We start from the raw sequence: 135,706 nt of genomic DNA, 5'->3' as shown, positions 1-135,706 counted from the left end.
ATACAAGACTTTGGCAAGCCAGCGAAAGGGTAATCATGGCTAAATGGGGTGCCTAGCAACAGTACAAATTTAGCTCTTCTATCTACAAAAGGAGATCACCAGTCCACCTTTTCCTTTCTTCTATTATCCCTTCCCACTCAGCTCCTTTTCTTCAGCCTTGCCTGGCTTCTCCAGCCTCTTCAATCTCCCCTTCCCCTCCACTGCCCTGTAATGCTGGGATCTCTTTCGTATATTGGAGATTTTTAAACCTGTGGCCCCTTCACAAACTTGTTTACTGCACAAATGCTCCTTTCCTCAAAGGAATGATAAATATGTGGTGTGGCGGTTTTTAAATCTCTGGGGCCAAGAGACTACACTAGCCAATGTTACTGCAGAAGAATTTTAATTCTCTTCTTGCTCCTACACTTCTCTTCTAGATGTTATGCCTCTTCCTCGCTACCCTTCACCCACCCTCTCTGCTTTCATCTCCATCCTCCTTTTCTCCTATGCCCTCCGCATCATCTCACCTCTCCCTTATACTCCACCCTCCCTTCTCACACACACACCCCTTTCAAACAGTGATGTATCTATAGCCACCAGAACCAAGAAATGAATGTAACTAACCAAAACCATCACATAATCTTATTGATGTAATACTTGTCTTCCCATTCCCCTACACGCTGTCTTCACCTTGTTTGCTTGGCAACCACAATCCTGCAGACAGAACCAATGGGTTGGACCCATAGCTTGCACAGAGACCCTGCTAAAATCAACCCTTCCTGGTTGCCAGGATCTCTCCTTGTTATTTTGTTTGCAGACCTTATACTGTAAACTCTCCAGGACAGGAGCTGTGAGAGAAGGCATGGCCCCACTATGGGTTATGCAAAGCATGTGGTGGACACCATCAGTTACATATGGTAAATGGGAGCTTTGCCATTGCCTTCAATGGGGCCAGGATTTGTGAATTTTTTATGTTTTATACAATGCCTAGAATGCTGTAGCCCTGAACAACTGGCAGCAATCTGTGTGAGTTTTTGTCTCTGGTCCTTCATTTTATAAATGAAAAACTTCAATCAAAATTACTGAAAACAGGTTTTAAAAACTGGAACAATGGTAGATGTTGGCTAGTCACATACCTGGACCAATTCTGGCAATGGAGTTTTCCAAGCAGCCCACAACCACATTCAAGCATGGACTCACTGGTTTGTGAGACCAGAGTCTGGGCTAGCACATACAAAGTAAGAAACAGAAAACGAGTCAGAGCTATTAGTGACTGACAGAAGTTAGCGGCAGTGTAGACAGACCCTGAGAGGTGTGATTACCAGCATGGCCAGGCAGACTGGCACTGGCTTTGCTCCAGCGAATATGCTAAAATTAGCTGTGTGGACATTAAGGCACCAGTGGTGGCTCAGGCCCGCTACTCGGACCCAGTTGATTAGATGAGCTTGGACTTGGGTGGCTAGCCCGAGCCGCCTGCCATGCAGCAATGTTCACATTGCTATTTTAGTGCACGTCTAAATTGCCAGGAATCACACCCCCCAGCTGTGGTGTAGACATACCCTTACTTGCAGATGAGCAGCAATCTCCTTTCATAGCCAGTGTAACAGCAAAACTCCAGCCGTTGCCAGCTGCCAGTCGCTGCACTTACATTTTCAGCATAGTTTATGTAAAACTTAAACATCTGTTAGCAAGTGACTCTAATTTGCAGCGATTTTTCATTTGACATCATGGCAATGGAAAGCTAGTGAGCGGGAGGGAGGGATGCTTCACATAGGTGCATTAGTAGCCTGGCACAAGGGAGCACGTGAGATACTGGAAACCATTGTGCCTACACCAGACATTTATTTTTTTCAGTGTCTAACAGTGAATCATTGTTACTAAATTATTTATTATGTCTATAGCATCATCGCCTGGTAGGGTGTTTTACAGAGACACAAGAGGATAAGATCACTGTCCTGAACAATTTATAATCAAAGTCAACAGGACTGCAGGATAGAGTCATTAGTTAGACAGATAACATAATGAGAAATGACAGACCAGGAGATGAAGAGAAACCGAAGAGAAAGGAAACGAGAAACGGGATTTTGGGACAGCATTATTTCCAAATGGTGGAGAGGCTGTTGAATCTCAAAGTAGGCAGGCAAAACTGATACCTAAAGGTGAACTCAGAGCCAATTTACAGCAGCAGCAGGTAAAGATCATAACAATCTGTGATTCCAACCAGGATACGCTATGTCTACCTTGTCTGCCCAAAGGAACCAATTACAGAGAATTCAGTTAATGTATTTTGTTTCAGTGTCATGTTTTCTTTCACTTTTTTTTAATAATAGGCCTGGGAAGGCAAGAAATGGGCATTTAAGATTAGCAGAGGCAAGTGATCTAATGGGAGGGAGCTTTGAGGAGTGATTGGGAGGAAAAGATGGATGATGCACTTAGACAATTATTACTGACTCATTAGTTTAATGCCTGTATCTTATCTACCCCCTTTATTTTCTATCTCCTTCCTAACTAATTCATGTATTTCAGACAAGGGACAATTATATAAATAGCATACCTGGGAAAGTAGGATTAGAAACCTGATCCTTCAGAAATGGAAGATACAGGCTGAATATCCAGTCAACAAGAGCTCCTTTACTGGGAAATAATCTCACGATGGCTGTGGTGGATATTTAAAATGACACTGGCCAACCTATTAGGAAAGGGGCAGCCATATACTGGTGGGGGCTGAATCAGAAGCTAGAAGCTGAAAAGTCAAAGCTTTGCAAGGGAGTTTCATAATCTAAAAATTTCTTCTATTACAGAATGGACCAAAATAAAAAAAAATTAAATTTCCCACAAACTACACTTCTAAAAATAAATGTCAACATCCAAAAATTTTCTTCCAATTTTGACTATTTTTTTATATTTTATAAAATTAAAAAATTTGAAATAAGCAATTTTGAAACAGAATATTGAAATGTTACATTCCTACAATTCAGACACTTTTTTTTTTGCAATATTTATTTTGTAATGAATTTTCACCAAAGGCAGCGTATTTTCACAAACATTTCACTTTCAACAAATTTGCATTTTCTGACCAAAAAATGTTCTGTTAAAAAATTTCTGACCAACTCTACTAATTGGTCTTTTCCCATCTGTAATATCTAATATTTTGATTACTGTATTGCATAACAGTATGTTTGAATATATTTTAAGCAAACGTAAGAGAGATTGCAGGACCCTGAGAATTTGGCAGTTATCTCTGTTGGTTTCATTCTGTTCAAAATCAGACTTTCAGCCTGTGAAGCTTTGGTTTCAGATAAATGGTTCTTTATGCTGCATTTGTTTGGAGCAACACTGACATTCAGTGGCCAGTTAAGGTTGGCAAGAAGTGCTAATTCTCTATGCTTTTCTGTGTATTATAGTATACGCATCCCAAGCTTACTTCCCATGAAAGGCCAGAATCTATGAGGTGCTGAGCACACCCAGAACGGAGATAAAGGTGCTCAGACCCTTGCAGGATCCAGCCTTGACAATGGTTGTCCCAACTGTGCATGAATTGTGCTGCAAATCCAGTGAGTGAAGCATAGCCCTGTTCGAAAGGCTATTCCCAAAGGTATGTGGAACTTGTGTTACTCCAGGTCATGCCGCACAATCCAAAGCTTTAGAGCGAACAAATGTTTTTCGTGGTTGTACAAGTTTATCCAAATTCATTTTCATTTATGCTCTGGCTTTAAAGCAAACCCAGCCCAAAGCTGATATTTTCTAGGAAGGAGAAGTGCTTGCTGTAGCTTCTGTGAGACTATGCCAAGCATATTTAAATATGATTTGAAGCTGTTCTACAAATATTGGCTATGAATTCCAAATATGGGCTGTGCAGGCTAATTAGCAAGAACCAATCAAATTAATGAAAAGGTCACATTTTGATCTGAGGCAAATAAATAAATAGTATTTATTCAAGATTCCCCTGTACTTTAAACAGACTGAAATTTGCCATTTCAGCAAAATAGCCAATAATGCAACACAGCCAGTTATGACAGAGACTCATCACAAATGCTATAGATTACATGTATTGATTAGTTTATCTAATCAGACACGACATATCAGGAATAGGGCTGCATCCATTCAGTGAATGACAGATCTTGATTTTTTGTATTTATCTATCTATAGGCTTTTCTACAGCCTCCATCATTGGTAATATCTGAGCGCCTCACATGCATGCACTCATTCCTAGAGCATCACAACATCCCTGTAAGGGAGTATTATCCCCACATTACAGGTGGGAAAACTGAGGTACAAAGAATTTACAGGATTTAACCTTGGCAAGGCCAAGACCAGAATGCAAATCCCCTCACTCCTATTGCACTGCTTTCACCTTTCCTCTTTCTTCTCTCCCTGTCGAATCAGAGAAATATAGGGCCTGAAGGAATCTCAAGAGGTAGTTTCATCCATTCCCTTGCACTGAAGCAGGATTAAGTACCATCCGTCAACACTTAGTCAACTGTTTAGCCTTGGTAAAGTGGGGCATCAGAAACAGAGAGGTGAAAAACTCAAGTGGACAGTGCTCCACAACTGTCTTCATCGAGCCATGTCTGCAGTATCGTCCTTCTCCCCACTTGAGCTGCCCCTTGCCATTCATCTCATCTCAGGGCATCCTTGTCTGCATGGCTCAGCCCCACACTGCTGTGCTCTGATGGGCCTTCCCTTCTCTGTCTTGCTGCACATAACTCATTATCCCCCCCACCCTCACAACCACCCACCCACACACTCTTCAAGGCCAGCTCTCCCAAAACTACAACTATGTGATTCTCCCCTTCCAGCAGCTCACAGCATTCAGTGATGCTTACACATACACACGCGCACACACATGTATCTGAATTAAAGCATTCCGGAGTGAAAGGGTTAACATTCCTTTCCTGTTTTTTCACACATACACCCCTGAATTAAAGCATTCAGGAGTGAAAGAGTTAACATTCCTTTACTGTTTTTTTTTCTAGAAAAATCTCACTCCCAAAGTCATGCCCCTGTAGGTCTGGTGATGCTATTGGTTAATATGGCCATTGTCTGGAATTCAGGTGTTTCTAGAAAACATTTTATTCCTTTCCAATACATTATCTACTTTCACACTGTCAGCTACGTCTCTTCTGTTTTGACTGCTCCCGTGTGAAGCTGTTCTGTTTTTATTATTGACACTGCACTTAGCACACAAGGCACAGATTGAGAAATAAGATTTCCACTTCAGTTTCTTCTGCCCTGACCACTTCAGATGCCATTATAATAGAGACCGCACTGATTTTACCACAGAACCATAGAAATCACAGATGAAAGCTGCATCATCTCACCCATTATCCTACCAATACAAGTACATTCCTTGCAGTATATTCTTAAGTGGTTTGTCCAGTTCACTTGTAAATGGCTGAAGTGAAGGGGCATATACCACTTCCCTTGGGAGACTGTTCTATAGTCAGCGACCCCGGTGTTATTGCTCCTTTCCTCAGCTTAATCCCACTACCCGGAGTAACAGCCCTAAACAATTCCTCTCCCTTACCAAGGAGTTACCCTTTAAATACACATTGTTATATCCCTCTCTGTAATTGTCATTGAGGCTGTGTTACACGACATAATTTACAGCAGCCCAGCTGCACCGCTAGAGTGCTTCTGGTGAAGATGCTCTAAGCCAGGGATCAGCAACCTGCAGCACGCGAGATGACTTTGAATGGCACTCTCACTGCCCAGGTCCTGGCCACCGGTCCAGGGGGCTCTGCTGCCATCCTGGGTTCCCGGACACCAGCCCCCTGCCACCTGGGGTCTGTCTGCCAGCCCTGCTCAGCCCGCTGCCAGCCCCAGGTCCCGGCCACTGGTCGGGAGGGCTCTGCTACTAGGCTGGGGTCCTGGCTGCTGGCCCGGGGCTCTGCAGCCGCCCCCAGCTGTGGCCCACTGGCCCCAGCCTGGGACACTGAGCGGTGCAGACAGGGGCAAGAGGGGGTGAAGCTCAGCACCCCCACCTTAAAAATTGTTCCAGCATCACTGTACTGGGATATTTTTAAGTCCTGATTTGCTGCTTACATCACTATCACATCACGTGGAACAGCACATTGCATTTGACATTGTGCATGCCATCTGTCGCAATTTTTTCCCCCACTGTAAGTTGAGGGGTACATTTGATAAAATGTCAGCTCCTAAGAAAGCGAAGTTAGATGTCTATTCATTTCAGCCTTCTTGGACAGACACATCTGGATTTATTCAAAGAAGGATCATGCTGTTTGTGCTTTCTGTTGTGAAAGTGTTGTTTGTCTTATATCAAGTGTTCGACATTTTCAAACGAAGCACAAGAAAACTTTTCTTGATGAAGCAGACAAGACTGAATCAATCAAAAAGGCAGTAGCAGGATATGAGAAGCAAAGCAATGTTTTTAAATGCTTAAGTGTAAGTAAAAAGCAACCTACAGAAGGAAGTTACAAGATTGCACAATGCATTGCAAAAAACGGAAAGCTGTTTACAGGTGGGGAATATGTAAAAGAAGTTTTTCTCAGCAGTTCGGAGGTTTTGTTCAATGATTTGCCAAATAAAGATGCATATCTAGAATAAAACAACTGCCTGTCTCTGCCAGAACAGTTGAGAGATGCATAAGCAAAATGGCAGAAAACATTAATGAAAAGCAGACGACTGCATTAAAAGACACAGCAGTGTTTAGTGTTGCAGTTGATGAGAGTGTGGATATAAGTGATGTTCCATGTTTGGCAGTTGTTGCAAGATATTGTGCTTCTGATGAAATCCAAGAGGAGCTTTGTTGCCTAAAACGTTGAACAACAAAGGGGGGAGATATAGTGGAAACTTTTGTAAACCATTTTGAAGAACGAGGAGTTGACATCAGAAAAATATTTTGTGACAACAGATGGTGCTCCTGCTATAGTCGGAAAACAGAAGGGATTTGTAAAGTTACTTGAAGATCAAATAGGCCCCCCCGACAGTCAAATTTCAATGTATCATCCATCAAGAAAAACTGTGTGTTAAAATTTCTAAATCAGAGTTTAATAATATGATGAATACAGTGGTGCAAATTGTGAATGTCTTTGTTGCTTGATCTGCTTTGACTCACAGACAGTTTCAAGCACTGCTGGAAGAGATGGACAGTGCTTATAATGACATTCCACTTCACAGCAACATTTGGTGGCTAAGTCATGGCAAGGTTTTGGTATACTTTGTAAATGGTTTTGATGCAATCATGGCCTTTTTGTCGGAAAAAGGACAAAACTACCCTGAACTGGATGATGACAAATGGCTGTGTAAGCTTACATTTCTAACTGACATCACCACTCATCTAAACAAACTCAACCTCCATCTCCAGGGTGCAGGGCAAACGGTTCTGGATCTTTATGAAACCTGGAAGGCATTTGTTATTAAACTAGCAGTTTTTTCTTGGGATAGTCGAACTTTGACTTTCCACTACTTCCAACACATAAAAGAGCTATCAACACGTTGCAATGTCAGTGTCAATGAGATTGGACTGTACATGCAAGATCTGGAATCAAAATTTTCTGACAGATTTCAAGATTTCCAGCGATTTGGCCCAATGCTTTCTTTTCTAATTAAACCTGAAAAGTTCAACAAAAGTGACTTAGTCTGTATTTCAGTGGATGGGTGTTGAAGATTTCGAAATGAAGCTCATTCAGTTAAAAAGCTCAGAATTGTGGGCATCAAAGTTTGGAGATCTGCAGCGTGCACTTAAAGCTACCGAGAGAGATCATGGGGCCTCTATTCTGACCTGATGGACATCCCTGCCAGTGAAATTTAACTGTTTGAAGAAAATTGCGTTTGCAATGCTTTCAGCATTTGGATCCACATACCTGTGTGAACAGGTATTTTCGCACATGAAATCTCTCCTCTGTCCCTCTTGGAGCCGGTTAACAACTGATCACTCAGAAGCCTGTGTGCAGCTTAAAGTATCCAAATATGTGCCAGACATTGGAAGACTCAGAAGGAAAAGCAAGGGCAATGATCACACTAAATTAATAAGATCTGCATTTTAATTTAATTTTAAATGAAGCTTCTTAAACATTTTAAAAACCTTGCTTACTTTACATATAACAATAGTTTATTTGTATAATATATAGAGAGACCTTCTAAAAACATTAAAATGTATTACTGGCACACAAAACCTTAAATTAGAGTGAATAAATGAAGACTTGGCACACCACTTCTGTAAGGTTGCCGACCAGTGCTTTAAGCCGACGGGAGAGAGTTCTCCGGTTGTCTTAATAACTCTGGCCTCTGTGAGAGGTGGTAGCTATGTCGGTCGGGGAGCTTCTCCCGCCAACATAGTGCTGTCTACACAGGTGCTTAGGCCGGTATAATTTACATTGTGTAGGGGTCTGAAGTATGCTGAAGTAATTTGTAGTATTAGAGACATAGCCTTAGAGAAGCTACACATACAGAACCAAATTGTGCTCTCATTTGCACTGGTGTAAATCTGGGATAACTTGAACTGGGTGGGTTGAATTACTGCAGATTTATACTGCCTTTGTGTTTAGTTTGGTTAACAATTCTTCCTCTGCTCAAACACCCTAGTAACTCTTCTATGAATCCAGCTCCAATTTGTCAGTGTCTTGCCTGCATTGGGGCATCCAGATCTAACTTAATTCCTTCATCTATTATCTCTGGTTACTCAGGACAAATCTAAGCAGGGGATTTTTGCAGCTCAGCCTATGAGCTGCTATGCCTTACGATCCAATACTTTCATCATTGACACAGAGTCTCTGTCCCAGTCTCACATTCCTTGAGCCCTGAAGCTGACCCCAGTGGAAGCTCTGAGTGCATAAGGACCACCAGGTTGCACCAACTATGATTTGATCTCCATCTCTTTAAACTAAAATGTGTATAATTCATCACTCCCCTTTTAGCAATGCTTAAAATATCAATATAAGCATCTTTCTTTAATCACAGGGAATATTTGGTAACAAAATACTAGGTTTTTGTAATTATAGTTTGTGAATAATCATTATAGTTTATTGCTCCAAAATCATAACCAAGTCCTGGAGCTGTCACTTTTCTCTGGAATAGTTCCTCTGGAATACAGGATGTTGACAAGGGGTACTGCATTCAGCCGCGTTCAAGTGCTTTCCTTGGCTCTCCATAAACACGTGTGCGGTCATTCCCCACTCAGTCATATTGTTACCAGTCATTGCCACCTCAGCTCTCGCTTGATTTAAAGCAGGGGTGCCCAACATATAGCCCACCACAGCGTTTCATAAGGCCTGCAGCCTACTTAAACATAATATACTAATGGCCAATTCATTCGCATTTGAATGTTTACATCATTTTAGTTTACATAATTCTGTAAATAGACAAAACTGGACATAGAGACAGCCTATCTAAATACATACGAAACAAGCTGAACTTAAAATATAAGTGAGGTTAAATCAGTACAAGTGAGGTTAAATCTTATTAAAATATGTAGAATTGTTGACCCACACGAGGTTGTGCTTTGGTTTATGTGGCCCTCCTGTGTAATAAGAGTTGGGCACCACTCATTTAGAGTACACCAATGTTTTCATTCCAGGTCCATGCCTGGAGGGAGTTGTTCTGAAGGAACCAGGTTCTCCAAGGTCATTGACATTTCCTGCCATTTTCTCACTCTGTAACTTTTCCCAGAGGTATTTTAGGATAAGGTATTTTCAGAGGCAAAGCTCTTTCTGGACTTCAACCTCTTAGGTGGTAGAACACGTCCATGCAGGGGATGTCCTGGACCATGCACCTGTTTCTTCTTTTTGCTAAAGGCATCCCTCCTCATAGATGGAGGTGCAATCCTTACGAGACAGTAGAAGCAGTGTATGAGTCCGTTTTAAAGTCCCTGGGGTGATTCTACAGGATTGTTTGAGTTCAGTATCAATTTTGTGTGCATGGTTTGAGGGTGATCTTATTGTGGTACAGTATTCTGGAGATGAGTGACACAAGGCAGGACTGGTTGCTTGGAGTGTTATGATGTCAGCCAGCCCCCTATTTTGTCTTAGCCATATTCTGGAGTACACAATTTCTGAAGTTCACTTTCCTTTTCAGTTTCTTGATGCTTTGAATGTCAGCAGTCAGGCTAATATGACCTTTAGGTACAATGGATGTTCACAATGCTGATTGTACCATCCCATAATATCTAGAGTTTGTGCTTGGCCCGATGGTGTTTCAGGTAGAAAGCGCACACTTTTGCCTTGCTAGGATTGGCATTCAGGAAACATGTGTGATAATATTTTCCAAAAAGAAAAGGAGTACTTGTGGCACCTTAGAGACTAACAAATTTATTTGAGCATAAGCTTTCGTGAGCTACAGCTCACTTCATCGGATGGCATCCGATGAAGTGAGCTGTAGCTCACGAAAGCTTATGCTCTAATAAATTTGTTAGTCTCTAAGGTGCCACAAGTACTCCTTTTCTTTTTGCAAATACAGACTAACACGGCTGCTACTCTGAAATCTGTCAGTATTTTCCAAGTATGATTTGTGAACCAGCTACAATGCACTCAATGTCCTCAAATCTTTCTGACTAAATAGCAAAGAAAAGATCATCTGTATAAATGAATTTTCTCATATCGGGGAATTCTAGTTGGTAATAAAGTGTAAATATCAAACAGCATTTGTGTAAATATTAAACAGCAAGGGATACAGCACGGAACCTTGGGATAGTACATTCTATTGTGTATGGCATCAACTTTTCTGATGATCCATCTTGAAAAAGAAACATTGATTGTTGAGCAGGAAGGAGATGATCTGGACTATCTTGCTATTTCTCAAAATTCTTGCTAATATCAATAGACGTGCACAACGGTTCAGTGTCGTAAGCAACCAACAGATCAAACAACACAGCCCCTGTAATTTTACGTTTCAAAGCCATGTTGAATGTATTTAGTTAGGTTTACAACCTGGCCATAGCTTGAACATTCTGGGTAGAAACTAGCTTGGTCATCAATCAGCTGCCCTTCCACTGCTGAAGCTAGTCTACCCATTATCATGAAGCTAATCAGAAAGCTTGTAGATTGAGGTGCGTTAGGATACTGGGTGAAAACTTTGCAGAGTTAGGGTCTTTATGTGGTTGGTGTAGTGAAATCGCTTTGGCCTGTCTCCACAATCTGCATTGTCTCCATGCAGGAATTAAAGAAGTCAAGCAGCCACTTCTGTGCTCTCATCCCCAAGTGTAGTAACTGTTTGCTAGATATACCATCAAGAACAGCTCCCTTCCCATATGTCAGGTTTTCATGACTATTGTCAGCTCCTTATTGTTGAGTTGCTCATTGTGTACTTCACTGCCTCTGTGGAGAGAGCAAAGTTCCTGCTTGACTTGGTTCGTTCTGCACTTTTGGGGCTCGTTTACCATTCAGGATGAGTTGGTGCTTGACTTGGTTGGGAGAGACTGTGGTGATGTGCTTTGGTTATTGTCCATCATGGTTCAGCTTGAAAATAGTGGCTCATCTTTCTTGCTATTATGGCTATTATGTTTCAATCAGCTCCCTCCAGTGATTGTGCACCTCCTTTGTAATCTCTGTCATAAACACAGAACAGATCCAGGTCAAACAACTTGGAATATCTCATACATTGTTGGCTTGTCTGTTCTGAAAACTCAGGTACATATAGTATCCAGCATCCTCTAAGGATTTATTTTTGGGCAGTCTTCCACACCAGTGAGACAAATTCTCCATAGTGCCCATGTGTTGGAGTAATACGACAGCTGGATTCATCTAATTCAAAGTTTGTGAATAATCTGTTGGGCTTGTTTTCAATAGAGATGGGTGAGCGCAGCAATAAAGTATTGATGAATAAAACCCATCTGTTTGTTTCACAAATGTTTGCAGACTCTTTGGACAAGATTTTCAAAGTGACTAGTGATTTTGAGTTCCCAGCCTGCGATCCCTTAAAGGGGACTAATTTGCATAGGATGGGTGTTCAGCATTTTCTCAAAATCAGTCCTCTTTAATGCATGTCAAGGTGGGCACCCATAAGCAGCACCCAAAATCATTAGTGACTTTTGAGAGTCTTGGCCTTACTTCACTGATTCATGAGCAGACAAATGAGTTTTCAGTTGTAAAAATGTTTCCAGAAAGAAACAGCATTGTGAATGTTGAGCGACTGAATAGTTATTACAGCATTTGAACCCATTTTGCAGCCATCTGTGAAAAGATCTTTACATTGTCTGCACAATAGATACAAATTACAAATGTTTATGGATAATTTGGAAACAGAAAAAGGATCATTCCTCCTAATTGTAAAGTTTAGGTCATCCAATCAAGGGAAAGATGCTATCATGTGATCAATCAAATAGAAAATCCCCATGGTGACCAATTCGCAAACAAACCATAGACTAACATCTTGCAAATTAGGCAAACTATTGCGTCCAGCAAATTAATTAATGAAAATCACAACCTGGTCAAAGACACAGTGACTGCACTTTAAAAGTTTCTTCCACTCTGAAAGACATTATTTCAAAGATATTCCCAAGACATAAAATTCTGCATACATGGAGAAGTCTCACAACCCACAGAAACATCTTAAATGTCTCCACTGTAAATCATGAACAGAAATATGAGCTAAATTAATTTGATAAATTGTTTGTAGCAAATAATTCAGATAGCTGTAGTTTATCCAGACAGCTTATGTAAAGTGAAATGTCATCAGAAAAGAAGTCTTCATTCTGTGAATCTAATTGACCAAGTTCTTGTCTGATGAAACTCCATCAGTTTCAGTAGTGTTAAAACACAGAGGGATTTTGCCTTTTCCTTTCAATGAAATATACATTTTTAAATTGCAGATTTTTATGCTAGTCAGTATGTACAAATACTAAACAAACGTCAATGTAGCTTCATAGAAGCACCTTATGCTCCACACCTTTACTTCAATCCATAATTTATCTTCTACTTCAGCTCCATCCCTTAATGAAATTATACTCATATAATTTAGGCCCTACTTCATTCGCAATATTGTGGAAATTGTGGATCCCACAATATTAGGCTTCCACCACAATTTTGATTTTAATTAATATCTCAATATGGACAAGTCTCCACAAAGCAAAGACAGGGCATGAAGCAGATCACTGTAGTGAGGTGTACTGCATCATCATTCAATGTCTGCAAAATGTAAAAAGCCAAATTAACTGGACTCGATTTCTACAGCAGTTGTGTTAAGACTTTTAGTCTTTTGAATTTATATTGTACTGGTCACTTTTTTTTTTAAATGAATATAACAGAGTTGCAGCAAAATGTCTGGTTAGCAAAAAAATTAGCAGGCATAACATAATACTTGAGAGTTTTTATTGTTCCGGTAATTTTTTCTTAAATAAATAGGTCTACTCTGGCTTTTCCAAATTGCTGCTATTAATAAAGGCCCATTATTACTTTTCCGTGATTTTCCATGTCTTGTCCACACTCAGCCACAATTATTTGAAGATCATCCCACGATTCAAGTAGGGCCTAACATATCATCCTATTTGTAGCAAATACAGTTCAGTATGTTTCCATGGGGGGAAAAAGCTAATATCCTCAGAAGCACGAATTCCTTATATTCACTCGTCTAGCTGTGTGCAGGATCATTCATGAGGGGATTATGGGAGCAAAACAGAAATTTGTCTTACACTTTTTTTTAAAGGAATTGGCAACAATATTGATAAATGTGTGAAATGCATGAAGGGCAAGTAACTTTTTGCTTCGACGTGATTCACGGTGATCTCAGTGGCTAAGTTCCCCTTTCATTCAAAACATGATTTATTTAAAAGCTTTTAATTTGGCATCTTCATTCCCTGGTTAACTGACTTTTTGTTAAAACCTCTACATAACAGAATATTGAGCATTTTAATCTAAGTATCTCTTTCTGGTAGAACAATCATTAGAAATCAGTTTGCTCTGATACAGCTGAATTTTATACACACGGCTTTATGAGCATTCCACAACCCTATTTTCCAAACCAGTTCAATAAAGACTGATTTCCCTGTGCAGATCTGAATTGATTTGAATTGATTTAACTAATAGTCTTCAATTACTCCCTTTATCAGAGCACATCACCAGAAAACAGGAAAGCCTGCTGATGCTTTTTCAAGTATGAATGAGAGTTATGAACTGTTTTAACTCAGGTAAGCACAATTAAGCCAGCAAAAATTCAATAGCAATTTAATTTCCCTGTTGTACATCTAAGGCAACCATACAAAAAAGGATATGGAATAAACAGTTTGCAGGCTTGATTATTAAAGCAAGAAATTGAATCTTGGCTGGTAGTTATCCCTTACAGTAAAATATTGAGACGAGAATATTTATAAAGTCCATATAGGCATAGCCTACATGTAAAGGAGAGTACTACAGTCCTATAGATAATTATATAGATAGATAATTCCGCTGAGGATGATGACATGCTATCAGAACTTTTTTGTTTATTTAAAATAATCTATAGCACCCACCTCCACGTTTATGGTTCATATCTTACAAGTTGCCGAGTCCCTCAGTTCCACTGCAGGGCTTCATAGGATCCTTCCTAGCGTAGCTGTATCTGTTAAATAAATTATTCCGGTTGAGGGATTGTGACTCTCTACTATTAGACCTGGTGTAGTCTTTTAAAAATAGGGGAAATTCCACCAGCACTCCAGCAGCAACAATTGTAGTTTCCACTATTTTTAAAAGGTCATGATATTTCTGAAGTGACATGAGGGAAAATGGACTGTCGACTTTTCCTATTTTGATTTAGAAAAAGTACATATTTCAGTGACATGAGGATTGTGGGAAACCATAGCTGACAATTTTAGCTGGGCTCTGACTTCACAGATGCAACAAGTCCCTTTTCTTTACTTTCATTGCATTTTTAATAACCTGTCACTAACAGTGGGGCTGACACCAGAAGTTCTGAGGAAAGTGCCTGAAACCTGATAGTAGGGAGATTATGTGGGAAAGTTTCCTTCAGTGAAAGGATCTTAAACTGTCCTGATCCCTAATAGTTAGATGGGCTTGAACTCTGGAGTCTGAGGTTATATACCCCTTCCAAACTTTGTTAGCATGAACTCTTAACAATGCTGGATATTCTTGCTGTCCATAAATATGTACAATCCCTCAGACTCTTGCTAAACTCTTGGTGTTACCTGCATCCTGTGGCAATGAGTTACACAGATTACTTATGCATGTGTGAAAAAGTATTTTCTTTTCTCAGGTTTCAGTTTGTCACTGTTCAATATCAGGCAGATAAGGAAGGCAGGGAAAAGGACACAGCATACAAGCAGAATGGTCAGGTGAATGAATGAAACATACCATATTAGTTGCTCTATATTTGTCCTTTCTCCACTCAGTATAAACTATACCCAGATGCCCCTCTGTCCAGTCATTCTTAGTTCCCTTTTAATTGTAAAACATACAAAAACCCCTTCATTAAAAAGCTACGGTTGTAAAGTCAACTCCTTGAGTACTATTTGTCCTGCGCACTGAAAGAGGCAGGGGTCCAGTGGGAAAAATAGGATGTCATCATGTAATTATGAGACTTTCATAATGCACACCCAAAAGGGGGACAAATTAAGGTTCCATAAACAGCCTTCCATCTGGCATCTCCTAATTTTGAATGCTTGGCTTTGCAATTTAATGTACTTTTTTTTGGGGGGGGGAGGTTAAGTGCAATTTCTCAAGTTTTAAAAAGACAAATTCCATCATGTGGAACTATATTGACCCCCACACACATTGTCAAGACTGGAATCTTTAGATCAACAATACAAACCTCTACCCCACATGAGCTAAAGGAGTTAATGGTTGCCGTAGTAGGGTATTCTACTAGGAGGTATGGGAGTTATTCCCCTGCTCCTCTGAACATACTTGTACTAGCTCTCATTGAGCTAGTATGAGCATTTAAAAAATGGCAGTATAGTCACAGTAGCACAGGTAGTGGCAGCATAGCTGAGCTAGGCCAAGTATATACCCACTAGTTTCAGCCGGGTGTGTACTTAGCCAGGCCTCCACTGCTACTACCAGTGGTATTGCTATTTATAGTCGTGCTAGCTTGATGACAGCTAGTGCAAGTATGTATATCTCACATGTATCTCCCAATGTAGACATAGGCTGAGAGGATCAGCCACTAGAAGAAGATAAGGTACATTGCAAGTTGGTTTCACAGCTATGTGCTAGACAATGGAGGAACAATGGGACTGATAAATCCCGAGTTCTATCCCAGTTTCTGGAGAAGAGTTAATTCTAATCATTATAGGCTCTTCTTTTCAATCCTAGCAATGCCCCCTCCCCAGCCTGCCCCCTTTTGTCATCTCTTCCCCTTTCCCACTCAGCTTGTCCTTCTCTCATCTCCTATTCTCCCCCCCCCCCCCCAGTTACTCCTCTCTGCAGTCAGATAAGGCTGCTTCCACCTCCTTCATAATGCTGGGGCACCAGCAGGACAGGGCATTAAAAGCACAGACAAGACACTTTCTGCTGTCAGTTATGGTGTCCAGCAATGGAGGGGCCCCCAGCAGCCAGAAGGAGGAAGTGCTGCTCTCAGTGGAAGCCTAGAACGTTCAGAGAAACCCTGGCGAGCATGTACAAAGATTGTCAAAGGGCCACCTGTATCTTCCCCTTTGGAGCTGGTCTATCTTACTTCTTGGCTTCTTTGAAGGGTCTCCTTGATTGAAGAAGCAGAACGTGTCAGTATCTTCAAGATGCAGATGTGTTTCAAGAACCTGGCAGAAGTGGCACTTCAATGGGAAGTGCATGTTCAATGGTTAACGGGGCTTAAATACACCTTGCAATCCTCTCTGCTAGTGTGTTTCAAAGGAACTGTGTCTGGCATATACAAGCTCCCTTAGCACCAGTGACTGTGGCAGCTGAACTAACAACGGTAAGTCTATACTACACTTTGAACTGGAGGTGTAATTCCCTGCGTGAGGAGACATACTCCTGCTACCTCTGATTGAGCTGGTGCACTACAAAAAGAAGTGTAGCTGCAGCAGTGCAAATAGCATGCGGGGCTAGCACCCTGAGTATGTACTTAGTTCTCTGATGGGACTGGACTCTGAGCAATTAGCTCCTCCCACCGCTCAGGGCACTGCGGTTACACTATTTTTAGCAACTAGCTTGATCAGAGCTAATGCAGGTATGTCTCCTCGAGATGGAAATTACACCTCCAGCTTTAAAAGTAGACCTACTTCATGGGTAGTCACTGTACAGTATCCTGCACAATATTGAAGGGAGTATTTATGCAGTGGCTAGGCATAGCTCTGTAGAAGTCACCTAGAAGAGTAATGGGAGTTCAGCAGCAGCAGCAACTTGAGAGATGTGGGACAGTTTAAGGGCACGAAACACCTTCAAAACAAACAAGAGAAAGAGACGGGGGGGGGCAGGGTCAGGGGGGAAGGGACTCAAATGACAGATGGGTAGGAGAGAGATTGCTTTTTTCTGCCTTTCAGTAAATGTGAATTTACTACGCCTATTTAAAACTGAATTTTTCACTTTATAAAGAAAACAATTGTGCCTTGAAAAAGTGACCTCCAAGGTTCTACCTCTCCACATTGCAACGAACGATGTGGGACAGAATGTGCACCACCACTTTTCTGATTCTTGTAAATGGGCATTTCTTTCACAATCCATATTTTCCACATTAATTTAAAAACTGGTCTTCATTTTGATCAGTTTATAGGAGCCACTTGGAGAGAAAATTTTAGGGGGAAATGACACTTGCATGGAGGGAGGGGGTGAACTGGAGTGTCCCAAATTGGAACTTTTTATCTCTGGGGAGGGAGTGGGGGGAAGAGAGAGCGTGTGCGCGCGCACGCGCGTGTGTGTGTATGTGCATGTGAGAGAAACAACTGCCAGTACCTACACATACTGCAAAAATGAAGGGGGCCTTACTAAACGAACAGTCCGGTACAGTACCACCTGTCTGGTATTAAGGGCCAGATCATAATCCCATTAAAGTCAACAGCAATGCTCCTATTGACTTCAGTAAAATTAGGATCAAGTCATAAAGAAAGGAAATACCGCTTCAAAAGTGCATATTCAGCACAATCTCAATCAAGCAATAAGGTTTCAGACAGACTTTTCCTCCCTCCCACGGACAACATAAAGGCTCCCCTTAAACCTCTCAAATTAAGAATATTAAACAAAATTTAAGGGGCAGCAAATTGGAACCTTAATTTCACTAGACTAGGAAATTGGAAAAAATTGCCATTGATTTTAATGGGCTTTTGATAAGGCCCTAACTGACTTAGAAAAAGATGTAAATTCAACAGTGATTAAATTTGCAGAAAACAAAACGTAAGGCAGTAATACACAAAGAGGAAACAAGCTAACTGGGACGTAATCTGGAGAGGTTGTAACGATGTGCAGCATGAAGGAAGATTCAGTAAAATGTAAAAAGACATCTAGGGAAAGATTAGTACTTCTCAACTTATTGAATTCCATATTTGGGACGAACATTGGGTAGTGTATAGTAAGGGGCTGGTTCAAAACCCACTGTAATTAAATGGAAGTGTTTATACTGATTTTGCCGAGCTTTTGACCAGTCTAAATAAAGATGAGGGGCACACACTGAACAAGGAGAATAAAAACAGCTGTCTTATTCACTCAGCATCTTCCATCCTGGGCTCTGATTCAGTCTCATTGACTGTGAAGGAAAGTGGGTGATAATGTAATGAGACACTATTGTAATGTGCACTAGGGGGCAGGAGTTAAGGTTGTGACAGCAAATTTGTCATTGTCTGATTTGAGTGCCTCACTTCTGCAACCTTACTGTTCTTTCAGTGCAGCTTTTTTTTTAAAATGGAGTTTTATATACATAGCCTTCCCATCCTGGTGCTTCTGACTAATAAAACATGTAAACTTTTGTCTTAGATTTGGAATCTGAACACTGAAGTACATGTACAAACATTTTTATGGTAAGAATTTAAGACTCTTAATCCATAATTATACAATTTAAAAACTGTATCATCAGAGATACAAAAGGTTATCCTTATATCAATTACACTGTTCTCCGTTCTCTCCTCTCACATCAATAGTTATTTTCATTCAGCCATTTTGATATTTCTAAATATCAGTATCGGTATATTTCTGTAAATATTTACAATATTTTGTTACGTTAGCATTAATTATATTTTAAAGTAGTTTAAAAAAAAACCCAATAAAGCAACTGAAACTATCTGTATTCTTGAGTTGAAGTGTCTCACCGGAAATGTCACTTAAATTTTAAAAAAAACAACATTGCTAAAGAGTATTAAACAGAATATGTCTCGAAGACCTCTAACACCAGGTTTTTAAAAAAATGTGGTAGCAGAGGAAGGTCACTAGATTACTGCTATTTCTAACAAGATCCTGTTCTTATTACTTTATTAGGATAATGAACTAGTTGTTGTACTTATTCATTTTCTGATTTTACAAATTTAAGGGCTGATCCTGCAAATTCTTACTTGTGGGAAAGTGAGGACTACTCTGTTAGGTAATAGTTACCAGGCTGAAAAATAAGGGATCAGACTTACAAAGCGTAAAATATTTCTTTAATATATTCTGCTGAAGTAAGAACCCATTTAGATCCTCACATCTAGGGGCTGGAAAAATATTTAAGATGGACAAAAAAAGAGGAAATTTAGGTTAGGGTGTTTTTCCTAATTCACTGTAAAATTAATTAGTGGACTTCCTTGATAAATGATGTTAAATAGAATCATTAAATGCATTCAAAAGCATAATGCAGATTTGTGATTTCTGTGCCTGATCCACAATGGACAGACAGGATCAAGCGCTAGCGGGACACATTAAATGACCCACGTCTTTTCCAGATGTGTGTATGATATGATTTGTAAGGCAGACCAACTGAAAGAGGATTTAGTCATAGAGGAAGAGGTTTAAGGAAAGTAAGCTAGCTCACACTGACTAAAATTGAATTTTGTAGCACTACCTTTGTTAATAAAGCGACAACACAGACACAATGATTTACGACCCATTGAGAAAACTATTGTTTATTTAGAAAAAAGGTTACACTGGTAGAATTCAGCAGATAAAAAAAATTATCTTTTTTAAAAATGTCATTGTGAAACTTTTCAGGCTAAAGTTCAGCGATACAAAGCTCCTGTAGCTGTAGAATTGAAACCTAATTTATTTCATTTTTGAAGAGAGTATTTTCCAATTTATCTAAAAACATCACGACAAACATAGGTGTGGCAAGGGACAATTGAGTGCAGGTTTGGGGTTTGTTTTGTTTTGTTTTGTTTTTTTTTTAAACAGCTCAATGTTGTACACATAATATACAAATAATTCCTAAGCATTGCATGAAAACAGTGCTCCCACTTGGTTTTTAGTGACTGATATTAAAAACAGGCTAAGTAATAAATAAAAACTGAGTTTAAATGAGGTAAATTCAAAAATGGTTCAATAACTGTTTATTTATGGTTTTCAGACACCTAAAAGAATGCAGTTCAGATTGAAAGAATCATTAAACTCAGGCAGTATTTAGACAACCTAAAGAGGAACTCTGTACACATGAAACCTTATTTGCACTATGGCAACTGTTTGCAGCACATTGTGCTAAAATATGGAATAAGTAACACTTTCAGCCAGGTACTGAAAATAAATGTGAGAAACTAAGCAACAAGTTAAAATACAGTAATGTACAACTCAACAATTAAATGTTCAGCATGGGGGAAATAAAGCAGAGAACTGAATAATTTAAGGAGATGCAGATGGGTCCTCTTCATTCACAAATTTCTGTGCAATCTATACTCTTGAAAATACATTTCTGGTCACAGCTGGATATCTTCCACTTTCAGCCTCACCTACAACAAATACAAACACCAATGCAATTAGATGTCATTTCTAAAGAATCAGAAGATTCAGAACTTGTTAGAATTTATTTTCATTCACAGTCCAAACAATGAGGGTGGAAAATTATTATTTTAATTGGCCACTTTGATTATCTTTAGATTTTACAGATAATTACTTCAATTTCCTACTTTGTAATGAGAACTACACTAACACACACAATCAGGCACTGGGGTTATAAATAAAAATAATGGAAAACTCTGCTTAATAGATAAAAATTCAACAAAAACAAGTATTGGAAAAAGTGAAATTCAACAAGCTGTTGTACACTATCCCAAGAAGATTAATATGTCGAAATGAGAAATAAAAGCAATGAATATAAAGCAATACACACATTATGGAGAATGTAATAGAGGAGGCTGTGCAAGCAGCAGGAATGGAATTAGCTGCCACAATTCTGTGTTGCTCTAAAAGCACTTCTGCACACTTATCCCGCAAATAAAGGAGAGTAAAGTGAATGTTATACCAGATGCCCCTTCATTTACTGCAAGAAATAACTGGATGTGTATTACCTAAATTTGTAAAAGAAGATTTCTCATCCTGTTCTTTGAGATTATGTCCCTGTGGGTGCCTTTGATCAGAGAATTTCAGCAGCAGTTCTTGTCTGGTCATGCATGCGTTTTCCCTGTCTCATGCTGTTGTCAGCACCTATCTAGTGCAGCACGACCAGATCCCCCACTCAGTTCCTTCCCCACCCGAGTCCACAGACTGAACTCCAAAGTAAAGGGGAGGAGGGTGGATAGTGGAGCACCCACAGGGACACCATCTCAAAGAACCTCAGTTACTGCACAGGGTAGGTAACCTTCTCTTCTTCAAGGAGTGTACCTGTGGGTGCTCCACTTCAGTTGACTGCTAAGCAGTGGCCCTTGATGGACAGAAGGAGCTTCAGAGTTGTGCAGGTAATTGATATTACTGTAAGTCCTACCAATGTACCTGATCTTGAGCTCTGATCTATTGCACAGTGTTTTGTAAACGTGTGCGTGGACGCCCAGATGGCCACTTTACATATGTCCATGATCAGCATGTTGTTGATAATGACCTGGTAGATAGAGTTCGGATACCAGGTGGGGGTTGTATGTCATGTTGATAGGATAGATGAATGCACCCAGAAATCCATTTGGACAGCCTCTGCTTGGAAATGGCAGAACCTTTAGATTGTACCAAAGTTGAAGTAAGTCTTGATGACTTTCTTGGTTCTTGGTTCTCTCAAGGTAGAACGTTAATACGTATCTGATATCCAGGGTGTGTAATATGGAGTCCCATTTGCTCCCATGGGGTTCGGGGAAGAACGAGGGAAGATGGATTGGTTGGCTCAGGTGGAAAGAGAAGAGTACGTTGGGTAAAAATTTAGGGTGAGGTCTTAGGGTGACCTTATCTTTGAAGAAGATGGTATAAGGTGGGTGTGCCATGAGGGCTCCTAACTCTCCCTCTTGTTGAGTGGACACGATAGCGAATCAGAATGCAACCTTCATTGACAGATGTGTTAGAGGGCATGTTGCTAATGGTTTGAATGTGGTCCAGTAAGGCAGCATAATACCAAGTTCAAGCCCCAAAGTGGGGTAGGCACTCATATTTCAGGGTAAACATTTCTAATGTCCAATAGAAATCATTTAGTGGTAGGATGGGCAAATATAGACATTAGGGATGTAAAATATTAAACGGTTATCCATTAAGTACTAGTCTTACCGTTAATATATTGCAGTTAACATTTAAAACACACTGGTAAATAAATAAAATAATTGTGACATTGTAATACCTAATGTGCACATTAAAAATGCCACAGCAATACCAGCAAATATGTAGCAATTGGGTTGTGTAACCTCGTGACTAGAGCTTTGATCCACAGTTCTCCAAACTAAAAGTATGACAGAACAACATGGAGGAATATATCAGTATTTTCAACTTAATGAAGTACAGGTCATTGAAAAAGTGGGTTTACACATAAGTCTATTTTTGTTGTTAGTAAACACACTTGACAACGATAATATATACGTGGGGTTAATTGTGAACTTGTTAATGATTAAATGGTTAACAGGTATAATTTTAATAGTTTAAACAGCTACTTTTTAAAACTATATTTACATCCCTAATCAATATCCTGTCTATCCTGGGTTGAAAAGCAATAATAGCGACGAGGTGTACTCTAAGCAAACTAAGAGATAGACTGGAATTTTTTAGTTCCAGTCTGTATTCTAAAATAATTGGTAAGGGAGCGGTAACAGGTTGGACTTGTTTGTTTTGGCACCAGATAGCAAATCTCTTCCATTTATGCTGGAAAGTATTCCATGTGGTTGTCCTCTTCCTGTTTACCAATATGTCTTTCACCAGTTCCGAGCAGGTTAGTTCATTGTACTGGAGCCATGTAGGAGCCATGCTCTCAGGTGAAGGCTCTCCAGATTTGGGTGGCAGACCTGTCCTGCATCCTACAAGAGAAGATTTGGAAGAGTTCACGGTGCAAGTCTCAAGTTTGTCTGGGCCATGTGGGGCCTATCAAGAGGACTTTGGCCTTTTCAGCTCTTATTTTGTGTATTACCCTCGATAGCAAGGGAGAACTTGAAACGTGTATAGGATATGCATGTCCCATTGAGGAGAAAGGCATCGCCCAAGGAACGGGGGCCCAAACCTGCTCTCGAGCAGAACTGTGGGCATTTGTGATTCTGGGAGGTCACAAAAAGGTCTATGAATGGATGACTCCAGTGTTCAAATATGCTCTGTAGGACCATGTTTAGTTCCCATTCATGGTCCTGGGAGAATTCCCTGCTTGATGTATCTGCTGTGGCATTTTGATGTGCTGGGAGGTACAAGGCTGAGATGCTGACATTGTGCTGGATACACAAAATCCATAGTTTAATGACTTTGGTGCATAGGCAGTGCCTATGCCCCTCCCTGCTGGTTTGTATAAACAGGCAGGCAATATTGTCAGTCATTACCTGTATAGTCTTGTTCCTGATCAATGGCAGAAAGCGTAAGCACACGTTGCGAACTGCTCAGAGTTCCAGGAGAATTATGTGTAACAGAGTCTCAATGGGAGACAACCTACCCTGAATTGTGTGATGACGTAGATGGGCCAAAATCTATCAAGGAGGCGTCAGCTGTGAGAATCATTGACGGTGGAGTCTGTGAGAAAGGGACTCCCATGCACACATTGTTGGGTTGCGTCCACCAGCATAGCGAGTCTTTGACTTTGAACAGCATTACAAACAGTGTCTGCATTTCTGTGATACATGGTTCTTAGCCAGCCCTGAAGGCAGCACACGTGAAGACGCATGTGTCGTACCACAAATGTGGTTGCTGCCATATGGCCTAGTAGTTGGAGGTAAGTCCATGCCAATATCTGTAGGCTATTCAATATGGTGGAGATCAGATTGGCTACAGTGAGAAATCTGGTCGGTGGTAGTGACACTTTGGCCTCTAGAGCACCAAGATGTGCCCCGATGAAGTCCAGTTTCTGCACAGGTGTTAGTGTTGATTTTTGTGTGTTGATTTGTAGTCCCAGCCGCAAGAAGAGAGTATTGTCATCTGCATAGTGCCTATGGCATCTGCCGAGGTGGGTGCCTTTAACAGGCAATCATCCAGATAGAGAAAAATTGTCACTCCCTGTTTATGGAGGTGTGCTACCACAAACGGGAACACTTTGGAAAACACCCAAGGTGCTGTTGTCAGGCCAAATAGCAGAACTTTGTATTGATAATGTTCTGTCCCCAGAGTAAACCTGAGGAACCTCCTGTGCATGGGATGTACGGTTACGTGAAAATAGGCATCTTGAATTGAGGGTCAAAAGCCTGTTTACCCACACTGGAACAGGGGTTCTTGTTGCTAATGTGACCATCCTGAACCGTTGGATCCTTATGAATTTGTTTCTGAGGTCTAAGATAGGCCTCCATCCTTTTTCTGAGTTAAGAAGTAGTGGGAGTAAAAACCCTTCCCTTTGTGTTGTGATGGTACATGTTCCATGGCACCCAGTTGTAGTAAGTGGTTTACTTCTTGCTGTAGAAGGTGTTCGTGAGAGGGGTCCTGAAGAGGGGAAAGGGAGGGAAGGAGGGATGGAGATGAATGGTATTGTATAGCCTGAATGGATTAACTCCAGAACCCATTTATCCATGGCGATGGATTACCATGCTAGGTAGAAAGGAGTCAACCCATCTCCAAAACAGTGGACGGTTAGTGATGGTGTCAGTGCTGACGAATGGGGAAGGTCTTTTGGGTCCTCAACCAAACCCACAAAATTGTTGTTTTGCAGAGGGCTGGTGGGATGTTGATGATTGAGCTGGAAGTTGGCGATGCATTGGAGGCCTCTGTCTTTCGGTGTCATAGTGCCTCTGTTGTGAGGTTTACAGGACAGATCTTGTGTGCTGAGTGGGGTAATATTTACCCTGTTTTCTTTTTGATGCAGATGTGTATATAAGGGCAGCAGAGCGTCACCCTTGAGTCTTACAGGGTGTGAAGTGACTCATCGGTTTTTGCTGCGAACAGTTTCTGGCCATTGAATGGGAGGTCCTCGACAGTGGATTATACCTTCCTTGGGAAGTCAGACAGGTGAAGCCACAAAGTCGGCGCATAGCTATGGCAGTGGCTGTGGAGCATGCTACTATATCGCCCACATCTAGAGGAGAGGTCTGTAAGGCGGTTCTGGATAGGAGTTGGCCCTCTGAAATTATGGACTTCAATTGGTCTCTTTTGTCCTCTGGTATGATGTCAATAAATTCAGTGAGTTTGGAGTAAATTGTGTAGTCGTATTTTGCCATGAGGGCAGCATAATTGGCAATCCAGAACTGAAGAGTGGCAGATGAATAGGCCTTTCCACTGTTTGTTGTATCAAGTGGATCTCAGTTGTTGTTTGCCTCATTGGTTGATAGTATCAACCACTAGTGAATTTGGTGCAGGGTGAGAAAATAAGAAGTCTAGTTCTTTAGAGGGAACATAATACTTCTTATCTGCTCTCTTGCAGGTGGGCAGTATTGTAGTTGGGGTCTGCCATGTTTTTGGCCAGTCATTTATGGGCAGCACAATTTTAAATTAGAAGGATGTACGGAGAATGTCCAGTAGTTTGTGCTGGGACTTTGGGAGCTCCTCTAGAGGAAACTCTATGGTATCAGTGATTCTTTAAAGAGTTTTTGAATGCATTTAAAATCATCCACCACTGGGGGTGACGCTGGCATTATGGCCTCGTCCAGGGATGAGAAAGAAATGTTGGATGTTGGTGATGTATCCTGTTCCTGGGTTTCCTCCTGTTCTTCAAATGCTCTCCTCAGGAGGCTCTGAAAGTGCAGCAACTGAAGGTGGTGAGGAAGCTCTAAGCCTCTTCTTGTATGGGCTTGGAGTCTAGGGTACTGTCTCCTGTATGTCCGCCAGTAGGGCCACTGAGTGGTGAATGGTGTCAGCCCTGTGACAGGTTTAGACTGTACAGGTGGACTCAGTGCTGCAGTAGATTGAACAGGAGAGGAGTGCTGAGATGAGAAGGCAACTTCCTTCTCAGTATCTTCTTCCTCACTAGAGGATGGAGGGGCCAGTGGTGAAGTGGGCTGACGTGGTGCTGTGCGTGCCAGAGAAACATCAGTGATGGAAAAAGGTGATTCAGGCATCGATGAGACATGAAGGTCTGTCTGATGTAGGAAGAGGTGCAGTGCCGATGGTTTCGGTACAGAGGTGGTCAGTGCCAACAGTGCTCTTGTAGTTGCAGTTGTCGGTGCTAGCCTTGGAGCGCTGTGAGTTGTTGGGACAGGAGATGGCACCATAACTTCCTTGTAGTGTATCAGTGCTGCATCTTGAGGCAGCTCTTGTCAGTGCTGTAGCGGAGGAGGTAGGTTTGTACATTTAGGGTCACTGGTTTTCACGGTACTCGTGGTACCAGACGATCCTGGTGCCTTGTAAGTACTCGGCCACAGTGTGGTTGGTACTAAGGATGAGGAGTGGGCCAGGGAGTGCTTCTTTTTCGGCAGCTCCTTGACAAAAGCTGAAGCTCTTTTCCTCATTGCCTTTTGGAAGGCTGAGCCTTCCACTGTGATATGGGTGAAGTTGCCAGGGAAAACTGTCCAGGGAAGGACTGCAGACCTGAATCAGATGCTGGGTGCAGAGACTTCTCCATTAACAGTAGTTTGAGGTTTAAGTTTCGGTCCTTTCTGGTGTAAGCTTCATGCATCCTAGGCACCGGACACACAGAGTGCCCATCCGAAATCGGGATCGCCTCTCAGCAGGAAAGGCAGTACTTGAAGACCAGTGAATTGGGCATGGCTCAAGTTATAGTGGTTCAACCCTAATGGTGAACTCTAACTAAGCTAAGGGGTATTCAAACCTGGAGTAAAGGGGGAAAGGAAAAAAAAAAATAAAGAAAATAAATGGGGAGAAAGGGATATGTAAACCTAAGTAGGGTACTAAAGACTACTCTAAACTCTAAGTTTAGCTATTAGTCTTAACATTGCTGGGAACTCCATGTCAGACCAAGGATGACTGAAAAGGAATTGGGGCGGCGGGAGAAGACGGTGTCTTCTCATGTAGTGCTAGGTGCAAGATGGGGAGCACGCACGAGTGGCCCAGACAAGCACTGCTCCTGAAATTCTCCAATCAAAGGCACAAGGACGCACCAACACCTGAAGCTGAGCACCCATAGGGACATTCCTTGAAGAACTGACATTTACTTAAGTGCTTGTTTCTTAAACTATGCTACATAACCTTTATTTTTATGAAAAAAGAAAAGGAGTACTTGTGGCAGCTTAGAGACTAAGAAATTTATTAGAGCATAAGCTTTCGTGAGCTACAGCTCACTTCATCGGATGCATTTGGTGGAAAATACAGAGGGGAGATTGATATACGCACACAGAGAACATGAAACAATGGGTTTATCATACACACTGTAAGGAGAGTGATCACTTAAGATAAGCCATCACCAGCAGCAGGGGGGGGGAAAGGAGGAAAACCTTTCATGGTGACAAGCAAGGTAGGCTATTTCCAGCAGTTAACAAGAATATCTGAGGAACGGTGGGGGGTGGGGTGGGGTGGGGTGGAGAAATAACATGGTGAAATAGTTTTACTTTGTGTAATGACTCATCCATTCCCAGTCTCTTTCAAGCCTAAGTTAATTGTATCCAGTTTGCAAATTAATTCCAATTCAGCAGTCTCTCGTTGGAGTCTGTTTTTGAAGCTTTTTTGTTGAAGGATAGCCACTCTCAGGTCTGTAATTGAGTGACCAGAGAGACTGAAGTGTTCTCCAACTGGTTTTTGAATGTTATAATTCTTGACGTCTGATTTGTGTCCATTCATTCTTTTACGTAGAGACTGTCCAGTTTGACCAATGTACATGGCAGAGGGGCATTGCTGGCACGTGATGGCATATATCACATTGGTAGATGCGCAGGTGAACGAGCCTCTGATAGTGTGTCTGATATGATTAGGCCCTATGATGGTGTCCCCTGAATAGATATGTGGACAGAGTTGGCAACGGGCTTTGTTGCAAGGATAGGTTCCTGGGTTAGTGGTTCTGTTGTGTGGTGTGTGGTTGCTGGTGAGTATTTGCTTCAGATTGGGGGGCTGTCTGTAAGCAAGGACTGGCCTGTCTCCCAAGATCTGTGAGAGTGATGGGTCGTCCTTCAGGATAGGTTGTAGGTCCTTGATGATGCGTTGGAGAAGTTTTAGTTGGGGGCTGAAGGTGATGGCTAGTGGAGTTCTGATATTTTCTTTGTTGGGCCTGTCCTGTAGTAGGTGACTTCTGGGTACTCTTCTGGCTCTGTCAATCTGTTCCTTCACTTCAGCAGGTGGGTATTGTAGTTGTAGGAATGCATGATAGAGACATTGTAGGTGTTTGTCTCTGTCTGAGGGGTTGGAGCAAATGCGGTTATATCGTAGAGCTTGGCTGTAGACAATGGATCGTGTGGTATGATCTGGATGAAAGCTAGAGGCAAGTAGGTAGGAATAGCGGTCAGTAGGTTTCCGATATAGGGTGGTGATCCATTGGTGATCTTTCTAAAAACACCATCTTAGCCACTATGGATGTAGAAGCCCTCTACACCAACATTCCACACAAAGATGGACTACAAGCTGTCAGGAACAGTATCCCCGATAATGTCACGGCTAACCTGGTGGGTGAACTTTGTGACTTTGTCCTCACCCATAACTATTTCACATTTGGGGACAATGTATACCTTCAAATCAGCGGCACTGTGATGGGTACCCGCATGGCCCCACAGTATGCCAACATTTTTATGGTTGACTTAGAACAACGCTTCCTCAGCTCTCGTCTCCTAATGCCCCTACTCTACTTGCGCTACATTGATGACATCTTCATCATCTGGACCCATGGAAAAGAAGCCCTTGAGGAATTCCACCATGATTTCAACAATTTCCATCCCACCATCAACCTCAGCCTGGACCAGTCCACACAAGAGATCCACTTCCTGGACACTACGGTGCTAATAAGCGACGGTCACATAAACACCACCCTATATCGGAAACCTACTGACCGCTATTCCTACCTACATGCCTCTAGCTTTCATTCAGATCATACCACACGATCCATTGTCTACAGCCAAGCTCTACGATATAACCGCATTTGCTCCAACCCCTCAGACAGAGACAAACACCTACAAGATCTCTATCATGCATTCCTACAACTACAATACCCACCTGCTGAAGTGAAGGAACAGACTGACAGAGCCAGAAGAATACCCAGAAGTCACCTACTACAGGACAGGCCCAACAAAATGCCACTGGCCATCACCTTCAGCCCCCAACTAAAACCTCTCCAACGCATCATCAAGGACCTACAACCTATCCTGAAGGACGACCCATCACTCTCACAGATCTTGGGAGACAGGCCAGTCCTTGCTTACAGACAGCCTCCCAATCTGAAGCAAATACTCACCAGCAACCACACACCACACAACAGAACCACTAACCCAGGAACCTATCCTTGCAACAAAGCCCGTTGCCAACGCTGTCCACATATCTATTCAGGGGACACCATCATAGGGCCTAATCACATCAGACACACTATCAGAGGCTCGTTCACCTGCGCATCTACCAATGTGATATATGCCATCATGTTCCAGCAATGCCCCTCTGCCATGTACATTGGTCAAACTGGACAGTCTCTACGTAAAAGAAAGAATGGACACAAATCAGACGTCAAGAATTATAACATTCAAAAACCAGTTGGAGAACACTTCAGTCTCTCTGGTCACTCGATTACAGACCTGAGAGTGGCTATCCTTCAACAAAAAAGCTTCAAAAACAGACTCCAACGAGAGACTGCTGAATTGGAATTAATTTGCAAACTGGATACAATTAACTTAGGCTTGAAAGAGACTGGGAATGGATGAGTCATTACACAATTTAAAACTATTTCCCCCATGTTATTTCTCCCCCCCACCCCACCCCCCATCGTTCCTCAGATATTCTTGTTAACTGCTGGAAATAGCCTACCTTGCTTGTCACCATGAAAGGTTTTCCTCCTTTCCCCCCCCTGCTGCTGGTGATGGCTTATCTTAAGTGATCACTCTCCTTACAGTGCGTATGATAAACCCATTGTTTCATGTTCTGTGTGTGTGTATATATCAATCTCCCCTCTGTATTTTCCACCAAATGCATCCGATGAAGTGAGCTGTAGCTCACAAAAGCTTATGCTCTAATAAATTTCTTAGTCTCTAAGCTGCCACAAGTACTCCTTTTCTTTTTGCGAATACAGACTAACACGGCTGCTACTCTGAAACCTGTCTTTATTTTTATGATTATACTTCATTTGAATATATTTCAATTCTCCATTTATGAAAGCACACATACGTGAACTTCTGGTCACATGTAGTTTGGTATTCTAATAGAAGATAAACTACACAAGGTTAGCCCCAAAAGAACTCTGTCCTCGGCTCAGAACTCAGCCTGCTCAAGCGCACTCCCTTACGAAAACATTTAAGCAAATCAATAAGCTTGAGACCATTTCCCAAAGGTCAGCAGACACTGGCTTTGTTGAATGAACAAGGGAAGTAAATTCCATAAATGAGGGCCCTTCAGAGATCACAGCTCCCAGCTGTTCAAATATAGCTTAGTGCCTTGGTTAAACTCAGAATGATATATAAGGAGAAAAAAGTGTCCCCAAAATAGCTAGGGCCCTGACTCCTAGCATCATCTCCTTCCCCCTAGACCCCACCAAAGGGCACAGGGCACCAGTGTGATTTTCATTATGCAGGAACTCCCTTCAGTTACCTGCTTTTGGCTTTAGTGGCTGGGCAAGCAATGTCACCAGGACAAATTGTCAAAACCCTTCCAATATCCGAGTCAACTTAACTTCCCTAATTGCTACAGCCCTGCAAATACATGGATATCTCCTTTACATTCGCAGACCATTTCTGCGGATCGGATGTGAATACAAATGTATCTGCGCAAGGCTGTACTAATTGCTTTTTGGAGTAATAGTCTCAGTGAAGAGGATGCCTTCTGGCATTTCTGGATGGTGAGGTGACTTCACAAAGTAAGTCCCCTTCCTCTGCCATATCTGTGGAGCAGAAAAAAGAAAGCAGCTCTCCTGCACCTCTTTATCTCTGAGTCCAGGGCAAAAGGTCTCTGCCACCCTCCCCCCAGCGGCAGTGTTATCTCCAGGTTACTCTGTCGGAGACACCACAGCAGAAATGCTGCTGTAATTTTGCTGTGGAGGACATTTAAAAATATCTTCTTAGCAAGGATCATGAGATAGTACAAACTACTTTGCTTGATCCTTAAGTTACTGATGCATATTCTGACCTTTATCTCCATCTTCGTTTGTCATATAGCATACTGAATGGTATTCCTGTTTTAAGTACTGCCACCCTTTTAATACACTGATTTTTTCCTCATGGTGAAAGCTTTCTACTATATTTTGATGGCATAAAGGGGAGGTAGAGAGGCTGAAGACCTCACCCAGATGGCAGTACATTTTATGATATTTCAGAACCATGCTCACTATAGTTGGGCAATTAACTCTAAAACTTCAACAAATATTTAATTGAATAAAAATTTGAGTTTGCTTCAGCTGCATTCTTCCTTATGTTTGCTTTCTGCAAATATGCAGAAAATCAGTCTACAGACCAATAATTTTCCACAGAAACAATTCATCAAGTAATTTTGAATGGAGAACAAATATAAGAAAATTATAAACTGCTCACAGGCAACTGGTAAACAGAGAGGCTACATTCTTTGAATAAATTATTTGCTATGGTTTAATCAGTCAGCTCTAATATTTACCAGCCATAATTACACATATTTTACAGAATGTAAAACTGTCCATTGACCTCTGGAGAGAGGTTGGCTGTGACACGTGGCTTCTGAGACTAGGTGGATAGGTGAATTATTTTGAAATCTAGAAGGACACTACTTCCCTGCTCTCCACAAAATGAACAGTGTTCTGAGACTCTTAAAATACCTGAACAAAGAACTGCTTGCTAAAGACTCATTTTTATCTTTCAAATCTGAATTTGTTAGCTTTTCTTGGTGTAAGTAAATTATTTACCAATATTTTAATGAATCTGTATATGTGACAATGTCTAAACAGCCCTGGAAGAAGATTTTAGAAAACTTGATTAAAATTTTTCAAATGTTTTTGGCACATCTCTCTTGATTCACACCCACATTCAAGTTGGAATTTAAACATGAATATGTTGAAGTTGATCTTGTTTAGACTTGTCTCTCAAGAACTATATGTAAAGCTTTCACTTATTGTCCAATCTTATTTGGAGAGGCCAAAGACTACACGGGCATAATAAACTATCTTAATATGAAAAAAAGCAGAGTATGAGATCACAGGCTTAGAGATAATTAAATGTATCCTATGTGCTGTTTTACATTTCAAAAATAACTTGGAGGCAAAAGATTATCAAGCAGAAAGTGGATTATCAAGGGCTGTCAACATTATAGCAGCCTTGTTCCCAGCTGCCCAGAATCTCCACATCATTATGTGTTGCAGTCCCCCTCCAACACCCCTCTCTTGCTCCCCAGCTCAGCCCTTATGTCAAGGCTTCTGAGGGAGTCCTCTTAGAGCAGCCTGAGGCTGTCTATCCCCTTCTATGCCACTCTGGCCCTTTAACCCACCTTAGAGGGGTCATGGCAGAGATGCGAATTTTACCCATACACTTTAACAGGTATCTTCAATATTTTGGTAAAGGGAAAACATGAAAATAATTCTTACCTTGATTGGAACAGTCTTCATTATCTGTGCTTGTCTGAAGATTTATGAGTAAATTAAGTATTAAAGAAAAATGCTTTTTAATTCCTTAAGAACTCTTAAGTAAGAGTTATCTTACTTCACTGTTTATGCTACTTAAAATTCCAGTGATCAAAAGTTAAAAGGATATTGTTTCTTTTCTTCCTTCCCTCCAGCACTGTCCCGTTTTTCCTTTTTTTCTGTTTTTTCTTTATCATGTCTAGACTCCTGTGCAAAGTTTGTATATGGAAAATAAAGTAAAATATGTTTGAGTGTACAAAGCATTTCATAATAAAGTGTGATAGCCCAAAATCATCAGAGCCAATTAAGGTTTCTATTTCTAAAAATGAGGATTTCACTGGGATGCTACTAAATATTGAAAGGCACTGTCATATACACACCATTCAAAAAAAACAACAACAACCCATAGGTCCTGGCCACTTTCATCCAGAATACTGTAATATTTGTGTACTTATAAATGCCTCTTCCAATTATCAATTTAACAATATATTGCATTACTGTAAACAATTTTTTCTCAAAAACTCCAGTAAACTCCATATGCATAGTTGAAGACGGATCAGCTGTAGTCACTACCATTTTAAAAATGTCTTCAAAAGAAGACTATACTAAATGGGTGCTCTGGTGTCTTCTTAGATATGGCTGCATTGAGACTTGCAGTTAAAAGCATAAGTAGAGTCAGTCTGGTTCACACTCTAATGACTGAATATAGTCTTCAAATTTAACACATTTCCTTTCCAAGGGCCAAATGAGTTTTCCCATGTAGATTTCTTGATCAAATATATGCTAACTGTGGCAAAATCAATATTTAAGTAAGGCCCCATTTCAGAATTTTTTTCTGAAAGTAATTTTTTTTTTGGACTGAAAAGGAAACTTAATTCCTAAAACCAAAGTATAGAAAACGTTGTTTTTAGATATTAGCCCCCCAATCTAGGCTATAAACTCACACCATAGCATTCAAAAATAAGTATTATCTGGCACAAAAGATTTCCTCCATCATTGCTGCTAACATGAAAGGTGTTCCCTCATGAGTTATCCAGTCAGAGTTGACTACTGAGTGTATTAAGTAAAGTTGCAGCTACCAGGCCAAAAATTCTAGATTTATTTTCCTCCACCATTTGCAATTTCTGTGTCTAATCTAGGCCATTACACAAGGGCATTCAAAAACTGAAAAATAACTCCAAAGCATTACCTGGAACAAAATGTTTCAATTAAAAGGTTTAGAGGTAATAGACAAATGAGAAAATTTATTCATTTTACCTTTTTGCTACCAGAGGAACTTTTCTCCATCTTTTCAGTTTTGATTGAATCACCTTTTTCTTTGCCTGAAGATTTTGATTTATTCTTCTCCTTTTCCTTCTCATTTGAATGAGGAGAATCAGATGGACTTTCACTTTTACTATGTTTTGAAGAACCAGCTGCAAAAAAACCCCGTAACACAATTCATAATAATGACTGGACACTTCAAGCACAGAAAAATGAAATAAAACACATACTTGTTCCATTTTCCTCTTTACGCCTTTTGGTTGAGTCCTGTGGCACCTCCCGGTCACTATTTGAATGATCCTAAAGCCAAATACAGTTATATAATGTTAGCAGATTAACAGATGCTGATTTCTAAAACAGCATCCTAGTTAGAATACTGTACAAATACCATATTTTTCAAGTGTTGAAAGGCAGTTGCATGATTAAAGCTTGTTTAAAGTTTCTGAACTTAACTCTCTTGACATGGAAGATTAAAATGCAGTTTAGACTCTATTAATGTCAAGTATTGACCTTTTAAGAATTAATAGGGCAAATGAAGAATAAACCCTGCAGCAGGTCACTTCTGTCTATAAAGGCTATCACACCAATTATAATTATTATGACTTAGAGTCAAAGAATGAGTCAAGCATGCACCAACTTTCTAAGCTATTTCATAAAAATGTCACAAACCCTTTTTCGCTCTTTCCTATCCTTTTCATCTTTCTTCTCTCTCTCTCTGGATCTTTCCCTGGACTTGTCCAAATCTTTCTTCTCCACTTCTCTCTCCTTACTCTTGGACAGTGCAGGAACAGTATGGTTAATGTAGTGCTGTTAAATTAAGGCAATATTACTGAGGATTAATAGGTCTTCCTAAATGTGGACATGAAAAAAAAAATCCTATTGTTTACTGCACCATATCTATCTCAAAGAACAAAAACTAAACATTATTACTTTCCAGCCAAGCAAAAGGTTAAAGGCACCTCTATTGTCCATCTGTGGAAAAAAATGTAGCATAATACTCAAAAACTCTTAAAAAAGTGTCTTATACAAAGCTGGAAATTCAAGATCCATTTGCATAAAGAATCAGCACTAGCTTGAACAGAAGATACACTTAAGGTAAATGTTGTATTAAATACACCTTAAGTTGTTTACCAGTAACGCTTAATATACCCAACGCAAACCAGGTAGCAATATTGTTGATTCTGCCAGTGAAAATGCTTGGACTTGCTTATAAATACTTACTATACTTATAAATAAGTATATTTATCATATGGAAATCCTGACTTTCAGTTCCACAGAGGTAATGCAGAACTAACTTCATTTACCCAATTATGGATCACTCTCAAAATTGGCTTAAATGATACATCTTTTTGATATTAGCATCCCAACACATTTCCAGCATATAGAAGAATAATTTACAAATGACACAGGGATGATTTAATGGGATCTGTTTTTTATACATTTTTGGAAGATACTCAGAACACTGAATGGGTTCTCCAACTACAATACTGTAAACAATCAAAGAAACGTGAGTATGGAGGCAACTCAACTAGGCCACAAATCAGCAAACTGCTGGCTACTGGAGAGAAGAATTCTTCATGTTTGTTTTGCAAATTTCCCAGCATATAATTACAGTAATTCTATTTTTAAGCAATTTCAATATTGAATTTGTTCAGAACATTAGCGACAAACATGATTGTTTGGAGAGGGACATGGGAAGAAAAAACAAGCATCATCATGGAATGAGTAAAAACCCCAACAAATTGAATTTATTTTCTTTGCTTTATTTCCAGATTTCAGCAAGTATAATTTTTAAACATACTTCACTCCCTGATTGTTGATATCCATGAAGTGCAGAATGTTCAGCTCCCTTCCCCCAGTGCACACTTCCTGCTCCAACAAGATGCCATAGCAGGCACTCTCCTCGGGATATCACAACTACCACAGATCAGCACTAGAGAACATCGAGTCTGCTCGATGATGGAAGTTGCAGATCTTCTATTCCGGACTCTTCCCACTTGCCCCATTCCCTCATATTTAGCTGTCAGTTAAGATCTTCTTATAATTAATCATTCTACTCAACAGTATATAAAAAAGAATACTGAAAGCCTTCGTCAATTGCTGGTCATTTAAGATGAGGTTTTCAAAAGCACCAAAAGGATTGAGGCACCCAATTCCCATTAACTTTCAATGACAGTTGAGTACTTCAGTCTTTGAAAGGTGCACCCTTTATTTTTAGGGACATGCATCAAGGAAAGAAGAGGGTTTGACTTCCTTACTCTGTAGACAGAGTCCATACTCCAGTGCTACTTTATGAGGGTTGTGATTTTACCGGCAGAACGCATGCTGGTTCATTCAGTCAGAGAAAGAAGGAGCAACTGGAAGTGAGAGTGACAGGTGGAAACTAGAGCTCAGAAGAAAAGCTCTTCATGAACAGTAATGCCAGGAAAAACTGTGTTATACAGTGCCTAGCTCAGCAGGGTCCTGGTTCATAACTGGGGCTCCTAAGTGCTACAATAATACAAATAAATAAATAAAATAAACAAACATACATATGTTATAGCCCAATACATAAGGACATTCAGCAGCCAACACTAAAACTGAGCTGTTTATTTTGAATTAAAACAATATAAGCAATTTGCAGATTATTTAATATACGTTTAATTCAGCTGTTTGTCTTAATCATATGCACCAAATGCATTGGCATATAAAAATTATTTAATTCTACTTCTGAAATTAGTTTAGGAAAAACTGTCTTAGTTAATACATTTTTTTCCAATATAACACCTCACCACCATCACACATCCCAGTTGTTAACAGATGTGAGTGGGAGATAAATGACTTGGATTTCTGAAATCAGAAAGGCAGTGCTTTCCAAAGAAGTTAACAACCCCAAATATTTAAAATGACATATGTTACACAGAAGTGACAACTGTGTAAACAGTAAAACTATGAGAATTTGGGGCATTAAGGAGTTGAGGCTCCTGCTCCTGCCTCCCTTTCTAAATGTTCCTATGTATGCTGTACAGTCAGCACTGGAATCACTTAGATAAACCCAGTAGATTAGCAACTAGCAGTTGCAGAATTACTGCTGCTGTTTGAAAATTATATAAAAAGAATTCTTGTAAAGACTTATTTAAGCAATCTGAGTTAAAAGGTACAATAATACCTGATGTACACTTTGCAGTAAGCAACAATTCTCTCATGCATTTTTAAACTTGTTTCTTTGTAAATGATAAAGCATAATGACAGACGAAAATCTATAAATTAATTGGGAAATGTTCACAGTTGCTTAATTTGATACAAATCAACATTTGTGCTAATAAATACCTCTGTTATGATTATTGGAAAGCATTTTATTTATTAACACAAGATCTCAATAGTCAATTTTAAACAGACATATCTACTCCCCCGCCCCACACACAGTAAAAGACCGTTACCTTTTCCGTAACTGGTGTTCTTTGAGATGTGTTGCTCATGTCTATTCCACAATAGGTGTGCGTGCTTGCCACGTGCACCAGGCCGGAAGCTTTTCCCCCTAGCAGTACCAGTAGGAGGGGAGCGCCCCCCGTGACCGCTGGAGTGGCGCTTGCCTGGAGCGGTATAAGGGGCGCTGCATTCCCCCCACCCTCAGTTCCTTCTTGCCAGACAACTCCGACAGAGAGGAAGGAGGGTGGGATGTGGAATAGACATGAGTAACACATCTTGAAAAACACCAGTTACGGAAAAGGTAACTGTCTTTTCTTCTTCAAGTGATTGCTCATGTGTATTCCACAATAGGCGATTCCAAGCTATATCTGTTGGAGGTGGGTAGGCGTTCACAAGTTCCCAGGATGGAGGACAGTCCAGCCGATCGCGGCGTCATCCCTGGTTTGGGAGACTATCGCATAGCGTGAGGTGAATGTGTGAACTGAAGACCACGTGGCAGCCCTACAAATGTCCTGGATGGGGACGTGGGCCACAAAGGCAGCCAACGAGGCCGCAGCCGACGAGGCATGCACCCGAGTCGAGTGTGCCCTCACAATGGGCGGCGGGGGGACACCCGCCAGCTCATAATAAATACGGATGCATGAAGTGATCCGCTGAGTGGAAATCAGCTGGCCCCTCGCATGCTCGGCCAAGGCAACAAACAGTTGCAAGGACTTTCTGAATGGCTTGGTCTGCTTGAGGTAGAAAGCCAGAACCCATCGCACATCGAGCATGTGGAGATGGTGCTCCTCACTTGACGCATAAGGCTTGGGGCAGAGGACCGGTAGAAATGTATCCTGACCCATGTGGTAGGCAGAAACCACCTTTGGGAGGAACGCGGGGTGTAGGCAGAGCTGGACCTTGTCCTTATGAAAGGCTGGAGTATGGCAGCTCGGAAGTCAGGGCCATGAGCTCCAAGACTCGCCTGGCAGACGTGACTGCAACCAGGAAGGCTACCTTCCACAAGAGGTGAGACGAGAAGCACGTGGCCAGTGGTTCAAACGGGGGTCCTGTGAGACGAGCCAACACCAGGTTTAGGTCACACTGTGGGACCGGGGGTCCAGAATACAGAAAAAGATGGTCCAAACCCTTAAGGAACCGGCCAGTCGTAGCATGGGAAAATGCCTTGTGCCCTTGCACCAGTGGATTGAAGGCCGATATGGCTAGCAGGTGCACCTTGACTGACAAGGGCGCCAGGCCCTGGGTCCTCAGGTGGAGGAGGTAATCAAGGATAAGCTGGATCGGGGCGGCCACCGGGGAGACACCCCAGTCCACCGCCCACCTAGAAAACCAGGACCATTTCGCCAAATAAGTGCGGTGAGTGGAGGGCCATCTACTTTCGAGGAGGACGCGCTGAACCTGTTCTGAGCACATCCTTTCCTCTCCGCCTAACCACTGAGTAGCCACGCCATGAGGTGAAGTGCCACTAGGCTGGGATGGAGGTGGCGGCCCTGGTCCTGAGAGAGGAGCTCCGGGCAGAGCAGCAATGGCCACAGCGAAGCTACTGCCAGGCAGTTGAGGGTCCCATACCAATATGGGCCTGGGCCACGCCGGGGCAATCAGGAGGACCCAGGTCTTGTCCATCTTTATCTTCTCCAGGACCCTGCTGAATAGAGGGAACGGGGGAAAGGCGTAGAGAAGCCAGCCTGACCAGGACAGGAGAAAGGCATCGGCGATAGCGCTCCTCCCCAGGCCCCCCCTGGAGCAGAAGCGGGGGCATTGCCAGTTGTGCCGAGTCATGAATAGGTGCACCTGGGGAGTTCCACACCTTCGGAAGAGCCGGTGGGCCACTTCCGGGTGGAGGGACCACTCCTGTTGCGAGGAAAAGTCCCTGTTCAAGCCCTCTCGTTCCAGGTGCCCAGTAGGTGAAAGGCCTTCAGGTGGATGTCATCGGCTATACAGAAGTCCCACAGCCTGAGGGCTTTGTGGCAGAGGATCGGGCCCCGCCTTGCCTGTAGATATAGATCATTGAGGCCGTGTTGTCCGTGAGGACCCTGACTACCCTGCCCTCCAGGTGCGAGCGGAAGGCCATACACACCAGCCGCACCGCCCTGCGTTCCTTGACATTTATATGTAGGGTCAGGTCTCGAGCTAACCACAGGCCTTGGGTCTGAAAGCTCCCCCCCGGGGCCCTCCAACCCAGGTCCGACGAGTCGGACACCAGCTCCAACGACAGGGCCCTGGCCCTGAACGGAACCCCTTGGAGCATGTTGTTTGGGGCAGACCACCACCGTAGGGAGGTGATCACAGAGTCCAGCACGGTGAGGAACTTGTCCATTCTGTCTGTGGCCTGGGAGAACTTCGAGGCCAACCAGAACTGGAGGGGCCTCATCCTGAGTCTGGCATAACGGACTACATACGTACATGCCGACATGTGACCTAAGAGCTGCAGGCAAACCCTGGCTGTTTCCACAGAGTGACTGAGTCGATGAGACCTTTTAGGGTCTCAAATCTGTCTGGCAGGAGAGAGGCCCTGGCCGACACTGCGTCCAGGAGCACCTCGATAAACTCTACATATTGAACTGGGACTAAAGTGGACTTGGTGTTGTTTACAGGCAGTGGTTGACTGACTCATCCAGCAGGGAGTTGGGCGCCGGGTCGGTATACAAGTACTCATGCCCTTTAGTGGGTACAAAGTACTTGCGTTCCGCCTTTTTAGAGATGTTTGCCACAGGGCATTTGAAATCTTAGCCACCCCTTCACGGAGAGGCAAGGCCACCCTACCCAGTGCTGATGGGGACAACACGTTAAACAGGGAGTCTGAGGGCTCCTCCATCTCCTCTGCTTGGAGGTGAAGGCTTGCTGCCACCCTCTTTAAGAGTTCTTGGTGGGCCCTGAAGTCCTCCTGCACGGCAGAGGGGGCGGGGCCGCAATCGCCTCCTCCGGGCGGGGCGAGGAGGCCGGTGCGGTGCTCCACCTGGTCGGACTCCGGGCACAGTGCCGAGGATATATGTCCCACTGACTCTTTTCTCGGGGGTCTGGAGAGGGAGGCCGATGGTGCTTCCAAAGCTCCAGCCACCGAGAGAGCTCCCTCCAGGGGCTGCGTCGGAGGCCACGTGCCCACTGGTACCATTGGGCCAGCCACGACGCTCAGTGCCACTTCATCTGCTGTGGCACCAGCGGGGTCGGCTGTTTGGGTTGGCTGGCCTGACCCATCAAAGGACGGCTACGAATGGACACTGGGCTGGCATAAGATCTGCTGCTGTCTCTGAACTGGGAGGAGCGGCGGTGCTGGGATCTACGATGGCCATGGGACCGCGATCTCAACGTGGAGGATTGGTAACACCTGCTCCACAACGGCCTCGACAGGCGAATCTGCAATGGTGAGACGCCGGCGATCGATGCCCGGGGCTGCAATGTCTTGGCAGAGACTTGGAGAGGGAATCCGAATGGGAACGGCGTCGACGACCGTGCCGTGACCAACTGCAGTACCCTCTTAGAGACGAGGACCGTTGGTGATGCCTGCCTCGGTCCTGTCGATATTCGCTCCTTGAGGATGAGTGGTGCCGAGAGTTCCTGCCGGATGGAGCCCAGACAGACAGCCTGGTCTGCGTCAAGAGCGATCAACATGGACTCTGCCCTAAGCGGTCGCTGGGCGGCGAATGGCGTTGGGAATGTTCCCTTGACCGAAACTGGTACTGGGCCGGAGGCGACTGCGGAGATCCCAGCGGCGGCTTGCCTCTGGAGTGCGGCGCCAACATCGGTGGCGCTCCGGGCACCGACATGGACATAACATCCTAGGCCGCCTGGAGGGTTTCAGGCGTGGATGACATCCGGAGAGGCCGAAAGGGCTGGTGGGGGATTAAGGACTACCTGACATGGGCCTAGCCTCTGTCCCAGACTTCCCTCGGTGCTGCTGCAAAGAGGGAGACTTCCTGGCCCTCTTGGCATGCCCCGTGGACACGCCACTGGTCGATGGCACTGGAGGGTTGCCGCATACTGATGCCATGGTGCCGGGTACCAGTTCGGAGTGGTGTGCTGGAGTCGGGGTCAGCGTTGACTCCATCAGGATGGCCCGGAGCCTAATGTCCCTTTCTCTTTTGGTCTGAGGCTTAAACGACTTGCAAATCTTGCACCTTGCACTGTTTGGGAGAAACCCATATCAGCGAAAACAGTCTGCGTGCAGGTTACTTCTTGGCATAGAACACCTACAAGAGCCGCACGGATCCCAGGGATCGGGGCATGCCCTAGTCCGTGCTCACTGACTAACTAAACAGCTAACTAACTACAGGTACTAACACTAAATGAACGAACAGTTCTGGGGACGAGCTACAACAAAGCTGGAGCAGAGCAGTTCCGAAGCATCTTCACTGGTGGCAAGAAGGTACTGGCACTGCTAGGAAAAAAACTTCTGGCACCGGTGCATGAGGCGAGCACGCACACTTGTTGTGGAATACACATGAGCAATCACTCGAAGAGGAACAGAGATCCACAAAAAAGAATAAGAAATTATGCTAGTACATTATCAAGTTCAAGTTTCTATGGTGCTCATTACTGTAATAGCTGAGTATTTTGGAAAATATGTTTAAAATCTACATTAATGCTTGTTTTATGGCCTTTTCCCAAAATATCAGAAAGTATTATGCTTCAAACATCTTTTTAATGTATTTATTTTAGGCACAATTCTACAATATTTTTAATTTGAATTACATTTATGAAAAAAAGCAAGCATACCAATAGGATAACTTAGTAGTTAGTTCTGGAATCACACTGATGGTGGTATTGATGGAGATTTACCAAGACACAAATGAGTGGGGGCTACTTTAGAAGCGTGAATACTGCCATAATATTGTTGTTTTCTCTATGCAAAGTAAAGTTGCAGTAATAGCTATGAAATATGAAAAAAACATGTCTGAGGAGGATCAAGGAAAATTAAGTGATCACTCTATAAGGTACTGCCAACATAACAGACCAATGTTTATTGCACACTCTGCCAACTGTAGATTATTCTATAGATCAAAATCTAAAGGCACATGTGTAAAGCACATTTATACAATGGTTGAAAAATCTGTTTTTATGCTAGCACATACAGTAATGCAGCCTTCAATTTCTCAGGTAATGTATAACATCCACACAAGATTAAAATTTCTCCACATAAAATACAAATGTAATCTTGGTGACAAATAAAAGATTCAAACCTTTGCTGAAGAGTCCTTGAGTTCGCTGAGGCTGTCCTGTAGAAAATGAATGGAGATGACACGTAAACTGGCATAATTTTCAGAAACCGAGGAACTTTGGGAAGCAGGCTGTACCTTGAAACAAAAAACAACTACTCCTTCCAGAATAAATCTGATGTTAATATTTTATATTGAACAAAGCTAAAGGTAGAAAACAAAATGTACATCTTTCTAAACTAAATTATATCAGCAATATGATTCTTTAACCTACAAAAGAAAATTTGTTCCTATTAAATTTGTCATAAAAATATTTAAAAACTTCCCCTCCACTCACAAAGATTTCTGCAATATTTAAAGAAATAATATTCTTTAAATGAGTGAGCCACAGATGAAGTAAGATTTTAAAAATATATTAAATGCATATATTCCATGAATAAAAATATATTAAATGCATCTTCTCCACTTACAGTTAAATGTGGTAGAAGTCCCCTAAAACAACTTTAGGTATCATTTTGCAAAAAACAGAGGAAAAAAAAATATTAAAAAATATACTTGATGTTACAATTAAGTCATTATCATTTCCTGGTTCCTCAAAATTGATTATATGCACTGTTTAGTCTTATTTCTGCAAAATTAATTATTATTCTTTAAGTAACTCTTATACAAAAAAAGATGTATTCTTTGAAAAAAGAAAACAAAACACTGGATTTTTAAGTTGGTAAGATGGTGAAGTTTTAAACACCCCACATAATCCATCACAGTGCTCTTGATGAAGTATTAGTAACTTACAGTTTTAAAGGTTCAACGTACTGCAAATTCAAAGATTCCATGAATTTAGATGGTTTAGAAATAAAATTAAATATGGAGCAAGGAAAGGCTACCCTGAGTCTTCAAGTAGGCTACACCCACGGTATTGTGCTGCGCTTGAATGCTTGGGGTTTCTCTTTGCTGGGTGGTAAGCTTGGTTGCCACATCTGGTTTTATCGTAACGCAGGGCTCAACATGGTGGGAACCCATTGGAATATAAACAAACCTCGAAGGGAAGGTGCAACAGAAGCTGCATGCTCACTGAATATACACAACTACAGGAGAACTGATCACCAAGGAGACTTTAAAATGGAACTCCTTTCAAGACTCCTCCTTGGAAGGCACACATCGGTATGATGCTCATCAAGAAGCCTGATGAATTCAGAGGTATCCGTATATCCCGTAACATCCAGAAAATCTTCAGTGCTATATATTCTTCAATATTAGTGCAGAAAAATATGCTCCATTCTGCTGCAAAGACTCATTTGCTTGTAGCTACCATTGCATTCCAAAAAAAAAACTGACTGCTTAAAACAATGAGGCACTTCTGTGTAAAAATTTTCTTGCATTTTTCAAACACTATTTACAAAATTTGTGCTAGGTCCTTGAAGCTTTATTTTTTCTAATTAAAAATATTTAATAGAAAAAAAGAGTCCACCAATAAAGAAAAGGAATGCATTTTCTAATGCAAGATAAAACCTCCAGTGGTTCCAGTATATACTTGGCACAAAACTTGAAGGAAGTCGGACACTGGCATTCCAAACTTGTGAGCCTAACATGGGCGCTGCCTTCCTCAGGCTATACTAACCTTTACTGTTGAGGAATGTGATGGAGAAGAATGGGTATCAACTTTGCGACGTTTTTGTTCTAAAAAAAAAAAGGAAGAAAGAAAGAAATAAGAAGCGGTAAGTATTAAAACCCTAGCAAGAGGGGATAAAATCTGATTCTATTACTTTGCAAAATACCAAAGGAGTTTAAAGTTAGAATTCAGAGTAGCAGCCGTGTTAGTCTGTATTCGCAAAAAGAAAAGGAGTACAAGTGGCACCTTAGAGACTAACAAATTTAACTGAGCATAAGCTTTCGTGAGCTATAGCTCACTAAAATTTTACTGTTGGAGGATTAAAAGTATTGATTATCATCAGGAGAGAGTAACAGGCCTGATCCCATGGATTCCATAATTTCTCATCTGCAGAATCCCCAGCTGCAAAATTCTGCTTTAGTGTTTAAACTTTCATTTAAAATTATCTGTGTTTAGCGCTGAAGGTTATGATGAAAACCTTGAAAATGTGGAACAAGTGGAAACTGAGGCAGACCCATTTTTCTGGGTTTGCAAATAGCCTAAAAACAATTGTTCTGAGATGTGAAGTACCTCTTTCATCTAAACAGGCTGCTAACACCAAAACCCTAAGATGGTAACTTAAAAGTCCACATTGTTAACTATTTCACTGAAGACAATTTTAGTAGAAACTATTCCAAACAGCTTTCCACACCTTCTGCAGGTGCTAAAAGCCCCAGCTGCTCCCTACCCAGATGCCAAAAACTCCAGCTTTCCTCCAAAAACTTCCATATGCTATTTGCAATACATTCTCAGTACAGGTTTCAGAGTAGCAGCGTGTTAGTTTGTATCCGCAAAAAGAAAAGGAGTACTTGTGGCACCTTAGAGACTAATAAATTTATTTGAGCATAAGCTTTTGTGAGCTACAGCTTACTTCACTGGATGCAAAAACAGACTCCAACAAGAGACTGCTGAATTGGAATTAATTTGCAAACTGGATACAATTAACTTAGGCTTGAATAAAGACTGGAAGTAGATGTTTCATTACAAAAAGTAAAACTATTTCCCCTTGTTTATTCCCCCCCTTACTGTTCTTGTCAACTGCTCGAAATGGCCCACCTTGATTATCACTATAAAAGGTGTCCGTCCGTCCGTCCCCCACCCCCCTCCCCAGGCTGGTAATAGCTCACCTTTCCTGATCATCCTTGTTACAGTCTGTATGATAACACCCATTGTTTCATGTTCTCTGTGTATATAAAATCTCACCCCTGTATTTTCCACTGTATGAATCCGATGATGAAGTTAGCTGTAGTCACGAAAGCTTATGCTCAAATTTGTTAGTCTCTAAGGTGCCACAAGTACTCCTATTCTCAATACAAAAATTTTTGCAGACCTCAGATTGTTTTTGCTGCAGAGTATATAGGACCTCAACTACAGTAAGCAAACAATCAATACACATTTCCGTGTGTAATTATTACTCCATGATTACAATACAATTTAGAATCTTCACAAGGATTTGTTACAAGAGATATTCATATGAAATCATATTGGAAATTCTTAAGGCAGTGGGCCCTATAATACTCTGCTCTCACTGAAAGTAGTGGGAACAGAAAAAACCTCCCCCACAGTTTGCTTACTAATGCTGGAAGCGACAATCTTTTTAACTACCTGGCACCAAAAAGTTGAAAAGAAAAGGATCTTGTATGTTTAGATGCTAATTAGCATATAGTTACTCTCCTTCTGCCTACCCCCAACCATTTTTAGGTATTAAGCAACTTTCAAAGTTTCTGTACATTATTGAAAAGGCAGCTTTAAAAAAAAAAAAGTTTAATTTACCCCTTTCAGACTCTGATGTTTCTGATCGGGGAACAGGTGACTTCAAGGACCCAGCTACTGACAATTTTTCTCCTCCTTTAATATTTTCCTTGGATTTCATATCCTTCGCTACATCTTTTTCTCTGGATGGCTCCTTTTCTCTCTCCTTTTCTGCAGCGAACTTTGACTCAGCGTTGGTAACAACTGTCTTGGATTTTTCCTCTTTTGGTGTTTTTTCTTCTTTCTTGGCTTTCTCCTTCTCTTTGTCAGATTTTGGTGTTTTTTCCTTGATCTCTCTTGTTTTATCATCTTTGTTTGCCCGTTCTTCCTTTGGTTTATCTTTTCCATCCTTTCCAAGTGCCTTGGCCTCTGGAATGGCAGCCGGAGTCTTTTCTTTTTTTTCTTTATCTTTTTCCTTCCCACTTTTTTCTTTCTCATCTTTTTCTTTAATAATTTTGCTGCATAAAAAAAGCCCAATGAGTGCTCAATATCAAAACTAGCTTCAGTTTTCATAATCAAATGCAAATCAGTTTTTACTTTTCATGATTAAGACAAAAAATCCTTTTCAAAATGTTAAATAAGTGACAAATTCCCGTCTCTCAATATGCTTCCACTCATCTTCATAGCAACAAACCAGTACCTTTCTTCTAGCTAAAATGGGAGGATATAGGAAACAATGCTATTACATGATTAGCAGGGTTCTGAGGCACACAGAAATAGCAGGCATTAAAAAACATTAATGTTTTTGACTCAAGGTTATTCCAGCCCAGCAGCTATGTAAACAATGACTATGGGTACATCCAAGCAGCAATTAAACACCCGCTGCTGGTCCAGGTCAGCTGATATGGGCTCGTGGGGCTCTCACTGCAAGGCTGTAAAATTGCTGGGTGGTCATTCAAGTCCAGGCTGGAGCCTGAGCTTTGCAATCCCGCATGGGGAGATGTACGCAGAGCCCAGGCTCCAGCCTGAGCCCGAATGTCTACACAGCAATATTGAGCCCCGCAGGCCAGCCACGGCTGTGCCACGGGTCTTTTATTCCAGTGTAGTCGTACCCACCAATTACAAGTACCCAATTAGAGCAGCTACCAAGCACTCGTTGTCAGATGTCTAGCCCACTCTAACAGATTTCAAGGACTGGGTTCACAGTATTTAAAATGGATCTTTAAGTTCAGCATATTAGATACGATTATTTCTTTAGTGAAGCTTTATTCATTTAAATTAGTATAGTTTCCTTGCATAATTTGGGAGAAAAGCATTTCATTTATCAGTCTTCACTTGCAATTCCTTTATCTAGTGGATCAAAAGGATATAATTTGCAGATTTCTACTGCACAAAGTAGAGAAGATCATTTTCACCTCTTGCTAAAAAAACCCTTAAGAATAGATAAGTCACTTTCAAATGTAATTTCACGATTCTGCAGTCAGACAATGAACTGAAGAATAGATTTCTCACCTGTTGGAAGCACTGTTTCCATTGCTTGTCGTCACTTTTGGTGTTGCATTGGCGGCTTTATTAATAACTTTCACTGCACCCTGAGTTTTCTCCTTTAGTTTGTCTATTGAAAAAGATGCTAAACTTAATCTACTGAGTTAGTACTTTGGCTCAATGCTATAGCGACCACTTGAACATATAACACTTCAAAATTAATTTAAAATTAGGCTTAATTTATTGACAACTAAATTGATCAAGATGCATTTGTCAATAACAAAGGATTAAAAATATAAGCAATAAACAATATTTAAAAAAAAAAAAAACACAAAAAACCCAAGACATAATGGACCCTGTTAGTTTTACAATTTGAAGATTAAACCACACAATCCTAAAAGTCAATTAAAAAAAAGGGTCAGAATTATAGCACTAAAAGAATTCTCTTTTAAAATGGATGGCTTACCAGTCTCCTCAGCAGTGCTTTCTTCCAGTTTAGCTGCATTTATTGTGAGTGATGCAGGCAGCCCAGCACCACCTGGCCCATTTTGCACTGTTGCAGCTACAGCATTCCTGGCAGGTGGGTCTTTGTGATGGAATTCATTTTCCGGTACCATGTAAGGCTTTCTACTTTTCAATTGCCCAGAATAGCTGAAAGTCGCACAGTGTGTTAAATATGCACAAACATAAAGCAAAATATAAACATGGGTTACTGTTTAAAAAGATTATTCGAGTAGTTTGCAAATTATTTAGCACTTCTCTTTCTCCTTCTATTACTACCATCGGTTCTTTAAAAAACCTGACCCTCTAAACCTCTGCAATCTAAAAACCTTCAAAGAAATAAGCCAGTGATTTTGTGTTACACTAATAATTTTGAAGCTTTGCTAAATCAACGACAGTGATGAAATAAAATACCTTTCCAGCAACCAAGACAAACATGGATAATTTTGCATTCACCAATCATGAAAAAATAACCATAATTAAACAGCGAAAAGTATTGTTTTATTTAACCTTCTAGAACTGAGTAATTGTATAATCTTATAGCTATAACCCCTGTCTTTCATTGTCTTACTCTCCTTCCAGCCACATATTTCCACCACTGGTCCTGCTTAAAATTATATTACAAGCTCTTCAGGGCAGGGATTGTTACTTTCTTTTGTTCTGCGGAGAACCTAGCACACTTCATCATCATCATCCAGTACAAACCAGGAGCCTCAACTCACACCAGCCTCAAAACAACAGGATTGCAAGATCTTCCAAGATACAGCAAAAGCCAAATGTGTCAAGACTGGAAGAGTTCTGAGCCTTTGGAATCCTTTCATCATCCATTTAAATCTCTTTTTAAAGTAAGTTGTTGTTACCCCATAGCTAACGCATATAGATCAGGTCTCTTCTCTTTCTCTTCCTGACAGATCTTATGTACTCTTCTTTCCAAGGCCTGACCCAGGTTCAGAACTTTTGGATACCATGGAAGGATTTTGGTCAGCACAATCAGGATATTTCTGATATGTGTATATTCGCCTGTTTCAAGGCAGTGTACAGAAGCCTAGAATACAAGGCATAAAATACAATCAAAGTAGTTCTCATGAATACTTGCAAAAGTGGGTCATATCAACTTAACATCCTTTATTTACCTTAGTTAATTTATAGTGCCATTTGTGTACCACATGTCGAAAGTTCTCATAATCTAACTGATCAGCTTTGTTCCCACCATCAAATCCAGTTGCCCGTAATATGGTAAGGAAGCCTGGATAGTTTCCACATTCCTACATGTATGTAAAAAGAAAAGTAAAAAGTTAACCTTATTCAGTGAGCGGATTAAAATAATTTAACTTTTGCTGAAGTTTTAATATAACTGAAGCACATTGCTTTCACGAACTCTGGTATATGTAAAGTTTAAAACATTCACATTTAGCAACATTTATACAGGTATATCTGCCATATTCCTAAAATAACTTACGTACATCAAAACAGTTACTTACCTGTACTGTTACTGTTGTTCTTCAACATGTTCCAACAAATCCTGCATCTTGGTAGGGGGTTAGACTAGATGACTCTTGTAGTCTCTTCTAACTCTCTGATTCTATAATTCTATGTTGGTGTAGATGTGTATTTCACTCAGCTGTGCACACCCAATGTACAGAAGCTGGTTAACTGTGATTAGCAGAATTTGTTGGGACAGCACATGCACAAGCACAGGTCTTCTCATGGCCCCTCCGAAGGCTATTTCAAAGTGGTTCTATCCAGACCCACTTCAGTTCCTATGAACCAGAATCTATGTCTGAAGACTCCGATGCAACGGGGATGAAGGGAGAATCATGGAACACATCTGCACCCACATCTTGAAGAACAAGTTACAGTACAAGTAAAGTAACAGATTTTTCTTCATCAAGTTGTTGCAGACTTATATTCCCCTCAGAGTATAGCTACACAGCAACTCGACACCAGCAGCTGGCCTATGCTAGTGTTCATGGGGCTCTGGGTGCTGGCTGTTTCATTGCTCTGTACACTTCTGGGCTCAGGCTGGTTCCCAGGCCATTGGACCCTGAAGAATGGGAAGGTTCCAGAGCTCAGGCTCCAGCCCAAGCCCAGAAGTGTACACAGCAATGAAACAACCCCGCAGCCCGAATTGGCTGGCATGGGCCAGTCATGGGTTTTTCTTTGCTGTGTAGGCATACCCTCAGAGGACTTGCAAGCAGTAATGGAAGGAGCTGAGGTTTAGAGTCTACTTAAATAGTGACTACAGAGTTGCTCTTCCAAATTTTGCATCAGACCTAGATGCAGTTGTGATAACACAGTTTGATAAAGGTATGCATTGAGGACCAAGCAGAAACACTGTATATGTCCAACATGGGAACATCCCTGAGAAATACAACTTGAAGCAGCTTGGGCCTTTGTTGAATGAACCAACAGCCTTTGTGGAGATGTGGTATTTGCCATCCATATGATTTGTTGTGCAGGAAGTAATCCATCTGATTACTGTGATCGTCTGTGCTGAAATCACTTGACCTCTCATCTTGTCCACGTAGGAGACAAAAAGCCAGAGTAATAATCAAAATGGTTTAGTCCCGTCCCAATATAACTCTCAGGCTTATTTTACATCCAAAATACAAAGGCACTGTTCATCTGCATTCAAGTGTGGCTTAGAAAAAAAATACAGACAAGTACATTGTTTGGTAATGGTGAAACCACTTTAGTCAAAAATTTTGCATTTTTAAGGCTAGTTTGCCTTTGAATAACTGAGTACATGGAAATTCTGCAGTTAGGGCCTGCAGTTCACTTACCCTCCTTCATAAGCAATAAGAAAGGCTGCCTTTTGGCAAAGAAGGAACAGAGAACAGATTGCTAGAGGCTTGAATGGAGGCCCCATGAGGGCAGGAAGTACAGTGTTAAGGTCCCACAGGGCTACTGCTTCTTTTACAGGTGGGAAGAGGCAGATAACCACTATAGGGAATATACCTACTTCCCTTGGATTGGGCGATGGAATGCTGAGATCACTGCCAAGTGGACCCTCAACCAGCTGGGACGGGGCCTGGTGATCTAAGATGTAACAGGGAATTTAAAGTGTCCTGAATCTGAGTAAGTACCAGACAAACTTCCCGAGCCAAAGACTGAACGGAAAAGCATTTCCACTTGGCCAAACAGGTTGATCTACTTGAAACTGCTGAACTACCTCTGAACAACTCTTTCCCCACAAATCTAACCATGCAGCATCCATGCTGAGGTGCAAACTGTACAGACCTGGTGCCACAGCTAACCTTCATAGCCTTTCAGTCCAACCTCCCATATCTCTTTTCCTTCTGAGAAATTGTTTATTCTCCAACCTTCACAGCCGTTCTGTCCAATTTCCCAGAAGGAAGACCTTCTGGAAGGAAAAAAGATAGGGGAGATTGGACAGAAAGGCTATGAAGGTTGGAGAAAAAACTATGTCTTGACCAGGCTAGTGCAATGAGTATCAATTTGGTGTGATCCAGCATCAACTTGGGAATGATCTGGGGGATGAGCGAAATGGGGGGGGGGGGGGGGGGGGGAAGCATACAGTAGTGCTGACCCTCAGTTCAGTTGGAAGGCATCAGTCAGAAAGCATGGATTTCAATCCACTCAAGAGCAAAACTGACGGTACTTCTTGTCTTTTGTTGCAAATAGGTTGACAGACAGAGTGCTATAGTCCCTGAAGAAGTGCCTCAGGATGCTGCTCTTCATGGCTCACTCATGATTCTCAGAGAAATTCCTGCTGAACTGATCAGCCAACTGATTCTGGGCACCCAGAAAGTGGATGGCCGTGAGAACGATGTCATCTTTGATGCAAGAGTGGCAAAACTTTATCACTTCCTGACAGAGCTGGCTGGACCAGGCTCCACCCTATCTGTTCACATAGTACATTGTGGTGGTATTGTCAGTAAGAGTGTGAACTGATGTGCCACTGATGTGTGAGAGAAAGGCTCAGCATGCGTAAATTTCTCAAAACTCTAGGACATTGATAGGTAATGATGCTTCCTATTCTGTCCACAAAGCTTGGGCTACTAACATCTCTATATGCACTCTGCTACCTATTGTCGAGGCATCAGTAACTATGGTCTTGGTCAGTGGAGGATGAGCAAGGGGCACACCCTCACATGTGAGATTATTCTGATCTGTCCACCAGTTTAGGGACTCCAGGATAATCTCACATACTAAGTACACGAAGTCATGTGACCTAGCAACCTCAAGCATGCACAAACCATGGTTCAGAAGTGAGATTTGAGGGGCAGATATAGGCAACAAATTGAAACCATTCATGTAGGAGAAAGGCCGTTGAACTCATAAAGCCTAGTAAGACTCAAAGAACTCAATTTTTTGTGTTGGAAGTAAAGTGGACTTTCCTTCGTTCAAGATCAGCCTGTCAATAGAAGAAACATAGCGTGAACTGGACATGATGAAGGACTTGACTTTCAGACTTGCTCCTGACTAGTCAATCATCCAGCTAAGGGAAACCATTCACCCGAGAAAGGCTGCCACTATGGTCCTGCATTTGATGAATACAGACAGTATTGAGAGTACTGTGTGTTGATAATGCTGACCCGTTCTATGAATCTCAGATACTTCCTGTGGTTTGATAAAGCTGCTATATGGAAGCAGGCATCTTGAAGATTGAGGGCAGCAAACCAGTCATGATTCAACAAGGGGAGAATTGTTGCTTGGTTGACTATGTGGGATCTTATATATCTGATGTATTTCTTGAGACTTTGGTGGTCAAGTACAAGTTTCAGCCCTCCCTTGGACTTGGGGATCAGAAAGTAATGTGTATAGAGCCCCTTACCCCAATGGTTGTACAGCAACTCTTTCTATGGCTGCTGAAGCTAGCTGTCTGAAGCTCTTGAAATAGCAGCAACTCAAGAGATGGGTCCCTGAAAAGGGACTAGGTAGGGGGCTGGCTTGAAATTGGATAGTGTGTTCCAACACAGTGCTTAAGACCCATCTGTCTGTGGTTATTGCTTCACAAGCTGTGTAACTGTGGGACTGGGGGATATGACTGGAAGATTGCTGATGACAGGAATACTGACCTTGAAACAGGTCAAATATAGTCTATTTGCCCAAAGTTGATAGGTGAGATGGGCCAGTTGGTTAGAGGTGGAATCAGAGGACCTTCTCTGTAATTTGTGCCTCCTCTTGGAAAAGTCTTGCTGCCTGGAAGTATAAGCTGGTTGTCTGAAATACGGCTGGGAGCACTGACGGAATTGTTGCACATGTTGTTGTCCCCTAATGGTTGGGGTCCAGATGCCAATGTAATGTAGCTTGAGAGTTTGATCAGACTTCAAAAAAGCAGAAACCACCCTTAAAAAGGGAGGTCTTTTATACATAGTTACAATTTAGCGCCATACATGTCTGCAACCATTTGAAGAAGAAATGCCTGTTTTTGGGCATCTCTCTCCTTTGCTCCATTTTAACTTGCTTCTGACAGAGCTATCAAGCAAGTTTCATCATTCTCACACGTTATCTTCATGACTGACTGTGGTTATATTTCCCTTTTAATCCATATGCAGTTTTCAAAGCACTTAAACTTTGATAAGTTAAACCTCCTCCAACTCAACTTAGACATTGATGGATGAAAAGTATGATTCAGTAAGCAGAAGTGTTCAAAATGTATGCACGGAATTCCTTTCCCATCACAGAAATCCTGCCTTCAAGTATCAGCAAAGTTTTATAATGCATGAAGTTTAAAATTAGAAAACTAGAAAAACAATCATACTTCATGTTTTTACTGCATTAATACCTTTACAGCAACCACTTTTATTGGGCCTGGCTTCGCAGTAGTAATCATATGATTATTCATGAATCAGACTACAATTTAACGGCTCTACATACCTTTTCATATATGTTTCTATCACTGTGCCACCTAGTCACAGTCTCTAGCATACAGCACAGAAACCTGCCATATCTACTAGCTTCATTTTCAGTGCAACTTGCTACTGTATAGATTATATCTGAGAAAACCTGTAAAGAACAGAAACAATAGTCAGGCTATGTAATATGAAATCAAAATTATTTAAAAAACATCAAACCCAACTGCTTTAGTTTTCATAATTCATGTTCATAAGGTTACTAGAATACAAAGAACTAATTCCACCTTGAACTCTGAACTCCCTTTCTTTTCTTATCAATTATAACCTTAACTCATCTCATTGAGCTTGGGTAATAGACATATGTAAACTGTTGCTGACTGTATAAACAAAATGTATTTCTACTCTGAGTATTACAGAATAAAGGCATTGTGGACATCCCATACTTACTATCTATCCATGACTCTACATTGAACACATTAAGTTTACAAGTAGATGGTTTTTCTAACTGTAAGGCCTTTAAGCTCCACCTTGGATCTGAAAGTCAAGCAGGGTTTTTGGCTCTTGCTTATATATAGTTTCCCACAAGGTAAATTATGCCCTCAGTGACACTTTTGTGACACCAATGCCTTCAACAGAGCTGCACAGGTAATGAATTTGCTGGATAATAGAAGCTTAGTAAATAATATTGTTGCTGCATAAGAAGAAATAGAATCCAGCTATTGGCTGTGCTGGGTCTCCAAGACTATGAAGAGTACAAAAGCAGTAAAAATGTATTTTTGTCAGAAATGTGAGCAGATAGGACTCTGAATACATGAAGTGCAGATCTGATGAGTAAGAAAGTGCCATTTTTAAAAAGTCATTTCAGAGTAAACTCTAATATTTAAGTTGTATTCCCATGCCAAAAGTAACACTGGACCCATTCTGGCTCAGCCAAACAGCTGAATGTTCCCCACAAAAAACAATGCAAGAAGAATTTAGGATAATGTTTACTGTACAACCATATAACTCACCCATTTAAATAAGACTCTTATTCCAATGTGTTCCACCATGGCAAGTCACTTACCCAACCACTCCCATAAGAAGCCAGGCTCACATTTTACACAAATGATTCTGGCACCTTAGAGACTAACAAATTTATTAGAGCATAAGCTTTCGTGAGCTACAGCTCACTTCATCGGATGTTAGTCTCTAAGGTGCCACAAGTACTCCTTTTCTTTTTGCGAATACAGACTAACACGGCTGCTACTCTGAAACAAATGATTCTAATGTCCTAAAACATTGTGGTTTATAAAAATGAGGCTGTACTCTAACAATAAGTACCATTTCAAAGCCAAGTACTGGAAACACTCATCTGGAGATTGGGATTACTTCCGATCTCCAGATGACCGTTCCCAGTACTTGGCTCTGAAAAGGCAACCCTTAACAACTTTCCCTGGCTGATCTCATTCACCAGGGAAGTCCTCCTTGCACACCCTTCTGATTGGATGCCATTCCCACGCGACTGTCCCCTGGAAATATGGCTTTCTTATTTCTTTCTAAGGCAAAATCAGTATTGTATGGTTGCTTTTCAGGGAGACATTTTCTCAAGACAGAAATTAGCATCTGTGGTTGCCAAACAGGGTGGATAAAAAATGATGATTTAAAAAAAATAAATAAATCATAATTGGATTAGTTTTATTTAAATGGGTTTTTTCATTTAAGTACAGATTTTTTTTAAAAAATTAAAACTATCTAAAATTAAATGTGAAACTGACAACCTCTGTTAAGGCCTAAATTAATTATAGTTTATTAAAATAATTTAAATACAAAAAATATTAAGCAGTATGTGTTAACTGCTCTTTTAATTCCAGTTTCCAGTCACATAGAGCTTAACACAAAATCACAAGTAAAAAATTAATCTAGTTAATAAGAAATACATTTAAAAATTAAGAAGCAGAATAGATGTAATTTAAGCTATATAATGTTTAAATAAATGTATACACATATAACGTATCCTCCTGGTTAGCAAAAAGCAGGACCAAATTTAGTGTAAAGACTATATTAGCTGCAAATCAACGTTTTAATGGTTATCAATGAGAATCAACTTTTCTTTAGGAAAATAACTAATATATACAAATGGAAAAAACAATTTAAAAACAGTAATCAAGTTTCCTGCTTAGTGATTTCAACTGCTTTGATTTAAATCATTTCATCCTCCTGCAGAACCAGAGAAGTTCACAGATCTCCCATGTTCTAAAAGACACAGGATACATACTTGGTCTAAATAGACTACATCTCTTCACACACAGTTTCTTAATTATGGTACTTCATATTAGTGCCCAGGAAACCCAATATGGATTACCAAATTGTGCAAGTTAGTGAGTTAAAACAAAAGTCAATGGAACTGATTTGTAAATTAGCTTTCAGCAGTGCAAGCTTGACCTGGTACCAAAATATAAATTATATTATTTTTGTCTTGTACCAGGTGCAGTGGTGCACGCCTGTAATCCCAGCTACTTGGGAGGCTGAGGCTGGCCGATTGCTCAGGGGTTCTGGGCTGCAGTGCACTATGCCGATTGGGTGTCTGGTGCCACTGACAGCCTGGCCAGCGGGTGGCTGAAGGACTAGCTAGAAAAACACGAATGATGTGTTGTAATCTGCGCTCTCTCTGTGAGGGCTAATGGACTGAATCGACCAAGGTGATTATCTTTGCCTTGTATATCACTACCATCTATATAGAGCAATGCAATATTGGGCAGGCAAGGTGGAGGATGACACCTTGGCTCAGCGAAGATGGAGCATGCTTTCTGGGGCTTAGGGACAAGAACAAAGGGAAAGGGAAGGTTTGCAGGAAAACCCTTTAGAAGTACATAACGATATGTTCCTTGAATTTTAACTTGTATGTTGTCTATTTCTTTTTATCTGATTTTTTTTTTTTTTGACAGTAAGCTCTTCAGGGCAGGTACAGATAGTTTCCTATGTTTGTACAGTGCTTAGTTCAATGGGGTCCCGGTCTTAATGGAGACCCTTTAAGTGCTATGGTAATAATGATAAATGCAAATTCTAGAATTGGAATATATCTAGAGATTCTGTTGATGCACAAGTGTCCTTTCACATGGAAAAAGGATGCGACAAACAGTAATCTTTCAAAAACAGAGTTTTAATAGACTTGTAATATTTACTTAAAAGAAAACAACACAGCTCCAACACATTCCGATTACTTACTCTATCATAACAGAGAAGTGTGGAAAAATTGGGCGTTTTCTGTTGATGCACCAGTTCTACAAAGTGAGCACAGTAAACAGCATCGATTGCAGAAAAAATGCAGCGAGGAAATATACACAACTGTAGAAATTTTGTGATAGTCTCATTTTTGGTTGATTCTTCAAAAACAGAAATAAAGAGACAAAGAAGGGAAGTGTTTTATGGCAACATTAATTGTACATAATGCAGGTACATTCAAACAAAACCCACAAAATGAACTCTATCACACATGCGTCAGAAATATAGTGTACATTATAACATGTTTTAACATCCCAAATTTCCTTTCAAACTATTCAGGGAAAACTCTCAAACCAGACAGATAATCCCTAGTAAGATGCCAAGAAAACTAACAGATAAAATGTATTCATTAACCATGAATATTTTTCTCCATTATATACAATGGACTAGATCTGACTCAGAACCACCTCACACTAATTTGCTCTAGTGACTGGAATACATAATGTGGATGATCAGATTTAGCGAAGAAAGTGAGGAAAAAAGGAATTAAAAATCAAACATAGTTCATCAAAAAATAAGTTGATTCTCTTTCGGGGGATAAAGTTTAGTTTCCATTTGCTATGTTACTACTTAGTAACATCATATGTTCTGTAATATATTTTATAAAATAAAGTCTTGGTAATTACAATATTTCACTAGGACACCTGTTATTAATTCTTTGCTAAGTGGTATGAAATGGCCAGCCTGTTGTTTCTTTTTTTAAATAATTATCAAAATTTGTGCTTTAGTAATAATATTTATTTTTATTAATGATTTTAGCGCCTTTCGCTAGCTCCATGTGCTTTTACAAACATTATACAGAGTACAATAAAATACTGTCCACACAATCAGAACCTAAACAGTAGTTCAGATATGTGAAATTTGACTGATGCTATAGCAGATGAAAAGAAGTCTCTCTACCTCCTGCATAGCCATGGTATTAGACCTCAAAAACATTTCATGTGGCCAGTAGCTTGACATAACACTTCCATTGCCAGTACTCTTCTTAGGTCATTTACTAATCAAGGTGACATATGGGAACAAAGCTACAAGAGAGAGTTACTTAAGGACCTCTAATGGAAGGCAGAGGACAAAAGATTATAAAGTTCTACAGGACACCAATCAGTTCCACACTGTTCTCCCTCAAAGCCCTATAGAAGCTCACCGTCTCCATTAATCTCTAAGGGTCAACCATCAAAATGAGTTCATCTTGGTGGGCAAGGTATATCCCAACCTCAAATCAGTGGAGGTAACTATCCGTCCATTACAGGGAAGAAATCACCACCTCCCAAACTCCAAGTCCAACTCACTCATCAGAACCAGACTGTGGCCAGATCTGTTAATCGTACCCTAAACCACATGAAACAGTCCCATAGTTTTCACTAAAAAGAAAAGGAGTACCGGTGGCACCTTAGAGACTAACAAATTTATTAGAGCATAAGCTTTCGTGAGCTACAGCTCACTTCATCTATGAACTCCTGGGCTGAACCCAGAAGAGTCATCTGCATTAAGATCCAAGTCACTAAAAAAAAAAAAAAAAAAAAAAAAAAACCAGCCATGACAACTGCAGGATGATCACAAGCAGGAAGCCTTTCCAGGGTTTTTGCGATCCAGTGAGAAAACCTATACACCAATACTACCCCATTCTTAACTTGTTTCTCACACAAAATGGAAACACTCCCTGAGATGTAGCTTTGGGGACAGAGACCACCTACATTCGAGGTCTGACGAAAAAAGCAGAGTTAATACTATTTCCCCAATCTCCCTTGCTTCATGCACAACTATATATGCAGCTGGAGACAACTTCGCCAACACTGGTCCTGCAATGTAACCCAACCACGTCTCAGTTATACATGCAAAATGGAAGCCTCATCCTTGAATAGCTCATGGAAAATAACCACTTTACTGACCACCAATTTTACATTTCACAGTTAAAGTAAGAATTGGATGCCTGTCCACTGACAGAACTGCTACAGGGCACAACTAATGGAAGCAACTAAATACATTGGCCAAATTAACGAAGCACTACAATAAATTAATTTTAACTGGCCAAATCTGACTGAATTTTTTAAATAAGTGTATCAGTTCTGCACCAGCTTAGGTCAATGCCACGTTCACACCACTAAAATCCTTCAAAAACATGGGCCTGGTGAAAAAGGGTATTTCCTCAATTAGAATGAATTTGAACTCAAGGCACAGGACTCATCAAGCACCTAAACAAGTTCTTAATAACAATCTTACATAGGACTTAACTAGCACATAGGGCATTGTGCACTGGAAAGAAATTTGCCCTAACTTAACTGTCCAGTAAATTAAGCATCTAAAAAGTGTCACTAAAAGCTGACACACTGCCTAGAATCTGAAATAAAACAACACTGAAATTAAAGTTCACTTATCTTGATAATATATGTGTCAATAACCGATTTTAAAACAAATGATTACAGTGCATTATAGCAAGTCAAGTGAGCAGAACTTTGTAATTTAGATATCGAAAGTGTAGTGACTGTGGAAAACAGCCAAAGTTTCTCATACTTACTTGCCAGAAGCCAGTTATCCTTTTCCAGTTTCAGTCTCTGTAGAACCCTCTGCACATGCTCCAACTGCTTTTTCTCCTCTTCAAGAAGCTTGTCCTGAAGGGCTGTACAACGTTCTTTTTCTTTTTTCTTTTTATTTGGAGGCTACAAATGTCAATGCATTTCACTTTAATATTTGTTATCCCTTACTATATGCAAAAACAAGGATTAAAGATTTGGTTTACCACAAACAAGTTTCAAATAAATATTCATCTAAACAATAAAATAATGTGTTGCTCTGGCAGTCTTTCCACCCCCACGTATACCCTCTTTAATTATCTGATCATTCACCTAATTTTAACTACAACAGTCATAGATGGAGATCTTAAATGAGTCACTAAACTGAAGGCAAATGTCAAACTTTATTTTCCTAGTCAGAGAGCAGCTCTGCAGTCCTTACACAGTGAAGTCAACAAGAGTTTAACCCAAGTAAGGGCAGTAGGTTCTCTTATGGTAAAATTAGTTTTACTAGACTTGAACCTTCACCTTCAAATATTTATATGATAATGTTCATAGTAAAGAAGGAATACACAAGACAGATATCTGCTTTACTGAAATAGGTAAGCTGGTAGTTAAATACCTGAGTGTTTAATTGCTGCAAAAGTAGTTTATTGTGGTATGCTGCTAAAACTTTATTTTTGTTCAACAAAGTATAGTCCAGCTACACCATGTAGGAAAAACAAGATTTTCTGTACTGAAATACTTATAGCAAAAATAAACAGCATTTGACATGTACTGTATTTCCTGAAACAGTTTGTACCTGGTTACTGCAGGCACAAAAATCAAAAAAAGAGAACCTCTACTAAACACAAATCTCACACACTTTGACATTGTGAAAAATTCTAGTATGAAATGGTACCAGGACATGAAACTGACATTTTATATTGTTCAGAACAGTGATTACAACTATCTTTAATGTAAGATTTCATTGGCTGTCACGTTTAGAGATATTTATGTTTCAATTTGAACGTCAAAATAAATTTTAAATATTCAACTATTTTTAAAGGTTTGCAAGCACAAACGTACCATTTCCTGATTGTCATCTATAGCTTTCATCTGGACTTTAAGTTTATTGACTTCTCTGTCGTAGCTATTATGTGGAACAGCAAGGTCATACATTGTCAGAGACCAAAATGTAGCATAGAACTGAGGACTGATGTCATCCCAAACTTTAGGAAGGTGCAAGGAGATCACAGCATCATGAACAGGAGCCATCACTAGCTCGCATGATGTGATGTACTTATGAACTTTGTGCTGCTGTTTGTTTCCCTTCTCTGCTTTTTTAAGTTCATCATATTTTGACTAAAGATTAAAAAGAAAAATATTTGTGATTTGCATTGTTTTTACATATCTAATTGTTTCCTACATAACATCATTTATCATTCAAAGGAAACCTCTATCAAATGTATAGATATAGATTTATGCCCTCCCCCACCCGTATTTTATATATATAAACCAAACATTAAAGAAATGCCTGTGAAACGCTTTTACTTACTGAAATATGATGTGCATACATAGGCCTGGAGAGGAAAAATGCAGCATCATGGGGCGTGTGAAACTCATTACAGAGAACATCAATAGAAGGCACTCGCTTAATGTAATCCTCTGTACTTAGATTGGAGGCTAAAAATCCACCAAACTGTACCAGAGTATCATGGCACTAAATTGAAACAGAGAAAGTATTAGAGGAAAATTTATGGGGTTTTTTGGGGGCAGGGGGGAGCACTAGGCAGGTTTAACAAATATCAACCTTTTTAAGGCAAATATATATATAGGTAACAAGCCACTAGTCACTTTCCTGAAAAGTACACTTTAAACTACTGCTGTAATAATAACATGCTAATTCTTTCCATATACAAAAAAACTTCTGCCCTTTATGAAAACTAATCCAGCCCCGTGTTCCGCAGCTAAATAAATTCTCCACAAAAATTTATTCAATTCTAAAAGTATTCTGCCCTACTAGGATTCAACATTCTGCTCTCTAAACGTTTTTGAATCCTTTATTGTGGCCCTTGAGGATTTTAGAAAAACTGCTAAAATTAGGAGAATATTTTAAAATAATTTGCAAATTATAACTAAATTAAGATTTTAACTTATTTCAATATTTTGTCTTTTCCTTTTATTATTCAGCACAAACATTTAAAAAATCAGAAAGACCCCAGTCAGCATGTAGAGCATATCAAAGTCTCAGTTTCATATAGAACCACAATATTTTATATCAATATACATTTTTTTGAAACCTCCAGTGCTCTGTGTTGAAAATACAATATTGCATGGAGACCCAGCATTGAGGATGGCCTACAGAAAGAGAAAACCTACAGAGCTTGATTATTTTTGTGCACAGGCTGTTGTAGCTGAGCCTATGGACCAACACAAGATCTTTCTTACCCATGGACAAAAGCTCCATTTAAGACACTTTAATGAGGTCATAAGAAAAAAAAAAATCTAACCTCACACACATTGGAGAGCTTCCAATACAGATTCTAAATTAATTTAATGCCACTTGCACCTGTCAGCCCAGAGGCCCAAAATGAGAAATATTGAAGGACAGGTAAGATACCACTGACTTCTAAAAATCAGAAACGGGCAGGCTTTGTGAAGACAAAGCAAGAAAATGTTTAAAAAGCCCTTCAAATTAATTTTTTTCAGAATCAGGTCAGATAAGCAGGGTAACCTGGCTAACCCAATGGTTAGAGAGGAAAAAGGTTTTTTAATCAATATGCTTGTCTAAGTTCATGTTTCCCAGTATAAAAGAAGAGCATTGCTTTAAGTTTTCACATACAGGTCAATGGATTGAATTTGGAATCGGTAAATCAATGACGCTAACTGATTACTTCAATAGGTAAAATAAGTAAGTGATCTCTCTTGAGTTCCTAAAAGAACTAGATAAATATCTAGGCCTACTTGTCCACTTCTCCCCTAAATGAAGGCTGGACTAAGGGTCTGATCCTGCAAACACTTACTGCTAAGCATCCTTTTCTTTCAGTTTTGTGACTTGTTTGTGCTGGATTACATAATTAACTTTTGACACTAAAATAATAATTTAAAAATAAAACACCTGAAAAAACAAACTACCAAAATTACAACCAGTACACAGGTCTTTCAAACCTTAACATAGTAAACTGAGCAATCTCAATTTATACATTTGCAGGAAGTTAGACTTGAATTGTGAATACTCAGAAGGAAATGCATTTGAGAGATAAGGTGGGTGACGTAATATCTTTTATCTGTGACAGTGTTAATGTGATAAAAATCAGAATAGTTCAACTGACTTTGAAAAGATACATATAGCACTTTCATGTATTGTTCCAATAAGTCATAGGTTATAAAAGGTTTTTCTTATTTAAAATATAAGAGCCCACATTAAAATTTAAAAGCCTTTTCATTTTTCATGATTTTAACATTAACAAACATTGTGAAGTTTGCATGGCAAAACAATAGATCTAGGAATCTACAACTGTTTTTCAATACAATTCACTTCTAAGTTAAATCAAATCTCAGTCTGACATTAAGGGAAAATATCTAAAGACAAAATCAATTTTTGAAAAAGATAACTATGAAAATACATCATATGTTCAGTATGTAATTTTAAAGAAGAGATTTCTTATATTTACTATTTTGACATTAAAAACTGTGCTATGTAGTCTTTATATCAAATAAGCAGGATAAACTTAACTGAAGAATTGAAAACCTTTTTATTTAAAAATGTAAACATGTAATTGTTTCTACTTGCCTGATCATACAGCTTCCCCACCAGCTTCAAATGTTTCTCACCTCCCTCCTGAAAGATCACACCATTTCGCTGTTGAGCCATAAGCAGGCACAGTGGAAGGGCCAGATCATGGTCAAGCAATGCATCTTTTAATCTCTGTGAAGATTTTTTAGTGTTTCTGATCTGCCCAAAATATCCACCCTGCCCAGAGAGTCAAGAAAACCAGAAGTTAAGGTATTCCAATTTAAGAAATATCACTTTATTATAGAAAATAGACAAATAGTAAATAGATATAGTATCAGCTTATGACTTATGACAGTATAATTCATCAACATTTGCCCAATTTCTTGAACTTCAGTAAAACCAGTAAATTAATCTGCACTCCCACCTCAGCTTTTAGCTGTTCTCCACCAGTCATGGCTTCTAGCTGCTCCATTGTCATTTCTTCTGTTATTTCTATTCCAGCCATTTTTTGTACCACCTCTTTTAAAATGAGCAAGTCAAAGCTGCACAGAAGAAAAATAAGAACCACATAAAAATGAAATACTATGAGCAACAGAAATGGTTACTTACAATAGCTAATGCAAAATAAAACCACTGTGTGTTAAAATTGCTGTAGTGAAACAAGACCAAAACACAAACACAACATTCCTTTTCAAAAGGTAATTAAGGTTCAGGAACACTGCTAAATGCTGAAAGAAAAACTGTTTTTGAAAATTTACAGGTAGTAGTAAAAGTGATATGCCTCCAATGGACCAAGACCGGGACCATAGGCTTCTGCAGGAGAGAAATACTGGGATCCAATCCTGAAAACATTAACAGGTACAGTGCCACTTACTTACAATACCAACAAATTAATTACAAAAAACTGCAGCTATTTCCCTTTGTATTTCTTATCTTTACATGCCTTTGATGTACATAGGAGCCAAAACAGATAAAAAACTATTAATGAGAAATCCTCAGATAATTGCTTTTAGTTAAAGAATTGTTTTTAAAGACAATTCAGTGCACATAGTGAGAGTTTAATGACAGAAACCTAAAGTGAATGTAGCGATCTCACCTTGACCTATTAAACATGTGTCTGACTTGTAAAGTGCAAAAAATATGAAAAGCCACAATGGCCACCTCCTGAAGAAACATCTAATTTTACTTGATATGTTCAACTCAAAAGAAAAGGCAGCAAATTATAATGACAGATCACACCTCTGCCTTTTACTAAACAACTAAACATATACAACTGTTTATAAAGTCTTTTACCACAATTTCTCACTCAAAACTCTAATATCTAAAACTTCACAAAACATTTCTGGCTACAGAATTTAAAATAAACTTCAGCCAGTAGGACTTCTTATTGCAGACTTGTTCCAAATGTCTAGTACCATCAATTCCAATTTTTCCATAACCATTGAGGTCAGAAATTCATTCCAGCTATCAGAATTGTTTTGCCCTTGATTTCAGCAACTAAAATGTCTGACATAAGAACGGCCATACTGGGTCAGACCGAAGGTCCTTTTAGCCCAGCATCCTGTCTTCCGACAGTGGCCAGTGCCAGGTCCCCCAGAGGGAATGAACAGAACTGGTAATCATCAAGCGATCTATCCCATTGTCCATTCCCAGCTTCTGGCAAACAGAAGCTAGGGACACCATCCCTGCCTATCCTGGCTAAGTTATGGAAGAGAATGAGTGGATAGAGTCCTTGGCTTTAGGCGATAATGTTCACTATCTCCATTTTACAGATGGGGAAACTGAGGCACAGAGCAAGGAAGTGACTTGCCTGAGGTCACCCAGCAGGCCACTGGCAGAGCCAGACTTAAAACCCAGGCCTCCTGGATCCCAATCTAGTGCTCTATCCACTACACCACTTGGACTATTACTATCTGTCATGTAGTTACTATTCTTTTTAATTGAAGTCCACAAGTAGTAATATGATCACCATAAACAACCTTTCTAAAATAAGGAAGTCTAGTTTTCTTTGACCATCCCCAAATACTGCACTGTATGTAAAGTTATTTAATAACTTCACACTTACTTAATAAGTTAACAGCATTTATAAGATGTTTGCACAATATGAAGGTAGGATGGGAAAAGTTATTTACCTTACTCTCTGTAGTTAACTGGTGACTGTACCATCACCAGAGTACATAATAAGGTGGGAATTGGTACACACAAGTGAAACAAGGTTGTCTGTGTTGAGGGGAAGGAAGAGACTGCATTTTTCAACTCCCCGAGCCCTAAACAATGTGCTGAAGTGCCCCTATTTTACTGCTGGTGCAGGGATTGTGTTTTCTTTTCTCTTTTTAAGCAAAAATGCAAGATCTTAACTATTTCAAATAAATTAGTAGCTCACTATTAGCATTCATAAATTATCTTTCACCAAATTTTAATAAAAAAGAGTTCATAATACAGAAATATATTATTAATCCATACTTACCAAATATGACAAAACTACCCATTAAACATTAAAAAACAGGAAAAGAAGCAAAGTGCACTAAACAGTGGAAGGGGAAAGAAGAAAGGATTCAGGCTATAAAGTTTGTTTACAACTGAAAACTTTCAAAAAAAAGGACACCATCAGTGCTGACAAGCTGGAGATCCAAGGAGCAACTGGACAGCAAGTAACTGTATAATCACTAAATATACTAAATTATTTAAATATTCAAAGAAAAAAAAGGAATTTTAAAGAAATTTTTGCAGTCAAAATATTAGGAGCAACAGGAAGAGAAACTATAATGATTACCTTTCTTGAATACTGTATGTAATAGCTGTAGATACAGTATATACAAGTATACTTAATTTAGAAAAACGTAAGTATACCAGTGATTCAGACTCAACTAGAGGTTCTAGTACTACAGTATATGAAAGACACCGAACACTGACTCAAAAGTACATGCCATAACCATACATACTAAAAGAAATTATTACAGCTATATGTTCTCTTTCCCTGGTACTTGAAGCTCTCTAACTTTCCGACTCATATTCAAGTACAGCTTTACTATTATCAGTACTTTTGAATCAGCAAAATGCAGTTGGCAAACAACTAGTAAACTTTAGAGGGTGTTATACAGATTAAATGTCAGACTTGCCTTTTTCCAGCCTTTAGTTGGTTTGCTACATACTGCAGTAGACCAGCAAGTTCAATCGGATATTTTCGGAAAACTGCACCACAAAAACTAGCTAGACCTAAAGTAGATGGAGAGGGAGAAATAGCTGTGACAAAGTTATGCATCATCTATTTCAATATAAGATTACTATGCTCTGCATTGCTAACACTCCCATTTAATATTTTCGTGAACATGAACATACTAATTGTTTTTATTGCCTTTACTTGCCATATTGATTTTTCCTTTGAAAAATAAATTGATAAAGTAACAGCCATGATAAATACCTGAAAAACTAATTTATTAAATAAAACAAAAATACTAACTCTGCAGCCAGCTAGAAATTGTAGTGTCATCATGTTTCATTCTCTCCTTCTCGGGATTTGCCAGAGCTTCAATGATGCAGTCTTTTATAAAGTTAAAGAATATTTTTTTTCCCCAGTATCTTTGAAATAAGCATTAATAATAATTAACAATACTACTGTATATCTTTAAATTGCTTTACAAATATTATTTAAACTTAACGATATCCCTATAAGGTAAATAAGTTATCTCCATTTGAGTTGCCAATAGCCATGTACAATTGTCCCTTCAACTGCAAAAATTCTAATATGTAAACACTATACCTGAATATTTAGAAAGCATCATCCTAAAACATTATATATACACTAAGAGATTAGGGCCACTGAAGACAATTACAACTGAAAAATAACCATATAAGATTATAAAGACACAATAAAACCAACATACCAAAAGAACAAGTACCACCTCATCATTTAGGAAGCATGGGAATCCTAAAAGAGCAGATGTTAATTAAAATAGTAAAATAGCTCTGGAAAAGGAGCATTTTCATACAACATCAGGAAGTGGGAAAGACTGGAAAGTGGAAAAGGCTAGTTTCCCAGCCTAGAAGCTACCACAGCAAGACCTGAGACTTAATAGAAAGGTGGATAGCAAAGTACAGCTACAACATGAAACAACACCTACTGATGGGCAATCGAGGATTAAGATACAAGGCATACAATTAGCACATGTATTTTACCCCAAAAGGATACATGCCAAGACGTCATAGTTCAGTGAAGTGAGGTATTTCAAGGAATCAACAACAGGTGTAATTAAATTATCATATTTTTGTATTTGTGACAAAATCTGAAAACAAACGTGAAATAGATAAGATTTAGTCAGCCAAACTAAGACAGTGCTACATGCCTTTCATCTCATGTAAACCTAGAAATTCCTAGGTCATTACCTATTATAGTAAATAGGCTAGTATGGTTAACATTTATACCTATTTTTAAAAACATAAAATAAAGAACACCTATTTCAACAAAATGTTTTAGTTTGCTTCTGTAGCAAAAGGTAATCTCATTGGATTTCTGTAGCACAAATAAATAAATAAAAAACAGCTGTGCAATTGATCATGTAAAAATATTTCCATATTAGCAATTTCTTTAAAATGAGTGATAGTGCTAGCCATCAGACCAACAGAAAACATAATCCCCAAAAAGTTTCTGCTCTTGTATATATATTTTCTTACATGTTAATGCAAACAAACAACAATCCATCCTTAAAAAAACTAAACCTCATTAATAAGAATTGCTGCCACTGACTGTCAAAATGAAAGCTAACAAAGAGGAAACATGAAAACGGGTTTTGTTTGTTTTACTTCTTGTTTTCAACCACTTAAGATTTTAAATAGAAATTAAATTAGAAACCAAAATGAACAAGTAAAAAAAAAGATGCAATAGTTGACTGATATCACATTCTGTTATTGTTATTAAGCTGAAGCAGCACACGGATATACATTTTAAAAAGTGACTAGTGACTGAGCGCCTCAATTTTTGAGTGCCCTACACATGACGCGTTATAGGAATCTGACTTTCAGAGGGTGAGCGGTCAGGACTTGTTGAAAATTGGGCCTCTCTCAATTTGTCTACCCAAAATTATTAGTCACTTTTGCAAATCTCAGTGTATATTTTTACTTTTCTACTGAATTACCATGTTTTTAAAACCTATCATAAAACAAAAATAATAGAATTAGCACTTTTCTCCAACTTACTAAAATACCATGCACAAAATATGCAGTCCATCCACCCCTTAAATATATATGCATAGAGTTCATTCTGTAACACTTCCTCACACGAACCCCAATGACTTAAAATGGGACTGTTCACATTAGTAAGGAAAGGACAGATTAGGTCCATACATACATACATACTTAAACATATGCATATCACATCACATACATAATCAAATAAAATTGTTGGATTGCTATGGCTTAGCTTCCCAATTTGTCTTCCAGAAGGCTTCACATTTTCCTTGGTTAGACGCCTGTAAAATAATAGATATTTTATTTCAATTAACTCCTTCACAGAGTGTTAGTAGTTTTACTATTCTCTCTCTCAGATGTACAGCTTATTCTTAAGCACTCCTTTACCAATTAGATAGCCTAAATCCTTTTTTTGGAGAGGAAATAGTTGACAAAAATGCTCAGAATATTGGTAATGGAAACTCATCTATAGGTTTCCAATCTGAATCCAGCATAAATTGCAAAAATCTAGACGCTATTCCATTGCCTACACATAAGAGCTGGCAATCTCAACACAGTGTCTAGTTGACAACCAGCACTAACTGATGTATGCTAAGTAGACTAGGCAAAAGGGCTAGGGACTGAAATACCCTTAGTCCCTACAGTGTAGGGGCCACAGGACAATGTAAATTTCCCCCCACTGCCAAAGACTTATATCTCCCCATAGATAAAATACTTGAAATGTAAAGACCAATTACATTGATATCTTCCACAAGCACAGAGCTCTTATGTTAGGAAAAGTTAGCTTATGCTTTCCTCATTCTTGTAAATCTAATTTTTTTAAAATACCTAATTAACTGTCAGTTAAACAAATAATTAATTTTACTATCCTCAGTTAACAGAAGAAACATTGTCGGGATTTCAGAATTTTTCACTTTCAGAATATTTGATAATGAAGCTGCAAGCTTAATACTGAAACTTAAGACTAAGTAATTTTTTCACAGAAATATAAAAGGAGAAGGGTGGTACTTCAGCAGTTTTACACATGTATTGGCATTGTTTCTGCTTCAGGGATCATAGCACTACATTACTGCAGTCTCTAGTAATTTCTCAAGGACTTTACTGCTTTAAAAGCCAAATTAGCAGCAGAACTGAATTAATTCAAACTGCCCTAAAGTAAAAGGAAGAATAGGTATTTAATGCTAATATTTCTTGCTGTGTTTTGAAACGATTTATTTTGTTCTCTTCAAAACTGCCTTTATCGAAAACATTTAACATTAAGCGTATAATCAAAATAAAGTATGACTATGGGAAAATTCAAGTGAACAGGAAGGTATTTAAGGAGGAAACACAAACTTGTATCTCAGTTTTTCTATCAACAGTGCTTTGAAAAAGAAATGTGGTTTCCTTAGGATTAATGCTACCAGTAAGCCTGAATTCAGTTAGCTATACAGTATTGGCTAAAAATAGTCATTATTCTTTCTTGCTGTACTTCATATCCTAAAGCATGAATATAATGTCTACTTAAACTGTATTTAAACTTCAGTATCTGATATATTGAGTTTAGAGTTTATCATAATTTGAAGTGTACCTTTTAATTATTCTAAAATATGTATGAAAACGTAGTGCCACCTGTCCAGTGGTTATGGCGCTAGCCTCTGAGTTGGGAGACTGGACTCAATTCCCTACTTTGCCACAGACTTCCTATGTGACCTTGGGTGAGTCACTTGGTCTCTGTGCCTCAGTTCCCCATCCATAAAATGGGATAATAGCACTTCCATATACCAAAGGGATGTTGTGAGGATAAACACATTGATGATTGCGAGGTGCTGAGATAATATGGTAATGGGAGGCCACATAAGTAAAGATAAAGATTTACTGAATGTATTGTCAACTGCAATGTCAATAATATATACAGTATTCCTCACTTCTCTACCAAAACTGCTGTGCATTATTGAACAGTTTGCCTTGTTTCACCCCAATGGCTGCTTTGAAAGCAGTGCCAGTCTGGATTGAGTTAAATTGGCAAAAGCTGATTGGGATACTTTAGCACTGTATATACACATCTTTTAATGTTTGTATTTCTTTGGTTCCTCCTCACACTCATGTTTGGACTTCCTCACGGTCACTTGAAAAAAATCTGTTATTAAGTTGTAAAGTACTTGATCACAAAGACAACATGTTTCTTCTGTATGTGGGATAAGTGCACGTTCATGGGTATTTCTGCAGAAACATAATGATATCTGGTAGCCAATGAGAGCACATGTTCGGTATTAACAGGATTATAGAAGTTATACTTCCTACTTTTTTTAAACGTTAGCAATGTTAAAGAACCAACTACACATCTAAATCTACTGCATGGGAGAAGAATGATGAGGGTCTCTGGTCTGTGTTACACTGGAGATCTGACTAGATGATCGTAACGGTTCCTTCTGGCCTTAAAATCTGCAAATCAAAAAATCTATGAATCTATGAAGTGATTTTGTCTTGCCAGTGTGGAAGAATTCTAATCAGATGATAACCACATTACCATAGCATGAGTAAAACCACATGGGTTCAATTCACATATGCAACAACAAAAGGATTTAACATGAATCCCTGACATAGTAGATAGAGTTGCAAAGAGGGACTCCAAATGCACATACTTTAAGGTTCAACCACACATAATTTTTCAACTTAAAATTAACTCTTTGTCTGTGGATGATGACAAACCTCACCATCTTAGTTTGGACTGAGATAAAATACACCACACAAGAAGGAAAACCCACAGAATGGAAATTATGAAGTGCATCTGCCTATACGGAAGGATTTTGGAGATTCTAGGAGATCCTTCCAGCAATCAAGATAGCCTGCATTACAATGCATTGTTTCTAAAGAAAAATCTTGCAGAAAACAGAGAGCTCTTTAAGTGATTCTATGCAAGAAATGTTGTCCCATAGAAGATGTTAATTTCACTTGGCATAGTCTTGACAAAAATGAAAAAAAACCTTTGCTGAACATTAATTTGACAAAACAATCAGTCTGACATTATTTATTCACGGAAGCTTCAGTAAATCACGCAACATTAATTTTAAGAGACTCCCTGTTCATAAGGCATTTAATGACTCAAGTACTCTGTAAACAGGAATCATCTTTGTCAAGTATTAACGCTGGCAGGATTCATTGTATGTGACACCTACATGAAACAGCTGACAGTTACTCCTAAAATCTCATTAACTTTTAACTGAAAAATATAAAATCCAACCATAACTTACTTCATGATATATTTGGCTCTGTCTATAGTTTGAGCTTTAACTTTCACTAGAAGTGGGTGACTGTTGTATGTTTCATTCTTCCATTGTCCATAGAGACGATAGCTTGGAGGGATAAGAATGGGAGAAAGAAAAAGGAGCATCATTCAATCTGAAAATTAAAAAAAAAAAAAAGACTTCTCATTTATAAAGTAAAAATTTATTCTACGCTACTCACCGGTACTGGTATGGAAAAGTTTTGAACATTCCCCAGAGTTCCTCTGACATGCACGCATTGCAGTCCATTAGAGTAAGAGATGGGAGCAAAACTTGGTCGGTAATATTTAACAAACAGCTAAACAAGATCTCCTGAGATAAAACACAAAAAAACGTAAAATAACCGTCAACGTGAAGTTATTTATCTTGATTAATAAAATATCTTCATGGTTTATGCCTCATGATATACTTGTGGCTTCCTATTTATATGGAAAAACACCTACATTACAAAATCTGGTTTTAAGCAGAAACATTTTGTTAGATACTCATAACCACTGTCCTAAATGTATTAGTCATATAGTGTTGAGGGAAGTGGTAGAAAAAGTCAATGCTTTACATTCATAATCCCAAAACAGTAAATTGATAAAATTCCAACTAATGCGATAAGTCACTTCTTTATTTAGATATCAAGTGGTATCAGAGAGTAATTTTTACAATTGTTTTAAAAAGTATTTTTTAAACCAATAGAAAGGTGTCCTATACTACATTACGACTGTCTTTGCAGACAACTTGCCATCACATCAGTTTTCAAAATGTGAATATTTTCAGTTATTACACCTGCTCCTGAAACCTCCCTGCCAATTTGTGTTTTCACAATCACATTTCCCTCTTTTTTTTTTTTTTAAAAAAAATGTATTTTCTTTTCCCTTTTACTATGGTTATGAACAGGGATATAGCAAAAAAGCCCAAAATACAATGAAAAACAGAAAAATATTTTCTCTATTTCTGTTAGTTATGGTTAGGCTTGGCAGAATTTGATTTTTGTTTACTTATCATTTTAATGGATAATATCTGTTTATTTTTAAGCATTTTTTCAATTTTTATCAGTTTAAATTTTCAGTTACAGAAAATTATTGGGGGATTAAGTTAATAAGGAGGTCAGACAATTTAACGACAATAGATGTTGAGATTCAAAAAGTTAAAGCTTTATAACCATTAAAACACAAATAATCAACATCACATATCAGAAGATAGAAAGTAAACATCCTTAAATTCTAAAATTCTCAAGCAGCAGTTTTCTTACTTTGTCTATTTGTAAAATGTGGTTATCATCAATGGAAATATTTTTCTTTGCTTTGAAATAGACGTTTACTGACAAAAATCTAATCTTTCCAAACCTGGTTATGGTAATCTTAGGCATTGCATGTAGCATCAGTGGTAGAAGAGTCTAATAAAACTGCTATTTTTAATGTGACGTTGTATTTTTAAGCAAAGGGCCTAACTTAAAATGCTACAATACAAATGTTAATATAAACCGAGTGCCTCAGGAAAATCTAAAAAAGAAAAGGAGTACTTGTGGCACCTTAGAGACTAACAAATTTATTAGAGCATAAGCTTTCGTGAGCTACAGCTCACTTCATCGGATGCATCGGATGCATTTGGATCGGATCTTCCTACACTTTTCCCAGATAAAATCAGCAAGAGACAGAATACAGTCAATAGGCCATTACGACAAAATAAGAGCAGTCCAGCAGGAAGAAGATCAGACTGAATATGCAGAAACTGGAAGGAAGAGAGCCAGCTGGAGAAGACAAGATCTTTTTCGTGATTGTTTATAAGCAGGATGCAGCAAATAAGGAGACGAATCCATTGTTTGAATTTGGTGCAGACAACCACAGATTTATAGCTTATAAGAAAAAAAGAGTATGATTGTTCTGACATTGGTGAGCCATGAAAATCCTGAGACTACTGTAACTCTAAGCCAGTTTTCATCCTACAATAAATAGAGTTTATACAGAGATGAAAACATTTATTGACAATAAATATTTTGTCAAATTATAATTCATAATTAGATATGAGATTTCTTCTCGCAGACCGGAAAGAACAGAATCAAGCATACTCCTGAGAAGCAGAGGTCCTTGAACAAGCAAATAGACTATCTTCCAACAAGAAAGAAGAGTGGGTTTCAACTATGCGAAGTTTTCACTTGCTGCTGCTGCTTTTTCTTTCTTTTTCTTTTTTTTAAAAAAAGATGTTTCAAAAAATAAAAGCAATGCATAGGCACAAAGAACATTAGAAAGTTTTTCATTTAAAATTGTATGACATTACTAGTGAATGAAAAGAGGTTATTTTTAAAAGAAAGAAATATTATAGTAATTTCCAGGACCAAAACTCACCATTTTCTCTTTTTCCTCTTGTTTATTTCCATCAGATTGAAACTACAAAGAAGACATTCATATTAATTGTAGAATTATATGACGTTAAGCTAGTCTATTACTACTGAATAGATATAATTTCAAATCAAAATTATTTCAGAAAAATCTATTTCTAATGGACTGCTCACAAATGGTTTAATACTCCATTTTGTAGCACTGAAGTTTCATTATCTGTATCTTTTTAGCTGTATTCAGTATACGACTACCCATCAAATACAAATACATTGTTGCATATATAGAGTAACAATTCAAATATTTGTTTTGAATGTAATATTTTTCACCCAACACTTGTAATGCCTAAATGAAGATTGACTAATCATTATTATAAATCTTAAGGATTTTTTCTTTAAACAATTTTCATTTTAAAGTTCTTTTGAAGGAAATTGAAATTGTAGTGGAAAATGTTGCAATGTATCAATACTTTCATTACTTAACCCAGAAATGAAAGCAGACATTTTAAATTATTCTTAAGCATTTTATGTTAACTGAAGGGTTCTAGATTCATTTTTATTTCATTTTGCTTAAGTTCACGGGTGAAATATTAGTTCCATTGAAGTTAATAGCAGAACTCCGACTGACTTCAATGGGGCCAAAATTTCACCCCAAAGCTTTTAAAAGAAGATTTAGTCAACATCAGGAATAGTCCCCAAAATCAATACACCCTTTTCGACTATAGTTGTTGCTATGGAACTAACACACAGCAAAATTTCAACAACTGAGATGTTCAGCTCCGTCATCTAAAGGTTAAACATTTCGAACTATCTGAAGAATTTAAAAATTGTTTATAATTTTAGAAACAATACTAACACTGAACCAACTGGCTTCTGTACTGTGGAAGTAAACAAGCATTTGTGCAATACAATTTTGAGGTAGTTTTGTTTTTGGTTTTGGTTTTTTTGGCTATGCATGGTGGATTTGGTTCTTCTAAGCAATATTAGAGTTGCAAGCACACCAGTGAGAGGGGAATCTAATTTGTTGATATGGTGAGTGTTGGTTTTGGGGGCAGCCTTGTATAAAATCTGATATCATCCATCTTACTTTACAAGAGTTTAAGGGGGGGAGAAAAGTCAACAGAGGTCTACTTATACACTTCCAATATTTAGACAATATCATTTGCAAGGCAAAGATTACACTAATTTGGAAAACATGAGAAGTGCACCTCCTGTGTTCCAGTGCAGACCAGAAAACTAAATCTGAGCACACTGTGTCCTACTGCTTCATAAATTTAATGTTGTTGGCATAGTAGACAGAGTGCAATGTTTTATAGAGTTCACAAAGATTCATTATGTCAATAAAGTAAACAAAATTCTATTTTATTTAGATATTACATATGTAAATTCTCTGGAGGACCATACTAATACCTATCAGTCCATCAGTGACTATAGCAGAAAGATTTACATATTTAGAAGCTGTTTCATTCTGATTATTATGTTTCAGATTTGTTTTCAAAACTGAAAAAAATACATCAAAGCCACCATGAAGAGCAAGTTGATTCATTTATCAAAGAAATCCACATCCATATATGAAATAATGCTCATTTTAACTGTATATTATTTTTGTTGAAAGATGTAAATTGACTAAAAGACCACTATCAGTTAAAAAAGTCACTATTCTGTACACTATATTTTATTGCCATGTTGGAAAGAGATGAAATATATCTGGCTTTCAAACTATACATCATAGAATAGCAGAATTTCCAAGCCTGTTATAAAAGTACAGACAGCAACTCCTCTAATAGCCACCCTTTGGGAAATAATGTCTATTCACATTTTTAGTCCTCATTGTCCCTCTTATCCTGCCCCACTCCTGTTGAATGTGTATTAAGTTAACAACATGAAGTGCAGAATACTTTACAGTTAAGTTTGAGCACAAAAGCCAGGTTTGCAGTATTAGAAGCCTGGGTTTATCAACTACTGTATGATTAGTCAGCTGGCAGTTTCTAAAAAACCAATGTGGTTATAAATAGTTCAATCATGTGTATTAGATATGAATGGGAAAACTTCAACAGTTGACATAACATGCTGATTGTAATATGCATTAAAAATAACTTTCCCTATGTTACCTTAACCATTCTGTCCTCACTGTTCAGTTTCTTCGAAGTTCCAACCTAAAGCAAACAGCTATAATGTTGCTCATCCTTGTCATAAGCATAACATTTATGTATCTTAAACTATCATATTTGTATATTTCAAATACTGAATTTTCCACTAAAATGACAAAATAGAATAATATGAAGTGTCTAACATAAGTAAAGAATGGATCTTTGACATGATAAACAAATATGATAGTATATTCTTACATTTGTGAATTACTTTTTCAAACATTCCTTCTTCCCAGAAACCAGGACAACCTCTTCAGATGACTAGACCAATCTAACAGAAAGCACCACAGCCCAATATTCATAGTTGAAGCCTCCCATTAAAAAAAAGTCCCTAAATACAGGTATCAATAATTCTACTTTTACAAATCAACTACAAGTCACAAAAATTGTGAACAGAAAAAAATAGGTGAAAGATACTAGGCCACTGACTATGGTAGAACAATATTTAAACATGACACATATAGCTATATCCAATATAGCACACAATACTATATTAATATATACCTGTAGAGAACTTGGTAGTTTATCTTTGAGTTACATGGGAAAAAAATTCATTTCAGTAAAAGATCTTCAACAAAGATGACATTTAACTGAATCGTGACTACGAAGTTATGTTAAAATTTTAATAAAAATGTACACTTGCACTTCTCTAAGTGATGTACAGTTGCATAATAACTTGTAATGGTCAAACCTCAAAATTATAGCATAGAAGACAAATTTCTGATTACATGGAATTTACTGTACAGGTTTATTATTCTATCCAGCTAAGAGTGAAATTACAAGGTTATATTTACTTGGTAAAATAAAGAGGCACTCACTTCATTTTTTGTCTAAATTTCTTAAGTTAATGATAGGCTTATATACCGTAACATCTATTCAGATTTATGCACATGTATAGTATAATGCCAGTTTAACTGCCTTTGTATGAGGCTGGCATTACAGTTTTGTTTGATTCCTATTTGCAGGTATGTGGCCATATTATTACTCACTGTGTCAACTGGCATCTTAGAAAACTGGGTAAAATACATTTACTGTATTTCATTTTCAACTAGTCCACCTCAAGAGAATCTGCAAACCATCTGGGTGGAAAGGATTAAAAAAAGAGCACTAGAACCAACAAAAACTAACTATAGGCAATGAGGAAAAAGGTGAGGAGAAGGGGAGAGGATAGAACATAGCCTTCTACACACGCTTTTATCTCAGTGTAGTTTTGAGCTGGAGCCATACAAAATGGATTATATAAACTGCATTAAATCCTGGTGTGGACACACTAATTCAGAATAAAAGTGACCTTAATTCAGTTTAGTTTAATTCACTTTAGTGAATGAGAGTGTACACACAGCGGCTTACTGCAGTTTAACTAATCCATTTTAAATTCACACTTTAGTTAATTCAGATAAATGTTTGAGTGTCCCTGTGTAGACAAGGCCTTAAAGGAGTCTGGGTTTCTTACTTCTTTGTAAGATAAGTTTGTAAAGTGGGATAAAAGGGTCAGTGGGCTGAGATCCTTAAAAATGTTCTCAATATTCTAATGTGTTATTAGTAAAATCGATTTCAGAGTAGCAGCCGTGTTAGTCTGTATTCGCAAAAAAGAAAAGAAGTACTTGTGGCACCTTAGAGACTAACGTTAGTCTCTAAGGTGCCACAAGTACTCCTTTTCTTTTTTTAGTAAAATAGATGTGATGTTCATTAAATGTGATTTTTTTGCTTCAGTGACTCATTAAGAAAATGAAAAAACACACAAATGCCATGGTATAAATGAATGAATGAATAAAATAAATAAAAAAAGAAAGGTTAAGACTAATACCTGTCCTCCACTCATGCAGATCTGACTCTTCTAAAATCAGAACAAATTTTTATGGTAACAACATAAATTTTGAATTTTACAGCTGCTAGCTTGCACTACTACCATGACATTATTATAGGACGCATTATTATGCCTGTTAAGTGTAGTTCTACTCTGAAAAGTGATGCTGAAAAAACGCATAATCTGACAACTACGTGTGTATTTCATTGTCATTTCTGCACAACAGCAGGTAAAAAAGTTTTTACAGTAAAAGCTGTGTTTTCCAGCACTTTAAACCAGAAAACTCTAGAATCTGGCATTTTGGAGTGCCGGGAACGGGTGGAGCTCACCTTGGTGGTCCCCAGCTAATGGGAGCTGCGAAGCCAGCGCTCTGGGCAGGGTGGGGGCAGTGCTCAGACTCGCCTGGCCACGTCTCCGCCTAGGAGCAGCAGGGACATGTCATTGCTTGCAGGGAGCCTCCAAGGTGACCTCCATCCAGATCCGGCACCCTGAAACACCTCCAGTGCCCCAGCCCCCTGCCCCGAGCCCCCTCCATGAGCCCCTTAAGTTATCCGGAATTTTTGCCTAACTGGCAACCTCCATTCCCCCAACAGCCGAATAACACTGCTTTTACTGTATTATGTTTTACTCCTGTTTGCACCGCACAGACAAGAGAGAGAAAGAGGGATTCTATTATAGCTCATGCATCAACAGAACTGTTTAAAAAGTTATGCATGACCAAAGATTCTGCCATCAGAAGTCAGAAAGAACTTTATACTGCATTTGTACCATAGTATGGTATGTGTGTGTACTTCTCACAATTACTTGTACACAGTATTATAAGATATATAGTTCATGTACCTCTAAGGTTATAAAAAATTATTACACTTTTTAAACTATTTCTAAAAATACAATATCTGATTATTATCCTCGTGCATATATTCAAAAGGGGCACTATTCTTGATGCATGTTCAACCGGAATTCTCTCATTTCCCATTTACTGAACGCTTAATTACATAACCTCTAGTTTTGCACTACAAAAAAGTATTATGCAGCAATAAGAGAAGGGAAACTTTTGATCTAGGACACCAAGACAAACCCCTGATACCTATAAGAAGTGCATGGGTTCAGATATCAGAGAAGCCAGGACCAGGGTATTCTTACAAGTCTCATAAGAAGTTACCACCACCACACAGTACACTCCAAATTACTCAACTTAAGTACCTTGCAAGCCAGAAGGGCTCTGGTCACACGTTTAAATTTGTGTTTAAAAGAAGTCTGTGTATTCTAAATGAGATGCCAAGACCTGTAAGCAAAATCCTCGGCTTATATGAATTCAGAATTGGCAGTCTAATAGCAATACTCTGCACTGGCATGCAACACATTTTCATTCAAATTCCAGTCTTCTACACTAGAAGTAGGCAGGAGGGAGATGTGCTAGGGAAGTTGCAGTTTAGTCACTGGGCTTTCTCATTGCTCTGATAAGGACGTAAAGGAATAATACTATCCATCCAAGTGGAGGAGGCAGAATGGCAGGAGAAGTTAAAAATTACTGTAATATTATTGCAACTACTACTGGAAATGGAAGATACTAGGTTATTCATCTTGCTGTAGCTGAGTCAGCCAGCATTTGATGTTATTTAACTCGTGGTATTTGGCCAATAAGGGTATGTCTACACTGCAAGGTAAGCTCAGGGTTAGTAAAACTTGAGTTACCAGATCCTGGGTTTGTTAACCTAGGCCTGAGCATCTATATTCATTTGTAACGCCAAGTTAGGAACTGTTGAACCCTGGGTCCCAATCTGGGGCCTCAGTGGCTACACTGCATTATGCAGGATCCAAGTCCAACCACATTTATTCCAAAATGTGGCGCTAGCCCTTTTTTAGTGATGTAGTATGGGAAAACCTGACTATCCACCAAACTTGACTGTCCAAAGGACAAAGAAAGTCAGCTCGTAGGATTGCGGGATGCTGTTGGTGGATTTCCAGAGCACAAGTCCATTGGGAATGTGTCTACACTGCAAAGTAACTGAGTTTTAACTCTGGATCCCAGCCTGATTCTGGCTTGGACCCTGCATCCCAATGGGGTCCTGGGACCCTGAGTCCAAGCCCTGGGTTAGAGTTCGAACCCTGAGCTTACAATGAAGTGTAGACATATCCTAAGAAAGCACAGCAACCAGTGAAAAAGCAGGAGGAAGAGAAGAAAGGAGTGGGCAAGCCACTAATTGTAGAGTGCAAAGATGCAAGTCATACCAAGTTTTAAATATTATTCATTTTCACTTTTAAGCTTCAACTGTTTTTATAGTTTTGCACTTATGTCGTGAAAGATGAAGCAGGTCAGCGAAGTGGCCAAACCTGTATTGTATCAAACAGAACATTGCTGGAACAGAAGCAAAAACAACCCAGGGGCCTTGACCTGATCTGAAGGCTACATTCCAAGAGAGTTCATAATACCAAAAAACTCCCCTTTGCCCTTTTTAAATAAAAAGATCACTATATAGTCTTGACACTCACTTTGTGGAAAAGGAAGGTCCATGGCCAAAATAGCACCCAAAAGGGTCCACTTTAAAAATAAAGTGAGCTACTTTGGGATTTAGAAGGTTTCATAGCCCTCTGAATTAAACCCATCCCTGTCAGCAGCATATGAGAGGTAGCCTCTATGGCTACCGTATGGCAGCATCATGGTGGCAGTGGAGGCAGTCCAGCTAGAAAATAGCAGCTCTTCAACATATCCAACCATCTGGATGGGTTTGATTTGGCATCCACTATTACTTTCACTGAAGGGGAGAGAAAAAGCACATCCCCCATTCTCTATGATACCTAACAGATGGGGAGAAACAAACTTTTTAAAATTGGTCCCATATTGATTTACTGCTCACCGTGGCCTTCAGGATGACCCTCACATTTTTCCAGAACAAAAGCTTCAAGGAAATTGTATAGTATTTTTTCATAAAAATCTATCCACACAAAAGATAACATTGTAAAATAGCTATAATAAAGGAGATCAATGGGTGAGAACAGAAAAGGGAGACTGTCCTTTTAAAAAAATGTTTGGACATTTCCTGTTTCATCATGTGAACACATCACTAGTATTTAATAAATTATCTTTTGCTGTCATCATACAGGAATAGTATTTTTCCATCAAAAACTTTAGACAAGTTGCTCTATCTTACCAACCTCTTTCATAAATGCTTTTCCTAAGCGAACCACTTTTGCAAATAAAATGGGATCATGGGAGAGATGAGGACCAAGATAACAAAGCATGTTGAACACTTCCTTCCTCAAATCTTCAAAACTTTCTGCTTGTTTTGGGGCTCTCTTATTTTGCAAATTGGAAATTGGTGACCCTTTAGCCCCTTTAGGTACTCCAACTCTGTGAAAACAGAAGTATAAAATTTCACATTCTACATGAGGACGATTCACTTTTACAGTCAGGACAAACAATTTAGTTTATTAGTTAACTGATTTTAGTTACTATGGTTCTATATTATTTTCTCAGTGGTTTTTCAATGCAACAGTGTACTAGAGTCTTCTGGATTAATTTGATGAAATTTTGGCCCCACTGAAGTTGGTGGGAGTTTTGCCATTAACTACAATGAGATCAGGATTTCATCCCCAAATCCTCTTCTTATCAAAGGGACTCTGTTACTACATAATTAAATAAAAAACTGCAAGATCACTGGGTACAAAATATTTTAGAAAATCCTCATTTTTAATATGGTCAAAAACCCACACCACATTAAATAAATACCATCTTTAAAGTAAATCTAAGTACATTAAGTGAAATATTCTTATTTTAATAGAACTTGTCCTTTGAACTGTCTAATATTTAAGATTTGATTTAATAATCAGAACAGGATTGGGTAACAGTATTGACCTGATCTACATCAAAGATGAACATTTATTGTTTGCATGACTCTCAAAAGAGTTTAGATTAAAAAAATGTTATTAAAAAAATAGTAAATAGAAATGCAGTGAAGTCATTATTATATACAAAATTTGAAAATTGCTTTACCAGCTAAACATGTTAACATAAGATCAGAAAGATACCGTACACAATACTGTATTACTGCGAGTGGCAGAGTGAGATATGTCTGAATCAAATTATGAACTCCATTTTGGATTAGGATATCCATTTTGTGTTATGTGCTGAACTCACATCTAATGTTGCTCAAGGGTATTATGATGTATTCCAGTCAGCTATCCTACCCAGGAGCGTTTGATATTTTGTTAAAGGACAATCTCTAAGAAGCCATTGATGGTCTCTCAACTACCAAGCCAACCCCGTGAAAAATGGACTCAATACTGGAGCACAAGGAAGGGCTCGGATAAAAAGTCTGAAACCAGGAATGTGCCCTGTAGATGCAGAGCTAGGAATAATGATTAAACTCAGTGAAGATCCAGATGGCTTATAGGCGCATGGTGCCCAGCAGTTGGATCAACTTATAACAGACTGGTGATGTCCACTGTTCAATTAGCCAACATGAATCAATTCTGCCTTAAACACACATGTACAACCCATACTAACTTGACTGAGAGTTGCATATATGTACCTATGTATATGTATATATAAGACAAAGAGGAAAAAAATCAACAACTTGATCTCTTATACATTTCTCCCACACCAAAGTTATACACAGACACAAAATATTTGGGTTGGAAGGCACCTGTTGAATTATCTAGCCTATCACTCTGTACCAGGACAGAAGTGCTCCGATTAATTGTAAAATATATCTGACAGTTGGTACCTAGCAAAACCTTGATAACTCCAATGATGGCAATTCTATAATTTCATATGATAGTTTATTGTATTGCCAAACTTTTAAATAGATATTCTAAACCACTGGCTTTCAAACTGTGGGGCATTCCCCCGGGATTGCAATAGGTAGGCACAACTAAGGGGCTGGCAAGCAGTGTGGAACAAAGGCACCTTTAAGTCAGCCACATCCTCCAGGACACGACAGGCCCCACCTGGTGACACCATTAGGAAGCTGTTGCTATCGCCTGCCTAGAAATTCTGAGGCACATGCACATTGCAAGGGAGCCACATGTGGCAGGGTTCACTGCAGCTGTCGCCTCACACTATCAAAAAGCAGCAGCAGAGAAGAGGCAGAGTTTCCCCAACATCTGCCAACAGTCTCTCTGGGTTCAGCAACAGATAAAGGATGGGGCAGTTGAGCACCTGCTTCTGATGGGTATTTTTAGTAAAAGTCATGGACAGGTCACGGGCAAGAAACAAAGTATCACGGCCTGTGACCTGTTCATGACTTATATCATAAATACCCCGACTGAATATTAGGAGGGAGCATTGTCAGGGGGGAGCCTGTGGCACCAGCGTGGGGGAGGTGGGGGGAAAGGAGGGGAAAGAACCCTGGGGGAGCCCATGACCCCAGCTGCCGGGGGGTGGGGAGAAGCCCCAGGGAGCCCCACCGGGCTGCCGGGGGGGAGCTCATGGCACCAGTGGCTGGGAGTCCTGGGGGGACTCATGGCACCAGCAGCCAGGGAGGGGAAGCCCAGACACCAGCTGCCGAGGCAGGTGGAAGCCCCGGGGGGCCAGCAGCTGTTCTGGCCTCCACTGGGGGAGTGCCAGAGCCAGCTGCTGCTCCGGCTGCCTCAGGACTGCTGTTCACCGATATGGATGGTGCCGGGACCACTCCAGCAGGGGCTGGAGTGGATGGCTGCAGGGCCACCTGACCAGCTGGCTGCAGAGGCACTCCAGCAGTGGCTGGTGTGGCTGTCCCCGGGGCCATCTGCTCAGGCAGTCCTGGGGTGAGCCCCACTGGCTGCTGCAGAAGTCATGGAGATCGCAGGAAGTCATGGAATCTGTGACTTCCGCAACCTCCATGAGGAACACAGAACCCTATCCTAAGTTTCCTCCAAGCTGCACAGCCACGCAGCTACCTATTAAGCCCCGCTCAGGGCTGCGGGGGGGGGGAGAGGGGGGGAGGCGCCTCTCTCCACCGGCTGCAGCACAGACCTGTCCTGGCTGAGGGAGAGACACCCCACCCCTGGCTGCAACCCAGCCCCAGCACAGACCTGCTGTGGCCAGGGGAGAGGTGCCAGCCCAGGTGCTGCTGTGGGGAGAAAGAGCTGGGGGGAGTCCTCTCTCCCCATTACAGCCCCTGGGTAGCCTGCACCCCAAACCTCTCATCCCCGGCCCCACTCCAGAGTCCGCATCCCCAGCCAGAGCCCTCACCCCCAACCCCAACCCTCTACCCCAGCCTTGAGCCCCTCATCCCAAGCCCCACCCCGGAGCCCTCACCCTCCCCACCACAACCATCTGCCCTGAGCCCTCCCTCCCACACTCCAAACTCCTCATACCCTTCATATTGGTGCACATAACAAAATTCATTCCACACACGCATGGGAAAAATTAGAGGGAACACTGGCCCTAACCATTACTTACTAGAGCAGAGTAACTCTCTCATGTATATTACTTACACAAATTAGCAAGACCCCAATACAGTATTTGATTGTCTCATTTTTTTGTTGAAGTTTCATATTGTTGATTTGTTCAATGTATTATCTACTGTCAACCTCACGTCCTCCTCTGTTGTACTATTGGCTAGCTAGAATTCACTTATACATTCAATTATTCTTTCCTATGGGTGAAATTCACGTGCCACCAGAACCACTGCATAAAGGAGAATAGTCTGCATGCCAGCCTAGGCTAACATCTAGGCTGGTGTTGGAGGCATGCCGGGGGAAATTTTCTCATTTTCTCAGCATTTTCTCAGAGTCAGTGGGATTCACCCCTAGTGGAGGAGGTACAGAAGGGTAACAGGAGCTATTCAAACCTAGAAACTGGAGTTAGCATGTGTACATCGTAGCCCTAGGTCCAGGCTGTATGGTGAATCTTATGACCCCACGCTTTCCTTTTCTTTTCCCTCCCCGCATACATAGCTCAATTACTGGGTATTTAGCAGGGCAGGCAAATTCCATCCTATATTAAGTCCTTTGCATTGGTCCTTATTAAATTAAGCGTATTTCTCCATTATAGTTCATAATGTATTTTAATCTTGTCCTAACAAAGAATTGTAACACCTCTCAGCCTTACAGAGTCTGCAAACATGATGAATACATTCTCTCCCTATCCTGTACAAATTCCCAACATTTAATAATGCAAAGCAGCTGTTCATCTTACCTGCGGTACAAAGGCTCAATGGTCACATGTACAAGCTGGCAAAGGGCAATGGCAATAGGCTTGTGTGAAGTGGCATAAAATGGAGGCATTTGATCCATAATACTTTGTGCATGTTGCCAATCACCAACTTTTAACAAAGCTTCCAACAAACCAAGTTTCTGGTTGTCAGGTGGCTGAAAAAAGATAGCAAACAAGAAATTAGAGTGAAAAATTTAATGCATTCCTAAAACCTTCCCGTGTTTCCTCTTCAGTAGAAGGGTCAAAATCTACACGATAATTTTTTTCTATGCACCATAATTATTTCAAATGTATTTTATCATTAGGTAAATACTCCTATTACACATTTTTTTTTAAATTTATTTAAAATATTTATAAGATATGATCTCACTCTTCAGCAACACAATCATAATCAAACCTAAATACTAATTCTAGAGTATTGTTCCTTGCAGCAGTGAGTATTCTTTTTAGAAATGGGACCGAGTTTCTTGTTTAATAGGAAAATTTATATTCAATACCATAACTATGTACAAAGTGCTGTTAGAAAAACGAAAAGTCTGAACCTAATGGTATATTTAGACATTACAAGGAACTGAATATACTTAATTTTTAAAGACAACTTTTAAAGTATTATTTAAATATTTATGCGAGAATCTGAATTTGAAAATGCAAGTTTCCCTTTCAATAGTAGAAGAAATCACCTCCTATACAATGCTGTAAACTGTGGTTTTGATGTCAGCAACTGTTCTAAAAGAAACAGAATCTGGAACTTAATTCTATGGCAAGTAAAATTAGGTTGCCAAATACTGCATTTTAAAATGAAAGGAGATGGCAGCTCATCTGTGTTGCATCCAGGAGCACCAGGACTTCATAAGTAGAATGCAAAAGGAGACATCCAGGATGGAGGACGCTAGCCAACTAGAAAAGATATAGCAATACCAGAGGAGGAAGGAGACTCAGCTGCTCTATAGGGAGAAGACCATCTGCTGGCTACTTCAGGCAGAAGACAGTGCTTCCCTCCCAGGCAGGTCCCTCATCCATCTAGGTGAAGAACAGGTATGCTGTACTGGCAACAGTAAGAAAGGAGCAGATCTGGTGGCTGAGAAAGAGGAGCCCTGAAGGTTGGCAGGCTCACAGCCACCACACCCAAGAGGAGGAAAAGTAGGAGTCCCCGACCACCGTCACTCCCCTTTGGAAAGGGATGAGGCACCCATCTGCCAACCTGACTTGATTACCATGGAGGCATGCTGCATGCTTGGAGCCTGCATCTGAGACATTACAGAAAGCTTGATGTGGCTCATCTGTCCTTCTGACTATTACCCTCTGCTCCTCACCCACACGGGCATTATACGATACCACCAGGTATGACCTTGAGCAGATCACTAGTGACGACAGGGCTCTTGTAGTGAGGGTGAAAGAGTTGGGGGCACAGGTGGTATTCTTTTCCATTCTTCCAGTAGAGCAGGGGTGGGCAAACTACGGCCCGGGGGTCAGATCCGCCCCTCAGGGCTTTGGATCCGGCCCGTGGATTTGCCACCCAGAAGTGCTGTGGGCCCCACACCGCTCCGGGAAGGGGCCCGCACCATGTCCCTGTGGCCCTGGCGCAGCTCTTGCCCATGGGTACCTCCCCCGAAGCTCCCATTGGCCGGGAACGGGGAACCGCGGCCAATGGGAGCTTGGGAGGAGGTACCCACAGGCACGCAGAAGAGATGGGGTCCACCTAACCAAGAAGGGGAAGAGCATCTTTGCGCACCGACTTGCCAACCTAATGAAGAGGTCTTTAAACTCAAAGGGGGCAGGTGACAAAACCCACAAGTAGATTTTTTTTTTTTAAAAAGGTGATCTTAATAGAGAGCAAGATGTTGGGACGGGGAACAGGGATGGAAAATTATAATAGGGTCATCAACAAGAGGGAAAACAATGGGGGGAATCGGCTCAACATCCTAGACATCTATACACAAATGCAAGGAGTATGGAGAATAAATGGAAGAACTGGAAATACACCACCACAAGCTAAATTATGACATCATTTGGATCACTAAGATATCGTGGGGAAAAGTCTCATGACTGGAATATCAGTATAGAGGGATATACTTATTTAGGAAGGATAAGCAGGGAAATAAGTGAAGTGGTATTGAATTAAATAGCAAGAATATATAATCTTGGTCCAGAAGGAGGTAAGAGACAGATCAGTTTAAAGTCTCTGGGTGAAGATAAAAGGGGAAAAGAAACAGGGCATCGTCATGGTACTGCTACAGACCGCCAAATTAGGAAGGGGGGTGGGAGGGGGAAATGATGCATTTCTAGAACAACTACAGAAAAATCCAAAATCCAAGTCCTGGTAATAAAATGCGGGACTTTAAACTACCCAGACATCTGTTGGAAAAATAATACAATAGAACCTCAGAGTTACGAACACCTTGGGAACAAATATTGTTCATAACTCTGAACTGTTTGTAACTCTGAACAAAAAGTTGTTTGTTCTTTCAAAAGTTTACAATTCAACTTTGACTTAATACAGCTTTGAAACTTTGCTATCCAGCAAAAAAATGCTGCTTTCCCTTGTGTGTGTGTGTTTTATGTTTAACAGTACTGTACTGTATTTGCCTTTTATTTTATTTTTTTTGCTCTGCTGCTCTATGGTTTCATACTTCTGGTTCCAAATGTGGTGTGTAGTTGACAGGTCAGTTTGTAACTCGGAGGTTCTACCGTATGGAAAACACAAAATCTCTACTAAGTTCTTGGAAAGTGTTAGGAACACTTCTTGATTCAGACACTGGAGGAAATTAACTAGGAGAACAGCCATTTTAAACTTGATTCCGATTAAGGCAGGAATTGGTTGCAAATCTGAAGGTTGAAGGCAATTCAGGTGATCATGAAGCGATAGGTTTCATGATCCTAAGGAGGTAAGAGCAGCCGAATAAGGACTATGGACTTCATAAAGTAGACTAACAAAATCAGAAAACTGGTAGGTAAAATCCCGTGGGAAGAAAATCTAAGAGATGAAGGATTTCAGATTTATCAGTTTCTCAGGGAGACAGTCCAGAAATAGCAACAGCTAACCCAATGCGAAGGAAAGATAAGAAAAATGGTAGATGGCTCCATCTGGAGCTCTTTAATAACCTGACATTCAGGTTTTGATAAACATTTTTTCTTATGTATCCAGCATTTTAAGGTACTTTTATTTAACTAAAACAATTTTTGAATGAAGAGGTTCTGTGCATTTTTTATTTAATTCTGATTTCCATCCAAATAGTTAGGTACAAATCCCAGATAAAAATTTATCTTCTAGTAAATAAGAAACACAATCACCATTTTCTAACATAATAATTAGAAAATTAAGAATCTGAAAAAATGTATGCTAAGTTATATGATTGTTCTAAATAAATGTGGATAGATATAGTGTACCCAAGGGGTTAGCAAAAAGTATCAACAAATTTAGTGGAAAACTAGTAACATTGTATTTTCCTGAGTGTGGTGAAGAAAACCTAGAACAGAAAAAGATCAGCCTCTGAAAGATTAAATATGTATCGGGGACTCAAAAACATGTACCAAAGGATTTTAAATCCTGTTTTGTCACTCATAACTGTCAAAATATGAATCACATCTTGTCATACGCCTAGTTTGTAAACTCATTTGAGGTCAGGGACCCTCTTTTCCAATAGATGTGTACAGTGCTAGCAAAATGGTGCCACAATTCTTTATTGAGGGCTCTAGGCACTATAACGGGACTGGGATGGCGTCTTTATTTGTCTCATGTACCAAGCACCAAGCACAAAGTCAGCATTTAAGAAAAAAATAAAAATGCTTTAACTTAGTGCCTATTCCAATCATGAATATCAAAAGGAGAATCCATTTCTAGTAAACATCTCTCTTCATATGCTGTGTTCACCCAAGTTAAAGAATAAAATCGCATCTCAAACTCACATTGTCTTTTTTTGGTTTATCACTCACCATCACATCAATTCAGAATGATTTTCAGAATGATCAGTCATGTCAATTTGATGCCACTTGGGTCTCTTAGGTGGTAGTGTGCTAGTGCATTCCCAAGACAGTAGTGCGTTAACTACATGTCTTGCCTAAATGTTTCTGTCTTAAGATCAGTTTTCTTTTCTTGGACATGCTGTGCAATACATGTTTTCACTAGGGCTGTCGATTAATCGCAGTTAACTCACGCGATTAACTCAAAAAAACTAATCACAATTTAAAAAATTAATCGCGATTCATTGCAGTTTTAATTGCACTGTTAAACAATAGAATACCAATTGAAATGTGTTAAATATTTTAGATGCATTTCTACATTTTCAAATATATTGATTTCAGTTACAAATGTACAATGGTCACTTTGTATTATTTTTATTACAAATATTTGCACTGTAAAAATCATAAAAGATATATTATTTTGCAATTCACCTCAGACAAGTACCATAGTACAATGTCTTTTTCCTTTTGCGAATACAGACTAACACGGCTGATATTCTGAAACCTGTCTTTATAGTGAAAGTGCAATTTACAAATGTAGTGGTTTTTTTTTTTAACATAACTGCACTTAAAAGCAAAACAATGTAAAACTTTAGAGCCTACATGTCCACTCTATCCTACTTCTCGTTCAGCCAATCACTAAGAGAAACAAGTTTGTTTACATTTACAGGAGATAATGCTGCCTGCTTCTTATTTACAATGTCACCTAAAAGTGAGAACAGACGTTCACATGGCACTTTTGTAGTCAGTATTGCATATATTTATATGCCATATATGCTAAACATTCGTATGCCCCTTCATGCTTTGGCCACCATTCCAGAGAACATACTTCCATGCTGATGACACTTGTTAAAAAAATGTGTTAATTACATTTGTAACTGAACTTCTTGAGGAAGAATTGTATGTCTCCTGCTCTGTGTTTTACTCGCATTCTGCCATATATTTCATGTTATAGCAGTCTCGGATGATGACCCAGCATGTTGTTCATTTTAAGAAAACTTTCACTGAAAATTTGACAAAATGCAAAGAAGGTACCAATGTGAGATTTTTAAAGATAGCTACAGCACTCGACCCAAGATTTAAGACTCTGAAGTGCCTTCCAAAATCTGAGAGGGATGGGGTGTGAAGCATGATTTCAGAAGTCTTAAAAGAGCAGCACTCCAATGTGGAAACTATAGAACCCAAACCACAAAAATCAACCTTCTGCTGGTGACATCTGACTCAGATGATGAAAATGAACATGCACTGGTCTGTACCGCTTTGGATCGTTATTGAGCAGAACCCATCATCAGCATGGACGCACGTCCTCTGGAATGGTGGTTGAAGCATAAAGGGACATATGAATCTTTAGCGCATCTGGCACGTAAATATCTTGCAATGCCGGCTACAACAGTGCCATGCGAATGCCTGTTCTCACTTTCAGGTGGCATAGTAAACAAGAAGCAGGCAGGATTATCTCCTGCACATGTAAACAGATGTGTTTGTCTCAGTGATTGCTGAACAAGAAGTAGGATAGAGTGGACTTGTAGGCTCTAAAGTTTTACATTGTTTTGTTTTTGAATGTTATTTTTTGTACATAACTACGTTTGTAAGTTCAACTTTCATGATAAAGAGATTGCATTACAGTACTTGTGTTAAGTGAACTGAAAAATACTATTTTATTTTTATAGTGCAAATATTTATAATAAAAAATAAATATAAAGTGAGCACTGTACACTTTGTATTCTGTGTTTTAATTGAAACCAATATTTGAAAATGTAGAAAACATCCAAAAATATTTATATAAATGGTATTTTATTATTGTTTAACAACACGATTAATCACTTGACAGCCCTAGTTTTCACCACTGGACACAAAAGACTAAAGGCTGGTCTATACTGAAAACACAGATCAGCAAAACTACATCTCTGGGGTGCAAAAACCCCACACCCCCGAGAGACATAGCTATGCCAACCTAATCCCCCATGTAGACAGTGCTAGATCAATGGAAGAATTCTTCAGTCGACCGAGCTACAACCTCTCAGGGAGGTGGATTAACTACAGCAATGGGAGAAACTCTTTCATCGCTATAGTGCATGTCTCCACTGAAACACTACAGCAGCACAATGCACCTAAGATTCACTGCATGGAACTGTTGTTCTCAGAGGTACAAATCTAGTAACATTGCTCTGTCCTGTGACCTCTAACACTTGCACTATCTGTATTCTGAAATTGACTGTTTATTCAGTATACTAAACTCATCTCCACAGGCAAAAGTGGATACTGCTTTTTGCCAATATTAAACTATTGATTTTTCACAATAGTCTGTTTTCAGACAATATTAATTTCTAGCACTGAAGACAACAGCTAAAGATGTATGTAATGAGCATCTCTCCATCATGCTCCATCTTCCAACCAACTTTATTTCACAGAAGTTAAACTGTGTCTTTTCAAATGTCCTCACCCAGCTGTACTATACATAACAAAAGCGTCAAAAATCATGGATTAGAACAGGTTTATTTTCATATTAGCTACAAAACAATTAGGCTAAGATTTTCAAAGACAATTTGGAGAGACAGCAACACAACTCCTCTTAATACTAAGGTTGCCGGTGGAACTACAATTCAGCCCCCTTGTGAAAAATTACACAATCACATATTTTTTTTGCCATAGGACCCCGCCTCATTCAGTGCAGAGGATGGAACTGTTATGGGGCAAATCAGGGTTGTGCAGTGAAGGAGACTTATCTGATCCTCACTTCATTTGTTGCAGAAGTTGGAAGGTGAATAGTGAATTAGGCAGTGGCTTGTAGGAAGAGAAAGAGCAGTCTCAGGGTCAAGGCACTTGAATGCCACCCTGGAGGTCTGGATTTTATCACTACCTCTGCCATAGAGCTCCTATGTGATGCTTGGCCAGTCACTTAAACCAAACTTTTCACAGGTGATCACTAATTGTGCTCTCCTTGCTTTCTGGGTGCCCAACTTGACACCCTGGGGGACTGATTTGCAGAAGTGCTGAGTCCTCTAATGCATGTGAAGTCACTGGGAGCTATGCTTGACTATATAATGTGCAATAAAATGCTAAGTATTCTGACAAATCAGATCCTAGGCATCTCAAACTGGGCATGCAAAATTAGTGGATGCTTATCCCCTTAATCTCTCTTCCCTCAGGTCCCCACCTGTAAAATGGAGATAAGTCCCCCTACCCCCCAACCATTAATGAAAATAAATTAATCAGTGTCTGGGAAGCACTCAGAGATGATAGTTATGAGCACCATAAGAAAGCCCATGAGGTAACTAATAACTGTTTTCAGCACAGAGTTTGAATATTATGCAGTAAATAAGGCATGGGCCACAAACTGAACTGTGAAGAGAAGAAAAAAATATTTAAACAGCTTCTCATTAAGGAAGCATTGTCCATTCTGTGGGCTGAATGAGAAAGAGGTCCTATGGAAAAAAATAGTATGTGGTCATGTAATTAAAGATTGTATCACAATGAACACGCACAATGGGGCTGCACAGGCAACCTTAGTTCTGGCATTCCTAACTTTTAAGCGCTTGACTTTGCACCTTAATAATGTTCTTTTGGTGCAGTTTGTGTGTAATAGATTATATAAACCCTGCATAGTCAAAAATCAATTGTGGGTTACATGATGACACCTCCTACCAAGATTAACAACATACCAAAGCTTGTTAAACCAGCACAAAAGGTAGGCAAACCCTGAGCGATATTTATTGACGGTGATGGGGGGGGAGGGACGGGAAGGAGGGAATCAAACTACCTAACTACAGAACTGAATATACAACCTTGAATGAATTCAGGAACAGACACTAAAACCAACACTTTTGAGGAAAGGGTTTCTTGCGTAACAAAAATTACATCAGAATTTGAAATAGGAGAGAAAACAGTTTAATTACAGTTCTGGTTTTGTTTTAGATAAATTTATCATCACAACTGGATACACTGTATTAAAAGGACAAAAAAGTAATTTTCATAGCAATGACCATGTTATGTTTACAATTATAATTAACTCATTTGAAAAAATACCTTTTCAGTTTTTTCCTCTTCCTTGTCCTTTTCCTTCTCTTTCTCTTCAGTCTTTTCAGAGGACAAAACCACCATTGTAAGTTTTCTAACAATTTGTTTAGCCTCTACAATCTCTCGTTTGTGTTCTTCAAGAATGGCATTATCTACTGGAAGAAGCTGAGAAAATAAAACATGGGTGGTGTTAAGATACGTAAAGAAAAATTAACATAACCTGAAACTACTTTTTGATCAATAAGCTTGAAGGAGAAAAAGCTAGATCCCTTCTTCTTCCTGAAGAAATCAGGTCATTCCCTAGAAAGGAGAGGTTTTTTGTTTTTGTTGTTTTGTTTTAACTTCCCAGCAGCACTTCAAAGAATGATACATCCATGACATACCCTAATCAAGTAAGGAAGACTGAAGAATCAACTAAGATCAATGTAGTTAGGTTGACATAGGGATAGCATAGACACTGCGTTACTTACATCAACTGTTGCTGCCCTCTAGAATCTGTTCCACAATGAGCCACACTGACCACTCTGGTCACCATTGTGAACTCTGCTGCCCAGAGGGCAGGTAGACAGGAAGTCACCCCTCCCCTTTAAAGCCCCGCAAATTCTTGAAATTCCTTTTCCTGGTTGCCTGGCTTGATTAGCACACCTAGCAGCTCTTTGTTAAGTGTAACTGACCAGTTGACCATACCAGCTACAAGCTGTAGATGCTCCTGCCTGAAGTATACGATCTCCTGGGACACATTTTGGCTGAGAGCGTGAAAAACTGGAGTAGGTAATCCATCTAAATTATTTTCTCTGAATTCTTTGTGGTAACAGTTTTAGCAGTATGAGAAACAGGTCAGTTGCAAGCCCAATTTCATATTCATTGTTCTTGCTAATAACCTTTAGTTAGAGAAAAATAAATAACTTACATGTACATAAAGATCTTCCAAATCTATAAGATTATGTTGCAAAAGTACTGCAGCAACTCTGTATAAAGAGGAAGGTGTTTCACCATTTGGTTCCTAAAAGACAAGCATCATCATTTTTAGAAACAGCAAATCAAGAATGTCACAGAAAAGTAAAACTTACTTTTAAAAAATAAAAAAGGCCAGTAAGAACAGAGAAAGCAGGCATCTTAATAATGGGGATAGGGAGAGCTTTTATCAAACATATTAATTCTGTCATTGTATATGGTCCTGTTACTATATTGATTCTGAACGAAGAAAGATGTGCAACCGATTATTTTCTTTCGCATCTCACAGTGACTGCATGCAATTACTAGTTCTGCAGTTGAGATGGTAAGATATCACACTAAACATCAGCCATGCTTTCCTCATTCTTAGGGGGTCTAGTCTGCTGTTTATAAGAATGCATCATTTCCAGTATTGTAAGAACTTGCACATTTCATCCATAAGTTCAAATGGAGGATAATACAGTCAAACACTTAAACTGTACTCTAAAAATTGCTTGGTTCAAATATAGTACTGAACAATTTCCATTTTAGATTATACATTGATAGTTAAAAACTGTAATGCAAAAAGTTATCCCACGTTAAAGTATCATAAATAGAGAAATGTACTATTTCTAAAATTGGACTTCTACAACCAATGCTAATTGTATTTTGTGAAAAGAAAACTTTTTTCATAAACAAGCATCAAAAACTTACATCACTGAAATTACACAGAAATAGGGGTTGACAGAAGAAGGGGTGCTCAAATATTAAAAATGAATCTATATTACCTGATAGAATTTGAATTTGAACCCAAGGATATGACACAGAGTTTGAGGTTCACACATATACATGTACGATTCTATCAAAGGTACAAAGAAATCATCATATTCCGGTCTACATTCATAGACTTCTAAGATAATATCCAAAACTCTGTTGGGATCCAAGTTAAAACATCCTATTGGGGGGAAAAATACAAGTTAAAAATTCAGTTCTGCTATTTCTCATTTCCTAATACAACACAATTAAATTAGAGTTAGAAAAAAATGCAAATGAGCCATTAAAAAAAAATCGTTTCAGCCATTTACTTTGAATAAAAAGCAATTCTCTCTACATCAAAATAATTAGGCAAAACTAAACAGAGCAGTATATATTTTGGCTTTATGGTACTATATTAAATATAGAAGTTGACAGCTGTAGTAAACATCAGAATTTCAAAGTTAGGGATAGAACTGAGATTTAGATTAAAGTAAAAGCTAAAAATTCAGTGTTTTTGTTAAATACTATTGTATATTAACACTCAGACTTCAGCAAAAAAAAAAAAGTTATTATGAACTCTATTTTTAGTCAGTTCCTTCTGCCACACCTGCCAAAGGAAAATACAAATATTCACTGTGATAAGAGATCAAGGTATTTTATTTAATACAATGTTAACCTCACCACTGCAAAACAGGAAGTTCTGGTCAGTTAAAGACTGACACGGGTTATCCAAAATATACCAATTGTGTGTCAGATACTCTCACATTGAGGAGTAAGTGTTACATCTTAATTTTTTAATTAATTGCTATGGAAATAGCTTTTGGTGAAAACAGAATGGCTGGTTTCATAGTTATAAGATGATTTGAAAAAAACACACCCAAAGCCTGCAGTACTTCTAACTATCTTAATTAGTACTATAAAGGAACAGATATTTTATGTAAAACCAATTTTGAGTCAAGAGAACTATGCAAGACAGAGGTGATCTGTAAAACATATTTTAAATTTTGAGTAGAACTATACTCTCTGTGGTAAAACAGTGAAAGCATTCTATAGCCCTCTTCTAAAATAAGAATCAAAGTACCTACAATACGAGCTACCTCAGGCAAAATTTATCTCTGCTAGATTTGAAGCTGAACTTTATCAGACGTTAGCACAGCCTTTGTAGAGTATAGGGTACTGGAGCAGTCTTCTCTCCAGTCATCTAATTTAGCTATTATTCCTTAAATACTAAAACATGAAAGGAGGCCTGAAAGCTCTGGCTCTTACTATCCCATTTCTTTACTGATGTTAAGTGTCTGTAAAATGTGGGTATCTTGCCTTAAGTCTCTTCCCCATTTTAATTAATCAGATCAATTTAGTTTTGGCTCAATGTTTAACAACAGTCTTGTTGCAAAATCCTTCTTCTCTAAGACCCAGCAAGCCCCAAACTTAAGTGGCTTCCCAATACACAGAGGCAGCTTTTAACAGGATTTGAATGCAGATACCTCCTCCCCATGATTTAGATTTGGCTTTTGCAGAAAACTTCCTTAAGTGGCACCAGATTTTGCACACTTCTCCTAAGGGAGGACAAGGCAGTATTACCCACTTTCTCCCATACTCTTTGTCCTTGCTATAGAACCCCTAGGACAGGCTATTTACTCTTCAAATTTCATTCAGCTCTAATTTAATTGCCTTAATCAAACACTCTGGTAAAATTTTAGCTTTCAACAGTAATTCTAATAAAACAGAAGTATTAGCTGTCTAGTCCTCCAAGGATCCCTGCATTCAGACAATCAGTTGCTCCTTTTTTTTAAATGCTGAGAAATCACTTAGGTATCTAGGTGCTCCCACTTCTGCATTCCTGCAAAATTTTATACACTGCTGACCAAAAAAAAAAAAAAAAAAAAATCAAAGATGACCTTTCAGAACTGTTCCTCTTATCTCTAATGGCTAGAATGACCTAATTAAAATGACAATATGTCCTAAAATAATGCCTACTACAAATGCTCCCTTTGATTCTAAACAAGAAAGAGGTATTTGATTTGAAGGGTTTGTTCTTTCATTTCATCTGGCTTGGAAGACACCCACTCAGATAGGTATCAGATTTCAGGAGGTCTGAAAAAGAGGGAAGCCACAAATCTTCAACCATATCAACTGAAGTCCTTTATTCAAGGCCCAGTGACAGATATTGATTAAGTTTATGTATCACTGTGGGCTAGAGATCACATGCAACTCAGAGAGAGGGGGCACCACAAGAGGGCCCCCAATCATTGCAGAAGGGTGGGAAAGGCTTTGGCCTAGTAGGGCCCTAAAAAATGATGGGTGACTCCTGGTACATTTAGTGTGTGTTATAAAAGAACCAAAAAATTGATTTAATGTTCTCTCTGTAATACTTTTACCTTAAGAATAAATGTGCTTGCTTAGAAAAACCTGTATGGTAACTTATAACTGCACGCAATTCACTGTTCATAGCCTTCAAAGAAAAAGCAACGAACAGGTGCTGGCCTTTAGGCAGACTGGGGATATGACAGTGTAAGGCAGGGAGTTGGGCAGTCTTAAAACCTGCAATCAGAAGGGCATGGGACCAGGGTCTCTACGCAGACACAGGTGACAATAGAAGAACTGAGACCTGACTGGGCACTCCTTGCATGCACTGCAGAGGGTGAAAATACTGGTACAGTTACCCTGAAACTAGGACAGCCCCCATATATGCTTGGAGTATATAATTAGATGGGTGAATATTTGACTCACCAATGCAGCCTATATGTAATTGTTTCCCTCAAGGTTGGCAAGACTTATTTTTAAACTATTAAGAAACACACTAATCCACTGCAATCTTTTTAGTTTAGGAAACATTCATTTATTCATAGACTTTCAATATATCTTATCTCCCCAGTACTATCAATTTTGCTAAGTATTTTATTAATCTGTGGAAAATAAAACTAAATTATCAATATCTCCTGTGGAAGTAATCTTAGACATGCCTGGTTTAACCGCTCTACTATAAAAATATTAGACAGACCCTGATAGTTCTCTGGGGAGACAGCCTAAAAGCTGATGGAGACAGTGAGCAAACAATCAATTACAGAGGAAGTAAAATATGTTGAAAGGAGACTCATAAAATATTAGTTTCTCTCACTCCAGCTCTCCACAGCAGGTTTGTTGCTACTTCTAGCCGACACTTCATACTGCAAAGTGAGGATTACAAACTGGGGAAACTGTTGGTAGAAATGTCCGAAGACAGTTTTGAGTCCACCTTAATTTAAACTAATTGTTTCAGTGGGATTATTTGTGATCTGCCACTCTTAGTACTGCTGAGTCGTCTCACTCAAACTCCTTTACTGTTGTCCTTGTAAGAAGGGAAGCAAACTTGGACCTGTATACATCAGGAAATGTCTTATATTAAACACATACTGCACACTCTTCCTCTGTCCCTGGAGATCTATGTTCTTAAAGAATCCATATATGACAAAAATCCTCTGTTCCAGGGGAATAAAAGGAGTTAGAAAACTATGAGGTAAGGAGGCAATACCTGCGCAGGCTTTCAGGTTGGCGGGGGGGAAGGGAGGAGGGATGAAGTCAGTCTAAAACAGAGGTTCTCAAACTTTTGTATTGGTGACCCCTTTCACATAGCAAGCCTCTGAGTGCGACCCCCCTTTATAAATTAAAAAAAAACAATTTTTATATAAAACACTATTATACATGCTGGAGGGAAGTGGGGTTTAGGGGTGGAAGCTGAGCGCTCACGACCCACACGTAATAACCTCACAACCTCATGAGGGGTCAGGACCCCCAGTTTGAGAATCCCTGGTCTAAAATACAGGCTTGTATAGACACACAAGCAATCGAAGTGTGATTTACCAGGCAACCCAGACTCTGTCTGTATTTTACGGTTGCCTGCTCACTTATAATATTAAGCAAACAAAGTAGTATGTGGTCATTTTACCTATTTTTAACTAAACTGCATATCTGAAACAGCTAAATTACTTAAGGTCTTAGTCTGCCGAAGGTGCTGCATTATATGCATACAGAACAGCTAAATATAATCAAACTTTTAGTTTCAATGTGGAAGGCTAATTTGCAAGCAGTCACTAAAAATATATATATAGCTGATCTGAGCAGATTTAGATTTTTATTTTATTTTTTTAAATCTAACTTGGACTCCCATTGTGACACTCTTGTGCCAAGTTCAATCCTTTATGAGTACTTAACCAATCACAGATGGATCTATGTCAGGGAGTTCAACAACATTTACCGATTTTCATTTCCTTTAAGAAATACCCATTTCTTTGATTTCTTCTTTTTAGACTAACTGGATAGCCATTTACTCTTCTGGGTATCTAAACTAATTTAAAAAAAAAAAGGCACCGGTAAGTCACCATGCTCCCACCAATTAAAAAGAAGGATGCATCCTCATAAAACTCCATTCTTAAATATATATAGTCCAAAATAAACAAATTGTGGAGAGCCACATGTAAAGTTGGGCTGACAAGTTCAGTACCACTAGTAAATTGAAATACATAGCATTTACAAAATTAACACTACCATAGAAACTCCCCAAAAGAAACTTCTGCCTACAGAACCAATCCCGGAGATTATGCAATGCAATGTGTTATCTTAGCACCATAAATCTGCTGTCTGATCCCCAAAAGATACCAAAAAAGTTGTCCAGAGTGGCTCTCTACAGAAGCAACTCAAGGTGATTATATAGGAAAATAATTACTTATATTTGCTTCAATAAATTCCTTACCTATTAAAGATTTGATATTTTCTAGGATTAAATCACTAGTGATGTTGCCGGATAAATCTTGCCCCAGTTCAGCAATCAGCTTTGCATAACCTTCATTCTCTTCTCTTAATAAGTTAAATTTCTGTTGTTTATAACTGCAATTAGATAAATAGATATTAAACACTATAAAATGAGGAGTACAGCTCAGCACAAGATAGCTATTCATATTAGTAAAGTGTATACAGGTTAAATATTTTATAAATATTAAACTTATCTACCAACATTGAATACATGCTTATGAATTAATGGTTTTATTTTCAACCATTAGGAAAACTACAGAATGCAGAAAACAATAAGCTTCACTTCAAATAGTGGCTAAGGACCCTGAGTTGCTGAGCACAGGTCCCAAACTAACAAAAACATCAAGCTCACATTTAACTTTAAGCATGTGATTAATCCCTTTTGAATCAATGGGACTATCATGTGCTTAATATTAAACTTGTTCCTCACTGCTTTGATGGATGGGGTCAGAGAATCAGCACCTTGCAGGATTGAGCTCTAGGGGTCTAAACTAATTTTAATTGCACTTCATAGACAATGAAAATGAAACAGTAGACATGTAGATACAGAGCCATTGCTCTACAATCCAAAGATCAAAACCACTGCATTAGATAGTTTAGGAAAACATCAAAAGCCTATGCTTAAGTCAGAGATATTAGTAATTTATTTTTAAGTATTTTGTAAGTTAGCATTTTCTACCATTGAAAGTTTAAATATTTAAAACCACTGGAGCAAAGATAACTAGGCATTATAATAAAAATAGATATAAATTTCATATACAGTTAAAGCTTTTTTAACCGGCATGCTAGGGAAACAGGGGGATGCCAGTAAATTAAAAATGCCGATTAACTCAGAGGGAGGGGTTTGGAGTGCAGGGGCGTGGGAGGGGCTGCAGGGTGCGCTCTGGGAGGCCGTTTGGAGTGTGGGAGGGACGCGGAGTGCCGGATTGGGAGGGCACACTCACCTCCGGCGGCTTCCCACAAGTGACTCCCAGTCCCTGCTGCTCCTGGCGGAGGTGCGGCCAGGTGGCTCTGACTCTGCAAGGAGGCCACCTGGCCGTGCCTCCACCAGCAACAGCAGGGACAGGGAGCCACTTGCAGGGAGCTGCCAGAGGTGAGCACCCTCCTCCCGCCAAGCTCCTCCCAGATCCAAAGTCCCTCTCAGAGCGTGCCCCACAGCCTCTCCCCAGCCGGTCCCGCACCAACCGCGCTATAAACCAAATTTTCAGTGCAGATCAGAAATGCCGATTTATAGAGCTTGCCGGTTGGTGAAATGCTGGATAAAAGAGCTTTTACTGTATCTATGAAAAATATATAAAAGGACAAATTAGGTTTTATTACCAAGGAGTAATTTAAGTACAACAAAACATTTCACTTTAAAAACCACCAAAGTATTTCATAAAATATTCAACACGGAAAACATTACTTTGAAAATATATAGATTATAAAAAGCTACATTTAAAGAAATTGACCTGCGCACCCCAAAAAATCTACACACACTTACAAAAGTTTTGTCTTGATTTTAACAGATTTCTGATTAAACTGCTGAGACTGCTTGATAAGCCCTAATGATTCCAGTGTTTCCGGATCCAGACGCTCCTTTAGGACGGTGTCTGAAACAAGGTACTGCACAAAACAAGAATGCAACATACATGTCATACATATGAGTTGATAAGTATATCATTTGATCTTGACCCTGGGTTATCTGTGTATGTATACTAACAGTGAAAATAAAGGTAATTCAAATACAAAACATACCATATAAACTCAGTTTCAAAAGGAACAATTGCTTGCAACTGAAAAGCTACAATTCTACAAATGAGGAATCTATATAAAATACACTGAAGGCTATGGAGTTTGCAGTGCGTGGCACCACAGGATTATCTTTTTTAGCTTGATAACTAAAACTTTTGCCTGTGGCCAAAATCACTATATATCCCTTCACATGCTTTGAAAAACAAGTGCAACACTCATTTTCACATGCAGAAGCTTCTTACAATTAAAAATCTTATTCTACATGATGGAAAAGGCCAACTCCTAGACACAAAAGAGGCTGCACCAACGGGACGTCCAGCAGAACACTCATACACACCTTGATAAAAAAAACCCCCAAAACTCATAGAATTAACAGAAAATGCTATCTTTTTTACAGGGTTTTTTGAAACTATCCTATAGAATTTGACAGAAAATTATATCCCTGATATAGATTTTTTTAATAGATAGGTTCAAAAACCTGTAAAAAAATTTAACAATTTTTATTAAATTCGATCACTTTTCATTATAGTTCCTGTAGAAATCCTTTAATATCACTGATATTAAATTCCAGATGCCCTATAACGGTATCCAAACTACAGATAGCAGGACAAGTGAACATTTTTAGATTGACTACTCAAAGAGAAAAACATCTAACTGATATACACGTAGGGACTTGGAAGCACAGTCTCAAACCATCTATATGAGCCCAAAGTAGTTGAGCTTGAGAGTCATATTTCATTTCCTGGAAATAACTATTATTATTTGTTTCTAACAGCATCCACCATGTTATGCTCAAATGAGACCGACCATCGCCTGTTGGCTGTCTATAACATGATTCCCAATCCGCAAGCCACTTGAAGTATAAGCAACACTTCAAGATGATATGCAAAGCTACTTTTGTTACAATGGTAAAGTGAAGGGTTCTGCTACCTGTAGTCCCATGCAAGACATTAAGAGCTTCCAGAGGCTCTTTGGTCAACTAAACAAGAAAATGCTGTGAAGCTGCTTAATGTTATCAAGTGTTTCTCCAACGCAAACTCCACCACGATCACATCAGCAGACGACACAAAAATCAGATTAGCAGCAAACACAAAGGAGGACTAGACCTAACTGCAAAGGATCATAGAGACAGAAGAACATTTTGGGATGCAAGCAATGAGGGAATAGTTGATACTAATTAGAAATGCTCCCAAAAGGAAAAATCCTACATCCCAAAACCTCAAATTTTAGGAAGGTGAGAGATTGGAATCCAAACCTAGATCCAAATTTAGTAGTCATAATGGCAAAACCAAAAATGAATACATCCAAACACTGGGGAAAGGAAAGGTCACATTCAAAATCCAGATAAAAGGTTTGTAGGTTGAGCCCCAGTTATAATATTAAAATACAGTCCAGTGCTCTGACAAGGAACCAAATAGCGTAGAAAAAAAAAAACAAAACAGGTAGAACCAAGCAACTTCAGCCACCACATAAAAACAAGGTTATTTTTATTTTGTCTAACACTGGCCTAATAGACCTTTATTTTCTACTCAAACACCTTAGTTGAAGCCCAGATGTAGAATCAAGATTGGAAGGGAGGTGTCTGTGAGAGGATCGCCATTTTAAGAAATGGTCCAAAATATGAAAAAAAAAAATTTGACAATGACTATAATGGATATTTTCAGCCCTAAAGTAATTCAAGTCCAGCTCATGATCAATGGGGCTTGATATTTTGACAGCTAATAAAAACTCAACAAAAACTTGAACACAATACACATTTTTAATAATACAGTGTGTTATACAAACAAACTCACAACGTAAGAAAAAGAACTGCAGTTTTATAAAAATAAGGCACATGACAGGTACAAAATGGCACTATCACATAACAAAAGAGCCTCCAATATTTATAGGGAGGAAAGAGGCTATAATTAAATAAATTCATTACAACAGATTTTGAAGTTTCACATCTCACATATTCACTAAATCTAGAAAAACTGTGACAAATTAAGGATCATAAAAATTCTAGATATGCAATTTGTCTAATTCTTTCCTCCGTGATCTTTATTCTGTGGGAAAGAATTAACCAATAAAAGAGGAGTTAATTTGGAGGAGGAAGAACACACACTGTTGTTCACGAACTATTTTGCCTGAAACTTATGACTAGTCATTCTCTGCAATTATAATGCAACTAGTTAAAATAGTTATCTGTTCTTATAAGTCTATATAATAAAGAACCACAGGATTTGCCATATGTGATAAAGATAACTGGTCTATCTAGTCTGTTATTCTGCTTTACCTCACATTAACAAACCTTCTCACTACAAGGATGAAAGTAATGTTGTAGTTATTCTCTTGGCAATAAAAACATGTGGTTTGAAATATACAACAAATTAGTGTATGTCCTATACATACACAGTATTTCTTACAAAATAAGTAATAATTTAAAAATGAACTCAATAAATTACATTACATACAATTTTTTCCCTAAAAAATATCTGGTAAAAGATACAGATTTCAAATTTTCTTGTCACATTTTAACGTGGAAGTTTTTTACTACCCAAGAAGTATGTAAGTACAACTTACCAAACAGGCTAACACCAGTTGCGTAAAATGATCTCTCTTGCTTTTTTCTTCTAAACAACTTGTTTCGATATCTGAAGTAAAGGAATATGGGGAAGGGTAAAATGAGACATTACTGGTCATGGAGACATATTTTTCTGGTTTCTCTCTGATTTCTCCACTGCAATGTAAAAGGCCCATTCTTCCTTTTGTGATGAATCCTGGTAAAAATCTGCTTGCACATCATATTAATGTTTAAGATTCAGTTATAATTAACATTCTGATTCTGTGCCCAGTCTAACCATTCATTAACACTCGGCTTACTGTAATATTTAGTGGCTGATTCTATGGATAAAGAGTTCACACACTGCACACCTATAAATCCAGCGGTTGTTAACACTGGTGGCACAAATGCTGGAGACAAAAATGAACAACAGAAGAGAATTCACTTTTTTCTTGCCCTTCTCCCTGTCTAAGTGAGTCCTATGACCAGCAATAGGTACAGCAGGTAGAAGGAGGGATAGGATCAGGAGGTAGGGAAACCAACATACAGTAGAACCTTAAAGTTACGAAACTGCCCAGTCAACCACACACCTCATTTGGAACTGGAAGTACGCAATCAGGGGGTGGAGAGCACATACAGTACAGTACTGTGCTAAACATAATCTACTAAAAAAAAGGGAAAGTTTAAAAAACATTTGACAAGGTCAGGATACTTTCTGTGCTTTTTCATTTAAATTAAGATGGTTAAAAGCAGCATTTTTCTTCTGCATAGTAAAGTTTCAAATTTGTATTAAGTCAATATTCAGTTGTAAACTTTTGAAAGAACTATAACATTTTGTTCAGCTACATTCTTCGGGTGTTCATAACTCTGAGATTCTACTATACTCTGTACAGTATAAACATTATTTCTATCTGAAGTTGGTAATGAGATATCTGTTCCCCCATATCACTGGTCTACCCTCCCATGCTTTTTCTCCACATTCTCTCTCTCTCTCTCTGTTAGTCAGCTGTTGAGGCAGTAACATATGAAAGCCTTTCAGGCACCTAATCAGGTCCTACAGGAGTGCACATTCCACAACACAGTAATCAATAGACTACCCCAGTCTAGAATAGTTTAGATCCCTCTAATTCACCAAGACAGGGGAGAGCAAGAGAGGGAAAACCCTACAGGAAAATGCAAGGGGAAAAATATAGATAGAAAACTGGAGAGAGAGCAGAAACAAGGAGAAAATTCCAATGAGGTGCAGGCAGATGGTCCACTCATTCACAACAGGGGCTTCAAACAACGTTTCAAAACCACTGCCATAACCTGTTGAGTTCAATTTGATAGAGTCTGGACCGAATACTCATTAAATGTACTAGAAGACTGCCTTAACACTGTGAACTTTATAATACTACCTAGATGTGTGTTTTACTCTTCTATTACATGCTTTTATAACTCCATAGAGATAAAGCATCAGAAATGCATTCCTCAATTTTTCTCTCTCAGCTGACATTCTTGACTTTTCTTCCATTGACACAATCTTAGATTCCTAGGTACTGTCATCTCCAAAGTCTATTAAGTTATCCCCCCTTTCAGTACAGATTTATCCTTAAATGCTCTGACCAGCACAGTTTTAAAAATTACAAGTGATAGCGTACCTACTTCTGTATTATTATAGCAAACAATACATTTTATCCAAACCCCATTACAATGTTGTGCATTTTTCTGCATCTCCTGTTCTATGATTATGGATTTGGGATGAAGAATGAGAAAGTGAGAAAATCTGTGTGTTTAAAAGTCACACCAAATGAGGATTTCAAATCAGGCAAGACAATGATGGATACATACTGGAGGGGAAATGGAAATCTATTTTCACTCAAATATATCAATGGTGAGAAATGAAGTGCACATAAAGAGCATGATTGTTTTAAAAGATAGCATATCTGACCACATAGTTTGAAGACCATGGCAGTGAATCCCTAAATGAAGTGTCTCTTCTGATACAGTACAGCCATAGCATAGTCTCACATGAGCTCAGGTCACATATGCTGGTCTTGTAGTAGGCAGACATTCAGAGGAACAGAGTGGCTTGTGATGGAAAGCAACCCTTTCCCAGCATCTCTTCAATCTTTGGGAGCAAGGTGGTGGGTCGTGGAAGTTACCACCCTACAGCCCACATTTGCTATCAATTCCCAGGACAGTTTTCAAGAAAGGCTGCGCAGCTTAGGGCTGAAATGACTCACCTGCACAACTACAGATGAGACTGACAAGCTCTAAGCTATGAACCAGATTAAAAAAAAAGTTACTTGGAAACTAAGGGGGTGCCTTTCTGCCCTTTCCTGATCACTGGTGTGTGGCTGGAGCTACCACCCACTCCAGACCCATATCTCTGGTCCTCATGCTGTTTTGTTTTTTCTCCCTGGGTGACCTCCAGAATAGAGCTGTTAGAGGGAAAGCACAATACTTGAAGACAGTGGCCCCCTTTAAAAGCTTCTTCCCCAACTTCAAAAGCCAGTGGAGAACTATCCAAGTCATAGGACATATATGAAATTTTTGAGTACAGTCAGACATTAACTATCTCAAGCAGAGATGAGCACTTGCCCTTCAAAATAAGGAGCAGCCTTTGTGGCTGAATTTCATTAGACCAGCTGCCATACTTGGCAATGCACAAGGTTCAAGTTTCTAGTCAGGAAGCTCTCCCCATGAAGATACAATATAAAAGAAAGTAAACTGGCATGAAGGGGGAAAAAAGAGAAAAGCGATATAATCTTTAGAAGTTGAATTTCTGATGACAAAGATGAATGCAAAAACTTTAAGATTAAAACATGGGTATATAATTGACTATGCATGTGTGTATACTAACACAATACACAAACTACATGAATTCTGGGCAGTAAGGGAGGGAACAGAAGAATTCATTCCCTTTCACTGGAAACTATTATAGTTGACTTTTCCTCATGAATCTAAATGATATTTTTTTAAAGACCACTACACATTGCAAAGGTTTTTTCTTCCCTGCAAATTATTCAGAATTTTGTTCAGTCTATTCTGGCCAAAATATACTACAGTATGCATATTGCTAATCGCAGTTTTGGGAAAATAAGCCCACCAGAGCCTCAGCAGCACCAGCAAGAACCAAGGCGAGAAAAACCACTCTGATTAAAATTAGTGTTTGATATGGTGTAGTTAAAAAAACTGGCAAGTGGTCTGTAGGTTCAAGAAATTTAAGAATCATTGCATTATAGAGCATGAAACCAGATTAGAATTTCAGTTTTCAAATGATGAATATTCATCTCTAGATCTAGCAGTCTGAGATAACTGCTAAAATCATGGCCATTATTAAGTTTGGTACCAATACAGGTTCTACAGCAGTTACTAAAAAGAAAAATTTTAATCCCTACTCATTCCAAGTTCGCTCACTGAAGTCTTAAGTAAAACCAATCAGAATTTAGTTTTACAAAGTTATAGAGCAGAAACAGGACTAAGGTGCACTGAATCAAAACAACAATACATTTGAGAACACACAGCAGATCTGTTCCCCTATTTTTCAACAATAAAAAAAAAATTCTGAGCAACGGACTTTTACCTATTTTCAAAATAAATTAAAGAAAAATGAGAAGCAAGCAAGCAAACTTCTCTCACTCATCTCTGCGTCTTCTCCAGTACCTCTCCGCATCAAGGGAATAGTTTAACTAATCTTGTGCACAGAACAACTGTTCTCTCCTCATTCAAATTTTTCCTCAAAAAACACTCCCCCTTTCACCAGGCCTATTAACTCTAGTCTTCCATTGTTATATAAAACATGTTTCCTTAAAGATTTTAAAATATAACTGTTTTGAACCCCAAGTTGTATCATATTCTGCTTCTCACAGCCTGTATCTTTGATCCTGGTGCTCACAATCCCCTACTTCATATCTGTTATCAGTTATCACTTTAGATTGCAAACTCTTCAGGTAGAAATATTAGATGAAATTGTGATCTGAATTACACTTGTGGAACAAGACAGTATTCAGCTCTTTATCTTTTTATTTCTGCATGTAAAACTGATATTCACTCACCACCTGAGCTACAGATAATAAATAAGGTAATGAACATATCAAAAATAAATGCCAGTTACGCAAAAATAATTTGATTTGGAAACAGTAACTACTATCCTGAAGATTCTTGGCTACAATAAATTATATTTGCATCTGTACATTTGAACCCAAGCAAAATTAATGATCAAGTATTCAGAATATAAATTTTTGAGGGGCAGGAAGCATTTTGTTTCAATGGAAGTGTGAGGTTACTAATGAAACTAAATCCAGGTTATAAATTAATAAATTGTTATTAAACAAGTTTGATTTCTAAAATAACAGCAAATATACAAATAAAACCATTTTCACTAAAAGGGAGCATAGAAATGTATTGGCCTATTCTCCTCTGAAATTCTATTTTCCATTGACGTTTTGTTTTCTCAAAATAGAATGACAGCACTTTTTTGGAAATATTACACCTAGACTTCTATTCTAAATAAAAGGAGTGATGATCTGTGATAGACTAAAGCAAAGATATTTAAATATGAAGCACATATGGCCAGTGGTGCTGGAACAATTTTTATAGTGAGGGTGCTGAAGGCAGAAACCAGATATTTGAGTTATTAATAGGCCTGTCAAGCAATTAAAAAATGAATCATGATTAATTCTGCTGATAAACAATAAAATACCATTTATTTAAATATTTTTGGATATTTTCCACATTTCCAAATATATTGATTTCAATTACAACACAGAATACAAAGTGTACAGTGCTCACTTTATATTTATTTTTTATTATAAATATTTGCACTGTAAAAATAAAATAGTATTTTCCAATTCACTTAATACAAGTACTGTAGTGCAATCTCTATCATGAAAGTTGACCTTACAAATGTAGAGTTATGTACAAAAAATAACTGCATTCAAAAATAAAACAATCTAAAACTTTAGGACAGAGTGGACTTGTAGGCTCTACTTCTTGTTCAGCCAATCTTTCAGTTCAGACAAACAAATTTGTTTACATTTGCAGGAGATAATGCTGCCCGCTTCTTGTTTATTATGCCACCTGAAAGTGAGAACAGGCATTCGCATGGCACTGTTGTAGCCGGCATTGCAAGATATTTACGTGCCAGATGCGCTAAAGATTCATATGTCCCTTCATGCTTCAACCACCATTCCAGAGGACGTGCGTCCATGCTGATGATGGGTTCTGCTCAATAACGATCCAAAACAGTGCACACTGATGCATGTTCATTTTCATCATCTGAGTCAGATGTCACCAGCAGAAGGCTGATTTTCTTTTTTGGTGATTCGGGTTCTCTAGTTTCCGCATTGGATTGTTGCTCTTTTAAGACTTCCGAAAGCATGCTCCATACCCCATCCCTCTCAGATTTTGGAAGGCACTTCAGATTCTTAAATCTTGGGTCATGTGCTGTAGCTATCTTTAGAAATCTCACATTGGTACCTTCTTTGCGTTTTGTTCATTTTAAGAATACTTTCACTGAAAATTTGACAACATGCGGGATCATCATCCGAGACTGCTATAATATGAAATATATGGCAGAATGCGAGTAAAACACAGAGCAGGAGACATACAATTCTCCCCCAAGGAGTTGAGTCACAAATGTAATTAACATTTTTTTTTTAAAAGTACATCCTCTGGAATGGTGGCCAAAGCATGAAGGGGCATACGATTGTTTAGCATATATGGCATGTTAATACCTTGCAATACAGACTACAAAAGTGCCATGCGAACATCTGTTCTCACTTTCAGGTGACATTGTAAATAAGAAGCGGGAAGCATTATCTCCTGTAAATGTAAACAAACTTGCTTCTCTGAGCGAATGGCTGAACAAGAAGTAGGACTGAGAAGACTTGTAGGCTCTAAAGTTTTACATGGTTTTCTTTTTGAGTCCAGTTATATAACACAAAAAATCTACACTTTTAAGTTGTGCTTTCACGATAAAGAGATTGCACTACGGTACCTGTATGAGGGGAATTGCAAAATAGTATTTCTTTTATCATTTTTACAGTGCAAAAAAAAAATAAAGTGAGAACTGTACACTTTGTATTCTGCATTGTAATTGAAATCAATATACCTGAAAATGTAGAAAAACATCCAAAATATTTAATACATTTCAATTGGTATTCTATTGTTTAACAATGCGATTAACATGGAGATTAATTTTTTTTAGTTAATCATGTGAGTTAACTGTGATTAATCAACATCCCTAGTTATTACTATTTCAATCCAAGAAAACCAGTTCCAGTACCTATGCATTCATGAAAAGCAGAGGTTTGAGTATCAACTATTACTTTAAATTTTCCAGATTTTTCAGTTATGCCACAACTGTTTTATTCAACAATATTTTAAATTAGCTAAAGTCTAATTATTTATTCCACTTGAGACTAAAAAACTGTAATGAACTTGCTGCTTTTAAACAAACTGAGCTCTATCGCACTGTGAATGTAAAACTGTGTAATTTATCCAAGTTTCTGCATCTGAATTTTTGGAAAAAATTTTCTTTGTAATCAGCTTTTAGAGTTAGTCAAGAGAAAACAATCTACCCTATATTTTCTATTATCCGTAACAGGTAGAAATCTAGTAACAATCACCAAATAATATAGTGGTATAATTACTGTGCATTTTAACTCAGCTGTGTGCTCAGTTAACTATAATAGCTTGTCTATAAAATAACTGGGCAATTAGTCTGCATATTCTATAAAGTAAGAATAATTTTAAAGTTTATTGAAAAACACCCACACCAGATTTTTATATTTCAATATTTAAGCCTTTTAAATATGTTTTCTACAAATGTGCAAATATGTTTCTACAACTATGTTTTAAATCTAGAACTAGAAAAAGGATTAGGCCTTACTTGGAACTAATCATTTACATGGAGTACAAAAAAACCCCACCATTGTTAGTTTAACATTGAAGCTCAGAAATCAAGTGCAAAAGTTAAGGTTGCTTCTGCAATATTAACCATTGCTTTGAACGTAGCTAGTATCTGTTTGTCTTGTTAAATAGTGATATTTTGTGTTATCAATGTAGGATATCAAAAGCACAAAACATGTAACGTGGCTCTGGTCAATATCGCAGGAAGAACTGCCATTCGATTTCTCAACCTCCTCAATGTTGCTTTAAATACTACTTTTTGCATTTAGATCAGATTGTGGCCCACTTGTATGGCACTACAAGGTGCCCCATTACTACCTTACTACCCGATACACTGCTCACAGCACAAAAGGTGAAGAAGCCTCTATAGAAGCACAGAGCATAGCTAGGTTGGCGTGTCAGAAGACAGACACTAAGCTAAATACAGAGCCAGTGAAGTTTACACTTTTCCCAGATCAGCAGTCAGATTGAAGGTTTGTCCACACTACCGCTTAAATCGATGTAAATTACGTTGCTCGGGGGGAGGGGAGGTGTGAAAAAGCCACCCCCACAAGCAATGCAAGTTATATCAACCTAAGCGCCAAAATTTTGTACATAAACTGCCTAAAAGATATGACTGTTCATCCTTTGACTAAAGAACTAGAACATAATATTCTTTGCCTTGTGATTTATGCGATTTCATATTTATTTTTTGTACATACATTGACCCTCTTGGGGTACTCTGATCTTCGAAGGCACAAGGGTCTGCCCACACAGATCTGATTGCAGCAGGAAGTACTCTTTTAGTAATTGTGTTTTCATAGTACTTGTTTTTTCAGATATGTATGGATTTACATAATTCCTGCAAGTATCTTCTTAGTTTGTTTTATATATTATATAGGCTGTTTGAAAAATTCAATAGAATATCTTAATTAAAAACATGATAAATCATGACATCTTTCTACAGTTGAAAAAAAGGCAGAAAGAACTTTCAGTAGATAGAGGGAAAGAAAAGTGTACTTTTTTCTCTTGCATCTTATCTTTAAAGTATTCGTTTTGTCTATACTCATTGTTCTTCCAGTACCTACCCAGTTGCCTTGACTGTATTTATTAACAATAGGTATAAGACTAAGCTCCATTTCAGTAACAGCATAAGTGCAAATACAGCTACAATAGCAGCTACCAATACCATTTACAATTCAGATTTGTAAAAATCAAAGAAAAATTATAATTACCAGTTTATAAGAGCATTTGTTTAAAAGTCATAATTATGGTTATTATTGCTAAGTCACTGACTTCACAACCTATTGCTATTCATACTTAAGAGCAAGCTTCTGTAACTTTTTTGTGCATGTATTCTCTTCAACTTTCATGGGACTATTGGAATGAGTAAAGGTTGCATAATCAAGACAGAAATGTACATATGTTGCTCCTTTCATTGGGAATTCTGAAAGGAATTTTTGTAAATAAGAGACACATCTCCAACACAGATAACTTACACAAAACTACAAGGGCAAAAAAAGCCTAGAGACTGCTGTGAAACTACCAAAAAATCTTGAGCTGAAAATATGCAATCATTAACACCAGTAATCTGCCTCTCTTGTCTGGAAATTTGGATTGCCTGACACACTGCATCAATGCATTAGTACTAATGGCAGAAACTTCAATTCTGATAGTTCTAGGGAGCTGCATAATAGTCCTGTTCAAACAGATTGTAACTAATCATCAATTTCCTTGATTTCTAAACAACGTACATATAGTTTGGTAAGGCATAAGAAGCGTTTTACTATGCATATACTCATTTATATGAAGACAAAAACAAAATAACCATGAATTGTGTAAGTTTATAGTACATACTGCATTACTGAAACGACAAACATTTAAATTGCTTTCCTATGGCACTAGTTACATTCAACTACATTTCAAAAGTTATTTTATATAACATTTTGGAATTTCAAGAAGATTTTTATGGGACAGAACACACTTCTCCTCCACTAAGCTGTTTCAGTGATGAAAAGAAGAAAGAAACCTACCCAATACGCAGAATACATCAGCAAGGATGGAGGACATGTCATCCCGAAATTCCTAACCAAAACAAAAAACACAGTCAATGCAGGAATATCACAATGTGTAATTAGAATATTTTAGTCTATTGTTTTAATAGAGAAATAGAGTCTTGACAGAAATGTAAATTTAGATCCACTAACATTACTCTTGTAAAATCAATGAACAGGAGTGGTTTAACTATCTATTGTGCCTGATGTGTTTGGTAAAATACAAAAGAAAATATTAATACAATGGAAACCATTATCAAGTGAGCTGAAAAATACTGAAAGAAAAATCTCAATGACAGTTAAACTCATGTCTGAGGGTATGGCATAAGTTTTAAAAGTGCACTGAATTAGAAATGCTATTATTAAAGGTTGACACGGCACGCCCATTGTAAATCCCTGTTTTCAAGTGCTTCTACAATTCATTTTTTGAACTAAGTATTTGATATTGATTCTCAAACCCAAAGATGCCTTTTTTGGGTGCACAATTAAGATTCAATTAACCTGTTTTGGGGTTTTTTTTGTTATTCTAAGGGGTAGTGATACACAGTTAAATAGTAAGGACATTCCGCATGCCTTAAGGATATTCTTTTGCCTGAACAACATACTGAAGAATACTTTAAACCAGCTAACCCTGAAAAACTTTTGACTAATAATCAAAATTAAAAATTATTTTAAGAATGTACTGTGCATCAACAGTACATTGATTTTCCTACACATAAACATCCCAAGTTTACAGTTTAAAGCACGTCCACAGCCAGTTGTATTCATTTTGATAATTATCCAAAACTATGTATAGTGTCACAAACAATTCAAAGTTCTGACTTTTGCACTTGCAAAATCCGAACCTTAATATCGTTTTTAACTTCTATATACATATAAAACACACATTTCATTAAAGTTAAAATGACTGAACACTGCTTAATAACAGTGACTGTTGCAGAAGTGGTGTAAATAAGGGGTGGACTGTCAGAGGCACAAATGGCAGTCTGGTATCCTAAGTCAAGAGGATGTAGATACACTAAATGTCATCTGTGCCTTTGAACATCTCCCTTAATTTCTAAGTTAAAAATCAGAGAATTTAAGAAATGGCTTCATGTAACAAATCATCTGCCAAACTGACATCATACACTTTGTAGCCAAACACTAACACACAGCGTCTCCAGATCCTGGGGTTCCCATTTCAACCTAGGATAAATATACTGAAAAAACTATGCCATGTAAATCCTGGTAGATTTAAAAAAAAAAAAAAAAAAAAAAAATCAGTTCGTTTTAAATTAAATCATAGATGGGTTTTTTTTTAAAAATAAATCTATTTAAATTTGAAATTGAGAATCTATGCTAAGTATTCAATTTACCTTAAATCTTTTATATCATTTAAATAAAAATATTATTTAAACAGCGTATGTTTGCTGCCAGAATTTAATGATATTCAAACTACTGAACTGGTGGAGTATTTGTTGGAGTAGCCTACAGCAGTGGTTCTTACTCAGGTGTATGTGTACCCCTTGGAGTACACAGAGGACATCCAGGGGGTACATCAATTCATCTAGATATCGATCTAGTTTTAAAACAGACTACATAAAAAGCACTAAATGCAGTCAGTACAAACTAAAATTTCATACAACTTGTTTATATTGCTCTATATATTATACACTGAAATGTAAGTACAATATTTATTTGTTTCCAATTAATTAATTTTATTTTTATAATTTATTTATTTCCAATTAATTTATTTTATAACTGTATGGTACAAAAGAGAGAATAAGCAATTGTTCAATAATAGTGTGCTGTGATTCTTTTGTATTTTTAATGCCTGTTTTTGTAAGCAAGTAGTTTTTAAGTGAAGTGAAACTAGTTTTGTGCATTTTTGATTGAATTCCAATTTCCATCCAAATACAGCTGGGCACAAATCCAAAACATTAATCATCTAGTAAATAAGAAATCCATCACTCACCATTTTTAAACATAATAAAGAAGTAAAAACTCAGAATCTGATTAAGTGCACATTAGCTATACAATTATACAATATCTAAATACATTTTTCTCATATAGCAAATCCTTCTGGTCAGCAAAAAGAAATACCAAATTTAGCATAAAGGCTGTACTCAGTTGCAAATCAGTATGTTTTACTGGTTACCAACCAGTGAAAATCAATCTCTCTTTAGGAAAATAACTCAAAAGCACAACAGCCAATCAAAATTAAAACTGGTTATCTAAATCAATCCACCTTTTCCCCCCTCATAGCCTCAGTCCTGAGGTATTTTTTAATATGTTGGGAATTTAAGTGAGCTCCACATAAATCAAACCTAGCATTAGCTAAAAAGCCCACAACGCTGTTCTATAGCTACCCCAAACACCCACTCCTCCCTCCTGAACATTCTAGTATCTAAACTATTTTCTATAGTAAAAGTACTGATTGTAAAAACTGAAAGGCTTCACTAGCATTGTGGGTACACAAAAGAACCATAAAGTTAAAAGAGATCCAAATTTCCCAATCAAGAATGAGCGTGCATTTGAGTACCATAGTCCCCCACGTATGTCTATAAAACATTTGTTTCTCTCTTCAGCTTTTCACCAGATGATCCTCAATATACTTTCCATGAATACCATTTTAACCTAGCCTCGGGAAATTTTCATTCATTACAGTGCACTTCAACAGGAAAGATGTAGTATCACCAACATATTCTTTACGGTGGTCTTGGCACAATAGTCATAATTGTATACAAGTAATATTTTTCATTTCAATGTTTTCAATCCCTCTCTCTTCACAACACATAGTAGACCTTAAACTTATGCTGAAGCTATAAGGTTTTAATAGTCAAAAGTACCACCTTAATTTTTTTTTGGGGGGGGGGGGGGAGAGGGGAAAGTGGAGGGAGGTGGAGAGGGATAGAACAAGATGAGCGGAGTATCTGGCATGGAGTTACACTTCCAAGTCCACCTCCCCGAGCAGTAGTAGCTATGTTAGCAGGAGACCTTCCCCAACTGACACAGCACTGTCCATCCACACCGGTGCTCAGAATGGTACAACTTACGTCACTCGGGGGATGGCTTTTTCACACCCCTGAGCAATTTGAATTATACTGAACTAAGTGCAATTGTGTACAAGCCCTAGGAGTAAAAGCAGTTTTTTTAGAAGTTTTAAGGGACTGCAGGGTATGGTGTGTTTCTGCTGGTTTACCATTTACTCTGGCTTCCATAAGTAATAAGCTAACTAAAATATTAAATAAACCTACAGCAAGTAGTACAAATATATACTTACTATAACATCACTGAGAACATTAGAAGCTTGATCGTGCTTTAAGTTTCCCTTGACAACGTGATTTGCAAGCTCATACAAAGCCTGCTGGATATCTGTCAAACATAAAACAGACGCATTAGGAACACAAGTGTTAGGTAATCCTTGGTCTAACTTCCAAGGAAAAATCTACAGTGATGCTGCAGATGCTTAGTGCAGTTAGTAGTCACAGAGAACGGTGTTTTTTCCCCACTTCACCCAGAAGATTATTTATTTGTATAAGGCAGTGCTTTGATATCCCAATCTGGCCTCATGGTACAAGGCACTGTACAAGCACATAGCAAAATATGGTCCTTGCCCTAGAGATTCTATGGAAAGAGAGTTAAATCCAATAGACTAAAATGGGATGAATTATTACACCAGTCTCATGCACAACAATATGAGCTTCCCTGGCTAAAGACCCATTTGCATAGTGCACATAAATCAAAGATTATGTCATGACAAAGGAAAAACACTATAATAAACTAAGTTGCAGCTATAAAAATTAAGATCATCAATATCCACTTCTCTAGGTGGAAAATTAATAACTGAGTAACACTTTGTCAGGCCGAATTCTTTGTAGAGAGAAAAATGAGAGAAAAACTTCTATGATTATGATTCTCACATGCTTCAGAGCATTACATTACATTGAAAAGTTCTTCACTACTCCTTGGATCAGAGACTGTGTGTTTGAGGAAAATTATAGAACATTAAATACATACTTGCTTTGTACACATGGTTCCAACAAGTTAAAAAACAGATGGCTACACTATTTTAAATGTATACAGAATTGTCTTTAAAACACCTTATTACAGTGTTAAGAATACATTTATAATAACTGATGTGGCTAAAAGCCAAAACACAAAGGAGGTACATTTTCATTATGCATATAATTATATTATAGACCAGGGGTGACCAACCGCAGCTCCAAGCCACATGAGGCTCTTTTACAGTTAAAGTATGGCTCATGGAGGCCCCCAGTCCCCACTCTCCACGTAGCAGACTCTGGGGAGGAGGGAAGCTTGGGGCGGCGGGGTTAGGGACTTCTGCTAAAGATGGCTGGTACCTGTTGGGGGGGCACAATTTAAATGTCCCTCTCAACAGATTGAGTCATGCACTCCTAGGCATGCCCCACACATATCCTCAGCAGGCCCTCTCTGCAGCTCCCAGGTGTTAGCTCCCAGTGGAGAGTCAATAGCAATCACCTGGGAGCTGCAGGGAGGGGCCGTTGCTTTAGCTCACGGGGGGAGAGGAAGCAGCAAAAGCAGCGGCTCTCCCTGCAGCTCCCAGCTATTTGCCATTGCCTCTCACTATAGCTGCAGCTCCCAGCTTGCCAGATCCAGCAGCTGCCATGCAGGGAGGGGGCTGTGCGGCACCATGCAACTGATCACGGCAAGCAAATCGTGGCAAAAATTGCGGGGTGGAGGGAAGGCAAGTGAACCCAGGTGTCCCCCGCACGTGTCACCTCTGGCTTCTGCCCAGAAGGGAGGAGGGCCATTTCAGGGCTCCAGCCCCGCAGGGTGCACCTGATGGGACTCGGGGCTTCAGCAGGTGCGGGGCTGAAGCCCCAAACCCCAGCAGGCGTCTCCTGCAGGGCTGAGGCCCCGAGTCCCGGCAGGCACACCCCGGCTCTTGAACTTCTGAAGATTGTCGTATGCTGCTCGGAGAGTCAGTAAAATTAGCCACCGTTGTTATAGGCTATGTCTACACTACAAGCTAGGGGTGTGATTCCACTGCTCATGTCACACTTGCGCAGGCTCTCATTGAGCTAGTACCAATATAAATAGCTCCGTAGCCACCCTAGCTCTGGTAATGGCCATGGAGGCACCACTGAGTTGTACCGAGTACAAACCTACCTGAAACTGGTGCATATATATGCACTCCGTGGCCACAAGCAGCGTTATAGTGTGGCTACACTGCTATTTATATTGTGCTAGCTCACTGAGAGTTAGCACAACTATGTGAACACAAGCAGGGAAAAAAAATCACACTTCTACCAAGCCATGTACACATAGCCATACAAAACACCCGGCTGAAAATATTAAACATCAACAGTTTGCTCAATGAGTACTTAGATCATGGATCTTTTTGACGTAACACAACTACTCTATACATTTGGGAATACAAAACTCTAACCTGAAATTACATTAATAGCATGGAATTGTTTAATTTCAGAGTTGGGAAAGAATTTCTTAATTTTCTTTAAATGTAGTATTTCTGATGAAGGAACTCTAATTCTTCAGATCTTAAGCCAATCTCTATTAGAATTCAGGAGGGGACCTAATGTGGGGACAGGTAACCCCAAACCTCCATACTGCAGCAATCTTACATCTTCCTCCGAAACATATGATACTGGCCAGTCAGAGACAGGATAATGAATATATGAACCTCAGGTCTGATCCAATATAACAACTCCTATGTTCCTGTCCTCGGCTTTCAATCCCCATTCATTGATTACGCTAATCTTCAAAATAATCAGTTAGTCGAAATCATTCACGTAACTAGACAGTCCAAGATATTTTTTCCAAGATCAGCTGCAATATTGAGAAATGGCATATCTTCTAAATAAATAATGGTATTATTTCAGAAGTAGACGTTTGAGGGGGTTGGGATATTTGAAATATATAATTCAGAAGCATTTTATATGCAACATATGCTCCAGAAATAATTTTAAAAGTCTGATACCTTAGTCATCAGATGAGACAGAAGCATACTCTACTACACTTACAGACCTTCTGTTCTCAGCTTAAATCTCAACTTATTCTGAGAGAGAAACAGCGTCTGGGGCACATGTTAAAGTACAGCAAAAAACTCTTGGGGGCAGAGACTGTCCTATTTGCTTGTATAGCACATACCCCAATGGAACCAGAATCCTTGTCTGGTGTTTCTAGGACACTACAATTATAATAATAATAAATAATAATAATAATAATAATACAAATACAAATAAATCATTTTAAATATAAAAAGGAAGCAGCAGTTGAATTTGATATAGAACTTATTCCAAATTTTAAGAAGTGATCACTGCTGGTAGCAACAATTCACACAAAAATAATATAAATTAATCACAGTTTTATTCTTTTTTTATTGAAAGCATCATCTAAGCATCTACGAAAAAAAGAAAATTTAAAGTGTTTTGTCTTCATCAAGCTATTGTATTTTCTGAAATAGATAGATATGAGTTCCCCAGAAGACTGTAGGCCTGATTTCCTCTCACTAGTTTTATAACACAAAACACTAATTTAAATGGAGTTATTCCCATTTTACATCATTGTGAGAGCAAAATCAGACCCTTTTATGTTTTAATTGAATGAGAATTGTTCAATTATAGAGACTGCGTAAATTTCAATTTTTTAAATATGTCACCAAATCTAGTAACTTTCTTCAATCAGAAGGAAACATCACAAGTTCTAGAGAGCTGCATAAATTTCAATGAAAGTTTGAATCTCAAGTTTATAAAAGTCAATATAGGAAGATGATGATTAAAAACAGCTCATTTTTGGGCCATCAGCCTTGTATTAAAACAATAACTTGTACTAAACATATTTGGGAGTAATATATGTTTTTGCAATTTTACTGATTTAACATTAAATACTTTTTACTTTGCAAAATTAATTATAATCACATTTGTGTTTCACAATAAATAATCCCCTCTGCTTTTATCGTTTCCCAAGGCAACTGTTTTAAAAAGATCCCCAGACACCACCTGAATAAAGTAAGCAGCTTTGCAGACTCCATAATATTGAATCTTTTCTTTCAGGGAATCATACAAAGCAAACAAAGCCAAAATTCAATTTCTCTTGTTTATGTTGCAAAACCATGCTTTTCTATTTGTCCTTGGACATTTTAATCATTCTAATTCTTAAAGTCCCCCCACCAAAATTGTACGTACATGCATTTTAGAATGAACGTTAAAACCCTTTTAAAAACCAGAACTTTAGAAACTAAAACCAGCAATATATTTACCCAAGGAAGACAGAATTGGAAACTAAGAACTATAACTCTATAGGAGCAAACTGAACAATATGTTTAAGAATTTATACTTGCATTATTAAGCAACTACTTCTGAGCATTCCAAGCATTTCTTATTTACCTAATTTCTTGCTAGAATAAAACTCAGCTCTCCACAAAACGTAAATAGTTGGGCTTTGCATATGGAACTTCACAAGGAGCTATCGTGAAGAAGTCCACCTCCCCAACCAAAGACTGGTTGCGGGTCTGCAGAGAGCTCCCTTTGCATACTTCCTATGTGAAGGTTTGAAGTTAACTGAATCTGTGTAAATGGATATCCTCCTTGCTGTATGCACTGAGCTCCCTTCCTTATTATGCAGCAATCACCATACATACTGACATTCCATCCAGGCACACGTTTGGACCCTGATCAATTTCATATATATATATATATATATATATATATATATATATATATATATATATATATATATATATATATATACACACACACACACACTCCAAGTATATTGGATAATATCAACTTACCTCTGAAAGTCACATTTTCATGGCTTTTATTTTCACTGAGCGTGCGGCATAATTGCAAACTGAAAAGAGAAATATTCTTTATACAATTTCAGTTTTCAAATCAGTCATGAAGTTTAGTTACAAAAAGAATTATATAGTACTGTTTGCTGTTCTACATGTATCTAGTTATTTTAGATTATTTTGACCAAAACCAAAACATAACCTTTATTCAATACTTAAAAGCTAAAATTAGGAACTTAATTTAGAAAAGTTAAAATGTAGTAGTACTTCCATACCCCAACTTCTGGATTGCCAAACTTTCTCAGCATGACTATCAGAAAACTGAGAAATTAAGGCAATATAAAGACATGAAAGCAGGCAAGGAAGCACTGCCATTTACATAATATCATTAAGAAGTGACATGCAAGTATATTTCTAGTGGCCATTATTGAACTTTTGCCCAAATGTATGTTTGAAATATTTTTTCACTTTTTAATGCTAAACATTCACATGATTTCAAAGAACATAAACCCAGCAAGGGGGAGCAGTGTGCACACACTACTAAATAGCTATTTTAATCTTTAAATAAAAATATAAAAAGATAGTTATAGGCTGAAGGGTTCTGTCCTCTGGATCAGTGTCTGTTTTATATTGTGCAAATCCCTTATTTTAAAAAATACACAACAGCATTCTAAATAATCTTGTATCCATTTTAAAAACAACAACACTGGATTGTGAAAGAGAAGACCTTATATATTTTAAGTTTTTTTGGTTATTTTTTTAAATAGCCATCTGGGGACTCAGGTGGGGCTTTGACTTCAAAAATGCTTCTCAAGGGTGCTGGGATCTTCCAACATTGTTCTCATCGCAAGATTAGGCCCCAAAGCGTAAGAGCAGAGACCTAAAAATGTGTAAATACCTACATTTATAAAAACGTAGAAGACCGCTCAAATCAGATTTTTTTTAAAGTTTGCAAGAGAACAATTATATTCTTGTAAGGAACACAACTTTAGATATTACAATTCATTTCAGAGTTTGAGAGAATTAAAAATGAAGACAGCATCAAATATATGCAATCTCTATATTCTCTCATAAAAATATATAAACTCATAGCAGTACGTTATAATGTAATTATATATAAAAATATTAGTCTTCTTTGATATCATAACCAAAATTATATATTAACTCTTCTAAAGAAAGCTCATACAACAATCATAGCCATCACTCAGGCTGCTTGAAACCAATGCATACTGTGTAAAACATTAAGAAAATGTGCCATTTCAATGTAAATATAATGCAACAAGCAGGTTCACTGTACAGCTACACTACGGAAGCTTTCATGCCACTTAAAGTGAAGGTCTGGCTCAAATTATTATTATTATTACTTTTTTACTGTTACAGAAAAACACAATAGATTCTCTCTATTATATCACATAATATGGAAAGGTCTAGTTCTAAAGTTGGGGCCAAGAAGCTTCTATTTCATTCTTCCACTAATGGTGAATTTTCTTCTATTCATTATTAACCAAGATAAATAGACCTTTAAAAGCATTTACAAACATCAATATCTCTTCACAAGAACTATTTCAGGCCATCTGATCTCAACCTAGACTCAGGAGAAAGACTACTTTGTATTTTCTTAAATATTAAGTAGATTAATTAGTACCCATTACAGTCAGCCTATGTGCAGTCATTTCTACTTTCTGCTTAAAATTAACAAACTAAGTCCCTGATCCTGCACTAGGATCCACTCAGGCAGACCCTTTGGAGCACATAAAGTCCTTCTGATATCAGTTTTTATAATGGATTAACAGGTTGTGATGTTAATGGAACTCCACTGTGCGCTGAAGGGACAACTTCAGCAGATCTTAATACAAGTTCAAGGGTTTTAAGTTGTTTCTAAACTACAGACAAATATAAACGCCCATCACATACGACAAACTGAAAGGAGACTCAAAATATCAAGAATGCTCTTTCAGCTCATCTTGAGGATCAATCCATTGTTTAAGCTGGCGAAAGAAATCATTAAAGCTACCCTGACACACTACACATTCCTGGATTAGTTTTTTAATTTACGAGAAAACAAACTTGTCATTGTATAAATTCAATGGATATGTCCACCCAGTACCAAGTAGTGGCGAAACACAAATAAGATACTATGGTATACTTAGAAGGATTAAGAGACACACATGCACATGCGAATGCATGCATAAAAAAAAATGACCTCACCGTGAAAAATGTTCAGTTTGGGTCACCTCATTTAAAAAAACACAGGACTAAAACAAAGTTACAAGTGTGGGAGCTTCCAAGAAGATTAAGAGCAGTTAGTAAGAAAAGAAAAAGAATGACAGCACTAACTAACCTCTCTCAAAAACAAGTGACACATAAATTAAAAGGCAGAAAATTGTAAATACTTTTTTCCAACATATAACTGATATGTGAAACTCACTGATGTAACATACTGATTACGACAAATAGTTCAAAAATTGTCTAAGGAGGACTAGACATTACAAGTCAGTAAAAGAGCTAATTAAATTAAGTTTATAATAGGGATGTACGAGTTTAACTGGTTAACCAATAAGCTTGATGCTTATCGGTTTCTGTTAACGATTAAACTCTGCCCAGGGTCCCAGCTGCCGCCCTGTGCGCCTGGGGTCCCTCCGGGCTGCCAGCCCCACGGCCACCTGCCATCCCAGAACAGTTGGGATCCGTCCTGGCTGCCAGCCCCGCATCCAGGATGCTAGCCAGCAGCAGGGATCCCTGGGTGCAGGGGCCAGCAGCAGGGATCCACATAAAACACGGGGGTGCTGCAGCACCCCCTGCACCCCAATTCCTATGGGAAAATGTTTAACCACGTAACCAACAGAATTTTAATTGGTTACAGGGTTACTATTTTTACATATTATTTACATGCTTAGTTTATAAAGTGTACAATTATAAATAAGAGTTGTGAAGAATTTTTAGGACTCGGATGGCTGACCGCTTAGACCAGTGGTTCCCAAACTTGTTCCGCCGCTTGTGCAGGAAAAGCCCCTGGCAGGCCGGGCTGGTTTGTTTACCTACCGCATCCGCAGGTTCGGCCGATCGCAGCTCCCAATGGCCACGGTTCGCTGCTCCAGGCCAATGGGAACTGCTAGAAGCAGCAGCCAGTATGTCCCTTGGCCCGCACCGTTTCCAGCGCTCCCACTGGCTTGGAGCAGCGAACCGCAGCCACTGGGAGCCGCGATCAGCCAAACCTGCACAAGCAGCAGGTAAACAAACTGGCCCTGCCCGCCAGGGGCTTTCCCTGCACAAGCGGCGGAACAAGTTTGGGAATCACTGGCTTAGACTAATATGTTATATTCTTATTTTAGAAAATAGCCATCTATGGATATGCCTAGAATCTTTATGATCTGTTATTTGAGTATCAATGTCTTATGTCATAACAGTGTTAACTTTATGATTTAGTATTTTTCATATTGCTTAGAATAATGCATAGATTGAATTGTCTTAATCTCTTTGTCAATGCTGACGACAGATATTGCATTTTTTAAACTTACAGTAGCATGATCCACTTCATGCTCTTTGATACATTTGTCACACTTGTTTATCAAAATAAACAAAAACTTTTTAAAAAGTAAAAAAGATCAGACAGCTACAATAATATTTAGGGCTGTCGCAGTAAACTCACGTGATTAACTCAAAAAAATTAATCGCGATTAATCTCACTGTTAAACAATAGAATACCAATTGAAATTTATTAAATATTTTTGGATGTTTTTCTACATTTTCAAAATATCAATTTCAATTACAACACAGAATACAAAGAGTACAGTGCTCACTTTATATTATTTTTTGATTACAAATATTTGCACTGTAAAAATGATAAAGAAATAGTATTTTTCAATTCACCTCATACAAGTACTGTAGTACAATCTCTTTATCATGAAAGTGCAAGTTACAAATGTAGGGTTTTTTGTAACAAAACTGCACTCAAAAACAAAACTATGTAAAACTTTAGAGCCTACAAGTCCACTCAGTCCTACTTCTCAATCAGCCAATCGCTAAGAGAAACAAGTTTGTTTACATTTAGGGAAGATAGTGCTGCCTTCTTCTTAATTACAATGTCACCTGAAAGTGAGAACAGGTGTTCGCATGGCACTGATGTAGCTGGTGTCGCAACGTATTTACGAGGGAGATGCACTAAAGATTCATATGCCTCTTCATGCTTTGGCCATCGTTCCAGAGGACATGCTTCCGTGCTGATGACGCTTGTTAAAAAAATAATGTGTGAATTAAATTTGTGACCAAACTCCTTGTGGGAGAATTGTATGTCTCCTACTCTGTTTTACCTGCATTCTGCCATATATTTCATGTTATAGCAGTCTCAGATGATGACCCAGCGCACGTTGTTCATTTAAGAACACTTTCACTGCAAATTTGACAAAATGCAAAAATGATACCAATGTGAAATTTCTACAGATAGCTAAGCACTCGACCCAAGATTTAAGAATTTGAAGTGCCCTCCAAAATCTGAGAGGGGTAAAGTGTTGAGCATGCTTTCTGAAGTCTTAAAAGAGCAACACTCTGATGCGGAAACTATAGAACCCAAACCACCAAAAAAGAAAATCAACCTTCTGTTGGTGGCATCTGACTTAGATGATAAAAATGAACATTTGTTGGTTCTCACTGCTTTGGACCGTTATCAAACGGAACCCTTCATCAGCATAGACACGTCCTCTGAAATGGTGGCTGAAGCATCAAGGTACACATGACTCTTTAGCGAATCTGCCATGTAAATATCTTGAGATGCCGGCTACAACAGTGCCATTCAAACGCCTGTTCTCACTTTCAGGTGACATTGTAAACAAGAAGCGGCAGCATTATCTTTTGCAGATGTAAACAAACTTGTCTGTCTGAGCGACTGGTTGAATAAGAAGTAGGACTAATTGGATTTGTAAGTTCTAAAGTTTTACATTGTTTTATTTTTTTAATACAGGGGGGTTTTGTACATAATTCTACATTTGTAAGTTCAACTTTCATGGTAAAGAGATTGCACTACAATACTTGTATTAGGTGAATTGAAAAACACTATTTCTTTTCTTTTTTACAATGGAAATGTTTGTAATAAAAAATAAATATAAAGCGTGCACGGTACAGTTTGTATTCTGTGTTGTAACTGAATATATTTGAAAATGTAGAAAACATCCAAAAATATTTAAATAAATTATACTCTATTATTGTTTAACAGCATGATTAATCATGATTGATTTTTTTAATCACTTGACAGCCTATTAATATTACAAAAGCCATCAACTCTCATGCTTCAGAGCATAACTTGATTACCACACTTTTATACAGTATTAAATAGGAGCAATATATAGTGGGCTGTTTATTTCTGCCTTTTGAACATCCAGAAATGGTCACAGTCAAGAATCAAAATACTAAACAAGATAAACTATTTGGTCTGTTTCATTAGGCCAATTCCCAACTTGTAAAATGATGCTGAAGTATAGATAACTAATAACTTTGCCAACATACCATTTCAGACTGTGAACTTGCCGGATCTCATAAGCTACCTTACAATACCAGCAATTAATGAATTTTCCTATCTTTCCTCACCTTTTCTTCCTACTAACCATAGATTGTTCCCCAGACAATTCCTGGTTCTTATTTGATTGAAAGTTGATATTTTGCTTCTGTTTTGCCCAGCCCCACCATGCTTAAAGACTAAACGTTGGCTTGAGAATAGGAGCTTGCCCCCAATGCAAAAGATGGGTAAAACAAGTTTTGCTAACATTTGTCACTTAGCTTTAGTTGCTAGAATTACAGGTATTGTCCTTCTACATCTCATCCCCTTCCCACAGTTTATGAAATTAATCAGTCATGCTATATATTTAGATGCAAACTCTTTAGAGCTGGAATCACGTCCTAGGTTTTCTGCAAAGCACCTAGCACCCTTTCTAAGCTTCTAATTCTTCACTTCTAGAACTGTTATAAAATATTTTTGAAGCATTTCATTTCAGTATCTAAACTGAATGTAAAATGCAATCAATAATTGCTTTTCTTTATCAACAGAGGGATTGGTCAGTATTTCAGAATAAAAATTCTAGCAAAATTGCTCAGCATGTACTTCTAAGGAAATCAGAATTTTGGTCCACAAGAAGTCTTCTGGAATGTTTGATAAAGGTACAGTTCTTCACTTTTAAAAGATTTAAACTGGTAACACTGTGATAAGCCATCATGAATGGACCAAAATCATTTTATATTCTGTTTTGTTTTTTAAAATCATGGATTCAAAGGCTAAGATAGAATACTCTCGTGTAACACATTTCTAAGAAAGTCTGTCTTTTTGTTAGAAAATGGTTTATCTGATGTGTTTGAATCCTGTAATAGCCAAAGAATTAGCTAATCCACCCCTTCTAAACTGCTGCAAATTTGCTTTTATAGCACTACAGAGTCTTCAAACAATGCACATATCTTTACACAATCAACTATGAAATATCTCTCAACATTAACTTTGTATTACCCAACTATCATAAGAAGGTTTTTGAAAATTAATCATATTGAACAGTTTCCTAACTCAAACATGAGTAAGAACTGGACCAGAAAAAAATGGTAAGTCTCAACATACATGCCTTGTACGTCAAAACTATGTTATATAAAAATACTGTGTAATTTAAAGAGCTATACCTATTTATATATTTTAATAGACATTCCTTAAGTATTACATTTGTATATTCCATTGTTCTTGCTATATACACATCAAAATTTGTAAACAGTGGTTAATATATGGTCTCTAAACTTATTCACTATCTTTCAAGTTTATTGTGAATTCAGTTGTCAACACAGAATCCTAAACAGGGAAAGTTAAAAAGGAGTTTGAACTTTAGCTTCTTTATAGGCCCATCTACACTGCAGTTATTGCTTGTCAGGAGACCCTACAATCATACAGCTGTTTCTTTATTTGGTTGTAATATAGTTTAGTTTTTAGTATAGACAAAAACATGTTTAAGCCATGGTCACGTCAAGCCTATATATAGCATGACACAAGGGCACTGACAACAGGGCTATTCCCCTCCTTCCACTACAAAATGGAAGAGGTCAAGAGAAGAACGGTGGTGTTTGCACAGGGCCTCTACATTCACCTCATCGCCCCTTCCCCTCATCCAGCTTTTAAGAGGACTGTAAAGCTGTGCCAATTTGAGTAAGGGAAATTAATGATGCTGTGGATACTATAATGTCTCACTGAAATTCACCACAAAACATTCTATGCTTAAAATTTAACTTTGTAAGTGTCATCACTTTTAATAAAAGGCAGAGAGATGGAAGTTTTTAAAAGAGCCCTTCCGATTAATCTAAAATATTTAAAAAAAAAAAAAAAACCTTCATCCCAAGTAACAAGTCAATGTTCAACTGAGAGACTAACAAATTTATTTGAGCATAAGCTTTCGTGAGCTACAGCTCACTTCATCGGCTGCAGCTCACAAAAGCTTATGCTCAAATAAATTTGTTCGTCTCTAAGGTGCCACAAGTCCTCCTTTTCTTTTTTGCGAATACAGACTAACACGGCTGCTACTCTGAAACCTGTTCAATTGAGGAGACTGTGACTTTCAAATCAAACCTCCTGATCAAAGGCAACGCCAATACATAGTGGGCAATACAAGCAGGGAACCTGCCACGGTGGAGACCTCTTAGGACTAGTATCTAGGGGATGCTGACAAGGCAGCTCTTTTCTCTGCCAAGCCCAGTGGACCCAGATGGATTTGGGAGGGCTGAGTGGAACTCTCTTGGCACACAAAGGCCCCCTCGGAGGAGCACAAGGGAGGGATGGGAGGAACCATCCACCGCAGCGAGCGTCCTGGGCTGGATCGGGGAAGAGACGTGAGCATTAAATCCCTCGGATCGAAGGATTTCGGGGCTGGGGCCTTGCCGGGGAAGCTCAGTATTGGGGCGCCTGACGCCTCGGCACCGGCGAAGACAGGCGAACTCGAGAGCCTGGGGCTCAGCCCCGCGGGCGGAGGGACTGGGGGCGAACGGGGGCCAACGCTCGGGGGAGCTTAGCCCCAGGACAGGAAGGGGGCGCTTGGGACTCGTACACCCCGGAGCCCAGCGAGCGGGGCCGAGGGAGGGCGGCCGGGTCACGCCCCGGGGAGAGCGTTAGTGAGGGTGAAAGGGCACAGACCCGCTAGGGGGAGCTCAGCCCTACAGGGTGCGGCGTGGGCAACGCAGCGCGGAGCCCTGCCCTCTGCCCTCTCCCTTCCCAGCTCCCGGCCCCTCCGCCCGACCGAGCCCCAGGCTCCGGCTCCGGCTCCGGCTCCGGCCAGCGGGCCCCAGGCTCCAGCGCCCGGGTCCCTCCGCCCCCCACGCGGCCCCGCACTCACAACTCGCTCTTGCCCGATTTCTCCCAGTTCTTTATCCACTCGGCAGGGAGCGCCCCCGCCACCGCCATCTTCCCCGTGTGGCGCCGAGAGCCCGGATGGGGGAGCGACGGGCCGGGGTCAGAGGGGACGGGCCGGCCCGCCAGGCATGACGGGAAGCGGGCCCGGGGCAGCCTGGGAGAAGAGCGCGCGCCCTCCCGCCGAGCCGCGGCACAGTCGGCCAGAGCCCGCCTTCCCCTCAGCGCGCGGCTGCCCGGCCACGGCACCGCCGCCCGCCCGCCCGCCCGCAAACCTCCCCGGCCAGGCGCCGCCGGGCCTAGCGAGGCCCGAGCCCCCGCCCGCCCGCCCGCCTAGCAAAGACATCGGTAGCACCGAACGCCGAGCAGCCCCCAAATACCCCGGTGACCCCCTGGCCCCCCAGCACTCTCCCCCCCACACCAGTAACACCCTGCCCCAGCCCCGTACGCCGACATCACTGGGCCCCGGCAACCCACCCACATACACCCAGCCCCCGGCAGTCCACCCACTGAATACGCTACCAGACCCCTGCTAATTCCCCTTCTAAATACACCGGGCCCGCCGCAAGTTCCCCAAATACATTGGGCCCCCAACAGTCCCCCCCCCCCCCCAAATACATTGGGCCCCCTGCCATCCACCCACTGAAGGCACCAGGCCCTTGCAACACTCCTCAAATACTCTGGGCCCCCTGCAACCTTCCCTCAAAGACACCAGTAATCCTGGGACCTCACCAATCTCCCCCCAAATACACCTGGCCCCGTGCAGTCCACCCACCAAATACATCGCAGTATACCAGGCCTCCATCAACTTCCCCAAATACACCGGGTCCTCTGTCGCTGCCCCTCCCCCCCGCCCCGATAGCAGGCCCGCAGCAAATCCCCTCTCACAGTGATAACCCCCATTCTCCAGCAACTGCCCCTCCCCAACGTATTGCAAACATTGGATGCCCAGCAACTTTCCACCAAATACGCCTCAAACACGGGGCCTCCAACAATCCCACAATGGTAGCGCTGAGTCTGTAGCAGCTTCCCGCTCATCTCTCCCTCAAACTTCCCCGTATCCCCTAGATTGACATCCATGCATATGCCTGTGACTTTACAAACTTACTAAAATAAATTTATTCTTAGATATTTAGCAAAAGGGCATCAATATGATTATCTAATTCTGTAGCTCTGTTCTACACAGTTGTAGTGGTAATGTTAATTTGTATAGCTTTTAATGATGCAGTTGCAGTCAAGCAATCCGAGGGCTTGATGATGGTGTGGATGCACCCTCAGCAAGTTTGCAGATGATACTAAACTGGGAGGAGAGGTAGATACGCTGGAGGGTAGGGATAGGATACAGAGGGTATCAAGGGTAGACAAATTAGAGGATAGGGCCAAAAGAAATCTGATGAGGTTCAACAAGGTCAAGTGCAGAGTCCTGCACTTAGGATGGAAGAATCCCATGCACCGCTACAGACTAGGGACTGAGTGACTAGGCAGCAGTTCTGCAGAAAAGAACCTAGTGGTTACAGTGGATGAGAAGCTGGATATGAGTCAACAGTGTGCCCTTGTTGCCAAGAAGGCTAATGGCATTTTGGGATGTATAAGTAGGGGCACTGCCAGCAGATCGAGGGACGTGATCGTTCCCCTCTATTCGACATTGGTGAGGCCTCATCTGGAGTAATGTGTCCAGTTTTGGGCCCCACACTACAAGAAGGATGTGGAAAAATTGGTAAACATCCAGCAGAGGGCAACAAAAATGATTAGGGAACTGGAACACATGATTTATGAGGAGAGGCTGAGGGAACTGGGATTGTTTAGTCTGCGGAAGAGAAGAGTGAGTGGGGGTTTGATAGCTGCTTTCAACTACCTGAAAGAGGGTTCCAAAGAGACTGTTCTCAGTGGTAGCAGATGACAGAACGAGGAGTAATGGTCTCAAGTTGCGGTGGGGGAGGTTTAGGTTGGATATTAGGAAAAACTTTTTCACTAGGAGGGTGGTGAAACACTGGAATGCATTACCTAGGGAGGTGGTGGAATCTGCTTCCTTAGAAGTTTTTAAGGTCAGGCTTGACAAAGCCCTGCTGGGATGATTTAGTTGGGGATTGGTCCTGCTTTGAGAAGGGGGTTGGACTAGATGACCTCCTGAGGTCCCTTCCAACCCTGATATTCTATGATTCTATGAAAAACTAGTTTACTTGTATTAAAAACTCATTTCATCCATATTTGTCATACCAATAGTTTGATAGCTGTATTCTAAATCTATTGAAAAGAAAGAGTGGTCTCTTCATTTCTTAAATCTTAGGGCAAGTCTACACTACAAAATTAAGTTATGTCAACATAGAGCCATTGCAGTAATTAAATCAGTTTTTCATGTCCACATTACATCCCTGTTGGCGACGCATGTCCTCTCCAAGAGTGTTTCCACCAATGTAACTGTCAGTGTGGGGAATTTTGGGGCACTGATAGCTGGAGCCCCTCTGCCCTGGGGTGACAGACCAAGCCCTGCTGTGCTGTCAGTCCCAGGCATCAGTGCTCTAGTTGTCAGCCCTGGGTGGTAGGGCTCCGGCTGTTAGGCAGCAAAAGGTGATGTAAGCAATGCAGTGTCTATCCAGAAACTGCATCAACCTTACTACATTGACCTAAGTACTACGCCTCTCTCAGAGGTGGAGGTACTAAGTCAGTGTAGTGGGCTACTTACATCGGTGGGAGCTTACAGAGTTATGTCGACTTAAGTCATTTACGTCACCCTAACTATAGTGTAGACCAGGCCTTAGTCTCACAATTCAGACTTTAACATTTGAAGATTCAAGGATCTTTATTTTTTCTTTTTAAGCAAATGTATGAAGAGAAAAAGTAGACATTATATTAACTTTTTTTTTCAAAAAGGCCAAAACATTTATAAAAGATCTAAAAATACATAAACACTTTACTAATATTGTCCTTCCATGTAAGCAAGGTGCAGTGTGCCCCAATTTACCAGTTTTATCTTAACCCACCACTCCTGTAAACAACATAGCACTTGTGAGCACTTACAATAAAGCTAAGCAAGGTTCATTAAAGTAAGAATAAAGATTTAACAGGAAATAAGAGAGAGAGGTGGAAACAAGTGGTTACAAGACAAAACAAAATCATGGAAAACAAACCAGAGTCTACACTTATCAATAGTTACTTTTCCTATCTAATAAAGTAGATTTCCTTCCCAAATTCAGTCCATTGCAGAGCTAGATGGTTTTTCAGTAAACAGGATCCAAAATGTTCATAGAATCATAGAAATGTAGGGCTAGAAGGGACCTCAAGAAGTCATCTAGTTCACCTGAGGAAGGAGCAAGTAAACCTAGACCGTCCCTGACAGGTGTTTATCCAATCTGTTCTTAAAAATCTTCAATGATGGCGATTCCACAGCCTCCCTTAGAAGCGTATTCCAGATCTTAACTATTCTTATAGTTAAAGTTTTTCCTAATATCTAACCTAAATCTCCCTTGCTGTATGTTAAGCCCCTTACTTCTTGTCCTATCTTCAGTGCACATGGAGAACAATTGATCACTGTCTTCTTTATAAAATATTTGGAAACTGTAATCAAGTTCCTCCTCAGTCTTCTCTTTTCAAAACTAAACATCACCAGTTTCTTTAACCCTTCCTCGTGTTAGGTTTTTTAAATCTTTTATTGCATTTGTTGCTCTCCTCTGGGCTCTCTCCGATTTGTCCCCATCTTTCCTAAATTGGAACAGAATTGGACAAAGTACTCCAGCTGAAGCCTCGCCAGTCCCAAGGAGAGTGGGACAATTACCTCCCATGGCTTACATACAACAATGCTGTTAATACATCCCAGAATGATATTAGACTTTTTCGCAGCTCCATCACATTGTTGATTCAAATTTAATTTGTGATCCACTATCACCCCCCCAGATCCTTTTCAGTAGTATTACCATCTAGCCAGTTATTTCCCATTTTGTAGTTGTGCATTAGCTTTTTCCTTCCCAAGTAAAGTACTTTGCATTTGTCTTTATTGAATTTCAGCTTGTTGAATTGAAACCAATTCTACAATTTGTCAAGGTTGTTTTTAATTCTAATCCTGTCCTCCAAAGCACTTGCAACCCCTCCCAGTTTGATGTTATTTGCAAATTTTATAAGCATACTATCTACTCCATTATCCAAGTTATTAATGAAAATATTGAAGAGTACCAAACCCAGGACTGACCCCTGTGGAATCACAGTTTGACATTGAACCAATGATAACTACTCTTTGCATATGGACTTTAAACCAGCTTTTCGCCCATCTTATAGTAATTTCATTTAGAGCACATTTCCCTAGTGTGCTTATGAGAATCTCATGTGGGACTTTGTCAAAAGTCTTACTAAAATCAAAATATACATATCTACTGCTTCCCCGCAACCCACTAAAACAGTAACCCAATCAAAGAAAGAAATTAGGTTGGTTTGGCATTATTTGCTTTTGACAAATCCACACTGTCCATTCCTTATTACCGTATTATGTTCCAAGGGCTTACACATTTGATCGTCATGAAAGCATCCTTCATCCCCAAGGAGTTTCCTTAGTGAATGGATGCAGGGTGTCTTTTCCTACCCTCTGCTATACTGAAAATAGTCTTTTATTTCTATTTACAGCCAGGACAAAGCTCTGTCTGTTCTAATATTCCTTTTTCACCTCTAAGAGGTTTTAATTGTTTAATGGTGCCTTTGATGGCTTTCCGTTGACAGTTTTGGAAAGGAGCAAAGCTGTTCAATTGAGCCTTGCATTACCTCACTGGCTGATTATGAAGGAATGACAACTCCCTCTTGCTTGGATGGGCCAACCCCAAGGCCCATTACCTGTTGGTGATTAATTTTCTACTCCAGCCTACTTTTAATATATATAGATTGTTCCTTAAATATTACCCATATATACATCTCACAATGATTATCAGTCTTGACAAGTTATGAGCTAGCTGTAGACATCTCACATGATATCCCTGTTGGATAAATACCCTGCAAAATATGTATTTGGTGTAATGAGTGTGTCAGGTCTGAAGTGAGAGCTGTTTAAAGGAACAGAGGACTCTTTGCCTATGGATCTCTGTGTCAGAGACCCATACCCCTAGGCAAGTCTGCAGGCCCAGGTCCTGAAAGGTTTATGGTGCAAATCAGGAGGCTTTGTGTGTGGATGCTAGGGGGCATTACGCTTAAACCTCAGTCTGAACCCGGATTTACTGCACAGCGTAGACACATCCCCTAAGCCAGGAGGGAGTGCTTAGGAAGCAGCTGCCCTCTGACAGGGACCATTTCTCTGAGCAGACACCTAAACAAAATATCTTAAAGATAAGATATTATTTCTACAGGACTGAACAGTTTGTATACAGTGTGTTCTTTCACAAACACCCTGCCAAACACAACTCAATCTCCTCTATTTCCCTCTTCAGATCAGCCCTTCCCTTTGTCTGTCCTTTGTCTATATAGTTAATGTAATCCTTGATTGGTTTTCCTGCTTCTGCTCCTCCTCTTCCATCTCCTTTGTCTACAGATCAGTTTCTCACTCTTCTCAAATATTGCCTATGTAGATCACGTACCTGTGCTCAAATCCTCATCTGTAATTTCATCTACACTCTGACCATTGCATTTCCCTTTTCTATGGTGTTCCCAGCTCTCAGCTCTCCAGTCTTTAAAATGTGCTGAATGCCTCTGCCCATTTCCACACACGTTTTAAAAATGTAACCACATCACCCTTTCCTCAAAAATTTTTGGCTCCTTTCACTTACAAAGCCAGTTTAAAAATGTTCCCTTTCTTTGAAAAACTTCACTAATATTTGCTCCAGCCTCTTTCAGGGACCTTTTTTCTCTTTGGTTTCCATCCCACTCTCTCTGTTTATCTGACACCAGCCTTCCACTGCCCCTTCACATAATCTCAGCACTGCTGGTATAAAGGTCAACTCTTCCACAGCTCCTTCTATCTGGAAGAGCCTTCCTGTACTCTGCATAGTCACATCAGATTTCTCCATCACCTATGTGACACAGAGGCTCCTTTGAAAACGGTCCACTGTTCTTTGCAAACAAGTCTTACCTCAGACCTGACAAATTCACTACACCAGAAACATAAGAATGGTCCTACTGGGTGAGACCAAAGGTCCATCTAGCCCAGTATCCTGTCTTCCGACAGTGGCCAGTGTCAGATGCTCCAGAAGGAATGAACAGAACAGGTAATCATCAAGTGATCCATCTCTGTCACTCATTGCCAGCTACTGACAAAATATCTCGCAGAATATTTATCCATAAAGAGTAATGTGTAAGGTATCTCCAGAAATCTTGTAATTTATCAAGATTCATAATCATTGTGAGATGTATGCATGGGTAATGTTTAAGGAATAATGTATTTACATTGTATATATAAAGTATGCTTTATAAATTTGGAGTAAAAATTAGTCACCAGGGGATAAAATGGTCCATTTAAGCAGGAGGGAGTTGTCACCCTCCCCTAGCTAGCCAGTGATGTGAGAGGCTCAGTTGTCTAGCCTTGATCCATCCCAAGACTTTCAGTGAAAAACTATCAGAGACAAATGCAATCAATCAAAACCACTTGGGCATAACAAAGACATTAGACAGAGAATCGTTCCATCTATGAATAAAGACAAAAGACTGTTTCAGTATAACACAAGGTGGGGAAAGGCACCCTG

General features: G+C 39.1%; 1 protein-coding gene across 2 annotated transcripts; it reads right to left on the bottom strand.

The window, feature by feature from the left end:
* Positions 1-19,872: 19,872 nt before the first annotated feature.
* On the bottom strand, positions 19,873-129,351 carry THOC2 (THO complex 2). 2 transcript variants are annotated; one of them, XM_038415423.2, is made up of 40 exons: positions 129,043-129,351; positions 120,701-120,759; positions 116,186-116,277; positions 112,903-112,954; positions 104,014-104,084; positions 101,201-101,322; positions 99,659-99,792; positions 94,962-95,128; positions 94,151-94,243; positions 93,250-93,405; positions 85,246-85,418; positions 81,279-81,474; positions 76,277-76,321; positions 74,176-74,217; positions 72,021-72,151; positions 71,807-71,908; positions 68,770-68,854; positions 67,579-67,672; positions 66,850-66,930; positions 66,509-66,605; positions 63,814-63,931; positions 63,447-63,626; positions 61,209-61,373; positions 60,740-61,015; positions 59,677-59,818; positions 57,105-57,262; positions 53,923-54,051; positions 49,212-49,343; positions 48,939-49,123; positions 48,044-48,228; positions 47,605-47,707; positions 46,174-46,610; positions 44,371-44,429; positions 42,777-42,812; positions 34,861-34,998; positions 34,422-34,491; positions 34,186-34,343; positions 33,059-33,135; positions 32,893-32,940; positions 19,873-20,701 (listed from the first exon to the last, which is right to left on the bottom strand). In XM_038415423.2, the coding sequence occupies exons 1-39, from the start codon at positions 129,108-129,110 to the stop codon at positions 32,913-32,915; spliced, it is 4,836 nt and encodes a 1,611-aa protein (XP_038271351.1). In that variant the 5' UTR covers positions 129,111-129,351; the 3' UTR covers positions 19,873-20,701; positions 32,893-32,912. The 2 variants fall into 2 exon arrangements, with proteins under 2 accessions (XP_038271351.1, XP_038271353.1); XM_038415425.2 differs by lacking the exon at positions 76,277-76,321 and having other exon boundaries at positions 129,043-129,192.
* Positions 129,352-135,706: the final 6,355 nt, after the last annotated feature.

The sequence above is a fragment of the Dermochelys coriacea genome, chromosome 9 (genome assembly GCF_009764565.3).
Source record: "Dermochelys coriacea isolate rDerCor1 chromosome 9, rDerCor1.pri.v4, whole genome shotgun sequence".
Classification (NCBI taxonomy): Eukaryota; Metazoa; Chordata; order Testudines; family Dermochelyidae; genus Dermochelys; species Dermochelys coriacea.
The sequence above is the reverse complement of the archived record's forward strand: the minus strand, read 5'-3'. Positions and strand labels throughout refer to the sequence as shown.

Coding starts and splice junctions, on each gene's coding strand:
- THOC2 (XM_038415423.2), bottom strand. CDS start 129,110: ATGGCGGTGGCGGGGGCGCTCCCTGCCGAGTGGATAAAGAACTGGGAG. Junction 116,278..120,700: donor TGAAAATGTGACTTTCAGAG/GTAAGTTGATAT, acceptor TATGTTTGACAG/ATATCCAGCAGGCTTTGTAT. Junction 74,218..76,276: donor GTGAGGACAGAATGGTTAAG/GTAACATAGGGA, acceptor TCTTCTTTGTAG/TTTCAATCTGATGGAAATAA.